Source organism: Acipenser ruthenus, chromosome 5 (genome assembly GCF_902713425.1).
Source record: "Acipenser ruthenus chromosome 5, fAciRut3.2 maternal haplotype, whole genome shotgun sequence".
NCBI classification, from domain to species: domain Eukaryota; kingdom Metazoa; phylum Chordata; class Actinopteri; order Acipenseriformes; family Acipenseridae; genus Acipenser; species Acipenser ruthenus.
In genome coordinates this window covers 84,239,648-84,383,826 of record NC_081193.1, presented here as the reverse complement: position 1 = coordinate 84,383,826, position 144,179 = coordinate 84,239,648, and the positions used below count along the sequence as shown (strand labels likewise).

The 144,179-nt window shown below is 38.0% G+C and overlaps 1 protein-coding gene across 2 annotated transcripts; it reads left to right on the top strand.

Annotated features, from left to right (window-relative positions):
* Positions 1-44,522: 44,522 nt before the first annotated feature.
* Positions 44,523-106,428, top strand: LOC117403099 (SPARC-related modular calcium-binding protein 2-like). 2 transcript variants are annotated; one of them, XM_034005059.3, is made up of 13 exons: positions 44,523-44,932; positions 57,853-58,018; positions 67,786-67,892; positions 68,622-68,721; positions 70,242-70,286; positions 73,575-73,625; positions 74,125-74,199; positions 82,928-83,114; positions 88,678-88,760; positions 98,118-98,217; positions 101,191-101,438; positions 104,572-104,612; positions 105,894-106,428. In XM_034005059.3, exons 1-13 carry the CDS (start codon positions 44,855-44,857, stop codon positions 105,915-105,917), a joined length of 1,305 nt encoding a protein of 434 aa, XP_033860950.1. In that variant the 5' UTR covers positions 44,523-44,854; the 3' UTR covers positions 105,918-106,428. The 2 variants fall into 2 exon arrangements, with proteins under 2 accessions (XP_033860950.1, XP_033860948.1); XM_034005057.3 differs by having other exon boundaries at positions 73,542-73,625.
* Positions 106,429-144,179: the final 37,751 nt, after the last annotated feature.

The following is a 144,179-nucleotide window of genomic DNA, read 5'->3' as shown; positions in this document are numbered from 1 at the left end:
CTTGTAAGAACCAAAGGATGTGTATGTTCTGAAGGATTTATAATATAAGTAAAGCTGTTTTTTACCAGTGTTTGTAATGAAAGCAACTGGTTGATGGGAGTACCATATGTAGTGTCTATTTTGCTAAAACATTAATAACTAGGTGTGGAAGGGTGGTGGGTAATTCACTGACACACAGGACACAGAGAAATAATTCCGAAACACCGCACAGGTGCCCAGTTTTATTATGAGAGCTTAATTTCTTTTCAGCCCACAGAGGGCGCTGTTGTCTGTGGTCTGCCGTACCAGCTATGGTATCGACAGAGCCACAACTATACCGGGGCGGTACAGGGTACAGAGTTTCAAACAAAACACTAATCAAAAGGCGAAAGGAACAGGGAAAACAAAACACAGTAAACAAAACTACAAATAAAAAGTGCTGCGCTCGGCAGCTTCACCCCAACCGTCGCTACCCGCACGGCCCGGGTCTCCGTCCTACACTAGCGGCTCCCTCAGCCTGCTATACACTCTTTACCGGGGCTGCCCAAGAGTTTTCCCCGCTACCGCTAATTCTTTTACTTATTTGTTTATTTATTTTTCTTGTTGGGATTTTCGTCCCGGCTGGTTTTTCTTCCAGCGCTTCCGCACACCTTTTACGTCTCGGAGGGCAGACCTGAGGGAACAGCAGAATGTTAACTTATAGGGCCAGCAATTCCCCCAAGACCCGCCTCTCAGCCACTCAGAGAGAAGGAAAGCCCGCACACCCACTCTCCCACCTCTCCGTGTCACTGCCATGACTGACAGGCGGATATTGACGAGGTGCTGCCCTCTCCCTGCAGCACTATGAACACGTTAGAAGAGTCAGCACAGGTCTCCCCCTGTTACACTAGGTAAGACACCTTCTAGAGATTTTATTAATATTGTATTTCAGTTTAATCTCACAAATTGTTTCTGACTAGGGCCCACATTTTGATCCTTGTAAAAAGGCTATTTATGTATCTTGAAAATGTAATATTAAAATTGTTACAATACATCTGTGGGCAAACTTACTGGTGTGAGTTTTAATGGTGATTTATTTTAGGTATAATTTGGTACTGAATGACGGTGATACATGTCTCGCTAAGGTCTACTGTTTATTGCGGCATATTTCATTTTATGATATAGTGCGTTATGATCAAATTAAAAACAATCCAGTTCTGGGACCTTTCTTATAAGTATAACTACAGTACTATATATTCCTGTGTGGTGCCAATGGAAATATATGATCATAACATATCCCTTTACCTCCTGATGGATTTTGCAGTAATGTAACACTGTGTTGTAATGGAACTATATATTGTTATGGCAGTGGTTTCAAAAGATATGAACATACAGGTTTCCAAAGAGAGTGCCAGAGCCCTTGTTATTTAAACTGTCAGTCAAGCTACCTCTTTTCAAAGATTATCAACACTTTCTCAGTATTTTTCTCTTTTAATGAAGTCTTCCAAAATGTACAAGTGTCCCAATCTCATAGTTTCCTTGTTTCATTGTGTACCAGTGTATGCTGGACAAGTAAGGATAGTTACATCTGTCTGTGGTTCTGGATCTGATTAGACAATTCACAATTCCATAATGCAGCAAATTCTATGTTGCCTATTGGGTTATATCAGTCCATTAGTGTTTCTTTTTGTATTTAATTTTTTCCGCAAACCATGGAAAGTAGTCCCAGAGGACACTAGAAATTATTTTAGTGACTCAATACATATACATTTTTCAATGTCACTATCTGGATGACGGATGAATTTTATAAAACACTCCTTTCATACAACTGGCAGGCTCAACATGCTTGGAATGTTCAACCTTCTAGAAGGATGGAGATTTTAAAAAAAGAAAATTAGAGAATTAGAGAGGGAGAGAGAGAGAGAGAGAGAGAGAGAGAGAGAGAGAGAGAGAGAGAGAGAGAGAGAGATAGAGAGAGGACTAAGATCACACAAACTGGGCACATTTAGACAGACGAGATGTGGGAGCCATTTCATGTCACTTTTTGAACTTTTTTTAACCAAATTCCTGTGCAGTCTATGTTTCTGTGATATACTGGTGAGCAGTTATATGCTTAAATTGGCAAGATTATCAGTATAGTACTGCAATTCTCCAAAGAGACGAAACGCATAGTTGCTTAATTAGCTAACACAGTCACATGTACAGTTGTACTTCATCAAGGAGTTTCAAGGGACAGATCCAGATTTAACATCTTCGTTTTTTGCCAATAGATTTGACAGATCACTAGATGGTGACAGATCACTAGATGGTGTTAACTCTTACTTCTATAAAGACACTTTGTTACATATATCTATGGCAAGCAACTAGAATTAAAGAGCAGCTCCTGAACTTTTGATAAGTCTTTGTTTAGGTGCTTTGAACTAAAATTTGTATTTATTTTTCAAATAATTGGTTATGTTTTTGAGAACAATACATACTAATCATTGTCAGTCTCATAGGCAAAGAAAAAACGCACACTAAAGTATTACTTAACCATTTTATTACATTGATTTGCATTTAGGTACCAAATGCTCTTTTGCTGCATTTTGTTTGACGGGGTTGTGCTGAATTTTGCATCCTGCCTTATTTTAAGATATGCGCATGCGTCAGCGTTTCATTTAATTTTGTCCGTGTGTTTACTTAGGCTATTATTCATTTATTCACCACTGTGTACTTTTATTATCATAAGCAAGATATACTTTCAAAACAGTGTAAAAACATTAAAACACATCTCAAAATTCAGCATGACACTATATTTAATACTTAGAGGTATTGTGAGTCAGCATTTGCATGCAAAGCAGCTGAAGATTCTAGAAAATGAACAACCCTGAAGTCTGTGCGCAGTGAAGTGTATAAATATTAAGGTTTTGAGGTGGATGATAATGGAATCGTAAAAGATAACAAGACCTTGTTTTTCTACATGGATATTACGAAACACAGCACCACTAAGTTAAAGTAAGTTAGTACTTTTCATATGTAAATACCTGTTAACATCTGTGTTATGTTAATGCTTATAATTGAATGTACAGTATATGTTTGATATTGCAAGTGTGTGATTATATTTTCAGTGTGTTTCAAGACTTCAGTATTATCGATATCAAAATACATGCACGATATCGATATAAAAATGTTCATATCGTTGCCCACCACTAATAAATGTCCACATGCTCTAAAATGTCCAACCGTTAGTATAACATGAAAAAAGCTAGAATTTGTAGGGATTTTTTCTACAATTGGGTTGCACTCGAGTTAATTCTGAATTCATACTTTTATCTTATGTCAACAGACTGAAAATAGATATGTAGCTCAACTAAGATAAATACAGCAGCATAGCTTACTGGGAGACACTGTTTTAAAGCTGCAAAAACAGTGGATGAAAGTGCTGGAAAGGAGTGTTTCATATTATAAGAGACAAACATGATTTGTTAATTATATTTTTTATTAACAAATAGAGTATAATTTAAAAGTTAAACAAAACACTGAAAAGCATACTACTTTACATGCCAGGGGTGTGAGTAATGTTGTGTAAGCACAACTAGCTGACCCGAAACAGAAACAGCGATTATTATAACAATCCAGATCTGTTGTTCTGTAATGTTCCTGGAAAATATTTGGAGGATATAAAGGGGAAAACATTTCTAATGATGGTACATTTTACATGTCTGTATTTGTGCATCCGTCTTTTATAATGTTGGTGGTACTATGCACATTGCATTAAACCAACGTTTCCCAAGGTGGGGGTCACGACCCAAATATGGGTCCAGGCAAGGTTTCTGATGGGTCGCCAAACAATTAAATTAAAAAAACAACAAAAAAAACCTTGCTATTACCATCTCATAATAACTTTGATTTTTCTTACATTGGTGACGAGGATGAAATGTCATTTGTTGTGAAGTTCTGGCATCTTGAGACACAGCATCCAGATTGCATTAGGAAATGACATGAGTTTTTCCAGAAGAAAGCTGCTCAATTAGCTAAACAGCAAGATGTTCTTAAAAAGTCTTATCAGTAATACTTATTATCAGGAGTCAACGTCAAATGCATACTGTCAGTTTATATTGAAGTTACAGTAACACTTAAGTCAAATTTCAATTACAGTACCATGAAAAGTATTAAAAAGTTTAAATAAGTAAGAAGATGTATGTGTTATCGACAGTGGGTTGTGACCAGGTTTTGAACATGCATTCCAATGCGTTCAGGTACCTGTCTCTTCTTTAAAATATGCGGGACTACAGCTATCATAATGCATCGCAAAGTCAGTAAAAAAGAAAACAACACTATGCTGCAGAGATGGTCAAGTTTTCCATTTCATCAATGTCATGAGGACATTATGTTCCAAATTCTGTAGCCCATTCATTAATATACTGGGTGGGGACCTTAAGTGGGAATAATGCCCATACATATATCAACTGTTACAAACACTTCAGAGCCACAGCTGCTTCATAAGTATTTAAGCAATCATGGATAATATATTCCAATAAGTACATGTTGATGATTGCATCTACGTCTGTGAGGTTTCAAAATGTAAATGGAGCTTAGCATTTATTAATGCATCCATAGTGTCAATAAAATTGCTAGCTATACAAAAAGTATTGTGTATATACAAGTATCATACAAGCGTAACACATGTTTGGCTAAGGGCTGCACTGTTACAATTACATTTAAACCACCTGCCTTTTGTTCTGGTAATGTTATACAACTACAGTACAGTACAGTATTGTGTTGGTGAGACTAACAAGGGCACAGCATTACAGTAAATTGTTCAGAGTGTAAGACACAATGAATATTCTAGGAGACACAGCTGAAGTCTATGTACATTTGAAACGCATTATCCAGTTGGCTTGTTTTCAGTATTGTATGGATAGCTAGTTGATTTTATAAGTAGACTCATAGGACCACCGAGCATTGCAACATATGGAACAATGTCTTTAAAATAAAGTTGAACTGCCAGGTCATACAGTGGTAGCTAATCTATGAAACACTGTTGAACTTGTTTCAAGTTTAAAATCTTTTCTTGTTATGTACCGGTAATCCATGTAATATGAACCTGCTGGTTTCCCTGCCCTCCAAAATTCAAATATTTAGTGGAAGGAAAATATCTTGTTCAGCATTGAACCTAATGTTTTGTTTGTTTTCAATTATTGTTTAAAATAGTTACAAAAATGTTAAATGTATTCATCCACAAAAAATATTTGCGAACAATAACATCCTAGTGGTATTTTTTAAATACTCATACTAAAACTGTTTCCAACTAAGGTAAAAGGCCAGCTGTTTTTCGAAGACAATTGCATAGTTCTCAAAATGATCTTCATTGACAATGTAGTCGCACTACAAGTGTATCGCAATGGGTCTATTCTAAGAGCCAAATGTAAGAATAGGTGCAGGAAGCTACCTATCCCTACTCCCTGGTTAGTTATGGATCTGGATCCAAAATCTCTTGCCTGGCAGATTTCTTCAAGTAGAGAGAGCGACGGGCATTAGCAATTCTGCATAAGTGTGGAATGTAAAGACCTATGAAAAGGAATCAATCGTGTAATCTTATGGAGCCTGCAGTTATACCTTGATCTACATTATGCTGTGTAAAGCTGGGGTTTATATCATATGTTGCTAAGTTTATAAATGTGTGTCTGAAATGAATGTAAAAAAACATTGTTTAATACTCCAGGATATGTAATAGTAAAAATACATTTAGACAAACATTTAAATGAATAGTCTTTAACGTTGTCTTTCGTTTTAAAATTGTGTTGCAAATAAATCCAGTGGTCTCTAATTAAAATAACAATACATTATGAAAGTGTCTGAGTGTAAATGATTTAATTATAATGCTTTGTGATAGCCTGAGTCTGTTATGACTTACCAGTTTGATTCATAATAAAAAGGGATAAAAATGATAAATCCTATTCCTCCCTTCGCTCCAAGGGACCCCATTAATCCAAAGGGGCATGCCTGACCTTAAAAAATAAGCAATACAGTACAATACAGTACAGTTCTTTTAAAAAAAGAACATAACATGAGTGGTCTAACAAATTATGTAGTTCTTAAGTGGTCTTTAGTTTTTTTCGCCAACAATGCAGTTCAATATACTGTGTATTACTTATAGTGCTAAGGGTCTGTTGACCTAGATATTTTCACTAAGGTTTAATACATTATGTAATTTCCAGGGGACATTTTAAACCAAATTCAGAAAGTCTTACCTCATATATATGTGTATATATATATATATATATATATATATATATATATATATATATATATATATATATATATATATATATATCCCACAATGTCCTTGAGAAAACAATGAGGTAATCTAGGAACAAAATTACTTCCTGAAGATTGAGTCCAGCTACCATATTTTCTATGGTACACTGAAATGCAGAAAGAAACCAGTAACCTTCGGCCATCGTCTCAAATTGGCAAAAGGTCTAGTTAAAGCAGGTGTTAACTTTGATCTTTTTTTATAGTTATGTGTCTAATACAGAAAATGATGCATATATGATATTATCCAGTTTAGGAAAAAGAACCACCATCCTTGTTAGTCAAGGCAATACAGTATATCTTCTTCTCATCTAGAGTAACAAAAAATCCCATTCTATGCACAAGCTCACAGACTCAAACACTGGCACAGGACAGGGCAGAAGTATATGAATGTGGACAAAATCTTTCAATTAATTTGTTAAACAAAAAAAGCAACATATAGTTAATAAAGCAGGATTATTATAACAATTATGGCAACTGTATCCTTATATTAGCTTTAAAGAAATATCAAATTTTAAAAGCAACAAATATAACCACGCTTATATTATTGTTTGTTTTATGGTATGGGTCTTGTCTTGGTTGCTGGGGGCATAGTAATTGGGGGTGGATTTCCGTTCTTATATAAAACAAAGTGTATTTACATCTTTAAAGGGTTACGTTTTCAAAACAGTAATTATACTATGAACAGAACATTTGAAAGTGAAAGTCTCTGACATTACTGTACTAAAAAATATATATACTTTTATGCTTGTTGAAATCCCCTTAAATTGGCAAATATTTTGTTTAAAATATGCTGCAATAAAAATAAAATAGTCAACTCTCATTAATACGAATTTCAAGGGACCAGCAAAACAAAAAGTCTTATCAGTAATTCATATTATCAGGAGTCAATGTCAAATGCATACTTTCAGTTTATATTGAAGTTACAGTAACACTTAAGTCAAATTTCAATTACAGTACCATGAAAAGTATTAAAAAGTTTAAATAAGTAATAAAAGGTATGTGTTATCGACAGTGGGTTGTGACTTAAATTGGGAGAACAGATCTAATCCAAAAAGAAGAAAGCGAGCACTTCCACAACTGAGTTTTTCTTCTCGTCCTTTGGATGAGACGTAAAAACAAGGTCCTATTGTAAGTGACTCTGCAGCAGCAGTGGTTGATGATGCACAGTTCACCCCCAAGTCTCTAAGTTGCTTTGGATAACAATGGCTGCTAAATGCCTAAATACTACGACTACAACTACTACGACTAATAATAATAATAATAATAATAATAATAATAATAATAATAATAATAAATGTTTGCTTCTGGGTGAGAAGAACCTCATACGTACGCTCTATAACATCCCCAATTAATTTCCTTTGTATTGTACTGACCAAAACGATGCCTGATTCATGCTGTGCTGTGGGGTGCACCAACAGAAGAGGACAGAAATATTTTTTTTTTTCAGAAATATTTAGCTACATAAAATTACATAAAATATTATTTTTACTGTTAACAAAATCCATTATGCTACATTAATGATCTTATTGAACTTCAATACAAAATCACGAACCAGCCGCTCATGACTTGTTTAAAAGCACAGTGAAAACGGCATTTATCTACATGTAATTGTAGGCTACTTGCAAAGTAAACAGAAGTGTTTAAAATTGAATATGTAAATTTGTTTCTGAAAACGTAAGTCTTTTTTATATGAAATACTTAATTGAAAGACAATTACATATGTGGGAATAAACAGTAAATATACAGTACTCAGAAAAGTATTATATTTCCTTAAAAAAAATCCAATTTCGCGATTGTACTTATTCAAGTGCATATTCCTTTAGATACTATATGTGTTCCTCAGTGAATAGGAAGAGAGCTAGGAAAAGGAGGAGCACAGAGCTGTATTTATTCTTTAATTTCTAGTTCAGAGTACTGTTTATGAATCTAAGTTTCATAGCTTAATATCTGTAGGCTATGTGCTAAACTGTATCTGTATTTCCATTCTGAAAAGAAAAGAGGAACAACTGTAGGTCTACAGGTAACCAGAGGCAACTACTAGACAGGTCTGTACCCTCCCCCCACCGCTCCTTGACCCTCTCCAATCTGGGTTCCGGTCTGCTCACGCCACGGAAACCGCTCTCCTGTCTGTCACTGCCTCGCTAAACTCTGCCCATGCTGCCTCTCTCTCCTCTGTCCTAATTCTCCTCGATCTCTCTGCTGCCTTTGACACTATCGATCACTCTATTCTCCTATCCTCTCTCGCTGACCTGGGAATCTCTGGCACTGCTTTGGCCTGGTTCTCCTCCTACCTCTCCGACCGCACCTACTAGGTAACCTGGCGCGGCTCAACCTCCACACCTCACCCTCACTCAACAGGAGCCCTCCAAGGATCAGACTTGGGTCCCCTCCTGTTCTCTTTTTACACCCTGGGCTCCCTGGGCCCCCTCATCGCATCCTATGGTTTCTCAAACCATTTCTATGCTGATGATGCTCACATCTTCCTCTCCTTCCTACCCTCTGACCCCACCACCCCCTCCCGTATCTCTTCCTGTCTGTCTGCTATCTCCTCCTGGATGCACTCGCATCACCTCAAACTCAACCTCTCTAAATTTGACCTCCTTTTCTCCCCCCCCCCCCCCCCACATAGGAGGCTGTGTGGTCCAGTGGTTAAAGAAAAGGGCTTGTAACTAGGAGGTCCCCGGTTCAAATCCCACCTCAGCCACTGACTCATTGTGTGACCCTGAGCAAGTCACTTAACCTCCTTGTGTTCCGTCTTTCGGGTGAGACGTAATTGTAAGTGACTCTGCAGCTGATGCATAGTTCACACACCCTAGTCTCTGTAAGTCGCCTTGGATAAAGGCGTATGCTAAATAAACAAATAATAATAATAATCTTCCCCCTCCTCTGATCTCTCTATCTCCATTCCTCTGGAATCTACCACGCTCTCTCCCTCCTTTTCAGCCAAGAACCTCGGAGTAACCCTGGACCCCTGCCTCTCCCACTCTAGCATGCACCTGCCCATTCTTCCTGAGCAATTCTTCCTCACCAACTACTCCACGCAACTCCTCGTCCAGGCCCTGGTACTCTCCCGCCTAGACTACTGCAACTCCCTCCTGGCCGACCTCCCTGCGTCCGCAACCTGTCTGCTCCAGTTCATCTGCTGCTCGCTTGGTGTTCTCTCTGCCTTGTTTCTCCCACGCTACTCCACTGCTCCGCTTACTCCACTGGCTCCCGATCATCGCTCACATCCAGTTCAAGACTCTTGTACTCACCTACCGATGCCTTGACCAGACTGCACCATGCTACCTCCAGACCCTCATCTCTCCCTACACCCCCACCCGACCTCGCTGCTTCGCCTGCACTAGAAGACTGGCTCTACTTCCTCTACGCTCCCCTGCCTCCAGAGCCCGCTCCTTCTCCACCCTCGCCCCGCAGTGGTGGAACGACCTTCCTACAGATGTCAGGACTGACCAGTCCCTGACCACCTTCCGGCGCCTCCTCAAGGCACACCTCTTCAGACAACACTTGTAAAACAACTCTTCCCTTCTGGACAATATAGCACTCTGCCTTTAATGCACTTTAATTTGCACTTATCTGCTCCCTATTTTACTGTATTTAATCCTGCACTTAACCCAATCTGTAGTATTTTTTAGGGCAGTAGTGTGGAGTAGTGGTTAGGGCTCTGGACTCTTGACCGGAGGGTTGTGGGTTCAATCCCCAGTGGAGGACACTGCTGTTGTACTCTTGAGCAAGGTACTTTACCTAGATTGCTCCAGTAAAAACCCAACTGTATAAATGGGTAATTGTATGTAAAAATAATGTGATATCTGTATAATGTGAAATAATGTATAATGTGATATCTTGTAACAATTGTAAGTCGCCCTGGATAAGGGCGTCTGCTAAGAAATAAATAATAATAATAATAATAATAATAATTTTGTATTTCACTTGCACTCGTATCTAACCCTGATGTAACTATCAACACTGTTATCTGCTCTTGAACTGCCCCGATATCAAATTGTACTGTAATTATTGACATGTATTTTTTGTATACAATTGTAAGTCGCCCTGGGTAAGGGCATCTGCTAAGAAATAAATAATAATAATAATAATAATAATAATAATAATAATAATAATAATAATAATAATAATAATAATAATAATAACTTCATCTCTGGAGTTGTCTGTGTTCATCTTTATACTAAAGGTAATATCCCCACGGCCTGTTAAATGTTTTGTCAATAGAATTTTTAATTATAAGCAATGTATTACTTAATAATGTAATGTATTACTTAATACCAGTATTTCTGTTATGTTATTTGCGTTGCCCACCCACCAAAAAAAGAGCAACATTCTTGTTTTATTGTGTTGTGCTTGTGATCGAATCGTGTCCCAAACAGTAACCTTTCCTACCTTAGCCTTGATTACAAAGAATTTCTTCCTCTCTAAGTGCCACTCGAGATGTGAAGTATCTGTAGCTGTCAGTACTTTTGTACGCTTTCATCTTTGAAGCTGTGTAGGGTGAGGGTTTCTCTACCAGATACAGCCAGATGTCGCCGAAACAGCACCGGAGGTGCACAGTAAGGGTCACATAACCAAGAATTTGACATTTCTCATTGTATCTTATTAACTCCTTATTTTGGAGGTGACAAGTGTGTTCATTATTAGTGTATTGTGTGGAATCTAAGTAATTTATATTTGTCGCCATTGCTGTTTTGCCTGCCAGTATGGCGCTGGGGTCAGTGACTGCAACGCAAATGTAGAGGCTTAAAGTGTATATCCTAGCAACGCGCTAATCTACCGTACTGGCACTAAAAGAAGCGCACCCTCACACACTTAATGTTTTAATGCAACAGGAGACTTCAAACTGGGTTCTAATTTGATGCATCGATTCACCAATATTTACTGTAATCGAAGCTCGGTAAAATTTAAGGACAGATGATCAATAATCAATAATTAATTGTTGCACCCCTAGTTTTATGTGTAAAGCCATATATTTTGTCATTACCTAAGATCCCGTTTGTCCATTACCAACATCTACCAGTCCTGAGTGTGTGTGTTTAATTTATCTCTTTCTATAAAAACTGTTGTTTAGATCAACTTAATGGACCTGATCAGTGTTTTTATAACAGGATAGGTTTAATGAGGCTACATCTCTGAGTACATATTGCCCTGTAGTATTTGCTTACTTTTAAGAAGTTTATGGTGCCTATTTTAAAAAGACATTATTAAGGGTTGAAGGCATAGTTTTTTTTTAATCTTTTTTATTGATGCAGTTCAGTGAGAGACACAGATGCACAAACTGGCTAAAAAGATCCTGCCATTACTTTATCAATAGTTTAGGAAAGATTCCATTAAATTAAAATCAACATATTTTGGTTGAAATGTAATTACAGTGAGCATTTTTAGCAGCAATGTAATTGTTTCCTAATGTAATTGACTTGTTTGTAATAAGGCACACATGACTTTTGGACTTTTTCATGCATTACATTATTTGTCAAATCCATTTCAACATTAGCACCTCTGGTCTTAACTGCATTTATGTTGACAATCCATGGCTTTCCAGTGAGGCTTCTGTGTGGTTATGTTCATATCACCTAGAGACTGTATTTATAAAATGTGCCACCTATAAATTTCAGTTTGGTGTAAAAAAATATGTTCTAGTCTGGCTTTATGTTAAAAGATAAAGAGGAATGAGGTCAACAGACAGTTTCGTAGGGACATTTGCCAGCTACAGTTGCAGGGGAATGTGAAGCCATAAAATTGCACTTTTCCACTGGCAAGAAAGTAAAGATAAATATATAAAGTAAACATGTTAAAATCTGTAGAGTGATAAAAGTGGTGCGGTACAGTATAATATCTCTTTGTGGTTAACTGTTTATAGAGTGCATCCTGTGCTTTTTGGTCAAGATATACTAAAACAGACAAAGATTCAACGGATGATAAAAACATTGTCCATTTGTTGTACTTCCAATACACACATATTTATGAACATGGTACATGATCATCTTGGCAGTGGACAATACCAGGAAGTACTGGAGAAGGGGGCAGACTCCGTATGGATAGGTATAATATGATTTACCTTAACAGACTGTGCTACACTCAACCTGTTTGTAAGAAAGGCTTTTACTGGACAGTAGAACGTGTGCAACTCTCATTTGCTATACACACAGAAGCCTCGGTTGATTGGTTAATGTGTGCAGTGACCTCACTTTGTATTGTGGAGTCTCATTGGCTTCCTGCCATATTGAATCATTACACCAGAAATAGGGAGGGAGGCATTCCAATTATATACAATGTCTGGCAGTATATGCATTAATTAATCACACTCATGTGCACTGTAATGAACTATAAAAGAAGCTGGGCAGACTTTTGGTACATACATTGGGCATGCATAATAAATGGTGTATGACACCTGAGTTTTTCCTTGCATAAAATGCTCATTAGTTCTGAAACGTATTGCAGATCTCTGTTTTCAATTGTGCCCATTAATCATAGACTTTAACAATGAATTATGCCTTTCACTTCCCTCATTCATTGATCTGCATGCCAATAAGTGATTCCTCCAATACTTACAGGGCTTACTTCATCCACATATGGGTGTCCAACATGCAGCAACCCCTTTAAAATGTCATCCCAAAAGACTAACATAGACAGTATATGCTTCTAAATAATAAAAATTGCAGTGACGTCCTCTTGTGTGAACAGGAAATCTGGTGGGCCATGAGCACCCCTTTATCTGGACACCTGTTTATACAGACCACTTTGTGGAACAGTTTAACTAAAGTGTGCTCTATTGTTTGGAATAAAAATAAAGATAAACTTGTTATAGAAGCACAACATACTGCACTAGGTACTAATTTTTTTCTTTTCTAAAATACACTTATGCCTTATTTCCACTGCCTTTCCCCAGGCAAAGCTGAGCTGGCCGGTCTGGGAGAGGTGAAGCTAGAGGGTGTTTCCACTGATGCTCAGCTACACCTCAGGCAGTACGGTTTCATATCTCATACATACTGTTCCGCGTTTCCGGTTTATTCTGAATTTTACTGAAAAATTACAGGATTTTTTTTAACTGGATGTCGATTTTTACTGATTTATACCCGATTTCTGACTATTATTCAATATTTTCCCGGTACCATTTTCTAGGAAATACACAATGTTTTGATTAAAATACTGTATTTTGACTCCAACATTGTAGTAAGCAGCTCTACACTGTATATCCTAGGATACAGCAGACGTTAGATGTCAGAGGATCAAATAACATTCAAACGTGGCTCTCTGTCACTTCACAAACACATTATCACCTGATTAAGTTGGCCAATCAAAGTCTGATTATTGTGGCAATTGCTGGGGGTAGTAACTACTAGCTTGATCAAAAACTAAATTGTAATACTTACACGAAAATATAATATTTAAGTGGAGACAAATAAATCAGTAAATCAGTGTCACAAAGACGGCCGGAGTGGGTGGTGTCAGACCAGAGCCAGGAAATAAACAGACAGAGACTTGGGGTTTTGGTGAGGCTGAGCGCGTGATCGCGCTCAGCATTTAATAAACAGAACAGAAAATAAAAGGTTGGAACACAAAACAGGACACGGCACTATACGCCAAAATAAAAAGACAAACAAAAACAGACCAAACAGACAAAACACGGTGAGCTTCTTTTAACGATTATTTTAACAATTACTTTTCTCCTTCTCTCTCTCCCGTTCTCCACTCACCGAACACCCAACCCTGACTGAATGAAAATGTGCCTCTATATATACTGTTGTGCTGGGATTCAATTACTAATTAATTATTCACTTGAATCCCAGCATGTGAATTAATTCTGTGCAACCCCGTGCTTACATATTACATTTAACCAGCACGTGAAGTGATTTGTGCCCTCCTCGTGCCTAAATACAAATCTACACTTTTTAAATACACGTGAAACACAGACCCGTTTATATCCCGTGTACCAATGACTATACACCAACATTTACACACGCAACATACAACACATAACACACAAATGCACACAGGGGCGGGGCGCATTGCCACATATACCCCCCCTTGTGCGCAGCACACATGGCCTCAACGGCCACCTCCCCCCTTAAAAATCCAGCAGTCCAGGCCAAAGTCTCGGGCTGGGAAGGGAGGCTTCAGTGGGCCCATGGCTGGCAATGCTGTCAGCACCCCTGCCGGTAGTGGCACGGCTGACAGCCTTCTGGTCCATGCTTGCAGCGAAATTGCTGCGGGGGATGCTGGTCTCCTGACCTCTCCCCCTTCCTTCGTAGCCGGTAGCTCCCCTTGGTGGGGCTCCGACCACAGTACTGCCGGCAGCAAAGAAGCTGCAGTGGGACCAGGTCTCCGGACCTCCCCCACGATCTCCGGCAGCGAAACTGCTACAGTGGGAGCAGGTCTCCGGACCTCCCCCACGATCTCCGGCAGCGAAACTGCTGCAGTGGGAGCAGGTCTCCGGACCTCCCCCACGATCTCCGGCAGTGAAACTGCTGCAGTGGGAGCAGGTCTCTGGACCTCCCCCACGATCTCCGGCAGCGAAACTGCTGCTGGGGTTAGTGGTCTCCAGACCTCCTCCCCCTTCTTCGTGGCCGACAGCTCCCCTTTCTGGGGCTCCGGCCACCGTACTCCCCGTGGTGGAGGTACGGCCAGCAGAGACAGCTCCTGCTGTTCTGCTTCTGGCAGTGGCGGAGGCAGCTCCTGCTCCTCGAAGTGGCAGAGGCAGCTCCTGCTCCTCTGCTCCTGGCGGTGGTGGTGGCGAAGGCAGAGGCAGCTCCTGCTGCTCTGCTCCTTTCGGTGTAGGTGGCGGAGGCAGAGGCAGCTCCGGCTGCTCTGCTCCTGCCGGTGAAGGTGGGAGCAGCGTGTAGTCTCCTGGCGACTGAGGTGGGAGCAGCGTGTAGTCTCCTGGCGACTGAGGTGGGAGCAGCGTGTAGTCTCCCCCTTTTTCAGGGGACTGGTGCTGCTATGCCTCTCTTGCAGCGGACTGGTGCGGCTCTGCCTCTCTTGCAGGGGACTGGTGCGGCTCTGCCTCTGAAGGGGAAACCAGCAGGCATTCTTCCTCTGCTGGTTGTGCTGGGGAAACCAGCAGGCATTCTTCCTCTGCTGGTCGTGCTGGGGAAACCAACAGGCATTCTTCCTCTGCTGGTTGTGCTGGGGAAACCAGCAGGCATTCTTCCTCTGCTGGTTGTGCTGGGGAAACCAGCAGGCATTCTTCCTCTGCTGGTTGGGCTGGGGAAACCAGCAGGCATTCTTCCTCTGCTGGTTGTGCTGGGGAAACCAGCAGGCATTCTTCCTCTGCTGGTTGTGATGGGGAAACCAGCAGGCATTCTTGCTCTGCTGGTGAAGGTGGGAACAGCTGCCTCTCAGGCTTCGGATTCCCGCGGTCCCCCCGTCTGGGCGCTGGACGCTCGCGGTCCCCCCGTCTGGGCGCTGGACGCTCGCGGTCCCCCCGTCTGGGCGCTAGTTCCTCCTCTTCATACTGGGTGGGGCATATGGCTAACGTGTGCCCATAAGCCCCACAGCCAGGGCATAACTCTGCCGCGAGGTTCTTTAAAAAAACCTCCCAGCCATCATCCCCGACCTCCTCCTTTTTGGGCTGTGGACGCACCGACTCCTCCCTTTTGGGCTGTGGACGTTCGGGCTCCTCCCGCTTGGGCTGTGGACGCTCAGGCTCCTCCCGCTTGGGCTGTGGACGCTCAGGCTCCTCCCGCTTGGGCTGTGGACGCTCAGGCTCCTCCCGCTTGGGCTGTGGACGCTCAGGCTCCTCCCGCTTGGGCTGTGGACGCTCAGGCTCCTCCCACTCAGGTACTGGAGAGGGCAGCGACTGCTCCTCTCCCTCTTGCTCACTGGAAGGCATCCCTCCCATGTCTGCAGCTAGGTACCCCAGCACCACCATGGTGAGGTCACGAACGGATGCCGGGTTGTGTTGTTGCTCCCAGTCCTCCCATCGTTTCCCATCTCGCATCTGCAGTGCGTGAATAACCCAGGGGAGGTCACTGGCGAAGTTCCCCTCGGGGTGCACCAGCCAGTCCCATATTTCCCGGGACGGTGGGGAACCCGGTGGCAGTGGGGGTAGAGGGGTGGCTACTGCCCCGTTGTGGCTGTCCTCCTCCCAGCCCGGCATGCAGGATGAGGGCTGCAGCTGTTGTTGTTGCTGCTGCTGCTTCTGCTGCTTCCTGCAGCTCTTTCTTCCCATCCTCGCTTTACTATTTTTTTTTTTTTTTTTTTCACAAAACCCCCTCTCCTGGTCTGACGCTTGGAGGCGCTATTATCCCACGATGACACCACGTGTCACAAAGACGGCCGGAGTGGGTGGTGTCAGACCAGAGCCAGGAAATAAACAGACAGAGACTTGGGGTTTTGGTGAGGCTGAGCGCGTGATCGCGCTCAGCATTTAATAAACAGAACAGAAAATAAAAGGTTGGAACACAAAACAGGACACGGCACTATACGCCAAAATAAAAAGACAAACAAAAACGGACCAAACAGACAAAACACGGTGAGCTTCTTTTAACGATTATTTTAACAATTACTTTTCTCCTTCTCTCTCTCCCGTTCTCCACTCACCGAACACCCAACCCCGACTGAATGAAAATGTGCCTCTATATATACTGTTGTGCTGGGATTCAATTACTAATTAATTATTCACTTGAATCCCAGCACGTGAATTAATTCTGTGCAACCCTGTGCTTACATATTACATTTAACCAGCACGTGAAGTGATTTGTGCCCTCCTCGTGCCTAAATACAAATCTACACTTTTTAAATACACGTGAAACACAGACCCGTTTATATCCCGTGTACCAATGACTATACACCAACATTTACACACGCAACATACAACACATAACACACAAATGCACACAGGGGCGGGGCGCATTGCCACAATCAGTTTATGAATATTCAAAAGAAAACAAATGTTTTGAAGTATGTAAAAAGCTAAAATAGCAGAAGTGGGTCAGATGAGGCAGAGGAAGCATAGCACTGCAAATACTGCTGCATTGAGGTACATGTTCGGGCTGATAATAAAAGAACATACTGAAAAATAAGAGACACATTAAACTAAAACAAGAAAGTGAACTGAGAGACAAGCAATCCATTTATCCTGCTTTTACACATGCTTTAATAAAAAGAAAGTGCAGAATGGCTGTTAATGAGTTTGTTAGAGTGCTGTGCTTTGCTGGACAGCCACTGTTTACTGCAGAGAGGTATGTATTGGTGACTTAGTGGACAGTACTGTCTGTAGTAAAACACTGCTTAACACCGACAATCTTAATCGTAAATATTTGACAGAAAATGGTGATGCTTTAGTTGTCAATTTTCTTTTGTTTTATGATTTCAAGGTGAATAAACCTGGCTTGTTTTGTGCTGATGTCATGTTCACAGCGATTGCCCAAACGTTCGCAAAGTACCAGCTAACTTGGGAAAACGTGGCTTCGACTTGCATAGATTCTGCTTCATCAGACATGCCAGGGACATTATTAATCAGAAACCAGAACTGCTACTCATCATATTCCACATGTAAAGTGTTTTTTTTTTCTGAGTTTTTCCCCCCGATTTGTACCAATGTTTCAATTAAAAACTATTTTGTACCACTTTTATCCCTATTTTAATATTTGTAAAAAAGGTGTGTGCTAAAGAGACAAACTATTTTGAACAATGGTGGCTGTTGTCCACCGCTTTTCTCTTATTGTGTGATAAAACCTCATTAATAAGACTACTGACAGTTATGTAAAGACCGAAAATAAAAACAGCCACAAATGTTTGTTCAACTTTGTCCATCTTCGCTTGTGACCTTTTACAACGTGACCTTGTACTATGATCTTTACTGCTGCACTGCTACTACCTGGGTCAGCTACACCTGATAAAATTCCACTGGAACGCAGACAGCAATCTTTAACTACACCTCGCCCAGACCGGCCAGCTCAGCTATACCTAGGGAAAGGCAGTGGAAATGAGGCATTAATCCAACCTTTAATGGTAGCCTGCATGAGATAATTGAGTGGCAGGTGCAAAGGCTCACGTTCTTATTGGGTTGACTGGTGATTTAGTGCATTTTGAATGGCAGATGTCACAACAAGGCCATTTCTATGGTCCAGACATAGTTTAAAATAGAATAGTTGCAATGATTTGTGAATTCAGCCCCCAAGTTGCCACGACGTAATATTAGAAGTATCTAAGTAAAGATTTTTGTTTCTTTAATATGCATAAATTAGTTATTCTGCCAAAAAGACATTTCAAAGCTCTTACTGTAATCCTCTTGACTGTAAAACAGATGGTTATGCTTTCCGCTTTCCAACCCCTGTTGCTTTTGCGGTGTTCATATCGTGTCTGAATCTAGGTTTGAAAACCATATGGTAGCTAAGAACTGTCCCTTTTCAAAAAGTGAACCCAACTGAAACACGTATGAGGCACATGTGAACAACATGACATGATTGTGCATCAGATGTGGACTCCATCTATTGTAATTAAAACTGTATGCAAATTACAGCACCAATATGAAAACCATGTGTTACCAGTCCACAATACCAACTCCACATGTGGATTCTGTATATTACTTCCAGGGAACATTATTGAGAGTCCTGAAATGCATAATGGTAAAATGACAATTAAAACACAATCCTAGATATAGCATGGAGAAATGTAACTAATTATTCTGCCCTACTCTATTTCATGAATTAATTTTGATGGGCTAGAATCGCTTTCCATTAATTACTGTAATAAGTTCAAAATGTTGTTTTTACACATCTCCCTTTGTCCAATTCAAAATAATTTCTGAATGATAAACCCAGAGTGCTTCCATGTGGCATGTGACTCCTGGATATTGTTTAGAATGTGTTGGCAAGGGGAGCACATAAACTGAACCCAGCCGATCCACTCCCAAGCCTTTCACAAATGAGGAAGCACTTAGAATTCAGGGTTTAATAGACAGGAGGGTTATACTCTTGAGAAAATATGTAGTTTCAACATATTCCACTATTGGTCAGGCTTAACAAATGTTGATCATTTTTGTTAACGGTTAGTTAATATATAGTAACCTATTTAAACACTAACAAAACAGGTTAGCTAATAAAAAGCAGACATCAAACCTCTGCTTAGAGATTTTCAACTCTAATAACTACAATACATTTTTCCCATATGGAAATACTTATTAACCAATATGAAGTGTTTAGGCTATGATAAGTGATACAGCTGATAAGTGAAGAGATTTCAAAGTTAAGACCCAAATCGGCAAGAACAATATTTTATGTGCTGTTACTTTGGGAAGAGTAGACTGACTACAGTCACAGAGTTGTAGAATCGCTAGGATGGAGAATTTGAGCTAGACGTTCACTTACCTGTATAACTGCTTGAATAATTTTTATACAAATACATTCTACAATAATCTTGATGATTTGTATGTTTTAATACCATTAATCTTTTATCCAGTTTTTTGCCCTTGTTGTTGTTTGTTGTTGAATGCTTGTTTTGGCTTTCTTGGCTCTCTTTGGCAGTAGAAGAATCCCAGGAGGGTGAGAGTGAGGCTGAGTCCCCTAGATGTTCAGGAGTGGCATTTCAAGGCTGCCTTAGAAACGAAATGTCCTGGGCTTGGGCTTCAAGTTCATTCACACCCTATGTGCTTTATGTTAATCTATCCTGCAGACCCAGAAAAAAAAGAAAACAAAATGCCTGAATTATATGTTATTTCATTCTCTGGACATTGAAACAGCTTCTGTATTACCACTACTCACATGATATGTGTTATTTGTTGGACACTGAGGTAGTTACGTCACTTGCTGCTATTCTCTGTATTCTGTCCCCTAGCTCGCGCAAGCATTAGGAGGGTAAAGGATGTTAAGTATAGATTAAAAGTGGGATTTTTGCTAATCAATGTGATATTTTCCTTCGGATTGTAAGCTAAAACATAATGATAGTTATGAAGGGCGCTCCAAGGTATTGGTGCATGGAAACCCTTAAGCCTTGTGGTGATTTTTCTTTCAATTTTTTCTGCATATTTTATTTCATGATACTATTCTTTCCAGAACATGTCACAACTGTTTTCCATTGGTAGTTTTTTCTTTTTTCTTTTGAAAGAAAAAAAATTACTAGTACGTAATGCATCCAACAAGTAATGGGCAGCTGTGTGGCTAAAAACACCAATGTGCTGATGTACTTCCATTAATTTCAATGAAACTAAAACCCCAGAATGCTCATATTACTCCAGCTGAACAAGGCGACATCCAAACAAGTCGTTCTAATGCACAAGATGTAATTAAAGGTGGCCAGTATAAAAAGCATACCAGCGTCTAACCAGGTAGGAAGTGCTTCATGCTTGAAAATAGATTTTCCAGAAGTGTCCTATCTCTCTGTTATCTGATATCTGAATTATTTAGAAAGGCATAAAAGTAAATAAATAAATAAATAATAATAAACACAACAAAATGCACAAACCTTTTTTTTTCTATCTACAGCATATCTGTTTTATTTTATTTATTCATTTATTTATTGTTTTACTTGAGCTAACATTTCCCAAAATGGGAATGACTTTTCCATAGCTGGGAATAAACTCTGCCGGATACTTTAAGACTGATCTAAGTGTTACTTTATTGGGTGCAATTAGGAACACTTTTAAAAAAGTGTAATTCAAGTCTGATAATGATCCCCTAACAAAGGGTTGGCAACTCTTTCAGGGCTGATATCACTGGCAGGTCCATGTTATACAATTAGCATTGTACTAGGACAACCTATATCAATTCCCGCTAGACAATAAAAAGTTCATGAACCTAAATGAGATATAATAAAAAATGGTATCACCTGATACTTTAATTCATCCCTTCCAATGTTGTTTATTCACAATGACCCTTCATACTGCGCAACACTGAATGACCTATCAAAGCCCAACCTTATTCTGCCAGGGGCTGATAGCCTGCTCGTTGTTTCTTGAAAGGCTGCATTGAACAACGTGTCCCTCGTGATCGCCTGCTCGTTGTTTAATGAAAGGCTGCATTGAACAACGTGTCCCTCATGATAGCCTGCTTGTTGTTTCTTGAAAGGCTGCATTGAACAACGTGTCCCTCATGATAGCCTGCTCGTTGTTTCTTGAAAGGCTGCATTGAACAACGTGTCCCTCGTGATAGCCTGCTCATTGTTTAATGAAAGGCTGCATTGAACAACGTGTCCCTCATGATAGCCTGCTTGTTGTTTCTTGAAAGGCTGCATTGAACAACGTGTCCCTCATGATAGCCTGCTCGTTGTTTCTTGAAAGGCTGCATTGAACAACGTGTCCCTCGTGATAGCCTGCTCGTTGTTTAATGAAAGGCTGCATTGAACAACGTGTCCCTCATGATAGCCTGCTTGTTGTTTCTTGAAAGGCTGCATTGAACAACGTGTCCCTCATGATAGCCTGCTTGTTGTTTCTTGGAAGGCTGCATTGAACAACGTGTCCATCGTGATAGCCTGCTCGTTGTTTAATGAAAGGCTGCATTGAACAACGTGTCCCTCGTGATAGCCTGCTCGTTGTTTCTTGAAAGGCTGCATTGAACAACGTGTCCCTCGTGATAGCCTGCTTGTTGTTTCTTGAAAGGCTGCATTGAACAACGTGTCCCTCATGATAGCCTGCTTGTTGTTTCTTGAAAGGCTGCATTGAACAACGTGTCCCTCATGATAGCCTGCTTGTTGTTTCTTGGAAGGCTGCATTGAACAACGTGTCCCTCGTGATAGCCTGCTCGTTGTTTAATGAAAGGTTGCATTGAACAACGTGTCCCTCGTGATAGCCTGCTCGTTGTTTAATGAAAGGCTGCATTGAACAACATGTCCCTCGTGATAGCCTGCTCGTTGTTTAATGAAAGGCTGCATTGAACAACGTGTCCCTCGTGATAGCCTGCTCGTTGTTTAATGAAAGGATGCATTGAACGTGTCCCTCGTGATAGCCTGCTCGTTGTTTCTTGAAAGGTTGCATTGAACAACGTGTCCATCGTGATAGCCTGCTCGTTGTTTAATGAAAGGCTGCATTGGACAACGTGTCCCTCGTGATAGCCTGCTCGTTGTTTAATGAAAGGATGCATTGAACGTGTCCCTCGTGATAGCCTGCTCGTTGTTTCTTGAAAGGTTGCATTGAACAACGTGTCCATCGTGATAGCCTGCTCGTTGTTTAATGAAAGGCTGCATTGGACAACGTGTCCCTCGTGATAGCCTGCTCGTTGTTTAATGAAAGGATGCATTGAACGTGTCCCTCGTGATAGCCTGCTCGTTGTTTCTTGAAAGGTTGCATTGAACAACGTGTCCATCGTGATAGCCTGCTCGTTGTTTAATGAAAGGCTGCATTGAACAACGTGTCCATCGTGATAGCCTGCTCGTTGTTTCTTGAAAGGCTGCATTGAACAACGTGTCCAGTTAGCCTGTTTCCTGGATGGCAAAGTTTTTGAAAAACTACCACTGGAAAGCACAAATCCAGTGGAAAAGCAGGTGATAGCAGTTCAAGCCCAGAAATGACTCAAGCCAACAAATGACAAACAACAGGCGTACTAGAGTGGCCCAATTAACAGAAACCTTCAGCACTTTAACATTATAGACCGATTTGGCTTTTTCAATTTTTTTTTTATTTTAATATTTTACAAACTGTACATAATGATGTACGATTTGTAAAGTGTGCATGAAAACTGGGATTTTAATTGGAATTTATTCACGATTACCCTTCATACTGTGCAACAGAAGAACTGTTTTCTAATTTGTTCACCACCTGACGAAGACTCGTGGAGTGGATATGTTTGTTGTAATACCATTCCTTTCTATATATATATATATATATATATATATACTGAATATAATATATATATATATATATATATATATATATATGTGGGGTAGGCAACGATTTCAATATCGATATCGGATCTATCGAAGTCTTCCAAAACACAGAAAACTATAATAACGCAATTGCAATATGAAATATATATATATATAGAGAGAGAGAGAGAGAGAGAGAGAGAGAGAGAGAGATTAACAGATATTTACATAAGGAAAGCAGCAACTTACTCCAAGACCAAGGAGCAAAATAGGCAAATGATCTTTTAGCAGCCTCTGTACGCACTTTAGGAACCGTGAAATTAAAAAATGTATGCGATCTAATACTGTAGTTACAAACAGCGACTATAAAAGTATTCATTTATATATGGAGGTAATTTACAAAGAACAGCCTTATATAACAGAATATACCAGTGCTTCAACCTTCACAAAGCAAAGGAGGTCCAGCCAACCAAACTGTATAACACACAATGATGAGTACTGCAACTTGAAGTCGTAATATATCTCAAGGCTGCATGATATATCGGATTGTGGCAATGTGCCCCACCCCTGTGTTTATTTGTGTGTTGTGTGTGGTGTGTTAATGTTGGTGTATTGTAGTTGGTACACAGGATATAATGAGCAAGAGTGTTTAAAATGTATAATTGTATTTAGACACGAGGGTGGCACAAATCACTTCACGTGCAAATTAAAAAGTGTATTGATATGTGAGCACGGGAGTGCACAGATTAGTTCACGTGCTGGGATTCAAGTGAATAATTAATTGGTAATTGAATCCCAGCACAATTGTGTATATAGATGCACGAAGCACTCACTCAGGGTTGGGTGTTTGGTTTGTGGAGAGGAGGAAAAAAAACTATTTAAAAGGAACAAAAATAACCATTGCTACTACATGCTGGAGAACCAGCACGGTACTTGTTTTGTGTTTAGCGTTCGTCCACCCTGTTTGTTAGTGTCTATTCGTTTTGTTTGTCTGTTTATTTTGGCCTCAAGTGCCGTGTTCTGTTTTTGATTGTGTGTAATTAAATGCACTGAGCGCCACAGCGTCTCGGTTTCACTCACCAGTACTGCCTGTCTTTGTGTTTCTTTCTGGCCTGACGTCACCCCTACAGCCAACCTGTTCACAAGGATCCAGTTTGCTTAATGTTAAGGGCGATGCAAACCTATAGACTGTGTCCCCATAATCAATTTGTGGTGAGACTATACAAGCAATTAGCCTTTTTTATGTAACTACAGAAAAACAAGTCTATAGAAGAAACCTATCATGAATTTCAATATTTTTGGCAAGATTATCAATATGGACCTTAAAATCGAGATTACTATCCAACCAGATACCCAGATACGTCTAGTTATCAACTATCTCAATAACTTTGTTATCTAAAGTAACTAAAAATAATTCTTTTGTAGCATTTGTCCTTGTAGAAGAAAATACCATGGCTTTTGTCTTACTAGAATTTAAAAGAAACTTTAGATTAATTAAGGCTTGTTGAATGGAATCAGAATCAGCCTTCAAATTATTGATTGGCAGGAAGGGGAGCGATTAAAGAGTATACAATAGTATCATCTGCATAAAGATGGTCCTTACAGTGTTTAATGTTATCACCGATGTTATTAATATATAGGATACACAATAATGGGGCGAGAATAGATCCTTGAGGAACACCCTTATTTAACAAAACAGGATTTGACATCATATTTGCATGTTTGACAATCTGTGATCTATTAGTAAGGTAATTTTGAAACCATCCAGCTGCTTGCAATCCAATACCAGCGCTCAATAATCTTTTATTAAGCAATGCATGATCAACCGTATCAAAGGCCTAGGAAAGATCAATAAACAGAGATAAACATGCTGATTGTTTATCTCGAGTTCGTTTTGATATCATCCATAACTTTCAATGCTGCAGTCACAGTACTTTGACCTGACCTCAAACCAGATTGCATGTTGTTTAAAATGTGGTTTGCATCCAAGTAACATTTCAGTTGATTACTGACCTTAGATTCCAAATTTTTTGCCAAAACTGACAAATTGGAAATGGGTCTGTAATTGTTCATGTCAGATGGATTTCCAGCTTATAAGAGAGGAGTAACAGGCTGTCTTCCAGACATTAGGCAGTTCATTGAAATATTATAAATATAAGTAATAGGTTCTGCAATAACTACAGCAGCTATTTTTAATAAAAACAGATCCAGGGCATCAGGACCTACGGGTTCTTACAGTCAATAGCTTGTAGAGATATTAAAATATCAGTTACTTGACAAGAACAACATTGAAAGCTGGATGAACATGGGGAGGATAGACTGTTATTAGCTGAGTTACATAGAAGTTCAAAATTAGAGGCATCACTGCTTTGATCTTCAAAAATATGACCTGCTTTATAGAAATGCTTATTAAAGGCATTCAACATATTAATCTTATCAGTAATAATTGAATTTCCCGTTACTATTTGCTGAGGAAAACCAGATGAATTTGCAAAAGTTGAATTGTTTTCCAAAATTTAGTATGATTATTAAAATCTTCAGTTGTGAGTTTAAGATAGTAATCTGATTTAGCTTTCTAAATTAAGAAGGTACACTTATTTCTGAGCTCTTTAAATTCACACCAGTCCTGTGTGTTTTTGATCTTCCTAGCTTTAGTCCAACACTTATTCCTTTGATGAATACGTTCAGCAAGATCTTGAGAGAACTATGGGTTTTCTTTGTCTTTAATTCTGATTTTTTTAATAGGAGCATGTTTATTAGCTATTAAAATAAACTGCTGTTGAAACACCAACAGAGCATCCTCCACTGATGTAATTAACATAATTGTAGCCCAGTCAACCATACAGAGATCATGTAAAAATGTCTGCTCCGGAAAATGTTTAAAACAATGTTTAAAAACAATACAGGGATTAGATTTAGGAATGTTGGTGTCCCCAATACATACAATACTACAATGTTTACTCAAGTCATTTAAAAACAATACAGGGATTAGATTTAGGAATGTTGGTGTCCCCAATACATACAATACTACAATGTTTACTCAAGTCATTTAAAAACAATACAGGGATTAGATTTAGGAATGTTGGTGTCCCTAACACATACAATATTACAATGTTCACTCAAGTCATCTAATGATAAAAAACCTGGTAGTGATACCTTATTAGATGTTATGTTGACAAATTCTGTACATAAATACATAAATATGTTGCAAAAGGAATTTTGAGTGCAACAAATGACTTGAGTGAACATTGTAATATTGTAGGTGTTAGGGACACAAAAACTCCTAAATCTAATCCCCGTATTGTTTTTAAGTCTAGTTGGGGTGTCTATTAATTGAATTAGAGTTAGTGAGTTACAAAGTTCTCTAAATCCCTCTGATTTTACGGTAAACCAGTCCCAGTTTAGATCACCAATTAAGATTATCTCTGAATCAGTTAATTTAGATAAAACATGTTTCACTAACTGCAGAAGGAGGCCTATAACAGCCTATTACAATTAAGGGATTATTGGAAACCCTAAACTGTATAGGTAAGAATTCAAATTGACAAGACACAGATTGTGAAATTCAAACAGTAGCTTGGAGTTTATCAATTATGTATATGGCAACAAAAAAACAAAAGAATATACTTCAACATAGTTAGTATTGGCTTAAAATTAAATACAATAAAAAGTAAAAAACAAACTCAAATACACACACTCACTATTGCTGCTACTATCTCTAACTTGGATTGAGAATTTTACATTATACTAAACATATATTCTATACATAAACTGCTTCGGACCACTTCCAAGACACGGACAAGCACAGACACAGACAAGCTTGGCACTTGTCGTGCCACACATGCGCTCAGCACTTGCCTTCACTGCTGCTTTTAGGTATCCCGCGAGATCTCAGCTGCCACCAGAGATCGGGAAGTTATGTAGTCAAGCAATTCAGGTAGATGTAGACCTTTTTAAACACAATCCAATGTTTTAAACCAGAGAATAAAACATAAAACTGCAAGTAGTTTAATAGAGTCCCTTAAGAAACTGACATGGTTAAAAGTATTTATTAACCCTTTCAGTCCTGAATTATTTTTGTTGAGCTGAAGAATGTGAAATTAAGTTAAATAATTAAAAAAGGAACTCCTACAGGGTTCCTTGTAATGGTGTGGAAGCAAAGTGAATAAACAATCCAGCAGGTGTGATTTTGAATTAAACAGATTAGGTGTTTTTTTTTATTATTTGTTGACCGAGATCTGTGTACTCACCATGGCTTTCCTTCACCAAGATGGCACCTCCCCTGTAAGGTGACTTGCATCACAGTCATGTGATCTAGATAAAGGACATCTTACTATAATAAGATAAGACTGAACCTTGAGGTCCCGCCAGGTCTGAAAGGGCTAATGCAAAAATCTATACAGTGAATTGTAGAGCGGAAGCTTTTTTATTAATATTAGCTGGATGACCCTAGTACTTACATACCAGTATAAAGCATGAGGGAGTTATTGAGGAAAACATGATTAGTTCAAAACAGTCTAAACAACACTAGACTTCAGTAGTTAGAGAACATTCTTATCACTTACTGTTGCTGCTTCCTGTATGCTAATTAAGCGATAGTGCCTGTCAATGATGGCTCTACCATGTGATAGTTGACCGTGACGGGAGTTATGCGTCCTGAGCTGAAGGCGTTAACAAAAGTCAAGGTCAACTATGACACGGTACAGCCTTCATTAAGAAGGCACTATCGCTATTAGAAAACTATTTTTACCATTGTTTTCTTTAAAAAAAAAACACCTTCAAACCTAGATTTACCTTGACCTTGTACTGATTCGTCACGTACCTTTCAGCTGAGTAACACGTTGGCAGTTGTTTTTAAAAATGGTCATTAACCACTTCAGGGGAAAGGGCAAAGGTCTATAAGATGGACATTTGGCCAAAAATGAAATATTTACTATGGAAGTTGTCTCACATTGGAACTACTTACTATAGGAAATATTTGTACTTGTCTATTGCCATTTTTTCCATGTGTAAGTTTTTAGTAAGAGGCAGAAGAATACATCCTTCCTTAATCACTTAAATGCCACTGTGTTTAGTTAAGAACCTGGAGCATGCAACATGGAAGGAATTCTTGGAACAGTCAACAGGTTCTGAAAGATTATACGGTGTGGACAGGTTTCATAATCATGTGAGAGTCATATAAAATATACTTTACAACACATCTGTGGCACAAGCTGCTCTATACAGGTAGCTTGCCAGGAAAAACAAAGCGAGAGGCGACCATGGTGCATTGCGAATCAATGATCCTCCCCACAACTAATTCCCCAGACTCCTTCCAAGAAGACACTGCCTTCATTTTGACATTCAACAATTAACCTCAAGACGTTTTATCGGGTTTCAGATAAGATTTTACAGAGTATAAATGTAGAGTTGGTTTAATGCCACATCTTGTCACTGCTGGAACCTTGGTTTTATTATTGGCGTCTTGCAATACAACATGTCAACAATTATAACTTCTAGGTAACGTCATGGCAATGGAACTTCTGAAGCAGTATAAAAACTTGCCTGTAGCAATTATGATTAGCATCGTGTTTATAGGGGGGTGGGGAGGGGGGCAGATTACAATAAATAGAAAACATAACAGCATTAAGTATGAAGTGTTCAAATCTTAAATGTCGTCACTTCTCAATGGTACTGAAGCTTCTCTCTCTTAATTATTAAAAACTTTAATAGGAATCAAATCATATAAAATACATCCATGTTGCTTTTAATTACTGCCATTCTGCAATATATAGAGCATGCTTTCTGATAGTTAATAGCTAAGTGGGTCGACTTAATCATTAATATATACTCAGCAATCACTGTCTCCTAGATAACTGCCAACGGAGGCAGTTCAAACAAGAGGATCTACTCAGAACCTGATTGGTACGGTGACTGAGAAGTGCAAAGAGGTAACAAATCTACCCGAGACATAGCTGCAACTAGGGGACTGAAATGGGTGGTGACATCGGAGAAAGGGGTGGTGACATCGGAGAAAGGGGTGGTGACATCAGAGAAAGGGGAGGAGACATCTAAAAAACTGCAGTCGCATCAAGAAAAAAAAGAGGCAGGCGCATCATACAGCGTGTTAGGGTTTTTTTTGGGGGGAGGGGGGCTTTTATTGGTAGAAATGTCATGCTTCTGTATACTGTAGACGTGATTGATTTCAGGATTGTCATTTGCTTTCATAGTGAAAGGGTGTCACCAGGCATTATAAGAATCTACAAGGCGTATGGGTTAAAAAAAAAAGAACATTAGGGTTAAATATCTGAGCAGCTGAGTTTTTCTTTTAATATATCTGCTGTCATTTAGATAATACTGCAACCATTTTACTGCTACCAATTAATCTCCTCCCCAAACTGGTTGCATTCACAGTCGAATAATGGAATCTTCGGGAACAGATTTTATTTTTGGAAACCTCCAATGGAGAGCTAATTCCCTTTTGTAAATTGCTGTGATTTTTTACTGATGCATGTGAAAGCCATCATTTAGGAATGATCTGTGATCAGACATTGACAGTTGGCTACTTCTGGAAATGTCAAGCTGGTGTGAAAACTGGCACCAGGAGATGTAATAAGTTGTGGTGTGCTGACAATCGCATTTTCCAAGTAACTGCCTTCAAGAAGTTTTCGTCGGAAGTTATGAAATAAATCAAAGCACACATATTTATTAATATGTTGAATTCAAAACAAGAAAAGCTACCCTTCCCTTACCTTTACAACTGAGTACCAATCAATGGCAATTTAATCCGTAAACTGGCTTTGCAAATATGTTGCAAACCTTGCAAATGCATCTGATTGGTCATGTAAACGGGACCTTTCCTTACACCATCAAGGGCTACTGCTGTGGAAACTGGGAATTGTATGCCTTTGTGGAGTTTAATCAGAGATAACACCTTCCCCAGGACTACAATCCCACAATTCACTGCAGAGATGACTCATTTCTGAGGAAACATTCTGAGGAAAAAAAAGAAAAAAGATTTAATATCAAAATGATCAAATAAAAAGTTTTAGTTATTTTAATCACCACAGGTTCTGTGTTAAATAACACAGTCAGATTGCTTCTCATTAATTGTGTAAACAAGGGAAACCAAGGGAGCGCATTGTTTTCTGTTGAATAATTAACACATTTTAGTCAATTTAATCAATACCGAACCACTTCAAATTGCTTAAAGGCAATTACTCAGAAAATAGGAGTATCAGCGCACCCTTATTAATAAGAGCATCTTTAAATTATATATATATATATATATATATATATATATATATATATATATATATATATATATATATATATTTGTTTACTATGCTGAGTTTGCACAGTAATGTTGCAGTTCATGATGCATTTGCTTTGATTACACCGTGTAACAATTTTTTATTTTTTTTGGTTCCTGGGTAGTAAGTGTTATTTTCTAATTGCTTATGCCTCAAAAGTATAGAAAATGGCTATTATTCCCCACAAACTTTGCTTTTGTGACCAGGACAGTGATATTTTGAAATTTACCTATTTTCCAGAACATTCCAGATAGATTCAGTGCTGAGTAAACTTGGAGTAACTTCTAGAACTTTCTAGAACTTTCCAGTAATATAAATAGTAGTATAAATACAGGGGCCTTAAGCCCACCAGTTCAGTTTAGTTCCAGCTGCCTAAGTGGATACATATCTGCATTTTTCTGAGATGGCATCAAGGTCATAGGAGACTTCAAAATGGTGGCATTCCTGATGGGTCTCCAAGGCGGTTTTACCAAGTTTCCCTGCTATCTTTGCCTTTGGGACAGCAGGGACACCAAGGCGCACTACCACAGGCGGGACTGGCCACAGCAGACCGAGTTCTCTATGGGGAGGAACAACGTCAAGTGGGAGCCACTGGTGGACCCCCGGAAGGTGCTGATGCCACCACTGCACATCAGATTGGGCCTTATGAAACAATTTGTCAGAGCTCTAGATAAGGAGTCGGCAGCCTTCAAGTACCTTCAACACTTCTTCCCTAAGCTGTCTAAGGCAAAGGTCAAAGCCGGTGTCTTCGTCGGACCACAGATAAAGAAGATCCTGGAGTGCAATGAATTCCCCAAGAAGCTCACTAGTAAGGAGAAAGCGGCTTGGAACAGCTTTGTCGCAGTGGTTCGGGGCTTCCTGGGCAATCATAAGGCCGGAAACTATGTGGAGCTGGTTGAGACTCTGGTGAAGAACTACAGCACAATGGGCTGTAGGATGTCCCTCAAAGTCCATATCCTTGATGCTCATCTTGATAAATTCAAGGAGAACATGGGAGCGTACTCGGAGGAGCAAGGCGAGTGCTTCCACCAGGATATACTGGACTTTGAACGCCACTACCAAGGACAGTATAACGAGAACATGATGGGAGACTACAATTGGGGGCTGATTCGTGAAAGTGATTTACAGTATAATTATAAATCTCGAAAAACTACTCACTTCTAAATCTTTTGTAGTCATTTTTATATTATTTTAGTATAAATACATGTTAATTTGGATTCATATGTTGTTTTTTTCTGACTTTATGTGAACGAAAAGACACAAATTCGCCTGTTTTCTCATTGGAAATAGGTAAATTTCAAAATATCACTGTCCTGGTCACAAAAGCAAAGTTTGTGGGGAATAATAGCCATTTTCTATACTTTTGAGGCATAAGCAATTAGGAAATAACACTTACTACCCAGGAACAAAAATTGTGTTACATAGTGCTATCTTTGCTTCATGGGAATTATTCTGAATTCTATTCACATGTCACAGATTCCACAGTGTTTCCACTGGTCTACATTTTAATATTTAGGGTTGTTTTGGTCAAAGATTTGCAGTGTTTAAGAAACTTTATTACTGTGTTTGAAATACTTGCTAATTGATTTACTTTAGTGGATGTACTTATTTCTTAAAATATATTTGCCACGCTCGCTGGGTCTACTTGTGATTGTATTGCCGTGAGTAGTTGACACTTGACCTCTACCCATTTGATTTACCCGACTAATCTTGTACTTTTTAAAAACTTTTTTTTTATTTTATTTTTTTTATAAAAGCCAGTTTGGCATCTGAACTTTAAAGAAATATGGTTCAAATTGGATTAAACTCAAAAGTAACTGGGGGCTATCTCTCTATATAGATACTCTCATGGTGTTCTGGCATACTTTTGTGATCCTGGATGTATCCAAATAAACTGCAAACTGGCATTGTGTATGTAAAACTAGCCCACCTAACAGCAGCAAGCACTAGCCAAATCCTAACTCAGCTGTCCAGCAAATGTGGTTGGGGGTCTTCTAACCTCTAATGACAGGAACTGGTGTTCTCCTGAGAGTACAGTACAGTATTCCATCATAACGTCTTTCTGCAACAGCAAAGCAAAACCTAGTCAGAGAACACTAATGACTGCTAGTGTAGCCACTCCATCAAACTATCTGTCCACAGCCACTCTGCATGTAGTATTCACACTTCAGGCATGCAAGGAAAAAGCAGAGCTCAGCTTGCTATGCTCACATCTGGGTAATGTACTGAATTCATGTCAGCAAGCTTTGTGACTACAGGGCCCTCTAGTGGTCATGTAATAAATGATTGCCTGCTCTGAAAAATACTGTAACCATAATAACCCTGATATTTTAGACATAAGTCGAGTGTCTATTATAATAAAACACTGTTTAAGCAACGCACTGAGACTACATTCTATTATGATGTATAGAGCAGAGCTCTGTTATAATGTTATGCTTATAAAAAAAAGTATATGCAACAATGCATATCTAATGAGTCCAATGGATGATTTAGTTTGAATTGTTTTGCATTAATTTGCACACTACGTGATTCTGTTTTTACCAGGTGAGAAATGTTAACCAAAATATTATAATTTTATATAAGAATTTCCCCAGTAATTAACTTGGGTAGCCTAAACCTTTTTTTTTTTTTTTTTTTGTATATAAATAAATACAACTGCTTGGTTGGTGGATTATAGTTCTTTAGTTTGTGCTCTGATGCTCTGACATTGGTCCATAACTATTAAATACTCAATAGTGCTAAAAACAAAATAGTAGAAATACTAAAAGAAACTTAATAAACTTTTAATTGTTTCGGCTGGAAGTCTCTCTCAAGTCTTGCTCTGATATGTACTTTGGCCCTAGCTGTTATTTTTCTTCACAGCATTGTCTAACACCTGTATGAGAAGTTTGAAAGTTGTGGCTGCCAATAGGTCTCGCCAGAGCTGCGTTTGCATCTCTCCTTTTGCTCTGACAGTTCCCATCCTGTGTCTGGCACCTCATCTCCCCAGTCTCTGCTGCTCCTGATTTAGCATTTCAGTGCTCAGTTTGTCTGGCCAACAAAAATAGAAGACAAGCAGAGCTGGAGCGAATGGATTTGGGATTTTTGTTATATATATATATATATATATATATATATATATATATATATATATATATATATATATATATATATACAGTACTGTGCAAAAGTTTTAGGCAGGTGTGAAAAAATGCTGTAAAGTAAGAATGCTTTCAAAAATAGACATGTTAATAGATTATATTTATCAATTAACTAAATGCAAAGTGAGTGAACAGAAGAAAAATCTAAATCAAATCCATATTTGGTGTGACCACCCTTTGCCTTCAAAACAGCATCAATTCTTCTAGGTACACTTGCACAAAGTCAGGGATTTTGTAGGCATATAGTCAGGTGTATGATTAAACAATTATACCAAACAGGTGCTAATGATCATCAATTCAATATGTAGGTTGAAACGCAATCATTAACTGAAACAGAAACAGCTGTGTAGGAGGAATAAAACTGGGTGAGGAACAGCCAAACTCAGCTAACAAGGTGAGGTTGCTGAAGACAGTTTACTGTCAAAAGTCATACACCATGGCAAGACTGAGCACAGCAACAAGACACAAGGTAGTTATACTGCATCAGCAAGGTCTCTCCCAGGCAGAAATTTCAAGGCAGACAGGGGTTTCCAGATGTGCTGTCCAAGCTCTTTTGAAGAAGCACAAAGAAACAGGCAACGTTGAGGACCGTAGACGCAGTGGTCGGCCAAGGAAACTTACTGCAGCAGATGAAATACACATCATGCTTACTTCCCTTCGCAATCGGAAGATGTCCAGCAGTGCCATCAGCTCAGAATTGGCAGAAAACAGTGGGACCCTGGTACACCCATCTACTGTCCGGAGAAGTCTGGTCAGAAGTGGCCTTCATGGAAGACTTGCGGCCAAAAAGCCATACCTCCGACGTGGAAACAAGGCCAAGCGACTCAACTATGCACGAAAACACAGGAACTGGGGTGCAGAAAAATGGCAGCAGGTGCTCTGGACTGATGAGTCAAAATTTGAAATATTTGTCTGTAGCAGAAGGCAGTTTGTTCGCCGAAGGGCTGGAGAGCGGTACACGAATGAGTGTCTGCAGGCAACAGTGAAGCATGGTGGAGGTTCCTTGCAAGTTTGGGGCTGCATTTCTGCAAATGGAGTTGGGGATTTGGTCAGAATTAATGGTCTCCTCAATGCTGAGAAGTACAGGCAGATACTTATCCATCATGCAATGCCATCAGGGAGGCATCTGATTGGCCCCAAATTTATTCTGCAGCATGACAACGACCCCAAACATACAGCGAAAGTCATTAAGAACTATCTTCAGCGTAAAGAAGAACAAGGAGTCCTGGAAGTGATGGTATGGCCCCCACAGAGCCCTGATCTCAACATCATCGAGTCTGTCTGGGATTACATGAAGAGAGAGAAGCAACTCAGGCTGCCTAAATCCACAGAAGAACTGTGGTTAGTTCTCCAAGATGTTTGGGCCAACCTACCTGCCGAGTTCCTTCAAAAACTGTGTGCAAGTGTACCTAGAAGAATTGATGCTGTTTTGAAGGCAAAGGGTGGTCACACCAAATATTGATTTGATGTAGATTTTTCTTCTATTCACTCACTTTGCATTTTGTTAATTGATAAATATAAACTATTAACATGTCTATTTTTGAAAGCATTCTTACTTTACAGCATTTTTTCACACTGCCTAAAACTTTTGCACAGTACTGTATATAAATACCATAATACACAAATGACAAGTATATCATAATAGACAAATTACAAGAATTAATAATGAGGGTATAATCAGGAATGTCCCCAGAAATATTTCACATGGTACACAAAACTGAACCAGACCAACATCCCATCTTAGGCCGATAACAACTCTGTATCAACATGCTGCAAAGTGTTTCAGCCAATCAGAGTGCTGCATTTCTGTTCTTTCCTGAGTTTCACTGCACCTGCACTGTCACATTAGAAAACTGCAATCAAATTGCATCACCGTTTCCCTTTCTAAAAATGAACAAACACAGCGCGCTGCCATCGAGGCAGAACAGCAACTACACTGACAGCAGCCAAATAATCCACAACTACAATAAAAGGTACAAATAAACCAATTTGAAATCCTGACTTAAATTAATGGTACGCACAGTATGTAACATGTGTACGGGTGCGTGCGCCAATGGGTATAATAACTGACACCATTGACGGCTGTCAAAAACAATGGCCAGCCTCTCCACTCTTCTTTGAATCAATGTGAAGTCACTAACTGGACAGTACTTGCGTATATAACAGGACGGAGGCTGGGCACGACCCAGCAACCCAGCACACCGCAAGCGAACATCTTAACCTTTTTTGTGATTTTAACCTCATCCCATCTCATCGACAGGAGACAGGACAGAATCTGTAATGGCAGTGTATCACACAACACATCCTAAAAATAGAAAGCAATCTCGCAAAACTGCTAAGAATAGCAACCAAGCTTTTAGCCTTGAACTTTTTGTTAGACCTCTGACTGACAAGGTCATCCCTTTATCTCTTGTTTTGGTTTCACATCAAATGCAATCCTCCTGCTCTACACTAGAATTAAAGTACACTTTTTTTTCTTCTAAAAATAAGAGAGCCGAAGGTCCGAAATAAGTTACAATAGTAAATTTGACTTATGAACTTTTTGTTGGAGACTGGCTGACAGGTCATATTTTACTTCATTTGGAAAATACAAAAAGCTGAAGCCAATGCTAACAAAAAGCCTCTTGCCCATAGCATTTTAATCTATAAATTATTAAAGACTGTTTTCAAAGTCTGCTTTGATGAATTCAACACAGTTATTTATTTTGGAAACTGCAGCTATGGTCACAAGTTTTGCATCACCAAGAATAAAATAAAAAAAAAAAAATCATGTCAGATTTCATAATCTCATATTTTTTCAATGCTGTAAACCTTATCTTGGATTTTAAACCAGTACATATGTCTTCAGATTCCCAACTGTTCCAATGCTTATCAGGGAAATCAGAATTATATATTGGCTATTACCATGTATAAAAATGAGACATTTAAATGGATCAATGCTTAAAAAACGAATTTAGTTTCTCCCCATTGACTGCATGGGGTAGATGCAATTTGTTGCATAGGATTGAAATCTGCTTTTTTTTCACAGCTGAAAGTGTTTTTGTACGTACCTCTCCCACATTAATTGGTCATTATTCTGACTAAGATATTTTCTTTTGTATGAAAGGGTACAGTTTTTTTTTTTTAAAGACCTCCACACTGCTGGCTACATCCCTGGGAAGTGCAAGACTACATGAAAGTAGGTCAAGATACCATATATATTCTTATTGTAATGATCAATCACAGTGTCCTAAAAAAATATAATGCCTTCTCATTTTTCATTGTCTAATTAATACATTACTTTCTTTCCAAACATTCATCTTCCAAAATTACCTCACCACATTTTCAGCCATGTGAAAAGTTCTAAAGTTGTATTCTTTCCCAAAACTCATAAATGACTCATAAATTCATCTGTTTGCTTGGTTCTTGCTTTCCACTGATTTGGGTTGCGCAAGAAACACAAATATTTCCCCTCCGTTTAAGGATAAATATGTTCCTTCAATTGAAATTGAACAATTAATCAAAAATGTCAGAAGTTCTTATGCTAATTACAGTACAATCTGTCTGTGTTAATTAACCAGTTAATTCAGATTTCACTGCAGTTTGAATGTGTTTTAATATTTGTTTATTTACTCAGAGAAGATGTGGGTAAATCTATGACATTTCCAATTTTGGTCACATGTTAATTCTTCAATGTAACCATGCTGTTAGAGAGGTGTTGAAAATAGCTGTGCTTCGATTACCTTGGTATTTATAAACTACTGAACCTCATCAGGTGGTCTACCCCATATACACTGTCAGCCTTTTTTCCGGTTCTGTGTTTTATCTCCCACGGTATTGTGTACCCCCAAGGTGTCACAGAAATCTGGTTTTAGGGAATGTTCTTTCCTGGATGAGCTGTTTTCCCTCAATATCTGTGTTAAAGTTTGAGCTAAGAAAAATATTTCCCCTCCTCCTACATGAAAGACGACCCTCTTTCAGAACTAAATATGCCTTTCTAAAAATGCTAACTTTTCTGGCTCTCCTCATTTGTATGTATTCTCTTTACATAGACACAAAGCATCCAACTCGTTTCACCAAATAGTATTATAGAGGACAAATTTCAGTTTCCATAGCAAACTGAACTCTGCTAGCCTGGTTCCATTTACTTCCAAACTGTTTGCATTTCCTCTTACCTTTAGACTAGTCTAGCTGTCAGATGTATTTACACACTGTCCTGGGGAGGAAACGCACATACACACAGTGTTATAGTGTTAGTTATGTATTGTAATAGTAGTCTGAGTAATATCTAAGTATACTGTATAAACTGTCTAAATGTTTCTATGTGCTGGGTTGAAATGGGATTTGAAATTAGTTTGTTTCTATTTGCAACAGACCATTTTAGGAATGGAAAAGAAGGAATTTAGCTGATGTCTAGTGTGATGGACCCAAGAAGCGGCTATTTACTCAAACAAGCAGACATGAACAGAATCCATGTACTAAATGTTAAAGTAAAGCTATGAAGTGGGGTGAAGAAATGTCAGTCATAACAAACAATAACTTTGTAGATCCTTGACCTTTCTATAGTGCAGCTGAAACAATGTGAGATTGAGTTTTACAGAGAAACAAGCCTGCTTTAATTCTACACTGACATTCAAATGTAATTTTAAAGAGCTATTTTTCCATCAGCTCCCAATAAAGTCACCTCTCCAACATGAATTCAGGGGGAGAGGTATGATATCTCAGTTTATAAGTAACTAAAGCTTTTGGAGAATAATACATCTTGTGTGTCATGGGTTTTTAAATATAAAGTATCATGATTTGTTTTAAACAAAAATAACAACCCTACAATAATAATAATAATAATAATAATAATAATAATAATAATAATAATAATAATAATAATAATAAATCAGGTTAATTAATTGACAGACATCCAGTTGGAAACAGTGGCGCGCTGTCAAGGTCTTTAAAGAATTTGAGTAAGAGCAGGATAGAAGGGATACAGTTTTGTGTCCATGTACTTCCTCAAGCCCATCACTAGGTGGTGATGGAGAGGCTTACTCGACTGGCTGTCATAAAAAGTTCAGTTAAATAGCTTGTCTAAGCCCAAACCTGCCAACTCTCCTTTATTTACCAGGAATCTCCCGTTTTTTGGACACTTCTGGACAGATTTTCTCCCGTATTTTGCTAAAAATTCTACTGTTAAAACCCTTTATGTCAGCAAACCTTTAATTTCTGCAAAAGTCATGTACAGTCTGTGGTTACTGTACATAGTAGGGTTTGGGACCAAGGGGAGCCCTGTGGCAGGCATGCATTTAGCGTGCTAGGCAAGCTCACATACTTGACCATCTACGATGGCTTTGCGTGCAATAAGCCCTCTTGGTAAAAAAAAACAAACAATAATATTGATGCAAATTTCAAGCTTCTTGGGCAACAACATATTCTCACATAATCCTAAGCAAGGTTGGAAAAAGGCATACTTTCTATAAACTATGCAAGACCGATTTTAATGGTAGGATAATGGCAAGCAAGAATGATGTTTGTGGCAAGCACAAGAGATCACAAAAAGCACCAAAAAGCCAGCGACGCTCAGAAAACCTTCAATAACATCTTTCATTGCCAAAGGAAAAACGGAGATCAAGAAAGTTACATGTGCAGAGACCTTTACATGTTGTGACGAGTTCAGCAAATCTGTAGTAGACATGTTCCTAGACTCACACATTGCAAGGTATTCTGCAGGAACGTCTAAAAGTCACACAAATAGTGAAATGTGTTTCACTATTTAATGCATTGCTTTAGAAATTTAAGTTGATAGCATGTGTTTATATACAGTAGTAGCGTATTCATTTAAAATAGAAGACAGTTGACAATGATAGTGGTATTATTAATCCACCACATATGTAATGAATAACGTTGCGATTCCACGTTGTTGTGTATTTTGGCTTTTTTAAATTCCTATTTTTATGATGGACTGTGGCAAAGTGGTTTGCAGTGCGCAGGTGTAGAAGTGATCCCACGCCCTCTTGGTTAGCGAGTGCAATCGTTTTCCTCCAATGCGCGATCGCCACATCGCTTCTCATCTGGGGCGATGACTTGGTGTACTGTGACTCCATCCCCTTTCTGGATGGCCGACTTCCACCTTCCCCTAGAATGAATTGCCAAACCATCCAGTCTGGGGCACACTGTTCCCTTTACACAGCACCCTCATAGGTCGGGAGGGAGATTTGTAACTCAGATTCATTCTTTCTCTGTCACATGGACTTATTGAATTTAGAGGGTTTTTTCCTTGTTATAAAGTAGATGCCATAGCTTGTCCTTTAATGACAAGGCCAATGTGTAGCACCAAACTCAGCCATTAGGTTTGTTGTGTGATGATAGTAACGCCAAATGTGTATGTATTGCTGTACTAGATCAACTACAGTGGGCCTGTTTACAAAGTATTGGAAGGAGCACCGTATCGCAGTATATCAATTTACCAAGTAATACAGTGGAATAGCTACATGCCTTTGTCTTATGTAAGTATTCACTTCAATTCAGGCCACTAAGATTTCAGTTTACCAAAGCTCCCTTATTTTGAAAACTTTGTGTTGACAGGTATGTAAGACTAAAATAGTAGAAAGCAACACACTAAACTTTAAACAATCATTGGAGGTACTTGGTAGCGTTATTATCCTTGGCATGGAAATAACGTTGACGAGACAAAATTGTGTAGTACCAAATGCCCTCTTACTTTTTTTTTTTTATTATGTTTCCAATTATTCTGAGAAGTTTTTTTTTTTTTTTAGATGGTTGGTTCACAAGCTGCTTCTCTGTTCAAGTTGCCTGGTATATATAAATGCAATCACCTAGGCTAGATTGGGCAAAACTGTCCTATTAGAAGAAAGGTGATGTGGCACTTCAGTTTTGCTGGTAATCCTGTATTCTTTTCTAGGTGGCCTCCTTGGTACTTACTAAAGACACTTGGGCTGATCTGGTCTACCAGTGTATTGCAGCTAGCCTACAAGCACTTAAACACGGGCTTATCAAAGAATGTAAAATACAACTGGATTACTCAGTTGAAAGAGCAGCTCTGGTTTTAGTGCAACAGTGCAGTTTAAGCACATTCCCATGATCAACACATTGTATATTTGTATATTTTTGATTGTATTACAATTATGGATTCATAATATATATATATATATATATATATATATATATATATATATATATATATATATATTCTCGTGACTGATAGTTGCCAGTGTGGTACTGTAGTGATATTCTCTGAGTGGGATGGGGAGAGGAAACTAGATGAATTGAGTTTGCAGTTTCTCAGTCCAGCTAGGAGAGACTGTAGGAAAATGACAAATAAAAAAAAGCCATTCAAATTACATTTGAAGCTACTTTAATATGGGCACATCTCACATTGGAATGGGTTCTGTCATCAAGATTAAAATGCAGAATGTAGCATTTTGGAACACAAAAATGCTTTTTGACATATGATCTATATAATAATAATAATAATAATAATAATAATAATAATAATAATAATAATAATCTTTATTTTATAAAGCGCCTAAATGCATACAAACACAAAAAACACAGAGAACCATATATCTCTATCAAATAAGAATGTAAGTTAAGTGGCTGTGCATGACCAGCAGAGGGCACTAAATACCTATAATTAAAGTAAATCAGAAAGTACGAAGAAGCTATATATGCATGACACTGACGGATAGAAAAAGTTTGTTGGCTACATTATGGAAATGAATTAATTAAATTCTTACTAAAACAAACAGGTTCATGTGGATGTAGGTCTGTTTACATTAACCTAATCCACAAAAGAGATGCTTGTCTTTGTCATGCAGACATTAAGCCAAACCACAATGCTGATGTAGTCTTGTCTGTTCTGCAGTACTGTATGTGTGCACTAAAATGCACAGTACAATGTCACAGTACTTATTTAGTGGTTTACCATGCTTCCACATACTTTACCATACCTTATCAATTTCTATGTTTATTACACCTTGGTATGCTTTTACTGCAGTAGACTTCATAAAAGGTGAAAACATTTTTATTTCCTAAGACAGTGATAAAAAAAATAACACACACACACACACACACACACACACGTAGAAGCAATTGTTGTCCATAGGATTGCTTTGGCTACACAGCTTCTTGTCTGAATAATTACATTTAAGACAGAACTAAAGCCTGTCTCCGTAGAAAGGCCACCTCTCTATTGTATCCTCTCTGAGAAATCCCAGGTATACATTTTACATGTTAAATCACCTGTAAATAAAAGCCATCTGGCTCTCTATTGTGAGCACTTTTAGACAGCCTCTTGAGCTGTCTTCACATCAGGTTTGACTGTATCTTCCAAACTACAGTAATTGTCAATTCACATTTGCTGCTGTTTGGATTTTTTGCACTCATATTAATACGTTTTTCATGTGAATGTAGAAGTAGTTCAGATCCCTTTCGACAAAGCTATTTGTTAAATCTATTACTCATATTTATTGTATTTGAGCTGGGCCATATAGAGAATTAGGAAATACTAAAAAGAAACCACTAAAACCACCTATAATACAAATCATGCATTAGCTAAGTATTTCTGCTTGCGGTATTAAACTAATATCAACGACCACTGCAGCTTATAACTGAGTACAAGTTTGTCAGGATGATAGATAGATGGGAGCCAGCACATCAAGTTAACCCCAGTTTGTTGCACATTCTTTGCTTGCATTATGTAGCACAGTTCACTAGTGATGGAAAAGAAGAACACATGTATAAAATGTGAGCAAATAAGGGTGACATCCTCAGTTACAGCATGTGTTTTCAGTGGACTGCCTCACAAAATGTTTTACAACATCATTTCCAAATGTCTTCGTAATGGAAGGGAAATATTAAGTGTAAAGGTGTTTTTAAAACAAAAGAATAATGGGGAAAGAGTAATGCCCTTAGACTAATATAAATATGTAATCTAGCCTGCAAATAATACCATAACAATTAAAGGGAACTCTCTGATATAGAAGTTAATCTATCAAGAATTTAATTCAGACAGACACACCAGGCTAACACCTACATCATTGTAACAGTGATGAAGCCTTTAGATGAAATGCTAAGCCCACAGAGAGAAAGACACACATTTTTAGTAGTTATATAGCATTGATATTGGTAACATAAACAAGCAGTTAAAGGTTCATTTCTATATTTTCCTTTTTAAGCTTCCTTCCAAAAGGGTCACCAATGTTATATTTATGGTTATATTAGTAAAGTGAAATACTGGTATCATAAGAAAAAAATGAGCATTTCATGGTCATTTTTTTGTTTTGTGCAAAACAACTGATTGTATTGTTTAAACAAACAATTGTAGGAATGTTTCAATACCTCGCTGTACCTATATTAAATGACTACCTTGAGGGTACTAAAAACAAATATGAGGGTCTGTTTGGAAGCAGTACAGAAGAGAAGATTTTTTTTCACATGAAGCTAATTTTTACGTTACATCGAAATCTATTCAGCTAAAGTATAGGGCCTATAACAGGGGTGTCCAATCACGGTCCTGGAGGGCTATTCCACTCCAGGTTTAACAGGTACAACGATATAATTATCTACTTCAAGGTCTGGATGGAGATTTAATTGGAACAGGGTTGGAACAAAGACCAGGAGTGGAAGGGTCCATTTTGGACAGACATGGCCTATAGGGCTGTCTCTGGAAGTGACATGGGTTAAACTAGCCATGGGTTAGGTTCATGGATAAAAGAAATTGGAGACACCTACAAAAAGTTAACTTTCATTTAAATCTGCCATATGTAATACCACAACAGTTCAGAAAGAGGTTACATATATTCATGCTACTGAAAACAGCTTGCTTTGTTTGCTTTGAACAAAAGCTGCACCTTTTTATAGATGATATATCTTCAAATCCGACACTTGTTTATAGTATCTAGCCGTGAGGTCAAAGTGACTTTGTTTGTTTTTGTTCGGGGAAAAAATTCAGATACTGTTTACTTACTGCTAGGATTTACCGTGTAGCCAATTTCACAGTTGGATAGACTGATTTGCCATGGGTCATACAGCAAGCTGGCAGTTGTGCTGGGATTTGAAAACAGGAAAACTGTATCCCAAACTTTCACCACTAGGTTACACTGCCTCCCTCTCAAAGAGAAGCACAAAAAATTGGCAAATAAAGTGTGTCCATCTTCTCTGTACATTGATAAATACAGAGATTTATTAAAGGAATGTCACCTTTGATATTTCATATAAATAAGATGTTACGTAATATGATAGCAGTATTGCCTCTATTACACAAAGCAATAAATAAAACACAAGAAGTAACTATAACTTGAATTTTCAGATAATTAAAGAACAGCTAATTATCACTAGCAGTACTACAGTAGCAAACCTTTCTCTTGGATCATTTTTTCTTCTTCTTATGTTTTTTTTTTTGTATTATTTATTATTTTCTTTATTCTTCCTAAAAGGCAGACCAGGCTTGGGTTGTATATCTTTCTCATTTTTTTTTTCTTTTTCTTTTCGGGATAGTCGTTTTTGGAGAGTAAATCTAGTGTCAAGGGGTTAATCAATCAGTCAACAGAGTATCAGCAAGTCTGGGAGGAGAAACGCTTTGGAGGCTGGCTGGAATGAAAGAGCTTGGAGAGAGTGAGTGAGTGAGGCAGTGAAACAGAGAAAGACTTCAGTCAATGCTTGAAGATTCTGTGGCATGCACTTCATTTTCACACAAACACATACTCATACAAGTGCACGCCGTGGAACTCTTTCACCTACCTTTGTTTTTATTTTTCTTTAAAATATATATATATATATATATATATATATAAACAAGCATTGCCTACGGTAGTTAATCACCACACACACACACACACACACACACACACACACACACATACACACACACACACACACACACACACACACACACACACACACATACACGCACACACACACACACACACACACACACACACACACACACACACACACACACACACACACACACATCCTTTAAACTAGCTACCAGCAGATGAGAGATCTCTACAAAAACTACCTACCTAGAAGAGAGGGGAGAGCCAGCATCTGATAAGAGATCTGACTGACACATAGGGGGGGGGGGCTGGGAGAGAAGAAGAAGAAAGGGGTCACAGAGAAGCTCAGAAAAGTCAGAAGAGCAGAGGGTGGGGGAGCAATCTGAAGTGACACGCCAAAGAAGAAGAAGCTGGAAGAGAGAAAGAAAAGAAGTTGATTTTGGCAGAGCAAGAAGGAAGAGAGCCTAATTATTTTATTTTGTGTTTCTGAGAACTACCTACCACCAACAAAAATACTAGAACGTAGCAGCCAACGGATCTGAGGATTTAGGGTCTCTCTCTGAGAAAGGAAAGCTCACAGAGGAAAACTAATTAGGGGGAAAAAAACCCTGAGAAACCTGACACGTTTAGCAGTTCTAGTCATATCAGGATGCTACTTCAGTGTCTTTTCCTGCTAATGATCCTGCATGCCCCCACAGTATATCCACAGAAATTCTCAGCACTCACGGTAAGAAAACATACTGATATGTATTATTGCACACATGTATATGTGTTTGTTCATGCATAATGTAACTGCTTTAATGTGGTTTGATATGGGGGTGTGTGGGGGTGGGGGGTACTATTTACACTGTGTTTACATTATTCTGTGGGCTAAACAACTTGTTTGTTTGGTTTTTGTGCTACTTTTTGTTTCTTATATTTTTTTTTAAAAAAAAGCTGACACATTTGAAATGATACGTAGAAAGAGGAGCAGGCAGAGTGAGGGATTTATGTAGAGCCTAAATCAAGAAGTCATTTGGAAAGCTGGAGAGTTTAAACATTTAAAAAGCTGATAAATTCTTCAGTAGAACGGAGAGAGGAGAAGGAATGGGAGAGAGATGGGTGTTGAAAAAGACAACCAGAAAGGATTATTTGATTATGATTTGGGGAGATTGAACATATTATGTATTTTATGTGATATGCAACCCTATTTTAGATATTTTTTAAACTATCCCACACATATGAGATTTACAGTTTTGTCCAACACAGAAGGGTTTGGTGTTAAACATTTCAGATAATGATCCAATACTCCGGAATACAGAAAATTAAGAATAAAAGATGAAGGTGGGAATAGAAAGGTGTTTTGGGACAGACAGTTAAAACACTTCCACAGTTCTTAGTGTCATTATTCTGAGCAGCGGGGATCTTTAGGAGGCGAAAACAACGTCAATAAAATAGATGAGGAAATTGTCCTAAACATTTGTGAATGCTGTATTTGTTGGTATAGGTATTAACATTGATATGTTTGACAACATGGCATGATGCCATGTTATTTCAAACAATATCACGAAACAATATCCTATAAGAATAAAAAACAAACAACATATTTTAATACGGTTTGCATTTTTGGGGGGATTCATTACTGTAGCATTGTGAGTCTAATTTGATTTAAATATAGTAGTCTGCATTTATATACCATAATTTATACTCCTAAATAAGTTATTATTTTCCTTGTGCTCCAGTTAAAGCTTGGTGTGGAGGCTGGGGTATGTCAAATATTTAGACTTTTTAAAGAGCAGCATAAAACCCCAATACATATGCTTGTGACGGTTTATTTAACCTACAGTAAGGCAAAGTATAATGTCAGGTATACAAAAACAAAATGTGTTCAATTGTACCCCGGACTAAACTCCACAGCCAAGAAGCTGCAGTGACACCTTTGGTTTATTCATTCCGTAGTGCTTGCTGAAGCTATAATTCCACCAAGTGCTAAATGCACCAGAAAAATAGACAAACTAGAAGATTATAGAACACGGTGTGGAGGCCAGAGAGTCATGTGCACTCTCACTCTGCAAAGATCAAGTGGGCTGCACAGGTCTGTCCACCTATTTTAGCTTGAATAATATTACACTGAGTCCGATTTCATGATTCTTTTTTCTCACGCTTTTAATGAATCAAGGCGTTTAAAATTGTATGTACACATGGCTGGCCCCACTAACAGCCAAAGTATATTTAAAACCCTGCTGTTCAGGTTATTAGTCATACAGGTCTTTGGTTTATGTTTGGTGTTGTTTTTGCACTACTAACACTACAAAGTGACTGCAAACTTACATCTTGAACATCACTAAATCTCTACTGAAGCGAACCGTTTACTGAATTAAATAACCAGACTTTAATTAAAATACATACCAATATGTTTCCAGATACATGAATTAATGTCACATCTGTGCAACAGTACTCTATTTGAAGGTTGTTTGAATGTTCTAGAACATTATTTAAACAAAAAATAAATTTAAAAAATGCATTGAATACCAAACTTGAAATGATGAAAACAGACTGGAAAACTACACTGAGATTTTCACCCAGTTTGTGCGTGCCTTTGATGATTTAATAGCGAGAGTGACAGCTGCTGTACCTGTGGATGTTATTTATGTGATGACCCAGAAGTCTTGACACCCAGATGGGAACCAATTCCTGAAGTTGTTAACTCAAGGTGAAGGTGGCATTTGACATTCATGCCATGAAATGCAGGAAGTATTGGAAAGAGTTACCCTAATGGCAATAGATGACCATCATATATATACAGTATATATATATATATATATATATATATATATATATATATATATATATATATATATATATATTAGCTCAAAGAGCCAGCTGCCCTATATATATATAGCTTGATTTTTTTGTTACTCTTGCAACTGAAACCGCTTAATTCAGTTATAAAATGGATGTTCTTTATTATGCCTTGTTATCCGATAACCAAGCTTACTCACATACAGTAATTTTAAATTTCACTATACATGAATTAACATTTTTTTTTTCTCTATGTACAATAAAATGTGGGGAAAGCCTGCATTACATATACAAACCACTGATTACTGAAACTGTTTATATTTTGTATTTTATCTGCTGTCTTTCCCCATATTACCATCATAGTCGCAACAAGACTTAGAGGTACTGCCTGTTGGTTTTACATAACTAGAACCAAGCAACCAAGTGATATAATCCAAGTTCTCTTAAGCACCCTCAAGGTGTTTGTTTCTCATTTTGTAACATTTACATCATTGTTTTTTCTCCTTTCAAAAAATAGGAGTTAAAAACTGGAGGTAATGCTTTGAAAATATGGCCCTTACACATTTTTCTGGAAGCAGATTTATTCACTACTATGTTACTTTGCTTTCAATCCTTATCTAACCATGCTCTTAGTAGCAGAAAGACCACGGCCTCTATCCCACAGTTTTTAGATGACACAACTCTGATCTTGCATAAGTAAGACAGAATAATTAAGTTAACACATGGATCTGCAGTAAGTCCTTATTTGTCTTTAAAAATAAGTAAAATGCAAGGTTTGTTCTTATCTTTAATATTTAAACTGTGATAGCATTTAGATTTACCACTGTTTAGATCCATTCAGTCAGCATATTTTTTGCATATATTTGCTGTTAAATGTTTTAAACAAGCATTGGAGCATGCTGTGATTTCATTGGCAATATTTGGACTTCTTCCCTTTCGGTTTCCCAAATTCAAAGTTGGGATCCAGCCTAAACTTTAGTTTATATTACACTAACAGAGCCTTTATTCCCAACTGAGCCCATTCCACTCAGTGTGTCTAAGGTAATGTGAATTTAACCATTGGAACTATGGTCTGGACAGAGATGAAATCAAATGCATGGCAATACAACAAAAAAAGAACTGTGTAGCACCAGCCTGTGAAACATCCCAAATATTGTCCTTTATTCATAATGCATTAGCATGTCCTTTTGGAGGAGACATTTAAACTGTTTGCCAAGTTTAAAGCATTGCTCCTAGTACTAGTAAATTACCGTCCAGTATATTTGCATCTAATTAATGTCTGATCAAGGAAGCTGATAGCTTGGAACATAACACAAATTAATATATTGGATTTTGTGCTGGGCAGTAAAAATGTCTTAATTACCTCAGAAAAAAAACATTTCATACCAATCAGGCAATAGAAACGCTAGATGTATTATTGTTTATTAGGGTGTGTTTCAAACATTCCCATCCTTTCCAAACACATTTCATTCAAGCAAGAAAAACACCATACACCCTTAAAATAATAGAAAAACACCATACACCCTTAAAATAATAGAAAAACACCATACACCCTTAAAATAATAGAAAAACACCATACACCCTTAAAATAATAGAAAAACACCATCCACCCTTAAAATAATAGAAAAACACCATCCACCCTTAAAATAATAGAAAAACACCATACACCCTTAAAATAATAGAAAAACACCATACACCCTTAAAATAATAGAACAACACCATACACCCTTAAAATAATAGAAAAACACCATCCACCCTTAAAATAATAGAACAACACCATACACCCTTAAAATAATAGAAAAACACCATACACCCTTAAAATAATAGAAAAACACCATCCACCCTTAAAATAATAGAAAAACACCATCCACCCTTAAAATAATAGAAAAACACCATCCACCCTTAAAATAATAGAAAAACACCATACACCCTTAAAATAATAGAAAAACACCATACACCCTTAAAATAATAGCATACTCCCAGACCATTAATGCTGCACCTGTTATTTCTTCACACAAATCTCAAAGTTCAGTCCCATTATTCAAAGCAATTATTCATTATGCTTCTCCCTTTGATTGAGTTAATAGCTTGGTTAAGGCCTGTCAGTGTCTTCCTTGTATCAAGCTGGAAACCACCGAATCACACAGCCACAGCAGGAAATTCCTGGGGTGAGAATTTCACGCTCCTTCTCGCCAGCTCCACTGGTGTGCTATTGAAAGGTTCCCCATTATCCCTAGCCCTATACTCATCGTGGCTTTTTCTTTGCATTTTTATAATACAACACAATATGTTCCCAGTGTGTATTAAAAAAAGAGAGACTTTAATCAATATGGCAGAAGCTTAAAAGCTGATTTAAGAGAATTTGATTAGCATGTCTGAAAGTAACAGGCCTGTGAAATAAGAAAGAAGGTTGTTTAATTATGCATGGCCCTGGGTCCTCTGTGAATATACTGATGCTTGAGTGAAGCTTAACAATTGTGCCATACTGTGTTGAGGCTTTATGATATGGACAATGCTTCATTAAAGGCAATGTGGTAAGTGCAGTGACTAATGACTGGCTACCGAAATTCAAGAATCAATGTGTTTTATCTCTACTTTTTAGTGTTCTTCTAATTTCATTTCCATAAAAGTTTTTTTTTTGGTTTTCTACTTACAAAAATGGTTGCAAAATCATGGTCCTTGGATCCCAGGGAATCTACAAAAAAAATAAAAATCTAAATAAATCTGGATATTAATTTTAAAAAATCACTTACTCATATTCATAAAACATTGCCAAACATTGTAATATTCATACTTGCATGCTTTATAAATACAGAGCCTGTTTTTTGGGGGTGTGGGGGCCAAGTACTTAAGTCTATATACATCACCATCTAATACTAATACCTCACAAAGTTTTAATGTCAACGGGTTAGCTGTTTACCTGTTAGTAGTTCTATTGAACGCTTTAATTCTGATCAGCTTCAGTTAGGAATTCCTTACAGTTTCCTAACGCATCAAGAATTCCATCTAAATATGGGGGCGGTACAATTAATCTCCTCAAGGAGGTTCCACATCCCTTCATAGAGTTAGTAGGTACTGATGTGGAATTGTTCAGCAGCTATTATTTAGTGTTTTCAGCTGAATCCCTGAAGGGAAGGGAAAAGGTTGACATGAAAGACAGAAGGACAGATGTCTCTGGATCAAGTTTCACTTGAAACACAGGAAGTATTGTATTGCATTGTTTTGTGCACAAGTTATGTGTCTGAAAATGCCTCAGTGTGCAGCAACTTGGGGTTCGCCCTGGTGCTGATTGCATTTTTGAGGGGAAAAATGTTTTCCGTTGTGCATGGAATGGAATTATTTTGTGAAATCTAGAAGCTACAAACTCACTAACTGAATTTAATTCAATAATTCTTTTGAAATTTCTCCAATTCTAAGGTTGTCTCGACTAATTATTTGCCACTTTGAGAGTTGAACCAAACCCAGTTTTAAGTTAGTTAAGATGGGGTGAAAAAAGTGTAACTTCTGAACCCAGATGTTGCGATTCCATTGGGAATAAACTCATTAAAGGTAATCCCCACACATGCATCCTGAAACCTGAGTTACCATTAAAATAACAGAGTTTGTAGAGAGTGACATAAGATAAAGGGAAAAGAAAGGTTGGGAGCTTAGAACAGAGCTTTACTTAACAGTCATAGAAATCAGTCTTAGCTTTTAGTCGTCTACCTATCATAAAATGTAATCTGTCTTAAGCCGGTCTTCATAAACTACTAAATTGTCTTTTTTTTAAATCTTGTCTTTCAAATAATACCTTATTTAGACATTTTAAAGAATAGTACATGTTCTCCACTGGTATGTACTTAAAAAAAAACCATGAACGAGTAACAAACATAGTGTCTCCTTTACCTTATCCCCCCCCCCCCCCCCCAAAAAACCACAAACTTCTGACTTTCAGATAGCTTAGTATGGATTTGCTGGGCTCTGCTGCGGGTGAAGTAAATGAGTTTGGCCTGACAAGATGTTGACCCAGTTAGGTTGAGCAGAGCCCTAGATTTCCGACAGGTCTTTCATTCCTTTCAAAGCGAGTTGTGAACAAAGAAGGGTGTGAGCACAGGGGTTACAGCTGCAGAAGAGGATTGCAGTCCTGTGGACTTCTGAGGACATCGGTGGCCAGTGACCCAGAACTAAAGAATTAATAGAAAATATGACACGTTTCAAAATGGTCAATTAACACGGGGTCGTGCTTCAGCTAGACCATGTCTTCATTTAACAACAGCAATTTGGCTTGCTCTTGGATTGAAACCTTGTCATTACCACCTGCCAAATATTAATGACTAATAACTACCTTCCATCTTTTGTTTTATAGTCTGATACCATTTTTTTTTTTAGGAGTGGTAATAGATAAAGGAATACTGAAATACTGGATGTTCACTTATACCAATCTATTCAACTTTGCAACTTGCGTTTTGCAGTTTGTAAGTTTGAAATATAGTTTATTTACAACAACAATGATCCAGTATATCATGAGAACAAAAAACAAAACAAAACAATGTCTATTCAGGTATATAAAAAAAAACACATCTAATCTGTTTAGTTGTCCTGCTGCAGCATTCCGAAAGTAAATCTTGGAATAAAGGAAGTAAAGCCTGAATATTGAAGTGTAGGTTAGTCTGGACATCAACACATTCTCTTTTTACTTCATACCCCTTTACCCAAAAATGTGGAGATCCTGCAGGATTTTATCAACTGCTATACAGAGAATGCTTTCTTCCTTTTAACTATTAGCAGGGCAGCAGTGTGGAGTAGTGGTTAGGGCTCTGGACTCTTGACCAGAGGGTCGTGGGTTCAATCCCCAGTAGGGGACACTGCTGCTGTACCCTTGAGCAAGGTACTTTACCTAGATTGCTCCAGTAAAAACCCAACTGTATAAATGGGGAATTGTATGTAAAATAATGTGATATCTATATAATGTATAATCTTGTAACAATTGTAAGTCACCCTGGATGAGGGCGTCTGCTAAGAAATAAATAATAATAATATTAACGTAAAGGCAGGTGTGTTATTTATGTTTGGCCCATTGAGACATGTCTCTAGCAAGCTGCCCCAGGGTGGTATTTAATTGTTTTTTGATCCCTGTGTTGTAGCTGTTGCAACCTTACCTGGTAAACTAATCCAACTTGTATTTATCATGTTATTACTGTGGATTACATGTTTTAATTACAATATAAGAGAGAGACAGAGAGAGAGAAAAGGATGGAAAAGACATTGTTATATCTCAGAATCGTAAAATAATGCATCAAAAGTGAAACTCTAATTGCATTCATAAAAAAAGCCAGAGATGTAACTTGTTATACTTATCTTTTCTCCAGTAATTGGATTCATGCTTACTACAGGAGTTTATCTAAGAAGGAGGACAAAATCATAATTACATGACTTTTAAAAGGATATATCCATGAATAACACAATTTTATGGGTGTGCATGAAGACAAAACCTTGAACTATACCGAATTTGGGACTCATTCTTGGTTCAAGTGGATGGCCAAAAAAAAACAATGTGCCCGAGTTTATGAATTAAATAGTCACCCCAAAATTAGTCAGACAAGATTTTTCCTTACAATTTATAGTACTATAGTTTTCAAGATTGACTGGGATAGACTGCTAATTTTTCTTGGTACTTGCTTTCTCCTATCAGGACCAGTACAAATACAACAGCTGCAACCTTCAGTCTAATGAGAATGTGGATATGTTCTGATCTGCTTCATGGGAAGAACTAGAGGGGTATTTCCTTAAGGAAACTCTTTTGTCCCCCAGGGCAGAGGAGTACAGTCTCACTTCCATGCCTAGAAAATCCACTGTGTGAAAATATATTTCATCAGTGTTTTTACTTTAAAGTCAAATTCAAGGCCATTAGTTAAACCAATTTCCCTGCTGGCTACATCCCTTTTATACGTTCCAAGCGGTTATTCCTTTTAAAGATGTATGATGAAAGTTGACAAGAAGGTTTTGCTTTAGCGGCTGATGATTTGTTTGCCTTTTAAAGACCTTTGGAATTTTGTGCAATATACTTTACGGGGGAAAATCCATCAATAGGTCAGTTCATAAATTAATGTTCCTTATTTCATAACAGGCTTGATGAAGTAATATTATTATGTAATAATGTACTTTAGGAAAGTCCAGAACTTCAAGCTTTTCAAGCTCTGAAGTTAATTTTGAAATTTTTCATTCATCTACTTTAAATATTATCATTCCACAAGTAATTTGAATTATAATTTTTTTAATTGAGCAAAAATCTTAAGAGTCTGTATATTTCCTGAAAACTATGTGTAGCTCCAATACTTTAGGGTATCCTAAATGTGCAACATGAAGTGTCTCTTAAAGGGGTAGCTGCAATAAACAGTACAATAAGGCTTGCTACACATAGTTAAGGTTTACCCTTAATTCAGCCCCTGCATTTCAAATGGGGATTTATATGGTTTTGTCATAAAAAAAACACTAATTTAGATGGAGGGAAATAAAGGTATACTTAATAGATTTAAATAGGGACTTTCCTATTTTACTCATTTTAATTGGGTAATATACACTACCACGTGTCTGATGTAATGCAATCCAGGTGCAGAGATAAAGAATAAATGCCTTTATCCTTGGGCACTGTAAAGCTATGTTGTGACCGTGCTATGTTGATGCTATTATACATTACCAAATGAATGGAAATGAGGGATTACAATGTCCGGGTCTTGTAAAGATGGTTGGAAATGTTTTAGATTAAACAGAAAGGTATTTCTTTTTTAGAATAGGTTACACAATTGCATTGTTTAAATTCTCAGTAATAAACAATAGATGGAAATAGAAACTGGTCAAATAAGAACCTTCAGGAAAATTACCAACATGAGAATGCGTTTGGCAATACCAAATTTAACAGTTGTCATTTAGACATCTAGAGAGAAGGAGACATGTCCAGAAGCCACTTACATGTTACAAAACTGAAAAAATATTTTGGCCTATATCCTGGCAGTGTGATCCATCCAAAAAAAGTGTTTGATGGTATTCCAAAAGCATACTATAGCATGTCGATTGGGTTTTTCATATATTTCTTGGTTCCAAAACAAAATCTTAATGGGCCATCTCAAAGTGACTCAGGAACTAACAGCTCTTTTGTATTATTATTATTTATTTCTTAGCAGACGCCCTTATCCAGGGCGACTTACAATTGTAACAAGATATCACATTATACATTATACAGATATCACATTATTATTATTTATTTATTTTACATACAATTACCCATTTATACAGTTGGGTTTTTACTGGAGCAATCTAGGTAAAGTACCTTGCTTAAGGGTACAGCGGCAGTGTCCCCCACCTAGGATCGAACCCACGACTCTCCGGTCAAGAGTCCAGAGCCCTAACCACTAATCCACACTGCTGCCCTAAGAGTCATATCTTACAGTATGTTGAATGATGATGTAAAAAATATAAGACTTAGTATGTCGACTTTTCTGGACTACAATGAGATGGAAAACAATTGTGTCTAAAGTATATAAAGAAACAATAAATAGTTTATAGTCTAGAGAGTGCAGAATTGCCCTGTATCTCTGGTGTTTATTTTGAATTTATTAATAATAAAATCATTTGGAAACACATTTAGTGTTTCATTTACTTCTTAGATGTCGTGGCAAGTGTCTTATCAAATGCATATGTTTATCTCTAGTAAAAAAAAAAGCCAGCTTTTGTCAGGCAGAAATCCATTCCATATGGTCACCATCTGGAAATGTCTGCTGCAGCAGTACCATTGACATTTATAATAAAAGCTAGCACCAGAGATAAAAAGACGCTGATATTATACACCAGCCTTTATTATATAATGTAATGCAAACTCCATTGAGTAACCTTACTGAATTCATCAATAAATAGGCAGAAAATGCTAACAAAAATCAGGGAGAGTGGCAAGATGGTTGAAGCCCAAGACAAGGTTAAGATACATGTTTTTTTTTTTTAATACTCTTCTAAGTTTGCTTTTATGTTCTTTTGGAATGCCATTGTAATATACAACAACACAGTCAACAACAATGTTATGGTACAGTAGCAGTGGTGGAGGAAGAGAAAGATCGGCCTTATTGTGGGCCCTGACCTTTATGTAATACTTTTAGAAACATAAAACATGCCAAGTGTTCAATATTTAACAATACTTTATTCTCAGAATGTTAGCATGTATGAAACAGTACACAACTACATGTAATAAGAAGCTTTTCTACTCAACTACTTGAATTGCATTTTGTGGCATTTTTACTTCCAATACTACACTCTTTCTAATCACAAGCTAACAAGTTTATCACCAGTCCCTCCAGGATTCCACAGAAATTCACAGAAATGTTCTCATTAACAGCTTCCACCTAAACTACAGGATAAATCACGCACACAAAATATAACTGCAAAAGACTGCTGAACAGTACCCCAAAACCTTCCACAAAGATAGTAGGAAACTGTTTTGCAATATTGAGAGACCACTAGTACAAGTGGTCTCGAAGTTTGAAAAAGAGAGGCCAACGAAACATAAAACAGTGCCTCATACCAGCCTCCATGCAAAGACAGTTAGGAGGGGGAAAAAAAGTTAAGAAGCTAATTTTAATTCAGTCATTTTAAAAAAAAACACATAATTATTAGAATAGCAGTACCTGATGAAACGAGGGAGAATAAAAACTGAATTACTGGTACTGAAGATAACAACTGCAAATACAGACGTGCTCAAATTTGTTGGTACCCCTCCACAAAAAAACGAAGAATGCACAATTTTCTCTGGAATAACTTGAAACTGACAAAAGTAATTGGCATCCACCATTGTTTATTCCATATTTAATAGAAATCAGACTTTGCTTTTGATTTTTTATTCAACATAATATTGTAAATAAGAAAACAAATGAAAATGGCTTGGACAAAAATGATGGGACCGCTAACCTAATATTTTGTTGCACAACCTTTAGAGGCAGTCACTGCAATCAAACGTTTTCTGTAGCTCTCAGTGAGACTTCTGCACCTCTTAACAGGTAGTTTGGCCCACTCTTCCTGAGCAAACTGCTCCAGCTGTCTCAGGTTTGATGGGTGCCTTCTCCAGACTGCAAGTTTCAGCTCTTTCCATAGATGTTCGATAAGATTCAGATCAGGACTCATAGAAGGCCACTTCAGAATAGTCCAATGTTTTGTTCTTATCCATTCTTGGGTGCTTTTAGCTGTGTGTTTTGGGTCATTATCCTGTTGGAGGACCCATGACCTGCGACTGAGACAGAGCTTTCTGACACTGGGCAGTACGTTTCGCTCCAGAATGCCTTGATAGTCTTGAGATTTCATTGTGCCCTGCACAGATTCAAGGCACCCTGTGCCAGGCACAGAAAAGCAGCCCCAAAACATAACCGAGCCTCCTCCATGTTTCACTGTAGGTATGGTGTTCTTTTCTTTGAAAGCTTCATTTTTTCAACTGTGAACATAGAGCTGATGTGACTTGCCAAAAAGCTCCAGTTTTGACTCATCTGTCCAAAGGACATTCTCCCAGAAGGATTGTGGCTTGTCAATATGCATTTTAGCAAATTCCAGTCTGGCTTTTTTATGTTTTTCTGTCAAAAGTGGAGTCCTCCTAGGTCTTCTTCCATGGAGCCCACTTTCGCTCAAAAAGCGATGGATGGTGCGATCAGAAACTGACGTACCTTCACCTTGGAGTTCAGCTTGTATCTCTTTGGCAGTTATCCTTGGTTCTTTTTCTACCATTCGCACTATCTTTCTGTTCACTCTGGGGTTGATTTTCCTCTTGCGGCCTCGCCCAGGGAGGTTGGCTACAGTTCCATGGACCTTAAACTTCTTAATAATATTTGCAACTGTTGTCACAGGAACATCAAGCTGTTTGGAGATGGTCTTGTAGCCTTTACCTTTACCATGCTTGTCTATTATTTTCTTTCTGATCTCCTCAGACATCTCTCTCCTTTGCTTTCTCTGGTCCATGTTCAGTGTGGTGCACACAATGATACCAAACAGCACAGTGACTACTTTTCTCCATTTAAATAGGCTGAATGACTGATTATTGATAATTCTTTGCTTTATTCTATGACATACCAAAGGCATGCAAGTATACATGATATAATAGCTTTTAATTTCATCACTTTGCAGGATGAATGAAGCATTATTTCAATGAGCTGTAAGGGTACCAACAAATTTGAGCACGTCTGTATAAATGTGAAGGATATTATCACTGTTAAGTGGTTTTTTTTCCAAACCTTTCGGACCCCTCTAGGGCCCTCCTGAGTGCGTGGGACCCTGTGCAGTCACCCCAGCTGCACCTACTATTCCTCTGCCACTGTAAAGTAGTTACTATTACAGTAGCAACTTTGTACTCATGAGCTTGACTTGTCATTCACCCCAAGAGCGAATTATATTCTTGTGGCTAATGTATATCTAGTTGAGGTTTCAGAGACAGTATAAATAATGATGTGTGTGCTTATTTTCAAATCTGTTTTTAAACAACCATGTTACTTATGTTCCAGAACATTGTTTTGATCTGCCTTGTAGACATGACCTTTATGTTATTGTGACAACCACTATTAGCTACAATCACTTATTTGTTAGACTGGAGCTTAGTATTTAATGCGGCTTACTATCTTACACAACTGAGTTGCTGGCAGATTAGAGCCTGCTCCTAAAGCTACACCATCACTATAATATCATTGCAGTTTATTTTTGTACTTCTGTTTATTAAACAGCGGGGCAATGAAACGCACCATGATACCATGATATATATTTAACAGCTGACAAATCATAATAAACGCTATTTGATTATGGTAGGATTATGGTTTGTTTTCAGCTTAACTCAACAAATGATTTCTCCCCCTCCACCTCCCTTCACAGTTTTTACGAGTTGACCAAGATAAGGAATGCAATGTGGAGTGCACGGGCTCACCACAGAAGACACTCTGCGCCTCAGATGGGAGAACATTCATGACTCGGTGTGAATTTCAGAGAGCCAAGTGCAGAGACCCTCAGCTAGAGATAGCGTACAGAGGCAGCTGCAAAGGTAAGAGTGTCTAGAGAAATACTGTTGTTGCTATATCTCTGTAAATTGTTGCAGCTACCCAGGTAAGTGCTTCTTTTACAATTAGGGACTCTGATACATCATTGGTCATGGGGGATGGGGGGGGGGGAATGGGGATGGGGGGGGGATGGGGGGGGGATGGGGGGAGGGAACCCAACACTCCTTCCCCTATCTTAGATTGTTATGGGAGTGTTCAATGTACCTATAACTATTGGTTACAAATATATGCAAAGTGCCAAACAAAGCTAATTTTACCATGGAGTCTGGTGAAGGTTAATATGGTAACTGTAACCTTAACCATAGTGTTGCCAGGACCACCTTCACCTTGAAATTGAAAACTATTTACTGGTTAAAAAAACAAACATTATGAATATTGTGATGCAATATGGAACGCTTGTGGTCTTTTTTGTCATTCAGATGAAATTTCAGATAACAGATAAGTGTTAACACACTGTACATTAGTGGGATCAGCAAAAAAAAAAAAAACTTTCCACAGAAAACATTCTTTATGTGTTTGTATTAATGAATACAGTGGTACCTTCTCAACACTAATGTTTCGCTTTCAACACAATAACCTCCAAGGGGTATTATTGAGCACTTCTGATCTTAAGAATTGTAGGCTAAACTAATGTGTCTGAATGTTTTTTGCTTCATCTTAATAAAACATAAACCCGAAAACACACCCATCCTCATGGCCATGAAATAGCTTTTTCATGGGCAATTAAGTAGGAATTAAGCTAACTATAATATTTGTGCTCATCTGCAATGGTACCAACAGCACTCCAAAGGTTTTTATTTAAAAAGCTAGGATGGAAGATCCGATTTCTGTTTTAACCAATATACTGCTGTTTGATAAATACAGTTCCTCCACTTGCCAAAAATCAAAACCACAGACTTCCTCCTTTGAGTCTGATGTTTTAATTGATAATTACATATCTGTGTGGGGTCTGAAATAAACTGATTAAAATTTGAGAAGACAGTGGATCTTGCTGAGGTAAAGAAGTACCAGCAAACTAAAGACACACTCCCCACCATGAAGCTACTTTTAAGTCTGCTAATGACAGACAGGAGCCCCATCCAAATACCTGAGATGGCTCTATTGCGTACAGATTTATTACGTCGGTCTGTCCCATAAATATGAGGCATGTTTAACTGGCTGCCTGAGTAAGTCTAGAGCAGAAAATTTGCATGTACCTCTACAGTCATGTTCCTTCAGTTATTCCCATGGCTCACTGGTTTGGCCACCATTGGCACATACACTGCAACTATACAGCAATGACCGCAGGCAGACAAAAACTAATCCCTAAAACTGAACATGAAGCACAAATTTTACCTGCCAAAGCATGTTACCAGCGCTCTGTGGGTTCAGATATAGTGACATATATTGTATCGTATTTGGTCACATAATTGTTTGCTAAATATCGGCAAGATTGAAATTGGGATCAAAAGTTTTTCTATGCTGATAATCTAGGAATCTTGGTATGTCAAGCCATGCATGGATTTGACCATATTGGTAGCGATCTCCTTAATGATGTGCAGTAAAGCTCTTAATAACTGATGCCCAAAGTCTTGAAGGCCTTTAGTAACATATGCAAGCTTTTGGAGGTTTTTGGTATTATGTTCTCACAGGGCAGCTAGCCAATAATTTATTTTAATCAATGTCTCAATACTAGAAGTATCTGGAAGGCACCTGGATTGAAGTTCTGATTGAGAATCACATTGACTACTCTTTGAATGGACTAGAAAAGGCCTACAGTATGATGGGCACCATTTGTGTTGCAGAGATATGAAATAGATACGAAAAATAAATTAATTTGCAACTTTCAGTGCTTTTTGAACATCCACTGATACAAAATGGAAATACTCTTGCACGAAGACAATTTAATTTCTTTCATATCATGGTCCAGTGGTTAAAGAAAAGGGCTGTAACCAAGAGATCCCTGGTTCAAATTCCGGCTCACTCACTGTGTGACCTTGAGCAAGTCACTTAACTTCCTTGTGCTCCGTCTTTCAACTGAAACGTTATTGTAAGTGCCTCTGCAGATGATATACAGTTCACACACCCGTCTCTGTAAGTTGCCTTAGATAAAGGCATCTGCTAAATAAACAAATAGCATTTTGGAATTCAAAACAGAACCAGGGTTAGACCAAACCAGAATTTACATAATTAGGTTTAACCTATTTTATATTTCAGTTGCCAATATAATTATTTCTGTTTTTCCCAATTCAGGGCTTTCTGAGACAAAATACCACAATGTGTTTTATTTCTTCTCAATCTGTATTATACAAAACATAATGTGTGAGATCCTGTCTTGTTTTTTTTAGCTCAGGGAGGTATTCCATGTGCTTGAGGTTTTTCTTTGTGAGGATCTCATCTGTTTTGCCTCCTACAAGTATTTACTAAATGTATGACTATAAATGAGCTATAAGAGGTAATGAGAAAGGATATAGAAACTGTTAAGGTTTCCTAATGTTATGATTATGTGATTGTTAGCCACATATATAAAAGGCATGTTCTCTGAAAACTCACATGTACAATTTTAAATGAAATTACGCATTCACATAGAAAATTAATCTACTGAAAATACCAATACAGTGTTTTGTATGTGTATATGGCTTTTAGAATGGTTTGACTAAATGTTGGATTTTTTATATTTGGGGCAAAATTAAGGATACACATGCAGATTGGGGTTAACAGGTTGCAGGGGATGGAGATTTAATCTAGTAATTTCTCTGCATCTTTAATGATCTTTCTCAGGTTCAAATTTCATGAACATAATACTTGGAGACTCCCACTCACGCACAATTATGGACACACACACACATACTGTACGAACGCAATACAATAGACCTGTGCCCAGTGTTATGACATTTTCTCAGTTTTGAAATTACATACATGCTAGTTGTAAAAAGTGTCCAGAAAGCTGTCTCTTCTGTTGCAAACCATGATCTGCTTGTGTTCAGCTGAATTTGTGTGTGTGCGTGTGTGTGTCTTAAAGACACTTAGGTTTTGTGTAAAATGCCAGTGTTTTAGAGAAGATTGTAGACATAACAAATGCACTATCTTCTGTCACTGTCAAAGTTAGGCACAGAAACACATTCAAATATGCCAAGAATCCCACATGAAAGCTACTCTGTGGATTGCACACAAAAGAACTTGATCAGTAACTGCGTAGGACTTAATAATGTTCTGTGCAAAGAAAAATCGCTTTCTACGTTTTTGCATTTATTTTCATGCTTCCAGAAATGTTCAATTTGTTTAATGTGGTTCATTGCCCAAGGGAGCTAGTTGGCATGATCCATGCTTTCAGACTGGAAAAAGAAAGTTAGAAACATTAGCTTTAGTTCTTCAGTTGGATTGCAATCAGCAATTTTTATTCACTAAAAAGGCCTGCAGAAAGGCAAAGATTGGGATTGGCTTTGATTCAAATAAATCCCTTAGGGCCCTGGATAGCTCTCTTCAATTGATCTAAACGGGGACAGATAAACAATCAAATGAGGGGACTTTTTAATAACCAACATCTATAAAAGTGTGTGTAATATAATGTTGTCTTTAAAAGCAAGTACAATGCCTATTTTAATATTTAAACAGGGGCGGTATTTTGATCCTCCAAGATCAATTTAATAGACCCCACTTTTTATTAACAATGGCTCTTAAAGGGCCACCTCCAGATTTTCAAGTCAAGCCTTCCCCTTTAAAGCTCCCCTTATCATTGTGAATGTTCTAGTCTTGTACATTTTCTTTTCTTTGAAAAGTCCCCCATGCTTTCTTTGCTGGTCATAGAGAGTACCTTTCTAACTTTATGCTTTACAGGTAAATGGAGCAGCGCTCTTATACTGTATCTAGGTTGTCATCAGTGATCCAAGTCATGCTATGAGGTATGCCAGCTGTCCCAGTTGAAGGCACAGTACTAGTGAAAGAATGCAATAGCCAGTAAGTAATGGGGGCCACATACAACCTGTAATTCTGCCTTTTAGCATCTGCAGTTAATTCTTCTGACCCTTTTGACAACCCGAGGCATAATTCCGTAGAACATCTGCTTTAAGCTCTATAAATCAAAATACATTTTTATTATACAACAAGTCAGATGACCCTAGAGTCATGGCAGATTTTTTTTTTCTTCCACCGCTATAGCCCAGGCTATAATGCTGGTAATAATGATTTAAGCAGAAACACAAATTGAGAATGATCGAGAACACACATCTTAGGATAATAACCAAGTAAGAAATGCAGATGATATAAAGAATCCCTTGAATGTTTGTCAAATATAAATTAAAGTGCTACTGAACAGGCTGCAGGATTTATAACACAATGCATCACTTTCCCCAGCTATCTGCTTTGTTCTATGTATTCTTGCAATATCTGTTTCGACATAATCATGATTGTTTTTATATTTCTATTAACATTCCCTGGTCATAAATCAGTTTATTAGTTTGAATTCTGTAAATACCTCTTTTGGATTGGCTTCATCAGTAATAAAGTTTTTTTTTTTTTTTTTCTGATTCCATCCATTGGGAATCTCCCTTATAAAATACAAAATAGCCCGACTGATTTAAAAGTATGCCCCTGGCTCTAAAACCCTAAAAAGCATAAACATAAACACCTTGTATCCCATTCACAGCACCTAATAAATAGAGGGGGTGTAAAAATGTATAAATAAATAACATGAGGTACTAATGGTTTATCTTAGGCCAAGTGTTTGAAGCATCCTAAAAAAAAGCTTCAAGGAATGACCAAACACACACAGGTACCAGCAAATACAGTACAGTGTTGAAACATAACTAAATTAGTATAGTAAAGAAGCAGCTACTAAATGAAAATAAACATGGGGCGTGCAAATAGTAAATAAATGCATTTATCACCTACTTCAGGATAGAAATATCAATTCTGTACAGACTTGTTTTATGTTTTACAGCATTGTACATTTTTATTTCAAAGTTTTATCCTATTTGATAAATACATTGATTCAATTTGATAAACTTATTGAGTTGAATTTCATTGAAAAGTGGTCTCAAATGAGAAATTAATTTGTTCATATGAGTTATATAAGGTTTATGTTTCTCTCATGTACTGTACATACTGTGTACTGGGGAGGACTGAATGATAATATACCTAGAGGCCCTTGTTATTGCAGATAACGTCCACTGTCGGTTTAGTTCCAATTCCAATAACATCTGCAGTACTGTAAATATGAACATTTTACATGGGATTTTTTTTTTTTTTTTAAATGGCAGAATATAGGTTTGCAATTTCACAATATATATTATTATTATTATTATTATTATTATTATTATTATTATTATTATTATTATTATTATTATTATTATTAGTTTGCTCTATTAAAACCACATGGTATTAAGCCATATGTCAAACCTAGAAAAAAAAACAAAAAACCTTAGAAAGCTTTGCTGAGTGTTCTTGAAAAATTAAAATCCATCCTCTTCAAATAGTTCTACAGTTCTCCTTGGGGTTATCGAATAATCTTGGAATCTGGCTTGTAAGTGGAGTCCAATTTGCTTCAGTCTCCCTGGAGGAATGTGCCTTCGAGATTCCTGGAAAGCCCTTCACTAGGGCTCAGACCTGAACACGAAGAGCCAGTCAGTGCTAACTGAATTCTGCGGTGTGTTACTTGTGTGAATTGTTTTGTCAAATAACTAAAAGCTTGCTAACGACAGGCTACGTTTCAAAATCAACATTTTGAAATGTTGAAACTGTGTTTGTGTACTGCTGCAGCTTGGGAAATGTCTTGGACATGCCACCACAAAATGATAACTTGTCCTCAGTGGTTTTAGTTAACTAAATAGAGGAATTGATTGAAAATATGGCACTCATATAATAATTTTAAAAAAATCTCTCACAAAATGATATATTTCTGGGTACAGGTATGCAAAATGATCTATATTCCATTATTTTAAACACTCGCTCATAAACGTAAAGATTTACACATTAAGTACATTGTAACTGTGCATTATAACACTGTAATTATGTGTAAGCAGATGTACTTACTAAGTAACAACTATGTAAAATGCACAGTAATTGGAGACGCTTAATGTAAGTGCCACTAACTTTCCTCCATAATTACTCACAAATGGGCCTTTATCATAAGCTGAAACATGTGTCTGCTATTATCGCAAAAATACATACATACATAAATAAACCAATTGCTGAAAATTGTAGTCAAACTATTACATTTAAAGGGAATATCTTGAAAACCCTCAGTACAACTCTATTATCCAAAAGTTCCATCAGCATACCATTCCCACCCTCTACAGCCTCTGTGATGTCTACCTCAAATCATTCTATTATTTACTAAAAATCCATTATTATTGCAAAACACCATCACACATTCATTTCACACAACAGAAGGGAAAATGAACAGAAGGGCTTGGGAGCTGTGAAATTATCAACAATGTTGTCAAATTCCATGCGGCTGCTTGTTTTATATATTTTTTTTAAATGACGACCTAGTTAATAAAGAAAGGTCAGGGCATTCAGTGATACTGAGGCTGTCGGGAGATGTTTTGGTTTATCTCTGCCCAGAAACGCCACTGAGCTCTATCACCCAGTTAACACATTGAAATATTCTTTTAAAAACAATGAATAGTTGTTCATGAAAAATGTCCTTGGTAGAAAACTAAGATTACATGCCTTAATAAAGCACCATAGCGACAACGGAACACCCGCATGTCAGCTGGCACTTGTGCTTACTAGTTCTCAAGATTCCAGCTAAGAAGCGGTAGAGGAAGGAATACAAGTTTCTTTGTCTAGTGGAGGCTGCTAATCCAATAATGGATTTTGAGTGCACACACAAGTCCTTGGAAAATGGGAGTTTTGCAAGCCTTCAGTAAAATGAGTTGCAACTGTTACTGTGGTTGAAAGCATACAGAAGGTTTGTTTTGTAGCCAGCTGATCCCTGAAGCTGCTTGTCTAAAATTGCCGAGCAGGCATCACATTTGTTTTCTATAAGTCAGATGATTCAACTTTTTGTAACTTTTTCCACTGATGTGTGAGGATTCCTAAGGAAGTGGACACTTTTACTTTCCACTGAAGCTGGAAGTCCAGCCTTGCAATAAAAAGGACCATGGCCTATATTTTCCCCTGTGGGTAAATCGTAGACAACTTTCCCCCTCCATAGTAAATGTATTACAAAGCAATTTGCCCAAAGTGGAAAACCAGACCCATAGTGTATATTGATGTCAAGTTTGCCTGAAATCCAAGATAGGAACTATGAAAGAAAATACTATTCCAAATATCCCACAAAGTGACAGTGGACAATGGACCTTTGAGTAAATCTTTACTTTACTTTATGTGAGGTATCTATCTATAAAGGTGGTCTACAGGTAGGACTGTGGTGCTAGTTAAAAAAATAAAACCAATTCAATTTAAGCATTGTGCTAAATGACAAACAACGTTATTTATCCTTTTAGAGAAAAAAAAGTATTCCTCTGCTACCACATTAAAGTAGCAATCTGCTCCAAACTGAGAAGCTTGCTTCTGCCAGCGTACTTAAGTAAACAAAGCTGTGGTTCTGGCAGGGAACTCAAATCACTTTAATCTTACAGCTATGGCCGCAAGTTTTGCATCACTCTGTAGAATTAACAAATGCTTCATAAAGTCGAATGAAACCTGTTGAATAATGTTACTTTAACATATTTACTTATATACAGCTTTGTAGTTTTCCATATAACACACCATAAAACACACCTTCAACGGCAAACCTTGATGCCCAAGTGATGTCTGGGTTGTTCAGTCCAGAGATACACAATGTATCATTTCATTTTAAGATCATGGAAATTCTAAAAAGCCAGCTAAAACTTAGTATTAAATAGCAATAACATTTCGTCTTTAAAATAGAAATACAAGATTTATATATTTAAAAAAATCATTAAATACAGTTATTGTAGCAGAACTTAACATGGAAATAAGGGTTTAAACTATGCTTATACTGTAAATAGTAAAAAAAAATTAAAATAAAAAAATAATAATTGTAAATCCAGAGTAGTATTTATCCAGCTTTTTTATGATCCAGATTTTAGTGTCTCAAACCAAACCAAATGACATGCAAAAACCAATGCTACTTTAGCAATCACAAAGGATGTGACTGTTTGCCTGTGGGAATAAGGAAAGTTGTTTTGAAATAAATTGTTAACATGCACATGATGGGGGACACAAACGGAAAGCAAATCCGTTGGTTGTTTGTTGTGTGGTGTGCAGGGTGAGTCATACCGGCAGGTTTTCATCCTGGCTGGGGATTTCATAGAGTGCTGTGTTGAATCTGGTGTGTCCCCTGGGTTAGGGAGACACAACTGCAGGGCTGGCTTTTATTATTATTATTATTATTATTATTATTATTATTATTATTATTATTTATTTCTTAGCAGACGCCCTTATCTATTCCTTTTGATTATGAGGTCATCACCAGGGCAGAACTTCAATCACCATGATGCCCTGTATAGTATATCTGAAACAAAAACAATTTGGAGATACGAAAAAAACGCCAAGTTATCAAAAGTGCCCAGCCATTTAAAGTGGAGATATCAAAAACACAAGCTAAGTTAAAAGAAACAATTGGGGCAAATTTGGCCAGCACCAAGCAAATAGGCACAACTGTAAAAGCAGTGGGAGTCAAGGTTGCCCCAGTTGTTTCTACTAACTTGGCTTGTGTTTTTGATGCAAGTTCGATTCGCTTTTATTGTGCCTGAAAAACACAAGCCAAGTTAGTAGAAACAATTGGGGCAACCTTGACTCCCACTGCTTTTACAGTTGTGCCTACTTGCTATATATATATATATATATATATATACAGTATATTCCAAAATTCTGAAAAAAAAACAGGAGAAAAAGAAGGACATTTTTACCTTACTTTGGCAATTTATTTCTCTTATATACTATATGACAGGTATTGACTTTTTTTCTGCATTTCACCTAAGAGTGTTGGGTACTACAAATTAAAAGTAAAGTGGTGCTTTTGGCTGATTTACTGTTGCTGCGCCAATACCCTGAAAACATGTAAACTATCCTTGCTGTATAGAGAGTCTCTGGCGGTTATCGGAAACTCAGATTCGGAGTGTACCATCAAAAGTGGCACGTAGGGAATTCATGGCAAGGCACAGAAAGACTAATTTGATTTCCCCATGGAAAAGAGATGACTTCATCTGTGCCCAGGCACCGACTTTAGAGCAGCCAGGCGCCATATAAGCATTTTCATACCAAATCTGTAAATGTTGTTAATTCTTAAGTCAAGGTTCGGCCTATAGAAAAAAGTACCGGAACAGTGTTCGGGCTCGACTATACCCGTGGTAAAGAGGCAATTGGCTTGGTCGTGGGATCAGAGGATGCCCATTGATCTTCAGTTCTCTGAGCTGTTGTAGAGACTGTTGTGGTGAGGGAATGAATAAATTGCTTGGTTTGTTTTTTTGTACCAAACATCCATCTATTACTGATATTCTAATATAGAGCAATTACTCCGACAACTGTTTATATGTACTGCCATGTTATCCATGAATTGTTTTTTTGTACACATCTGACTCTTTGGTTGATGCAACACACAGAATGGAATTTATGTTTGTGTGTCTTAATTGTTTTATCACTCAGCAGTTAACATCATACTGCTTTACAGTTCGCTGCACAAATAAGAACAGGGTGTTTGGGTATTTTCCCAGACACCAGATAATACAGCAACTTCCGAAATGAGTTGTTCATAGAATATTAACCTGAGCTGCATCTTATAATTTTGTTTTGCTTTTAGAGGTTTCGAGATGTGTGGCAGAGAGGAAGTACACCCAACAGCAGGCAAGGAAAGTCTTTCCACAAGTGTTTGTCCCTGAATGCAATGAAGATGGCACATACAGTCAGGTATCTGCAGTACATGTTCATTATTCAATGTAAGATGATAGCTTCTTTAAGAACTTAAAAGCTATTAACAACTCAGAATTGTTTAGATAAAAAAAGTTCAGAACTCTCTTACCCCAGCTTGAACAATTTGAGATAGGGTGTGTTGTGCTGTGTTTAGAGTAAAGGAACAGCTTATCAGACCAGAGAAGTTTTTCAGACAGATAATCAATTAGGATGATGCTTGCTGGTTGCTATTTTGATTGCAATGGTATGTGTCACGTGTAATTCAAGTTACCAGGTCAACTTCACAGCTGTATGGTCTGAATCATGGGAGCAGGTACTGTACTGGACTATACATATATATTATTATTTATTTCTTAGCAGATGCCCTTATTCAGTGTGACTTACACATTTTTTCAAGATATCATATTATTTTTACATACAATTATATTATTTTTTTACATACAATTACCCATTTATACAGGATACAGCATCAGTGTCCCCCATCTGGGATTGAACCCACAACCCTCCGGTCAAGAGTCCAGAGCCCTAACCACGACTCCACTGCTCCCCAAACCACTGCTGCCCAAATTCAATATAGGGCATTTGACACATCTCTGTTTGATATGTAACTATGGTACATGTTTAATTAATGACATTTAAAAAGCTTTGGGGAATAAAACACTTTAAAAAAAACCTACTTATTGTGCATGCAATGCATTTTCATTTTCAAATATGTTCCTTTTCCAGGTTCAGTGCCACAGTTACACTGGTTACTGCTGGTGTGTTACTCCTAATGGAAGACCCATCAGCGGCACAGCAGTAGCCAATAAAACACCTCGATGCCCAGGTAAGGGCAACCTTTCCAACCACCACTCTAAGTAAAAAATTTATATATATATATATATATATATATATATATATATATATATATATATATATATATATATATATAATATGCTTACTATTACATTTTTGACTGAGCCTTCATGTTATATTGTATTATTTCATATGCGATTCTGTATTTATTTATTTGCTTTCTGTTCACTATATGGTTTCAATTTCTTGGTCTACAGGATGTGCGTATGATATCATGGTATTTGTCTATACTTGGATGGGTATGAGAATATGACCCAGGAAACGTATTGTTTTGTTTTAAAAGTGTACTGTAGTGTAGCTTTTCCTGTAACAGATTTAACTTATTATGTCCAATCCGAGAACACAGACTTGTTCAATGTAACATACAGCAGCTTAGAGGATCACATCTGTTCAAACGGTGGTCCAGAAACTAATACTGCATGTTGAAGTATTTTAAACTGGAGAAAATGATTATACTGATTTTGGCGGATCACAGGCCTGCTATAAATAAAAATGTATTCCTAGTTGCATAAACTTGTGTGAGCAAAATACTGTACAGCCATAAATATTTGCAAACCTTTTATTATGTTTTTTGTGTATTAAAAAAAAAACGCAAATATTTTTGGCATGAATATCAAATTCCACTAACAATACATACTTCGTACATTGCAACAGGTCGCCAACTTTTCTGGAGCAAAATATGGGTGTATTTCGCCAAATATTTTGGTCACAAATATTTATGGCTTTACAGTATTGAAACATATTATAATAGTTGCTCAAATTCTCCGACAGTACAGAATCTTTTTTTTTTTCAAATTGAAGGTGTTAATTATTTATTTTATTTTATTGTTTGGATTAGCACAACTTTACAACATGCAAATGAGGAGACATACAGAAGTGATGGCTGAATATCTTTGCTCTAATGTGTAGATCTAAATGGAAACTGTAGACTACTATATATAAACAAAAAAACATCGCCAGATCTACCAAAGAAAGATCATTATAAATATATAAACAATCGGTAACACGTTGCATTGTGTCGCTAATTATTGTTTATTTACATAGTAGTTACTTAGTAAATAAATGTGTACTTACACATACTTACAATGCTATTATGCATTGCATACACTTTTTTCACTTAAACTCTTTTCTGATACAATTGTATACTTACATATATTGAGCAAAAAGATGTACATATTAAGTACATTGTAACTATGCATAATAACAGTGTAATTACGTGTAAGTACACATGTATTTACTAAGTAACTATCGGTACTATGTAAATACACAGCAATTAGAGACCCTTGTTACCAGACAATGGAGTAGGTGTTATACATTATTGATGGACAGTGGATCCTGGCTTATTCACTGCTGTAATAAAGACAAATGATAAAGAAATGTAAGTTAATTTCTGGCCGTGCGTGACTTTTTATCTTTCTTGTTCTGTAATTGATAAAAGTCTTCTGCACTAGTTTATGTTCCTATACAGTTCTGAATTATTTTTTTCTTCAGGGGCAATACCTGAAAAGTTACCCCGCAGAGAAGCCGGAAAAACAGGTAAATATCTAAGTCATGTATATTCTTTTATTTTTGTTTTTAAATGTAAGAACCTCTGTTTGGACCTTTTCTTTCGCCAGTAGTTACATACATTGCAGAGTCAATTATTTGTAATATGTGTTAGATGTTATTTTGAGTGTTAGCTGCTTGGATCTGGTAGTTACAAGGAAAGTATGTTAAAATAGAATTATTTATTAATGATTATAAATCCTGTATAGCAAAACTTATAAGAAATGTATAGTTTGTATATAACCATTGATCCCTAAAATAAAGCCTGCTGCTGTGTCATGAAGTGTTCATGTGATCGTCCATTGATCACCCATTCTGAAATGAAAATCGCAGATCAAAACTGACTTATCACAAAAAAGAGAATAAAATAAGACAAAACAATACTGATATTTTCTTAATGCTTACAACACAGCATGGTAAGTAATATGTTTTGTTGTAAACTCTATAGCATGTTCATTAGTAATTTAACATAGAATTTTCAATGTTTCAAAAATAAACTGTTTATTGTTTTAGCATTTAACAAAATTGTGTGCACAGAAACTTTTCAATAGCTGCCAATATTCATCGTTAGAGTGTCTATGCTTACTTGTTGGGTTACTTTGTTGCATGGTGTTTGCAGCAATTGTAAAGTGATGTGTCTTGCCTTGGGAAGGAACTGTTTCTCAGTGAGGACCATATTCCTTCCAATTTAAAATGCACTTTTTAAACCATTTTTTTCTTCTTAAATTCGAGTATAGTGATGTGTATATTAAAATCGACAACAAAAGATGTGAATACCCGAGTACACCAACAGCAACGTGACTCGAAAGACAAGAAAAGACGAACAAAGACGTTACTGCCCGATTTCGAATTATCCATGACGTACAGGCAGCCATTTTCCAAGAAGCATCATTAGCTTCCTGAGGAATTCGAAGAGAAGCTTTTATAATTTCAGCGTTTCGCTCAGTTCTAACAGTACCAGCTTGGACAGATCAGAAATGCTGATCAGACCTCCGTATTTTTTGACATATCAAGTAATAACACAGTTCACAAAAAGGGAGAAAAACAGGTGTGAGTAATCCCGACTGGGAATGAGAAGCAGCACAGAACTGTAATGCACTGTATCATTGTAAATGCAGCTTTATTTGATGTTTGTTTTTTTTTCAAATTGAGGGTGGGTAATTTAGGCTGCATCTTAAATTTGTGGGTGTCTTAAATATACCTGGTAAAAAAATTTGTGGGTGTCTTAAATATTCCTGGTAAAAAAACAAATAAAACAGTCATCAATTGCTATGGAGTTATGACAAGTCACACAAGTGACTGTTCAGCATTGCAAGTTGGTATCCATATGTTGTCAATAGTCCTGAATTTGGTCAAAGTAAAAAAAGAAAAAAAGAGAATGTGTAATATTGTATTTCTTGATCACATTCCATTTAAACATGGTTTTGCTTGCAACATACTTCTTCTCTTACTGAATTATATCCATAGTTACCAGATATGTTATGTTGCTCTACATAGCAACAGCTATAATACAATATCCAATTAAGCAGATTTATCTTTTGCTTTGATTCATGTATTTTGGTACTGTGTAAAGGGGCATTTTCACAGCATTGTCTTTTTTTCTTTTCTTTGAAATTTAGAAACTTGTTGTCCATGTGCGGGATTCCCTTTCTTCAGATAATTCAACTTTATCACATCTATTTCTTGAAGATTTCCTTAATAACTCTGGTCTGTTTCTTGGTGCCTTTTCTATGTATGAAAGAGATTCCTGTGATTCATCTGTCTGAGAGCAATGCTGTCTTTTTTTTACTATAGGTACTTCCTGGGGACAACGTTGTGTTTGAACATTTCAGATTGCAGCCAACATTTTACTCCTAAGTGAAGTTATTTTTATTCAATCTTAAAGTAACGCTGAAGCACACATGCAACGCTATTACAAATAAAGTACCATTTTATATTTATGCAACTGTTCTTTTTTTTTTTTTTTTAAATGGCCTTGGCATGAAGGATTTAAATAAAATGCATTTGCAGGCTTTTGCTGATAATACTGAAGGAAAAGGAGTTATTGTTCCCAGAAAATATTCTACTGTACTCTTAGAGTCTTTCTTTTTCAGGTACTGTTACTTTTCTCTTTTACCTTTTTTCCCCTCTCATCTAGGTTTCTTTTTTTTTAAACCACTGATTTGTATTGTTTCAGAATAAAAAAAATTCTCACCTTCCCAAAGCGGCAAGCTGGAGCAGGAAAACTCTTTTACTGCTTTAGTACGGCATCAAAACTCATGGGAGATTTTGGGTGTACTTGATTTGCCTCTCGGATGTTTCCAAGTTTAAGTACATTTTATCTCTGATCATGGTTTATATAATAATCTATACATCTTAATATAGCTGTATATGTATAGTTAAAGTAGCCCAAAATATGTAAATAGAGTAATGTGCAAATGTATTAGAACAACTCACAATTTGTCATTTATATCCTTTATATACCAACCTGCATGAAAACCTGTGGGTGTGAGAATTTCCATTTTTCGGTCAGTAATCAGTGATATAGAAACAATAGGCACTAATGTGTGAAAATGTTAGAACACTTTGTGCTTTAATTCGGCATTTTAAACAACTTCTAAAAAGTCTCCTGCGTTTTACCATTTGTGGCTATGTGTTCCTTTTCAATTACGATTTTAAATGAATTGCATGTGTAGCCTATTAAAGCCATCAATTAAATTAGACAATCATTAATTTGCCTATTTTGACAATTTTCCAAGATGTTCAGTTCCGGTGGTTTACTTTCACGGGCACAACAAATCAAAACTACAGAAGCAACAGGGTGTTCTAATAATGTGCACATAACTATATATATATATACAGACCAATGTGTGTGCTTTCCACTATATTCAGAATAGCAAACACACCACAGAGTGCTGCGTCACTGTAATGTCAGTCTGTCTCTGGCTGTTGAAGAGACAGAGAGGGCAGATGCCAGCACTGTACTCTGAGCTAATGAAGCAGACCTTGGCACATCCAGTTGCTACCAGCGGAGCGCATCAAGAACACCCTTTGACTCAGATGCCTCTTTCTTTGGAAAGCACTGTTTCACAACTGACATGGGAACAAGTTTCCATAACTTGTGTAGCTGCACACCCAGTGCCACAATGCACTGCATTACCACTGCACTCATTTCTTTCTTCTTCTTTCCTGTTGGCCGGGCAATGTGCAAATCACCAGTAATTCACTGTAAGTGTAGAAATACATAGCTTACTTTTATAATTGTAGTCTCCTTGCAAATCTTTTCCATTCTGAATTCAGATGATTCAACCGCTGCTTCATTGGATCCACAACCACAGGGGGATGAAGAAGGTAAGATTATATATATATATATATATATATATCAGGGCTGTCACTCGAGTCAGATTTTTCATCGGTTAATTTATGAGCATTGATTAATGGCTAGATTAATCGGTGCACATTTTTAATAAAGGTAACGCTCTTATAGCGGCTGTCCTGCATAGTAATACTAAAAAAATCAATCATATAAAAATAAATAAATAAGCCCAATGGGAATTTGGTCTTTTTAAAAGCATTATTATTATTATTATTATTATTATTATTATTATTATTATTATTATTATTATTATTATTTATGCAGTCATTTGGCAAATGGCAATTTAACTGACTGCAATTGTATTGTTTGGTAGGGCTATACATATGCTATGTTTATACCAACACCGATAGAGACTTTGTAATGTTTGTTAAAAAGAACCAAAATACAAAAAAAAAAAAAAAAAATGTACATGCAGTGGTAGAATTACGTAATTGCACAGTTTGTAGTCTTAATTATTGTTTCTTCACTTTTTAGACATAACCTCTCATTATCCATCACTGTGGACTGAACGAGTCAGAAGCAGACAGACAAACAGAACTAGGAATCCAGGTATGAAATGATATTAAATTTCATTTTAAAACCTTGGTTAGCGTTATTTTAAAGTCGGAATATATACTGTGTATATATATATATATATATATATATATATATATATATATATATATATATATATATATATATATATATATATATATTATTTTTTCCATAATAAAAATCAAAACTGCGGGTGATTGCTGGTGAAGCCTGAAGAAACAACAACACTGGGATTGAATTTATTTTCAAGTCGTGTTTTTTGTCTGTGTTACTCTTTCTCTAGGTTTATTTCCTATGTGAATGTCTGATTTCCCATTTTTTGAATCAACATTCTTTGTCATGTTGCCAAAGGCTGAATGATGAAGTAGGAAGCTCCTTATTCCATTACTGCTTCCTTGGATACCAAGTGCAGAGATGGGTACTGAGGGTAGACAAATGAGGCCAGATTCACAAAGAATTAACTTTTGTTTGTTTGTAAAAGAAACAAAACTGGCTGATGGATTACCCAGTCAAATCAAAGTGGTTAAAGAAAAGGGCTTGTAACCAGGAGGTCCCCGGTTCAAATCCCACCTCAGCCACTGACTCATTGTGTGACCCTGAGCAAGTCACTTAACCTCCTTGTGCTCTGTCTTTCGGGTGAGACGTAGTTGTAAGTGATTCTCCAGCAGATGCATAGTTCACACACCCTAGTCTCTGTAAGTCGCCTTGGATAAAGGTGTCTGCTAAATAAACAAATAATAATAACCTCATTTAAACGTGGGTCTGTCTATATTCATGGTAAAAAAAAGATATTCTATTTTATCAGCAAACATTTCCTAGGTGATTTTGGCCTTTCTGCTGGCACACAAATGCAGATTTTTAAAGAGTCAGCCCGTCTTATCCTCAGGCCTCACACGTAAGCCCAGGAAACAACATCAGGGTCGATGGACATAAACAATGCTTCTGTGGTAATATGGTAGCAAATCTCTCTTGCAATCTTCAAGTCCTTTACATGTACTTAGAAAGCACGGCAGACAGCAAAATACCAAAGTAAGCTATGCAAACATTAGGTTACTTACCGTAACCCTGGTTCCCTGAAAGAGAAGATGACCACCACAACATACTTATGGGATATGCCTGCCTATTGGTAGGTATTCACTGAGCTCTTTATATCAGAGCTGCAGATTGGCCCCTTCCCGGAGTGACGCCCTCGGTCCTGCCCACTGAGGAATTAAACAGTCAGCTCATGGAAGCCATGATCTCTTTTGCATCGAACCCGTGACGATGAACGATGCGACCTCGCTGGGTGGTGGTCATCTTCTCTTTCAGGGAACCAGGGTTACTGTAAGTAACCTAACGTTCCCTTTCAATTCAAAGACGACCACCACAACATACTTATTGGAAAGTGTACCAGAGCAGTTGATAGGGAGAAGGAACGGTAGCTTATGAGGGACACATCATGACCGCACAACCCAAGGGTTAGCAGTGTGAGCTTGCAACCTCAAGGACCCTCGTACCTAATGAAGGAAAGAAGGATCTACCACATTAAGGTGGTAGAACCTAGAGAAAGTATGCAGCGTAGCTCAGCTAGCCGCAGTACAGATATCGGACAGCGAGGCCCATCTGAAGAGGGCCCAAGATGTAGACAACCCTCTGGTAGAGTGCATGTCTACCCTCCCAGGTGGGGGCAAGCCAGCACTATCATATGCAGTCGAGATTGTGTCCACAATCCAGTGCGACAGTCGTTGCTTCAAGAGGGGCTGTCCTAGGGTCCGTATCCCGTGACAGACAAAGAGCTGGTCAGAATGACGCAGAGCTCTTGTCCTATGACACATAACACCTCAATGCCCGCACCGGGCAGAGGAAGTTCAATCTCCTATCCTCCTTCGAAGAAAATGGAGGTGGATGGAAAGATTCCAGTTCCACAGACTGGTTCATGTGGAAGGCTGTGATCACCTTAGGGAGAAAAGCAGGGTTTGTACATAGTGACACCCTGCTGCCATCGTCCCAAATACGCATACAGGAGCTGTGCACCGACAGCGCCTGTAGCTCACTCACCCACTTTGCAGAGGTGATAGCCAAGAGGAAGGCTGTCTTCATAGACAGATACTTCAACTCTATGGAGTGTATGGGCTCAAACGGGGCTTTCGTGAGAGCCTCCAGTACAATATCAAGGCTCCATTCGGGGAGAGCGTCCTTCTTAGGAGGACATAACCACGGAGCACCCTTCAAAAAACAGGTTGCTAGTATATGAGCGCCCAGAACAGAGTCAATGGGGACATGGCATGCAGATATGGCTGCTAGGTACACTTTCAACGTAGATGTGGATCAACCCGCCAGAAACTGCAAAATAGTTGCTATAGGGCAATAATTGGGGTCATGACCTCTGGTCATGCACCAGTTTTGAAAATATTTACACTTATAGGCGTGCAACACTCCTGTGGAGGAGGTCCTAGTGTTCTGCAGTGTATTGACAACTGCGTCTGAGAGCCCTAAGGCGGACAGATGGTCCCATTCAGGGGCCAGACCCACAGTTGTCCCACAGAGTCTGCCCAGTTCTGGGTGCCAGAGGGTGCCTTGCGCCTGACTGAGGAGATCCATGTGCAGCAGGATCTCCTAGGGCTGGCCCTGCAGCAATGGGCAGAGGTTTGAAAACCAGAATATCCTGGGCCTTCTAGGGGCCACCAGGAGAACTGTCGCCTTGTCTCTCCTGACCTTCTCGAAGGAGGCAGAGAGCAGCGGTATCGGCGGGAAAGCATAAAAAAATGCTTTGGGCCACTCATGGGCTAGGGCGTCGATGCCTAGTGGACCTCTGCAGCTGTGGAGGAAGAACCACAGGGGCAATGGGTCGTCTCTGCCGTGGCAAAGAGATCGATGGGCTTCCCCGAAGGGTGAGGACCCTTCCTGGAGAGGAGGTCCGCTACCCAGTTCACCACTCCCGGAAGACGGACAGCCCGGAGGTATAGTAATTGCCTCTGTGCCCACATCAATAGCCAAAAGGCTATGCGGTGTAACCCCAGGGACCGAAGCTCTCCTGGTGGTTCACGTACGCCACTGCTGACATGTTGTCCGTGCGGACAAGGACATGTCTGTTCTGGAGCACAGGAAGAAAATGTTAAAGAGCGAGGTGGACTGCACATTTATGTGCAGGGATGTCCAGCGACCCGACCAGGGTCTGCAGAGACCTCTGCCTGCCCAGACCACCCCCCAACCAGAGTTGGATGCGTCTGTCATCACCAATTGACGTTTGTGTATAACTCCCATCCTTACACCTTTGCTCAGGTGAGAGGCTTGCCTCCACCAGCGTAGGGCTTCCCAGCATAGACCAGACACGGTCAGCCGATGGTGTCTGTCGCACATGGGGTGTAGCCGAAAGGCACTGAGTCACACTTGGATCGGGCGCATGTGGAGTAACCCTAGTTGGGTAGCTGATGAAGCCGCGGCCATCAGACCTAATAGTTTTTAACACAACACCAATTGTACTGTGAACCCTTGTTGAACAGGGTCAGACAGTACTCTGTCATCTGACAGGTAGGCTCGCATCGTAAGGGAACCCAGTCAGAGACTCAAGTAGACCGTACTTTGCACCGGTATTAACTGGCTCTGGCATCGTTGAGGGTGAAACCCAGCCTCAACAGATGCTTCGTCACAATCACTGTATGGGCCACTGCTCCTTCCTGCGACTGGTACAGATCGACCAGTCGTCCAGGTAGTTCATCACCCTGATCCCTTGCAGCCGCAAGGGAGCTAGGATGGCATCCATGCACTTTGAAAACATGCAGGGGGTTAAGGAGAGGCCGAATAGCACCATGGAAAACTCAAAGATGCTCCCCTGAAAGGTGAAGCGGAGGTACTTCTGATGCGCTGGACGAATAGGGACGTGGAACACACATTCTTTCGGTCCACTGTTATAAACCATTCGCCCGGCCGGAGAGACTGGCGAGTAAGGTGGACGCCAGCGTCTCGTTCTCTCCCATACCAGAGTACAGGAGGGGAGCATAGCATACACCGGGGTGGATACACAGGCTCGAGTGGCTGCGGTAGGCAATCAGGAGAGCAGTACAGGGAAGAGCACGGTGCTGAACTAGGGTGCAGTGCAGCAATAACCTGGTTCTGGATCGCGTGCAGTCACATAACGGGGCAGCGCATAGTGTATACCGGAGTGGAGCATAGGCTGAAGGAACTGCAGTGTTAGACAGGGAGAAAAAGTGTACTGTTTAATTTTTTATTATGTATACTTATGTTCTTTTCTTTGCTTGTTCAGTAGTGTATAGTTGTAGATTAGAGTGAGCAGCCTAGTGTAGATTTATTCTAAGGTCATAAACTATGTGAAAGCCAAGACTAATTTGTCTGTCGGTTTTTTTTTGTTTTTTTTTTTACTTTTCAACAGTCTTACTGTGGATTGATAAAAAAAAAAAAAACCTGTGAGAAAGATAAAGCACCAGAGCCTCTCTACAAATCATTGCCTTATTAGGAGGCTAATTTATTAATGTGCAGTGCGAGTTATCAGCAAAAAGTCACATGTTTGGAATCTGCTTTTTTTGTTTGTTTTTTTTTACTTCTGCCAATTCGCCCACATTGGACTTCCAGTATGGTTATATGAAGGACTCCCAAGTAAACAAGCAGTCTTGAGAAACTACTGGGCAGTGTGACATTGTCCGTGTTAGCTAGATTGACGCACGCAAAAACATTACAGTTTTTAAATATTTATTTTACTTTGGCACACCAGGCATTAAAAAGTCTTCTGTAACATCTTTTATTAATGTAAACACTTCTATGGGGATGATAATACAAGCCAAATTTAATTACTTGATCAAATACACTGTTTATACACTGTTAGTGATTATTTAAAAATATGTGTCGAAGGCTCCGGTTTAGAAATAAAATATAACTCTCTGTTTCGAAAGATCCCCAAATTACAAAATTCCCAAAGTTCCATGCAACTGTTTCTCCTTTGAAACTATACTGTAGTCACCAAAATACTATGGTTGATATTTTCAGCCAAAACGACTAACTGACCCTGAAATGTTTTTTTTTTTTTTTTTTACATTAATCCTTTCAGTCATTTTTTGTGAAAATGATCCAATGTAAGTGCTATACTAGGGTTGGCACTTTTTCCACAGACCAAACCCAGACATATTTCTCAGTCAGCCTAGCTCTATCAAAACTGCAGTATACTGTAATACAGTTTACCACAATAAATATTAACAAAAGTTATTAATAGACGTTAAAAACTACGACACTATTGGTTGTTGGTTGTGTGTCGGTAAAAAGAGTCAAAATGTACTCAAATGTGGTTTGGGTTTTTCAGTGTTACTAAATCCATTTATGGAAATGTCCTGTCTGTTTTTACTTCTTTTAATCAAATTGGCTTCATCACTCACTTCCATTCTCATATTCACTTTGACATCTGACACATTCTATCCCTTGTCCATTGCGCGCTTCTTTAACCTGTGCTGCATACCACCAGTCTGTCAGAGGACGGGATTGCACACTGTATGCCACACTCTGATTGGTGGAAGTATTATTGGAGATCCAATCCAAACCGTCAACGAAGCCAAAATAAATTCCACTCCAAAATGTTATACGGTATTTGAAAGAAAATATTAAAGGAAGGTTACTGTTTCTTATGTGTTTCACTTAAAACCGGACATTAGGGCGTCCGGGTTTGTTAATTCCTGCCACCCGGACACAGATGCCAACCGTATGCTATACTACTGATTATATTGTCAAACATTTATGCCTTAAGTTTAACCTTGCTTCAGCTTTTGTGTGATCATAATAAATAGTTATTAGTATTAACATAACATATTATTTTCTCTTTCATCCATTACCTAAGGAAACATTTGATAAGAACTACAGTATTATTAGAAGTAGACAATGACCTGTTAGGAAATTAGTAAGGAATGAAGTAGTAGGGCTCATTTGTATTGGGGTTGCCATGGTATAATACTCTTTTGGGTAACATTTTTCTTTGGGATTGATTTTACTGAATCATAATAACTACTTCAATTGTCTAATATTGAGGAGCAATACATTTCACAACTTTTCAACCTCAAGTGTTCTTTTCAGTCGTGGGCCTCTTCTGAACAAACACTGGCAAATTGTGCCGAGCTTAAAAATAATTGGCTATTCTAAATTGGGAGAGAATGATAAAAAATAAATAAATAAAAAATGTGTATTGATCAAACTCATTGGGGTCTATACAACTGATTTAAATGTTGGCAGATCTAAATACTGCTGTTGGTTAAGTAATTCTATAAATTTGTATTACCATAAATACACTGAAGTGATGCACATGCATAGAGCCTTTACACACAAAGGGCCCTGTATTTAAGAAAGTTTACAAACGAGAGGAGACCATTTGGCCCATCTTGTATTAACAATCTCAAAATAGTGGTAGTATTCAGGCCTGTTCAGGCCATTGTTAAGTTCAATTGAATAGACCCCATTCTGTGTTCATTTCAAGGACTTGAGTCTGGGAAATTGTAGAGAAATGCAGAACGGTTAAACATTTGCACAAAGTCCTTCTCACACAGCCGTGCTGAATTATTAATTTTTTTTTTTGCCAAAATATGTCCTGGGAAATCTCCAAGCACAAGACAAACAAAACAATATCAATGTGCTTATATCACTGGACTTTTTACTGAATAGTACTGAGAAAATGCCAAAGAGAGGCTTTTGTATTGACGTTAAAAGAAAAACGTTTCTTTCTTTCTATTCTGTTTGTAGTAATAAATAATATCCAAATACCGGAACTTCTTATAGTACATCCAAAGATTGTTATATATTTCACCTATGGGCAGGAATTACAGATTTACAACCTAAATGTAGAGCTGAGCCAAAGGTTAATTCATTCATTTTATCTTGGATAACGGCATAACTCTCCTTGCTGGGATAGTGTCATTTTAAAGATGTCAGTCTTGACTTAAGAAGAACAAGACCATTTGGATTCATTACCCCTCATTTGTTATTGGATGGCAAAGCTGCTCTAGGAATCATGTTTGGGCTATGAAAGCCACCTTTTAAAATTAACTGAGATTGCTAAACGTATTCTCCATGGTACAAACATTTTCTCCATATATTCCTTTAACTGACGCAAAGGAAAAGCTGTCATTCTGTTTTGACAGCACTGTCAAATGCAGTATCTTCTTTTTGGGGTATTTTACCCAAGTGTCAGAATGAGTGATGTATGCCCTTGAACTCTTGAACTCTGCTCGGTGAGGAGGAGAGTGTAAGTGTGCTCCTGTCAGATCATAGTTTTGATCTTAACGGAGAGACATATAAAAGGTCCAGATTTTTCTCAAGTGCAATGTATGCCCTGTTTTTTATTCTATAAAAGGAATAATGAACTAAACTAGTAAGAACAAGGTAGGTGCATGCTTGAGGCCTGAAGTAAATGTTTACTTACTGAGTACTTTGAAACAATAAGTCACTCGGTACTAAAAAGCTAATGCTTGATGAACCAGTCTGTGTGTGAGTACCCTATTATTCAATGTCTTTCTCAATATTATTATTGAATAGGCTGGTTAGTTCTAAAACAAAACATTTCGACCACAAGGGTTTTACATCAATGGATTTGTATGGCACAAGGCTTCTTATTAAAACATTTGCTGAAATGTAGAACCATATTTTTTTCAGTACTACTACAACAGTAGTGTTTAAATGTAGGGACTAAATGCACTTTATGTTCACTGGGCCAGAATTAACAGGACTTACAGATAAGTTAATAACAAGTGACTTGTCTGTAGGTTTCTCAGTTTCCAGTAATAATAACTAATAATAAGTATGAGCTTTAGGCTTCCCTACATTACCCTGCAAACATCCAGCGGAATCTGTTCAGCCTCAGTACCTAATTCCGATTCTTCCTTTGACCTCCATGTGCCAGTTTTGCTGAATTGTGTTGTGGTTTTGATATATGGAACCCCCCAACCCCCTCCTGCAAAGCTTTAATGTTTATCCAGTTGGCCTACAGTTTGTCTTCCATTATCTTAAATGACCCAATTGATTGTTTAAGTATGGATGGAGAGATATGTGATAGGATTGCACACATTTGCATTTTTTGTCAACTGAGCCAATCTTTCTACAGAAACAAACAAACAAAAAAGGCAAAACGCCCTACTTGAGATCAAAGAAATGTGGTCTTGAGCAACAGTAGAGAACAACAGGATTTTCATAGTTTCTTCACAAATCTGAGTCAGTCCTAATCTGGTCAGTATGTGTTATTTGAAACAGATTGAAAGATAATCAGTATGTTCCCCTGGAGAATACAATGTGCTAACGGTATTCTTTCTGATACTGTATTTGTATACATGGTTATCTTGTGATTTGTTGGCTGAAGTGAGAGCCAAAAAAGTACAAAGTGAAGATGCAAAGCTAAAGATGAGTTAATGTTCAATTATTGTTAAGAAAATGATTATTCTTTCTTTTCTTCCTGGAAACAAAACCAGCACCCTCTTAGAAGTTGTAACTGCATAAGAGTGAATGGGGGTCTATTTTATTGTTCAAAACAGTGGTGAAACCTAATGCAGACACCTTAAAGAAAACTACTCCTGCTTTAACACAGACTTCTTTTCTCTGTATTTGTATTGTATTTATTGAATTAATGAGGGATTGCCCCTTGGGGAAAACATACATTCAAACAGAGTTAAAGGACAACAGTACACCATAAAAAAATGTTTCAGTGCAAACCCATTGCCTGTAAGTATACTGGTGCTACACATTGACACTAAAGTTGGTGTCTCTTTCAACGTCCCTTTTTCAGCTTCCTCGTGTGATCAGGAGCACCAGTCTGCTCAGGAGGACGCACGGCAGCACAAGAACGAAGCCATCTTCATTCCAGAATGCGCCAACGGTGGCCTGTACAAGCCGGTGCAGTGCCACCCCTCCACTGGTTACTGCTGGTGTGTGCTGGTAGACACGGGACGCCCCATCCCTGGCACGTCCACGAGGTAACAACGAGCCCTGCTGTACATTTACACACTACGAAACATCTGCTTTTTACTCGCATTTCCTCCCTCTCTGCTTCTCAACAGCCTCTCACTTTAGCTATCAGCTGCTTCTGATTCCCAGCGATCGCAGGGCTCTGCCCTGATACTGAAAAGAGGCACACTCAAGGATTCCCAAGAACCCTGCATTTAATAATAACTAGTTCAGCTGCAGTTATAAATCAAACCGCAACATATATGATAGGGTTCTCAGGAAGATTTGAAGCCCCCTTGAGCTTTGTGGTGTATTTCACATAAGGCTTCATGCTGTCAGAAGCTGTGTTCTTCATGCTGTTTGTACATGGCTCTATTCAAAGTGTGTGTCCCCTGCTTGCTGGCCTATGCTGCTTGTGCTCTATGCTTGAACTGCATGCCCCTGCATGTCCAAGTCAGATGGAAGTGTTTCTGAGGAACAAGCAGGCATCAGTAATGGTGCTGAGAAAATCTAGTAATCTGAGATGTGTAACAAGGGCACTATGCCTTTGTTTCAACCACATCCTGTGAAATCTATTTGAGTCAATTACATTTTACAAATATTTGTGTTGGTTTTATCTTTCACTGGGATGCAATCATATCCGAGTAATCCAGATACATTGTAGCTCAGACTCTCATAATGCACAGAAGAACAATGCTGTATATGTTTATGGCATTTGTCAGCCTTTTGGTTAGATTTGGTTTCTGCTGCATTCTTTTCTTATTGTTTATGTGGAAGCATTGTTTTAGTTACTCACAGCACTATAACATACTCTTAAAGTGTTCCAGAACCCATGCATGAAACACATTACCGTGGTGTCCGTATTGCAGCATTCGCGATAGTTTTGCTTTTTTCTTTTTTACTCACACATCATAAGTAAAGTAAGTGAAATAAGGGATTACTTTTTTCAACGTTCACCATTAGCACGTGATCTGAATACACTGTGATCCTTAGAAGACATTGGGGGACATGTATCAAGCATTTGAGACAGCCATAGCCGAGTTTACGCCGGCCTTCAAATTGCCCTGTATGTATCGTGACACTTTTGGCAAGTTAAGGCCGTATTAGCACCGCAAAAATGCTCTCCGCCGTGCAATGCGCTCCGCTGTGCAGCGATCCTCCATGCAGCGATCCTCCATGCAGCGATCCGCCGTGCAGCGATCCGCCGTGCAGCGATCCTCCATGCAGCGCTCCGCCATGCAGCGATCCTCCATGCAGCGATCCGCCATGCAGCGATCCTCCATGCAGCGATCCGCCGTGCAGCGATCCGCCGTGCAGCGATCCGCCGTGCAGCGATCCACCGTGCAGCGATCCTCCGTGCAGCGATCCTCCGTGCAGCGATCCTCCGTGCAGCGATCCGCCGTGCAGCGATCCGCCATGCAGCGATCCGCCGTGCAGCGATCCACCGTGCAGCGATCCTCCGTGCAGCGATCCTCCGTGCAGCGATCCTCCGTGCAATGCACTCTGCCGTGCAGCGATCCTCCGTGCAGCGATCCGCCGTGCAGCGATCCTCCGTGCAGCGATCCGCCGTGCAGCGCTCCACCGTGCAGCGATCCTCCGTGCAATGCACTCTGCCGTGCAGCGATCCTCCGTGCAGCGATCCGCCGTGCAGCGATCCTCCGTGCAATGCACTCTGCCGTGCAGCGATCCTCCGTGCAGCGATCCGCCGTGCAGCGATACTCCGTGCAGCGATCCGCCGTGCAGCGATCCGCCGTGCAGCGATCCGCCATGCAGCGATCCTCCGTGCAGCGATCCTCCGTGCAGCGATCCGCCGTGCAGCGATCCTCCGTGCAGCGATCCTCCGTGCAATGCACTCTGCCGTGCAGCGATCCTCCGTGCAGCGATCCTCCGTGCAGCGATCCTCCGTGCAGCGATCCGCCGTGCAGCGATCCGCCGTGCAGCGATCCGCCGTGCAGCGATCCGCCGTGCAGCGATCCTCCGTGCAGCGATCCTCCGTGCAGCGATCCGCCGTGCAGCGATCCTCCGTGCAGCGATCCTCCGTGCAGCGATCCTCCGTGCAGCGATCCGCCGTGCAGCGATCCGCCGTGCAGCGATCCTCCGTGCAGCGATCCTCCGTGCAGCGATCCGCCGTGCAGCGATCCTCCGTGCAGCGATCCTCCGTGCAGCGATCCTCCGTGCAGCGATCCGCCGTGCAGCGATCCGCCGTGCAGCGATCCGCCGTGCAGCGATCCACCGTGCAGCGATCCGCCGTGCAGCGATCCGCCGTGCAGCGATCCGCCGTGCAGCGATCCTCCGTGCAGCAATCCTCCGTGCAGCGATCCACCGTGCAATGCACTCTGCCGTGCAGCGATCCTCCGTGCAGCGATCCGCCGTGCAGCGATCCGCCGTGCAGCGATCCTCCGTGCAGCGATCCTCCGTGCAGCGATCCGCCGTGCAGCGATCCGCCGTGCAGCGATCCTCCGTGCAGCGATCCTCCGTGCAGCGATCCGCCGTGCAGCGATCCGCCGTGCAGCGATCCGCCGTGCAGCGATCCTCCGTGCAGCAATCCTCCGTGCAGCGATCCACCGTGCAATGCACTCTGCCGTGCAGCGATCCTCCGTGCAGCGATCCGCCGTGCAGCGATCCGCCGTGCAGCAATCCTCCGTGCAGCGATCCTCCGTGCAGCGATCCTCCGTGCAGCGATCCTCCGTGCAGCGATCCACCGTGCAGCGATCCTCCGTGCAGCGATCCGCCGTGCAGCGATCCTCCGTGCAGCGATCCTCCGTGCAGCGATCCTCCGTGCAGCGATCCTCCGTGCAGCGATCCGCCGTGCAATGCACTCTGCCGTGCAGCGATCCGCCGTGCAGCGATCCGCCGTGCAGCGATCCTCCGTGCAGCGATCCTCCGTGCAGCGATCCGCCGTGCAGCGATCCGCCATGCAGCGATCCACCGTGCAGCGATCCTCCGTGCAGCGATCCTCCGTGCAGCGATCCTCCGTGCAGCGATCCACCGTGCAGCGATCCTCCGTGCAGCGATCCGCCGTGCAGCGATCCTCCGTGCAGCGATCCTCCGTGCAGCGATCCTCCGTGCAGCGATCCTCCGTGCAGCGATCCGCCGTGCAATGCACTCTGCCGTGCAGCGATCCGCCGTGCAGCGATCCGCCGTGCAGCGATCCTCCGTGCAGCGATCCTCCGTGCAGCGATCCTCCGTGCAGCGATCCGCCGTGCAGCGATCCTCCGTGCAGCGATACTCCGTGCAGCGATCCGCCGTGCAGCGATCCGCCGTGCAGCGATCCTCCGTGCAGCGATCCACCGTGCAGCGATCCGCCATGCAGCGATCCACCGTGCAGCGATCCGCCGTGCAGCGATCCTCCGTGCAGCGATCCACCGTGCAATGCACTCTGCCGTGCAGCGATCCGCCGTGCAGCGATCCTCCGTGCAGCGATCCTCCGTGCAGCGATCCTCCGTGCAGCGATCCACCATGCAGCGCTCCGCCATGCAGCGATCCGCCGTGCAGCGATCCTCCGTGCAGCGATCCTCCGTGCAGCGATCCGCCGTGCAATGCGATCCGCCGTGCAAGGCGCTCTGCCGCTCATTAGCCATGCATTTTAAAGTGTGTCAAGCCTTAATTATATGCATGTGCAATTTGTAGGCAGGGCTCATTTGTAAATGAACTCTGTGGTATTAAAAATAGATTTACGAAGCGGAAGGTCAGCTGCGCCAGCCCTAAAAGGGTCCACAAATAAGACCGATTTCAAATTGGTCTTATTTGGATGCAAAAAAAAGTCGGAAAGCAGCTGATAGGAAAGAGCATTATGGCAGCAGTCATTCATGATAATTTTAAAAGAAATTCACAAATGACAATAAATAAAACAATGAATTCCACAGAATGTCACGAATCATTGATAGTTCATCAAGAACACCACCCAAAAACCAAGGCTGAAACATTTTAACATTTAGCTTAGCCACTGGGCCAGTTAATACATTTGGGATGGGGTAAAATTTGTGCCGTGGCAGAGGGCTACTTTACACTCTGCCAATTTAGTGCTGGGTCGGTCGATCTTTATACATGTCCCCCATTTAGTTTTTTTGTTTTTTTTATCCTGGCAAACGCTCCTACGTATATGTTGAGAAATGTATTGCCTAGTTGATGTGTGATTACAAATTTAAAAGGAGTCTGCAATATGCTTACAAATACAGCAGGAACAGACAAAGGTAATTTAATGTGTTTCTTTAAACTTTGCAGGTTGTTCTGTAATAGTTTAAAATGTAAGTACCTCTTGCCTATGTTTAAAAGGATGAAGTAAAGCATTACATAGTATTAACAATGGCTTTGCATATTGAATTTTACTCTCCCTCCTGTTTTATATAATTTTTCCTTGTTAAAGGTTTAATAAATGCATTTATTAAAAAGTGTCCTTTTTAATGCAAAAAAAGCACGACAGGTTTTAGCCCTGCACATTACATAGTCCATCCTCACTCCAGACCCAGTGTCATTGTAATGTCCATCAATGTCAAGCACATACTGTAGGCATCCCATAAATTGTACTATTACCACAAGAATGTGCTCGGCATGAGATCAGCTACCAAGTTAACAAGCACATTGTATGCCAGGGGTACTGGGCAGAGGAAGCGTAGTCAAAGAGGAAAGAGTATGAGCAGAACAATTATTAATGAGTGAAAGAACTGCAGAGTAGGGTATCAGATTAATCAGAGATCAGGCAAGGTGCCAGATGCTACATTAGTGCATGCAACTCCGAGATTTCTCTTTCACTCTTTTCTTGGTTGATTTAAGAGGTCATCCATCAGCTATCAGAATCCAATCCTTTCCAAACTGGGTATCAAAGCAGCTTCTATCCTCCCTGCTCCAAAAAGGTGCCTTTCTCACTACCTGGACCAAACCAATATGAGCATGAAGTTTCATTACATATCTGATGGTCTCACTGCAATCAAAAAGGTCTGTAATTTGCTCAGATATTGGACAAAACAAAAGCATTTTCCCCCCTGAACTACAAACTCATTTAGCACCAGATCTCTTGTGATTTATTGCCAGGAAACTTTATTATTATGAATCAGATACAAAAGAGCCGGTCATACCTACTGTGCAATGTGTGACATCAGACTCCTATTGCCAATGCGTTGGAAGAAGAGATTGGAGAGCTTGTTTGTATTCAATCCAAGTTTTTTTTTTTTTACCTAAACCAAGATTATCTGAATTTCAGAGGACCTGAGTTTATTCAAGCCAGTGAAATCAGATGTTAAGCTTTTTAAGTCTTTCCATCACATATTCAGATATTTATATTTTCCTTTTAGGTGTCTTACACCTGATGTATACTAAAAATCATTATGGAAAATATTGCATGTACCCAGTTTCCAAACACCACATTGAAATGGTCCATTTGTATATTGTACCAAGGTTATTTAAATCAAAGCCTTCATGACAGTACATGTGTAAAGGTAATTATAATAGCAAGGAAGATTGTGGGGTTTGAACCCACAATTCAGACCTACATAACTGAGTATCGTTCTCAATTGTACCATGTAAAATGAAGACTTCTATATATTTGACATCTTAACTTAATATAATAATCAAAAATATTTTTGTTTTTTGTAGATACGAACAACCAAAATGTGATGGGAATGCAAGAGCGCATCCTACAAAACCAAAAAATCATTACAAAAACCGACATCTTCAAGGTAAGTGCAACACATGAGGGTGTAAATGAGTACTTGGTACATCCCACTTTTTTTTCAGTCTTTTATGACTATACTAAAGTTTGCTGGCTGTTAAAGAAGCCAATAAGAATAATCTCAAAACATATTTTAAATATCTTTGTAGCTTTGTGACATATACCTTACTGACTACAGACTTTTGTCATGTACAGTATCTTTAGGGTAGATTTTTTAAAATTTTATTTAATTGGCTCAAACAAATGATTTAGGAAATGGTTTAAACAAAGGCATAGTGCCCTTGTTGCACATCACAGATTATTAGATTTACTCAACCTGCTCTGCAAGTTCCTACATCGCTTACAGCTTTATAAAGGTTTCCTATAGTAAAAGCACAGGTGTAATAAAGCAGAGTGAAAGAATGGTAAAGCATAGGTAAGGTATGATAAAGCATATTAAAAAGAAAACCAGGGTAAATGGAGTAGTGGTTAGGGGCTCTGGACTCTTGACTGGAGGGTCGTGGGTTCAATCCCAGGTGGGGGACACTGCTGCTGTACCCTTGAGCAAGGTACTTTACCTAGATTGCTCCAGTAAACACCCAACTGTATAAATGGGTAATTGTATATAAAAATAATGTGATATCTTGTAAGAATTGTAAGTAGCCCTAGATAAGGGCGTCTGCTAAGAAATAAATAAAAATAAGTGGTTCTGAATGGGAAATTATTTTATATAGAAGATCTGTTTTTTATCAAAAAGTCTCATGTTAGTAATGCAGGGTGCACTCCAGGTCATGAAGAAGGTAAAGAAAACCGAAATCTCCTTTATCATTCTTCAACCAAGCTTCATTAAATAAACTGACACCCCAAAATCAAAACGACCAACCCAGGACAACCTACACTGTGTTGAAGAATTAAACATAAATCTTAGATATTAATCACAATTGTGTCAAAGAACACTGATGGCATATGCTGTAAGGGTCATTACCTTCCTTTAATGTAATAAGTGGGACAATAATAATACTACTAATAATATTTAACTACTGTCATGTGTGGTTTCCACAAGATCTCTGTTTCGTGAGGAAAGTTTCTAATTAAAGAGGCTTGTGTAAGATTTTTTTTTTGCCAATCGTGGCTAGATTACAATATGTTTGCTAATGTAAGTGGTGATTAATGATGCACTGGTAGAATTGATATAAACTGTTAAATTCCTTCTGGCAGACTAGCATATTATAAATGGGATTAGCCTCTTCTGCAAGCAGTTTATATGTTTGTTTTATTTTATGGTTTAGTAAAACAATGACTAGTTTGATTGACTTGGCACTTTAACCCTTGGGTGAATGTCTGTAGTTATACTTTGTAGACCATAAAGTTTCCATAGTACTTTTATTGCCTCAACTGCACTTGCATCCTGACAGCATTGTTCAATAAAACTGCATTCTTCCATCCCAACATAAACCAGGGAGTGTGTTGCAAAAACAGATTTTAAAGGTCATGTGTCTAAATATCCTGCTAAAAATGGGGTAGTGGGTATTAGTAAATACTTTTGCCTTGGGAATAGTCTGATATACTTATTTTTTATGTACAGTAGTCTCTTTAGGGTTAATTAGGCATCTGTTAACAAAGCAAAAAATAACGAGAGACAAAAATGTTGAGATAATTCATTTCTGGAATAGCTCAGATAAAAAAAAAAAGTATGCATGCAAGCCAAATGCAACAAGGCAGGAGAATATCAAGGAGGAAAGAGGATCTTCAATCAGCTCCAGCTTTTTTTCTACAAACTTTTAGCATGGAGAGAGAGAGAGAGAGAGAGAGTGAGTGAGAGAGAGAGAGAGAGAGAGAGAGAGAGAGAGAGAGAGAGAGAGAGAGAGAGAGAGAGAGGCTTAAGGAGGGGTTGACTGACTTTTCCAGTTCTTGAGATGGTCCAGATCAAACTGAATTGCTTTCACCTTCTAATAAATGCAAATATAACATTATTTAATGCAAGGTCTACCCATCAAACAATTACTACACATCCAAAGTGATATGCAATATATATATATATATATATATATATTAAAAGAAAGGTATTAAAAAAACATTTTAATAATGGTTTCATTACAACTAAAACAAGTTAATCTCTAGCACAGATGATGCTGAACAGCATTTTTAAACCTGGAGGGGCATGACAGTGGCGCAGTGGAATCCAGAAGGGCATTCCAGAACCCTGTGGTTCTCACCTAGAACACTTGATTAACAGTGCTATATTAACAGTGCTATACAATGACATGCACCCAGCCTTCTAAAAATGCATTTGATCTAATACTTAAACCTTTTCGACACAGACACAAGCAACTGTCTCAGATGTAAATACCTGTCAGTCCAGCATTGTAGCATAGTAAACCTTGGGGAACCAGAGTGCTTGAACAAATCTACAGCATGAAGTACACATGCACCTTGCAGATGCTCTGGGCATTTGGGTTTAAAATTAAGCTTGTTTGGAACCTTTAAAATGGAATTAAGAAGCAAAATCCAAATTCCAGATCCCAGATTCTCAGATATACAAGAGACTACTAAATAGCATAACGTATGAGTGTTGCACAAATACTTCCAAACACAACATAGTAAATCGTAACCTTTTTGCCAAGGCTCATTTCAGTCCATTTAATTTCTAACCCAGGAGAGTCCTAACCCTGTCAGAAAGGCTTCACTCCTTTATAATTGCCATGTTACTGCGGTTTATGAGCAAAGTAACTTTGGTTTTAGTAGTTTACCATCTATGGACGTCTGACCGTATATATTTATATTGCCTTGGATAACCTTCCCTGTTAATTTACTTTAACCTTCTTTAGCGAAGTACATTTAGATTACAGAATAAAAATGTGCTTTCAGCCTATAAATCAAGATTGTTATCAGTTACATGTCACCAACATTGTGCCAACTTTACTATAAGTTATATATTTAGAAATGATGTTCCTTGTGAGCATGCTACGGGATCAGTTTAATTGTCTCTCTTGAGAAAAAGCACAGTCCTTATGTGGCTGAGAAACCCTTTCCCAATTGCATATGGTGTCAACAGAATTATTGATATAAAACAGAAGATTATTGCACTTCAGATTTAGATGCTTTAATAGAATTGAATTTGCTGGCACTTGTTACAGTGGTGGATTGAATAGACAGGGACTTGTCTATGACTTTGTGACTTTCGTTGGATAGTTCATATAAACATTATGGTCAGTGTAGAGAAAAAAAAACAGCAAGAGAACAGACTGAAACGTGCACAGCAACTGCTTTATGTTTACTTAGTGGCCTTTTATGGCCTGTAAACATTTTAATAGCACTGTAGACATGTACAGTGTTAATGAACACAGGGTCTACTGTTCCCAGTAATATTTATCTAACTGCCTCATTATTTAGTCTGACAGACACAGGTGTCTGCAGAAACCCAGTCCAACCAGGAGGTGTTGATTTATTAGGGGAATGTAGAATTAACACTTTTTTTTTAAAACTCCTTTTAAAACTCTCTCTGTGTACAGAAAAAAAAACCCTCAGGCTGAATAATATTTTGTGTTTTCATAATAAACCACTTGTTGAGCATTTCTCGAATCTTTTTTTTTATTTTTTGCCAAGAGAGCCATTAACTACTTATGTAGTTGGACCATCTTGAAGGTTTGAAAAGTTTTTTTGCCGTTCAGCTGTTCAATGTAAATAAGACAGACATTCGAAATGATTGAGATTTAATATTAAAAATAATGAATGACACTTTAATGAAATGTAGCTATTTGGCATCCAATTGCCTTTAGGAACTCTTGGCCAATTAATAACATGTTTTGTTTTCATAAATTCTCTAACTGATCCAATAAAGGTAAATTAAATCTTTATTTTCCAGTGAAATACATTGAAAGCCAGGAAACTTGTTTGTTGACAGCTCTTCCTTTACAAATTGATTTTAAAAGTTCTGATGTTCACTTATTAAGCTCCTTATTAAGACCTTTGTTGATAGTATGCTGTTAATTCTCTGAATTTCTTAATTTAAAAAGTGTGTATTTCTATATTGTGTTCTCTGTGGTATTACTTGCTGACATTTGCTCCCTTCCAGAAATTTCTGGAAGCTTTGACGTTGTTACAATTGTAGGCATTGTGTTACAAAGCACTTCTGGGAACTTGTGTGCGTTGGTTAGCTTTTTTATTTTCTGTGGTTAGCACACCAGTCTTTGGGGGCTTGTGTCAGTTTGGTAGCCAACCAGTGACCAAACACACCACAAGTGAGCATCTTAACCATAGTGTAAAAGAGACAGACTCTTCTGATGTGTGCTTATAGAGCTTTAAACTCATTTCAACGAAGGGTCCAAATCTACAATGGCAGTGCTTCACACATCACTGCCCGTTACACTTGGTTGGAATGTGTTACCAGTGGTATATGAATTAGAGAGCACATCAGTGCGTAGATAATAATTAATGCATTGTAATATACACACTCTCTCTTTAAATATTTTATAATGTTGTTATCTGATTTAAACATACCCAAACCTGTGTTTACTTTTTAGCAGATATTAATGTAGCCAAGCACCCTGACCTACTCTCACAAAGCCTGTAACAAGGCATTTTGTTCACATCTGATAAATGCTTTGGTTACTGGCCTGGGAAAGCTGAAATCATACTTTTAAGGGCAAGATTTACTAAACAAGACCCTTGTTGAGACAAGAAACCAGTTCCTCTAGTCCAAAATTATTTGCACTGTAAATTAAAGGAGTGATAACCAAGACTTTAAAATACATTTTCCTACCTTTTATGAGCAACGTTATCATCCCCTTATCTTTGTGCTTTGAGCTTTCTATGCTAGTTTTTTTTATATACATATTTTATTTTAATTGGGGATCAGCTTTTTTTATATAACAGTTCAACTTGATATATATATGTGTGTGTCAGTGCTTGGAAATACTAGCCTGTGACAGGTTAAAACTTCAGCATAGGAGCAAAAATAGATTTAACTGTTGCCTTCACATCCTTACACCACCAGGCAATAGTCTCCGTCTGTCATGTGATTTGTTCACATCACTGTCAGTCCCGCCCCTTTTCAAAGGAACACCCTCTACCTCCACTCCTAAACAACAAGATAAAAATGGCTGAATGAAAAAACTGGTGAACGGCGATTCTGTGACAGAAAATGAATTACAAAACAGTGGGCAGCAGTGTGGAGTAGTGGTTAGGGCTCTGGTCTCTTGACCAGATGGGGGACACTGCTGCTGTACCCTTGAGCAAGATGCTTTACCTAGATTGCTCCAGTAAAAACCCGACTGTATAAATGGGTAATTGTATGTAAAAATAATGTGATATCTTGTAACAATTGTAAGTCGCCCTGGATAAGGGCGTCTGCTAAGAAATAAATAATAATAAAAACATACTACAAAAGAAAAAAATGTATGAACTTCGGTACGAACTTCAAAAAAATGTTCTGTTATTTATTTATGTTATTTAGTTATTTACTTATGCTGTATCAGCTATATTTAAACAAAATACTGTAAAGCCATAAATATTTACAACCAAAATATTTGGCGAATTACACTCATAAAACCTATTTTGATCCAGAAATGTTGGTGCCCTGTTGCACTGGTAGTAGTATATTACTTCATTATATGTACAGCACTAAGATATTCGTGTCAAAAATTTTTTTTTCATACGCAAAAAACACATAATAAAAGGATTGCAAATATTTATGGTTTTACGGTATATAAAGTCATATTTACTATTCAACCTTGCCTTGCTTATTATTTTGACTGACTCATATATTAAATATGTACTGCAGACTAATTTTCAATAGTGGAAAATTAAATGCCTCTCGGGAAGACTACTGTTACCTCCAGAGTTACCTGCAGCTTCGGGCATTATAGCCCCCCTTTCGGTAACAATAGTCTTCCCTCGGGTCAGTAATTTTCCACTATAGCCCTCCTCTCCAGTCCATATTTACTACTTATATATATATATATATATATATATATATATTGCTCTATCAGAGTTCTTTGTCCAGAATATGGACATTGACCTTAGTTTTCCAAATTAAAGTGAAAACAAAACAAGAGAAGAACAAAAGATGTTCAGCACAGAGTTAAGTGGAGCAGTGATGTTGCTAAAACTAATAAGAGGTACGACACAGTTACCTCTCATTTGAGTGAACTCTAAGTGAAGCAGTATTAAAGTATACAGTGTCTACCTATACTATACAATCCATGCCTTGTCAGGATTCCGGTTGCACTTTGTGCTGAAAAACAGATTTGCTTGCATCTTGGCTCTGAACCCATGCTTTTTGAGGGCTGTAACATAGCTATTAAAGCATCTGTAAGTGTGCGTGTACTTTACATATTGTACCTGCTGTACCTGTGTGTGCTTATCAGCAGATATGTCTACAGTAAGTCTCAGAAATAAAGCAAGGTGTTGGTATACATTTCCACATGCCATGTGTGCAACAGTATGTACTGCTGCAAGGACATATTTGTGGGTGAAACTATGTCTAAAATAAAAACTAACTTCTTGTTACAGCTCAAAACCTGCCAGGTAATGCAATACGGTTTCAACTTCAGCTCTTTAACAACAGATTGCTTATATGGGCTGTCAAAGCCACACAATATATCAGCTGTACCAAAAAAAGGAGAGAATTGAAGCAAGCATGGCACAGTGAGAACTATAAGCCCTTCATAACGGCCCAAGCTTCTCCAAGGTACACATGCTGCTTGGAGTGAATTATTCATTACAACCAAACTTAAGCTCCCCAGCTCTGCCACTTGATCCTGGGGCTGAGTGAAATTACAGTGTAAAAGAAACCAAACCAATGGGATCGCTCCAAGCCGTCAATCTGACAGACTTCTCTCTACATTATTTATGGTGCAGCAGCACAGGTCTTACATACATCTTGATAACTGAGTGGCACAATGGCAAGCATACAGAGGAGCTGACATGGGGACTGGGCGGCTGTGGTGTTGGTTTGATGCCTGGCTGGCAGTCACTCAGTCTAGTCTGTCTAAAACAAGTACTCAGAGCTGGGTGGAAGCTGGCCAGCTGCCTGTGCAAAGGGTAGATGGATTGTCCTTAGTTTGAAATTTGAGGGCCAGAATCCACGGCTCCATCCTGATAATTAGGCCACCACTATGTACTACTACTACTACCTCATTTCAAATGTTTGCTGCATACACACTGTAGATGGCATAGGTATCAGGATGTTGCTCCAAAGATTTCTGGAAATGTAATAAGTTTTAATTCAACACTATGTATAAAGGTTTTGATTTATAGTGTAAAAGATAACAGCTATTAGCAAAATGTATGTTTCTCATTCTGCCTTGTATTAAAATTGGTTTATTGTTGTGAAATACTGGTATATAACATATTGAGAGAAAACTGTATGAGCTGACATACTGTGTGACAAACAAAATACAGTCTACACCCATATACTGTAACTATCAATTATCTGTCACTGCTGATATATGCCTTAATGACCTTACTTGTCCAGAAATAACACTTTTATAGTTTGTTCACATGTAAAGAAAATATCAAGGTAATGGCAGACATATGAGATTAAGGAGTATATAGTTTCCTCCAAGTTTACATATAAACATAATTCACATACTCTCAATAGTACATGTTGTATATAAACATGTCTATGTGATAACTCATGCTTTTTGTGCTATGTGTTTGTAAACAGGAATCTTTGTGACCTCTAAGGTTATAATGAGCTTTTCTGCCTTGTTTTCCCTCTGTCGAGTTGCGTTTTAACAGTATATATGTATTCAGTGTTTCTTGGAGCTATCGGTCAACACCTGTTTATTTCGTTCAAGAACTTAAACGTGTCATTATGTTAGTGACAGCAGCAATCTTTCCTTTAGGCATCTCCATATGGACAGGAAGGAGTAACTACTTTGTAATGCTTTTACAAGAGCAAAATTAGTTAAGCCCTTCCATTCCCTCGTTTATTTTTTTTTTTCACAATCCCTGGCTGCTTTCTGTTAAGTTTGAATAACCCATGAAACCCAGTGGTTTATAGAGAAATGTCCATCAAAATGTGTTGATATCCAAAGTATGTGTGAGTGTGTTTGTGTGTGGATCACAGTTCCTTGTGTAATTTTAAGTGGCAGTCATTGGAGTAAAGTATCTGCCTGTACTTATAACGTGTGGGGTTTTTTTCCAAGCATAATCACATGCCTGTGGAAAAGTAAACCCTGCAAACTGAGAGAAATAATTCATTACAGCTCAGCTATTCCAAAATTGAGGACAAGTAAGCTTATATATAGGTAAGGGGCCCTTCATGCTTGCCCAAAATATTCTTGAAAGACTACTTAATAATTTTTTTTTTTTTAATCTATAAAATTCTGTAAAAATGCAAAAGTCTAACCAGAACAGTTTTTTTTTTTTTTTTTTTAAAGATAACCTTCTGTAACTAATGCAAATTACAGAATTGTACACTCTCCTTATCAACTCCTCAGGTCTTCAAGCAGATATGTGCATCTTGCTGTTTTGCTTAGCTATTATTTGTGTAGCCTTGAAATATTTAATTGAAATATTTAGTGAATTACCACATAAATAAAACAGTGTAAGGCCTGAATGGGATGACTTATTGAAGTTGTCAAGGAAATGTGAACACATTAAGTGTTTTTGCTTCTGGGGTTGACTCCGCCATCTATTTCAAAGCTCCTGAACTTTCTTACAGAGATACAGCTAGTGCTGTTCTCACGGTGAATGTCCATCGAGTGAATGATAAAAATCTGTGTGTGTGTGTGTGTGTGTGTGTGTGTGGATTATTAACAATGTTCAGTGTTTCATTTTGGGTTTCTGGCTCCTATCATACACGGCTCTCCCCCTTGTCAGATTGTTTCTCTGCATCAGAGGACCTATTAAGTGATAATTTCCCAGACAGGCCTTTCAGTCTCCTCTTATCCCTCCCTGTGCCCACGGGGGCCATCGTAAAGTGTAATAGGATAATGGAGCCTTACTGATTGACAAATTCTCCCTTTCCCTGAAGGGCTGGGGAGGTCTCTGACTGAACAACTGAAAAAGAAGGGCTCGGAGAGCCGCAGGGTTTGTGAAAGATGCCTTCTCATATTATATGGTGCTTTAAACTTCATCCCTTAATGTTCACCAAAGCCAAGCTGTCAGCTTGGCAGTTGTTTGCAGAATCCCTACAACCATGCTTATTTATTGAGTAACAATAGAAGGAATTTAAAACTAGAGTCGTGCTCTTCATTTTGCTACCCGTGGCCTTAAACCGCTGTGTTTGATGTGTTAACATGAATGGATTATCTTCCTCTTCTTTTTTTCCCTACCTCAATGACTTTTGACATAGAAATCGGATTTGATAACTGGCCAAGGTGTTGAAGAAACAAAATTATTTTCTAACACCTTCTTTTATCTGTTTCCTATTCAGGCTGCCCTGGAGTAAAAAAGAATGAGTTTCTTACCAGCGTCTTGGATGCTCTGTCAACAGACATGGTGCACGCAGTCTCTGATCCATCTTCAGCAAGCAGGTAGGTAATCAGCTTTCTGGAATGAGCCCACTACACCCACAGGCAAAATACAAGACAAGTGTTTGTTCGGTAAAACAAAAATATTTCCCAAGGGGTGTAAATATAAACAGAGAGACATAGAGAGTCAAGTTAGTTTTGGGAGTTCACTGACTTCCTACTGGTCAAACTAGCTAAATGGTTAATTACTGTTTCCTTAACCCAGCATGTGGTAGGTCCATGCTGTTTCACAATTAGCAGTGCTGTCATTTACTATTAGAATCCTTTGCTGATAATGACATGCTTTTTTGCAGAGGTTGACTTGGCCTGGATTTCAGTTTTAAAGCATGTATTGAATCACAAATGAGATGCAGCATCTGATTTTGTTCAAATAAAAATGTTTGATTATCTCAGCTGTTGGGGAGCAGAGATAGCAGAAACTCAGTAGTCAAGTGGAACTATTTTGCTAACCAGTTCTTACTTTGACTACGCCAGCTTTGAAAATGCGGCAAAGGAAAAACATTTAATAATAAGATAAAGCTGGGACAGAGATTTTGAGAAATACTATTGAACAATCTTTTTATTATGTGTAATAATAAAATGCAAAATCCTTTGAGAGTGCACATGGGTGGGATTTACTGTGTGAGTTCTTCCCTCTAAGGTATACAGGGTAAAAACAAATAACAGTTTGAATTTTAGAATAGTAGTTGTAAATGTGTTGTACATTCAAATAATTTCACAATTTGCGGTAATAGTAATACGGTACTGAGTTGCATAACAAGCAATAATCTTACAGTAAATACAAATATAATATTAGTGGGTATACACTGTATAGGAAAGACAGGCAGGACAGAAGAGGCGGAGGGGTAGCGCTATACATAAAAAATAGTCTTGAAGCCCAGCTGTTAAATCTGGAAGAAAAAAACAACGCAGAATCAATATGGGTCAGAATAATGGACAAAAATTCAAAGGGGATAATAATAGGGGCATGCTATAGACCTCCAAATACCAGATACTGAGCAAAATAATTTGTTATACAATGACATTAGAAATGCGTGTAGCAAAGTAGAAGCCATACTAATGGGGGATTTCAACTTCCCCCATATAAAATGGGAACACGATAGGAAGCACATCAGTCAGAATTGAAATGGTGGAAATGACAAATGACTGCTCCCTAACTGCTCCCTAATGCACCGGCATGCCTTGATTTAGTCTATTCAAACAACGAAGACAGAATAACTAAAACAGAGGTCAGAGAACCATTGGCAAACTCAGATCACAACATGGTCTCATCTGAAATGCTTTTTAAAACCATAAAAGAAACAACTAAAGCTAAGGTTTACAATTTTAAAAAGGCTAACTATGACGGAATGAAACAGAGACTAACAGAAGCTGAAAAAGGATGGATATTTTTCAAAAATGTAGTACTAGAGGCACAAAACAATTACATCCCAAAAGTAGACAAATCAAAATCTAAAACAAAATGGCCAAAATGGTTTAATAGATCAATTAAAAAAAAATATTCAGAGAAAAAAGGTAAAAAAAAGTGTTTAAAAGGGACCAAGAACAAAGTACACAGAAAGAGTACTTGGAACTGCAAATGCAAGTCAAAAAGGAAGTTAGAAAGGCCAAGAGAGAGATAGAAATGAACATTCCCAAGGGGGCTAAAACCAATTCCAAAAAGTTTTTTGAATATTGTAACAGCAAAAGAACATTCAAGCAGGAAGTAAAACGTCTAAGAGATACAAATGGCAAAATCACAGATGAAGAGAAAAAAATAGCAAATATATTAAATGATTACTTTTCACAAGTTTTTACAAAGGAGGATACGGACAACATGCCCCACGTGTCAACCTGTTCCTATCCAGTTTTAAATGACTTTAGCAGAGGCAGAAGTGGTAAAAGGACTAGGAGCTCTTAAAATAAACAAATCCCCTGGGCCGGATGAGATCCTCCCAATAGTACTCAAAGAAATAAAATAAGTTATTTACAAACCGCTTACCAAGATCATGCAACAGTCTCTTGACACAGGGGTTGTACTGACAGACTGGAAAATTGCAAATGTAATACCAATCCACAAAAAGGGAGACAAAACCTAACCAGGTAACTGCAGACAAATAAGCCTGACTTCTATTATATGTAAACTTATGGAAACTATATTAAGATCCAAAATGAAAAATTACCTAAACGGGGCTTTTGCTTTTTATATACTGTATGAAATTATTCATACAGTTTTCGGTTACTTTCTAAAATGCTTGGGCGTTTTTTTTTTTCTGTCACAATGTAACTCAACAGTACTTGCACACTTAATTTGTACATTCTTTCCTTTGTTTACCACAACAAAATCCTTATGGTCACGGGTACATTCTTCTGGGGTTTTTGTGTGTCTAGGAATTTTTTTACATTTCGCCACAATTTGCAATGTAATGTAGCTTTAACTCCCGCGAACAAGCCTTCTCATTGTTATCTCGTTTTAAATCTTGCAATCTCTCCAATAGAAAGGTAGGAATTTGCTGCCACTCAGTAGTTGGGGTGGGTTTCAAGTATTCAGAACAAATCAATGATAGATACAAGTCAGGAAGGAGGGACATTGCCGAACTGCACTGGGAAAGGTAGTTTGCTTTTGTTTTTTGTAGTATTTTTATTTTTTATGGGAAAGGAGTAAAGTCAATGTGAATTGAGTAACAATTTCCAGTGTTTTTCCGGTGTTTATTGGATATGCGCCAATTTCATTTTTTTTTTTGTATTGGGGTGTTTTATTGGGTTTTATCGGTTAAAACAGAAAATCAGAAGCTTGGTAACATCCATTGCTTAGTTTTGGCAGGTGAAAAGATGTTTGAATCAGGCATTTCAAAGTGGGTAGAAAAAGGGGTAAAAAAAAAAAATTAAATAAATAAAAAAAGGAACATATATTTGCTATGCATGGTGACAGGTATTTCTGATCCTGTTCGTTTCTTTTAATGCTTTCATGTTAATTGGAATAACTTTGAACTCCAGGATCTCAGAGCCGGACCCTAACCACACGTTGGAAGAGAGGGTGGTCTACTGGTACTTCAACCAGCTGGACAAGAACTCCAGCGGGGATATCGGCAAGAAAGAGATCAAGCCCTTCAAACGATTCCTGCGCAAGAAATCCAAACCCAAGAAATGTGTGAAAAAGTTTGTGGAGTACTGTGACGTGAACAATGACAAAGCGCTGTCGGTGCAGGAGCTCATGGGGTGCCTAGGAGTGACTAAAGAAGAAGGTACAAACATTTTCATTTCTACTAACAAGAGAAGTGTTTCAAACAGGGACAAAATAAACTGGAGTTCAGCAGAGACCCATTTACTAATGCACATGATTTAGTAACAATTGCCTCGTTCAGGCAAAGCGCTGACTGTTATGATATCCCATAAATAATTTACAAAAGACTTGTCAGAAAACACTGACGATATGCACCCTTACAGAAATATACAGTGCGAGTCTATACACCCTAACAGTCTTACAGTCTTATGTCTTGAAGCCCAGGACAATGTTAGATCCCATTTTTGGCTCAATTTTCTTTTTAATAACACAACTTCCATAGTACTTCAAAACATTTCACAATCCATATACTAATGGAGTGTAATAGCGATAATCATTCAAACCTCATCACCTGACAATTACAATTCAAAATAACTAACCTATACTATAAGCAGATCAACTGTAGATGTACATGTGTCTAACAGCATGTGACAAACATTATAATGACACATTATTTATTAACAACATGCAGAAAAAGAACAATTGATTTTTATTAAAATTAAACTTCATCTATTCATCCATTACTTGTTTTGGGCCCAACCCTCAAAGTTTTAACTCATGAGTTATCTAAAGAATGTTTGGATATTAATGAAACTGTTCCACACAGTGAAAGTTCCATCTATTAAAAACTTTTATTGTTAAAAAAAAATTAATAATGCCTGACTTTAAGCTTTGTGAATCGGGTTTTAGGATATCAAACCATTCAGCTAAAACCAGAGTGTACGATGTCAAGGGCTTTTGTGAATGGAAGACGACCCCCAACTGGTCTCCCAATTGATTTTAACAAGCAAGTGGCAACAACCAGTGGGTAGTGTTCAATGAATACATGTCAGATATACTGAGCTAGTGTTAATTACTGGAATCTGGAATCTTAACAGTCGCTGTTCAGAAACCCTAATATAACAGCCATGATTACAAGATTGTTCCCATATTCCAGCAAGGAACCACAGGTCTGTAAAGTAACTATATTGTTAATATAAAAGGCTCTTATCAAAAATAGAAATTGCTGGTTCTGAATATCGACAGTAACTCAAAGATGCTATTTAATAAGAATAGGCGGCTGAATGGCGTTTCTGAGGGAGCTTTTTATAAGTATTTCTGAAAACTTAAAACAAAGTTTTAAGTTGTAGCACAGTGAAGCACAGTGAAGCATAGCTGGGCCTGTTATTTGTCAAAATACATAAATAATACTAGATTTCTTCGGAAGTGCTTTACAAATAAATACATTTATAATACATTCAGTTGATATTTTGTGGATTATATACAAGCTGCAAATAATTAATTTTGCAGTATAAATCTAACTAATATGGTAATATTTGTTTTAAATGAATAATACATTTATATTAATAAACCATAATGTCTTATACAGATAGTTCAACAGTAGTTTCCAGGTGCATATAAGCCATCCAAGATACAGAATTATAGATACAAAATAATTAAATCTGAAGAACAGATTCAATTTGAAGAGAGACAGCTTTCTTTGACAGTTCTCCATTCTATCAGAAGGACACTATGGTTGAAATTGTTTACATTTTTTTTTAAATCCCTGGTTTTACAATTGGAAGCTCTAAGCCTTTTTGTTGCTAAGGATTAGCTGGCAAATCAGGACAAAAATTTACTAAAGTACAAGGCAACCTCCATCCCACCCACAGACTAATGCCTAATTTCCACTGCCTTTCCCCAGATATAGCTCAGCTGGCCGGTCTGGGCGAGGTGTAGTTAAAGATGGCTGTCTGCTTTCCAAGTCATTTTGTCAGGTATAGCTGACACAGGAAGTAGTAGTGCGGCAGTAAAAGGTCACGTTGGATTGTGGGATTGATTGAATATATGCAAACAAGCAAAGATAGACAAAGTTGAACAATCATTTGTGCCTTTTTTATTTTCGTTCTTTACACAGCTGTCATTAGTCATTATAATGAGGTTTCGTCACGAAGCAATAAGAGAAAAGAGGTGGATTCGGGTTTGTGTTCAACACAGCCTTCTCTTACAGCCACCATTGTTCAAAACAGTTTGTCTCTTTAGCACATGCCTGTCGATGACGTACTTCCACACAGCACAGTTTGGCCCAGTTGGGTATGAGATACACAACTGACTGTACTGTCTGATGTGTAGTTGAGGGATAGCTGCACATTTTTTATAAGGGCACATATTGAATCTCTTTCGCTCCCTAGATTTGAGGCAATGTTGTTACACAAATGAAAGAGGTTTTTTTAAAGGTCATTACATCTTAACACAAAACATTAAGCACACAGGTATTTTAAATACAAGTCACTGAGTAAATTAACAGTTACATTTTTAACTGGATATGAGATTGAAGGAAAAGACACATACTTATAAAAACGTGTTTTCAGTGTTTGCCTAAATACCTGCTAAGGACAATCTGTAGGGGGCACGTGACCATGTATAACCATCTATAACCTCTGAGAGCATGCATCTACCTCACTGCAATCTGATTTTACATTGATATGTAAATTCTTACAACTCCACTGATGATGGATTGGTTAATTACATTTTGACTGTAGGAAGCAGAGATTGTCTGAACTAGACATTTGACTATCCATATGCATTCTGGAGGTATTCAGTAGAATTAAAAATAAATGTATAATTAAATCAGACAAACGCAAACTACACACTATAGACAGGTCTATAAACTAAGCATGCAAATCAGCATTAAGACTGGCGGTACTGCAGAGGGGCATGTGGAATTCCACCAAGTTTGATGCCAAAGGATAAGAGCACCGTTGTCACGCGATGAAGGGGACCTACACTTTGCATTGATTTGCTTATGGTAATTCTGAAATCAATACTATGGGCCCTATTCACAAAATAAATGTTTTAAGGAATGTTTTGTTAATTATTCAATTTATTCAGAGTGTTCAAAGTTTTAAAACCGCTGTTTAAAGCAGTCCTTTTAAAACAGTCTTTATTTATATATTTTTTAATAGGGTCCTATATTGCTATATAAGTTCATTCACACCATCACATTTCAAGCATGTTTTGTGGCTTGATTCTGTTCTATTCAGGGGTCTGCAGAGGTTTCGATTCTCTGTACTGTATTGATTTAAATGCGATTTGCATTTCCTTCTGTTTTTCAGCACCTAAAAATGTTGGAGAAAGCACTTCATCAAACAAACAGGTACGTACCACTCTCCTTTTAATTAGCTTCATAATGAGTTCACTGCATCCAACCCCACTTTCAGAACAGTAAAGCTTTCTGAACCCACCCAGGTTATGCTTTCATCTCGTACAGAAAGGGTGTAAGCTGGTGTTAATTTTTAAGGAGGATAGAGTTTGGATAAAACATGTCTAGCTGTTAACACCCATAGTCCATACACTCCCTTATCATCATTGCTGATAAACTGTAAATGGGTGAGCTCTGTGTTTGATGTTGTGAATTTACTTCCTAAGGCAAACAGCATCTGCTGTGGCGCTTAAAAAATACCGTATAACCATATCTCATTTTGTTACATTAATTACACTCAGTTTTAACAAGCAGTGTGTTCACTATTAAATTAAATCCTACAAATTACTTGTATTTTAAGCACGTGATTGAGTCATGAACAATCACTAAAAATACCTCAGCCGAATTCAAAAATGTGTATTTTTCTTCAGGAAACAAAGCATTTACTAAATTGTATGTCTGAATAAAGGTCATTCAATGATTTTAATACCTCTATTCATAGCCAGTCTACACACCCGATATAATCATTTTATTTGACTTAATTTTCAACAGCTTTCTATTTTCTAACTTAGATCTATTGTTGCACAAACTAGAAACTAGAACATGATTTAAAAATAACAATAAGACCAAACACAGAAGGAATTACATGGGATTAAATACTAGTTTTGCAAGTAAAGTAAAGGCGAGGGCCTGTAAAGCTAAACTGGTTTGTAATACACTTTCCAATGGGGCGTTTTGTTGCTATTATGAACCTGTGAGCACAGGTAATATGTATGGATAAATGTATGTGTGCATGTATGTATTTATCATATTCTATTCTATTAGTATAGCAGTAAGAATTTTCATGAGATAAAATAGGAAAAAAAAATATTATCGAAATAACAATGAATGAATAAATCCTGCTGTTACTCAATGAAAAAAGCCAAAAGGAAGCATGTCAGCATCTCTTTTTGGCAATTCATCAGCTATTATCTGATTTACTGCAGCCTTCTTTTCTGACACGACAATTGATCAGATCTGGGATCAAATACATTAGCCTCTCTGGAGGTGGTGGATTGTGATCAATAATGTATCAAGGTTTGAGCAAGAGTTTGGATTCAAGTAAATAGTACCCTTAACATAATAAAATTCAAGTTACTTTTTGACGGGATTTGTATAGATTTTTTCAATTAGATTACAGAGTTAAAGCTTGATATATTTTTGTATATTTAAACCCCCTGTTTTTCTTAATTTCAGCATGCCTTAAAGAAGCAAGGCTGAAATGATGAACTACTTGTGGCAACTCTTTCATTTCTGGGAGATTTCCTCACCAAATGGCAATGAAAACCTAGTATTTGCACTTTGTACTTTAAATGTAAATTCACTTTGTAGAAACGATATTTAAACAGATTTTTGAATCTGTGAAAGGCATAGGTAAGTTGTCGTTGTCGTTTTTTTTAAAGAAAATTATCACATACAATGTATGTGTCCTTTTTGTCTAAAAGCTATACTTTTCTGAGTTGTACAAGTTTTCATTTAATGTAAGTTTCTTTTTGTTTGTTTGTTTTATGGTTGGTTAAAAATTGCTTGCAAAAATACTGAATCTTGACACCAGATTTTAACCGTTTCAGAAGCAATAACTTAGAGTCATGAGAATGACCTGCTTGTTCTGTGGTGACTTAGGATTTGAACACATTTCAAAGCTTGAGGTATAGTGTTTTTAAAGTGTGAATGAAATCTGTGAATTGTTGCAAACACAATTTTGCTATTAAAAAAAGAAATAGATTAAAAATGTTGTGTGTAATTCTTTAATGGGTTAAAAAAAACTTTGAGCCTGCTGCACTCACTATTCAAAGACTCGTTTCTATTCCTCACCTGAATATGAAAACTTTGAGCCTGCTGCACTCGCTATTCAAAGACTCGTTTCTATTCCTCACCTGAATATGAAAACTTTGAGCCTGCTGCACTCGCTATTCAAAGACTTGTTTCTATTGCTCACCTGAATATGTTTTATAAGGGCCTTTTATTTATAAGCTTGGTTTTTATTTCCTCACAGCGGGATTAGTCACGCACAAACAGAGAGTGAATGGTATGTTTCATCCTGTCAGTCAATGTGTATTGTGCCAAGCCCCAGAGCGTGTTTTTGCAGTCAGGGAAAAACAGTTACAGACAGTTTTGTTCAGCATTTGTAAATCTAATTACTGAGAAGGCTGAGAAAGGCTAAACAGAGTTGTCTGTCTGTCTCTTGCTTCCACCTGGCAGAGGCTACTCCCTCCCCCAGGACATGCTTAGGGTCCGACAGCATGCTAAAGCTGGGTCACTTTCATGGACTGGGAGCAGTTGCTTAAAGGAGGAGCTGTTTCTTCTGTCAGTGCATGAAGCCCCTGCCCCGGGCTGCTTCCCTTAACTCGAGGAGCTGTTTGTACAGGTTTTAAGACATTCTCAGTCATTCCTGTCCAGTGTGCCTTTAGGATAAAAAAGCAAAAAGGAATAAGCAGATGTGAGCACCGGGGATTAGAATGCACAGGCAAGGGGATGTCTGAGCACACAACTAGGAAGGATGAGCAATGCAATCGAATGCCGCTTATTTTTCTGTATATAAAACAGTGGTTCAAAAGGGAGCTGGAGTGGCTAGGTTTCACTTTGTTGTGCTTATCCTGGCCCATTACCAGCTAAGGTTTTTTATGTTGTCATCTTTACATGCATTCATAAAACATAGCACGGGTGCTAACAATGTGCTTCATTTTCTAGTTTTATTTATTTTATTTTTTCACTTGCAGGTGGCTGGCAACATCATTTTAACAACTTGTATTTTTTTTTTTTAAAAGCTACTTTGCTAAGCATGGTGTTAAAAAAAATAGCATGTTGCCAAAATCGTTTTATGAGTCCCCTGCAGTTTTAAAGACTTGAGAAAGTTTCTTATAATTTGACGGACTGCTAAAACAGACTTTTATGAATACAGCCCAAGGTGGTTTAGCCTTTTCATTCCAGAAAGTGAAACAAGGCCCGTATTTTCACAGCCCAAGAACTTTGCTAGTGGACAAATTCACTGAGACAATCATCCATCACTGCTAAGTCTGAAGTTGTAAAATGCTGGTACTTATGAAAGCGAATCTTTCGACATATTTTTTTTAATATATGAATAAAAAATGCGACGCTATATGTAGAGCAAACATTGCAACTATCATTGTGTATTATCCTCAATTGGCAATTAGCATCTGTTTAAGTTAACGTTAACTGTACATTATGGAATTATCAAATACTACATTTAAAGGATGTTAGAGATGGCGGTTTTATATGGAGGTTTAACTTTATAAACTCAACCAATTACCACAATAACATACAGACTTAAAACATAACATACAGACAAATAACATACAGACAACAAAGTGCTTTTTTTTTCTTTAGCAAACTAGCAAGAGACAGTTGCTGCAGGTACAAGGTAGGAACACTTACTGTATGCTGGCAGTCTTAGAAAATATTTTTCCTTTTTATGCAGAGAGCCTTTGTTGTGGCACCCTTTCTCCTTCTTCACCTTGTTTATCAGGAAGCAACTTAAATGATAAGCATACACATAATTATCACTGTTTAGGCAGGATTTTCAAAAGTTCAGAAATGATAATTCCAGTGTTAATCAATAAATCGTTATGTAGCATTGATTTTTGGCATTTTCAAGAGGTCATTATGCCTATCTCGTTATGAAATAATCATGCTAACATGATTTATGAAATGATGTTGATTTACGAAATAATGTTAATATCTTAAAGACCAGTGCTTCTTGCGACTTTCTTTTGTTTGTGTGGGAATATAAAATCAAATCTGTGTTAATTGTCATAATTTATCAGGAGTTAATTTGCACTTGGAAAAGCAGGGTTTTAATTAACGAAGACTATAACTCACCTTGAAACACACATTTTAACAGGCTGTGACACTGACGATACAGAGACTACATACTATATATATAATTTCAACTCGTCAAACACAAAGTTTACATAAAGGTGCTAAGTAAACAACATGTTGAGGAGGCATTCAGTGGGATCAATCCTGAAATGGTTATTGATGGTGCAGGTGATGGCTGGTCATTGCTGACCTTAAGAAAATATTTACGTATATGTTTATACGATATGTTCAGCTAAATTTAACAGACTGTTATAGCAATAAAAAGTGACTTTTTTTCATTTGTAAAACAGGTCTTGCACAGTGGGCCCCTCAGTTCCACTGACATAGTGAACAGAGTCTAAAACTGCAGAATAAAAAGAGCAGTGTGGGTAACTGTTAACTTATAAAAACACTTTGGAACAAAAACAAACAGAACTTGGATGACGGAAACAGCTTCATGGCAGACCTACATGACGAAATTCTTCACTAAGTACCCAGAATTTCAACACATGTGAGAAATAAATATATAACCATAGACTAGAAAGCAGGCCCCACTCCCAGTTTCAATCCAGATGCCATTCAACTGAGCTTTCGTGTCAACTGGCATTCTAAAATGATTTAGTTTATTGCAGAACATGCAAATGATTCAAATGATGAAAGGCTGTATATAATAAGCATACTTGCCAACATTTGGAAACTGTTCAGCGGGACACTCGTCCCAAGGTTAAATATCTGGACTTCCTTCCTGTGCTTCGGGACGAGGGACATTTGTAAGGAAATCAGGACTGTCCCGACCATATAGGGACTGTTGGTATGTACAGTATGTATAAGACACCCGAAAGAAAGAAAACAATGCAATTATCTGAATTCTTCTGATCACACACATTTTTGGATAATCAAGGTTGCACTGATATGTTTATACTTTATTTAGCAACATGATTTTTTTTTTTTTAATACAGAACTGCAGTTAATTAGGTTTTGGATAATCGAGAGGCATCTGTAATTTAGCAGTTGGTTAGCAATTGTTTATTGTAATAAATAAAAAAAGGTGTGGAAATGTGTTAAAGCAAATTTTTGAAAACTAACAATGTGTAATTTTCTGGAAATTAGCATTTGCAAGTTATTATGGCTCTATAGCAATGTATTCACAAATACATTAAATGGGTCTTTGCATGTTACATTCTTCAGAATGAGGGATATCTCAGTTCTAATACTGGCAACTAGTTATTCTTGCTTGCTGCAATTCCAAATAATAATTTATACAATATGTGTAGAAAATTATTAGAAAATGTGGCCTAGTCCCAAAAACATGATCTTATCAGAGATTGACTACAATATACAGCAACAGGGCAACAGTGACACAAAGGAAAGTTTAGCAATTCAATTTCCGAGGTCTAAATCCATTTTGGCAGTGGAACGGCATAATTATCATAATAATACAAGTCATATGTGCGTCCCTTTATACTGTTGCAAAAGGTCATTAGATCCTGTTACAGGCATGTACACAGCTGTTTGGGTATAAAGAGGGATAAAAGTATGAAAATGCTTTTATGTAATTTCTTCAATTATCTGGATGGTGATTTAAATGGGCTCATCTATTTGTACGGTGCGGTATTCATTACAAGATCTAGGGAAAGTTTATTAGCCGAAGCAAATTGTATTTGAATGAAATCATATGTATAAAAATTACATTTTATTAGAACAAGCCACACTGGCTATACCAGAGATTAATACATTTAATGTGGCACGTCTGATTATGTCACAGAAAAAATACGTCACACAAGTAATTCAAAATGCTTAAAGCGATAAATACTTTTAAAATAGATACAGATTTATATACAGAGAGATACAGTGTATAATCAACACTGAAGAAACATTTATTCTGAATACTGAAGAAGACTTTACCCAAATTACTCACCAGGATAAACTATCTAGGAGAACAGTTGGTTCAGTCTGGAAACTCATGTGATGGATTATTTATTAAAACACTGACTAGACAACACTACTACATTGTACATATTTTACACTACATTCTTTGGCCTTTGGCCTCGCCTTTCAAGCTACCCTTGCCCATAAATTAGTTTGCAGATAAGTGGAAAGGCTGACCGTAGGGAAGCCATGGACAGGGGCGCCGGATAGCTGCCTTCTCCCTTTAGATAAAGTCAAAAAGCAGGTGGAGGTTGGGGAGGAGGAAACCAACTCTGGCGCACAGCAGGGGAGTAAATGATTCAGATGAAATATATATCCTTTTCTTGCTGATCATTGGACGTATTGTTTATCAAAGGATAAATATGACACTAGCTATTTGATTGAGAAATTGATCTGGTATTGGAAGCGTCTAAATTATGCTTGATGTTTACAGAATTTGATCTAAGGTTAATGTGAGTTCCCTGCCAGAACCACCTCTTTGCTTAATGTGGTAGAGTGGCTGCCCGTCAAGGCTGGTCAACGGCAGGAAAGCACACACAGGCTGGAGCTTGCAGTTTAAATGCTTTTTTTGAGCACTTATTATAGGCCAAACAATCCAAATAAACAGAACATAAAAACACAAGCCTAGCTCCACCGTGGAGCACTAGCTAAACATTTACACAAAACTAAACTAGCACAGGACATCTAAGCGGTTTACCCATTTCAAAAACACATTCACCAGTTGTACAACTGTGGGAGGGTAGTGGGTGGAGCTTTAGGGAAGGACCAGAAATGACAGCACACAGGAGCCGGAAGTGTCGTTTAGTCCTTGGAGCCCTGTACCATCGATGGTACAGGCAGGATTTTATTTTAACAAACAAAAATAGAACAGTCCAGCATTGCAGAAAATAAACAAGAAAACCACCTGGAATACCAGCGATGGTAAACTCAGGTTTCAAATAAAAAGAATAAACAAAAACGTCTTGTTACAAAACAACAATAAAGGAAGCACTGGGTTTCTCTGTGCTACTGCAGTGGGTTTCCTCTCACCGCCTCCTGGCCCCCTTCCACTGCGGCAATCCACCAAAGTTCCTTAAAGTTTCAAGCTTCTGCGAATTACAGCAGTTTGATAAAAACAAAACAACAACAAAGCACAGCACGTGTTTTCAGTTCAGGACAGGGGGCCGACTGGCAAAACCATACTGCATAAATACTGCCAAGTCCCACCCTTGCAATCAGCACGCTGCCTCACGTCAGCCAATCGATGAGAACAGCACAGCTGATTGCAATGATGGGACCTGACGGCCGCATGGTTCCACCTTGGTCCAAGATGGCCGCCTGACCCGGAACTTCCTGTATGGTCAGAGTTCAGCCTCCTGACCCAATCACGGTCAACCCTACACAGCGCTGCCGGTGGTCGGGAGGGCGAATTACAACAGGGACTCCTTTCAATCCTGTCACAACAACACACAGTTGTTTAAATGCACACACAGTTCCAACAAACAGACGCCTACTTCACTCACCCCCAACACAGAGAAAGACAAGTTTATATACACGAACACATGACATGAATTACAAATATTCAAACAATAATTCAATGAAACAATCCCCTCAAATGCAACCAGGTGTTTCCCATTCAGCCCTAGAGGCTTCTGGTATATGTAGTTTTTTAGGCCTTTGGCCATCAAACTCCTCCCATGGACTACACAATTATAACACACACAGTGAATATCCAGCTCTCGCCCTGCCACATTCATTGACAACAACTATGTGCTCTACAGTGAACCATAAACAGAGAGGGCTAACATCTTGAAAAAGAAGAACAAACAAGAAAAAATAAAGACAAATGGCAAATAATAGAGGATTTAAGAAAAGTTGCTTGGTCTTAAATTTTGGTAGAGAGATTGCAAACTTAACATCATCAGTCCAGTCACCAAAATAGGAAAGATACTGTGGGGGGGTGACCACTGAAGCATTTGTATATCAACACCAAGCAGGGATACCTTCTTCTTACATTCAGAGGAATCCAAGTGAAACCAAGCAGAATTGAGATCACATTGATGTGCCCTGCTGCCCTACACCTCTACTGCTCCCTCCTCTCCTCCACTCTCTCTTTTGCTAAACCTCTCCTATTTCCAAACTATTATCCAATTTTCCACAACCCCCAGAAACTATTCTCTACCTTCTCCTCCCTCCTCAACCCTCCCCCTCCTCCTCCTCCCTCCTCTATCGACTTTGCCTCTTCTCCTCTAAAATCCCTGATATCCAAAACCTCTTTATTACCTCTCCCTCCCACCCACCCCCAACATCCCGCTCCAACCTCAACACCCTCTGTCCCCCATACTAATTCACCCTCCTTCTCTCCCCTCATCTCTACACCCCCACCTGACCTCTCCGCTCCGCCTGTACTGGAAGACTGGCTGTACCTCCTCTACGCTCCCCTGCATCCAGAGCCTGCTCCTTCTCCACCCTCACCCCGCAGTGGTAGAACAATCTTCCTATGGATGTCAGGACTGATATCAAATCGTACTGTGTTTTGTATTTGCTCATTAGGACTGAAGTCATTGTATTTTGTATCTTGCTCTTAATTGTACTGTAATTCTTGGTATGTATTTTTTGTATACAACTGTAAGTCGCCCTGGTTAAGGGCATCTGCTAATAAATAATACTAATAATAATAATAATAATAATAATAATAATAATAATAATAATAATGTGGGAAAACACACACTAAAGCACAAATACGTATCATCTGTTTTACAACAAGTCAAAGTTTTGCAAAGTAGAGGTGCTGGCTGACTGACCACCAGCAACATAACTGTTTGGGAATATAAGCTTGAAGGTGTGCCGAAATCTGAATATTGCTATATCAATAAACCTTTACTTATCTTTATTTCTAATGGAATGTTTTCAAAGCAGCCAGTGGCACCCAGCGGCTAAGGGTGTAATTACATTTTCTTTGAATTGTATTTCTGGCATGGGGTAAAGTGACACCCGTTGACTGCATGATTTAATTTCGGCAAACGATCTTAAAAGGAAAATGAAACCTGAAATGTGTGTGCGGCCCATATAATCTATATGTAGTAAACACTTCTAATGACCCTAAGGGTTATCCAACAAATACTCCGTTTATTACTGTTGTAAACTATACTTCGAGAGGGGGAGACGATGCTTTGTTGAAGCAGTTTTAGCATAACAGCCATAGAGAAGATAATTTTTAATTTTTAAATTAAATTTGTTAATTTTTTTTATTAATAAATTAGGATATCGAAATATACCATAATCAGCTAATGGCATTCTAGTGCTCTCATAAAGTTTTATAAATGCTCTTGACTTAATTTAACAGAAATAGATATTTGACTTTTTATCCATTGGCAAATCACATAATAAAAAAGTCCTAAAAGCAATAGGAAACACCTTAAGGCTGTTTACAAGAACACAAATTAACTGTCTGAGTGGTCCTGGTTTGTCTTTCTGACAGTTTATTTTAATAACACAAATTAGAATTACACTATTTCATAGAGCCACAAATTATTATGAAATATATGTTTAATATTTAAAGTACATGAAACTATAATATACTAGTGTCGGTGGTATTTTAAATTTCTGAAATACCCTTCTGTCGGTTTCCGGCTTTGATGACTATTTAAATCCTTTTAAGAACATATTAGAACCTCATTGTAGAGCCAATTGTCAGGATTTGTGAAATGTGCAACAGCTGGGCAGCATTGTCTGAAATACTAGCAAACTCCTAATTGTCTTAAACCACTTAGAATGCAAGGAATGCTATTTAAATGCCCTTTGAACTTAATAAGCATTATCTTGTTATCAGGGCCTTGTTACGAATGATGAGGACTCATTACAAAAAAAACAGACAGGAAACACAGACAGTAAACTATGAATTAAACAATGCCTAATGCCGTATAACTGAAATATAACATGCTATTCAGTACCATAATCTTCAGACTACCAATAAGTCATACTTGCCCAAATTTAAAATGTAAGCTTTTAACGCAACCAGGTAGTTTCCGAGTCTGAGTCAGCATGCAGGTATAAGCCCCTTTTTTAAGCACAGATTAGGAGTACCGATTTCCCTTGTGCATGTTGTGTTTTTCTAACGTATTTGAGATGTGAAACAGGGCATTAATATGAAAGTTGAGAATCTTGGCAGCGATCGCTTTGTCTTGAAATCGTAGGTATTAAATATCATACATTGCCATCAAAGGTCCCATAATTCCAGCTGTTGCTTTTAAATCTCTGATAACAAGCAATTAAAGAAATACAAACAGTTGGACTGCCTATGGAGTTATTCCATGGGGTTTCTGAGATTCTACTTGATAGGGGAAAGGCCCTCAGCAACTCCAAGAGTACAGCTTCTCATTAACTTTCCATTACTTTATAATGACATTTCCAGAGCACTTGCACAGATAGGAATATAGGAAGCAGAGTGCTGTATTTGTAAGGGCTAGATTCTAAAAGCTATTTAAATAAGAATGAAGGGGGAAAAAAACTGATATTCAAATACTAGACATGTTAGAGGATATACGTTTCTCCACCTGGTGATCAATTTCACACATTTCCCAAGAACAAAAGTGCCTTGTAATTTATGGTGATTATACAGATACCTCAATAGTAAAAAGCCCATGCATATTGTACAAATGTCTATCTATCTGTGTGTGTGTGCATATATATATATATATATATATATATATATTGTGAAGTAGCGGGTTATGAGAAACAGCAGGGAGGGGGTTAAAACCTCCCTGCGAGAGAATCATGTGCGGAATGCACATTTTGTTTAATTGTTTTATTATTTTGTTTAATTTTTTATTGTTTAATTATCACCCGCAACTGAGCTATATTGTAAATTAAAGCCAGGCGCGGGGTATTTAAGACTGCTGAGTAGAAGGAGACAGAAGACGCGCTCTGTTTCCGAGCAGTCCTAAGAGTAAGTGCTGTATTAAACCAGTTGGTGTTTTGGGTTTTGCTAGCAGGTAAACGGCTTAGCCGTCCTGCAAGGTAGTAAGGGAAAAACCTGTTTAGTTAGCGCTCCAGTGGGAGTTAGGTGTTTATTTTGTGTGTTGTTTATTTTTGTGTTTATTAAAATATTAGCTCGTCAGCACTGAAAACTCAATTTCTTGTGTCCTGGGTCGTACTTTTAAAGGGGCAACGAACCCGAGTGAGTGCCGGGCCGTTACAATATATATGTATATAGTAAATATGGACTGGAAGGGAGGGCTATAGTATAAAATCATTAACTCGAGAGAAGACTATAGTAAATACAACTTTATATATTTTGTTTAAATATAGCTGATTATTATTATTTATTTCTTAGCAGACGCCCTTATCCAAGGCGACTTACAATTGTTACAAGATATCACATTATTTTTACATACAATTACCCATTTATACAGTTGGGTTTTTACTGGAGCAATCTAGGTAAAGCACCTTGCTCAAGGGTACAGCAGCAGTGTCCCCCCACCTGGAACACCAGAGCCCTAACCACTACTCCACACTGCTGCCCCATGATACAGCATACATAAATAAATACAAACGTATAGATTTTGTTTAAATATGGCTGTTACAGCATAAGTAAATAAATAAATAACAGAACATGTTTTTGAAGTTTATACCATATAGTTATCAGAGTTTTTCTCCGTCTCAGTCTAGGTTTTCCAGCTGCTGCATTATCCAGTTTATTTCCCGCCTGTCATATTTGTTTTCGTTGAGTTGAATATGTCTGAATTTCAGAAAGTCAGAAAACAGTATCAGTGACATTTTAATCAACCTTTTAGTGTTTGGAGCATCTTTCTTTTGTAGTTGGCCAGGATTTCCAATCACTGATTCATATATATATATATATATATATATATAGAGAGAGAGAGAGAGAGAGAGAGAGAGAGAGAGAGAGAGAGAGAGAGAGAGAGGTTTTGTGTGGTACTTATGTGATAGATATGTGTTGTTTCAGAGAGAAGAAAGTTATTTTTTTTACTTTGTTATAACATTATTATAATGATATTAAATAGGCATAAAAAGAATACCGGTACAGAATATTGTATATAATAGTGGTAGTCTTAGTGATACCATCTCACCATTATTGTAGATGGACCTGATTTCATATCAGCTTGCTTTCTGTTTGTAATGCGTTATTTCAGAGCAACTTGCTGTTCAGTTGGCCGGGTGCCATGAAGGGCAGGTTTTCATTTTCAGCTCTTTTACAAATGATTGTTTAATACTGTTGTTTGACAGATTTTTTATTTTGGCAGCTGTTATTGTTTTCAAATGGAGTATTCCCACTTATTCTACTAGAATGCTCTATTGAGTTTGTCAGTATTTGGATTTGCGTTTGCTGCTTCCAGGAGATTTAAGAAAACATCAGAGAACACAATGGACTGAGTGTAATCGTTGCTTCTGCCATTCCATTTTATGTTGTCACTGTGGTTAACAAAGTGATTAACAGTGTGCAGGTGCAGGAGTGCAGTGGTGATCAATAAACAGAGAGACAACGATAATCCAGGTGCAATGATATTTTATTTGTATTCCAAAGGTCTGATGAAAAAAAGGCATGTATTGCTCTGTTTTAATCCACGGGTTGGTCCCGTAATTATAGTCCCGATCTTAAACACCCACACGTAACACAAACACAAGTCCACAGTGAGTGCTGTAGTGCTCTTGTGGTGTAAATACAGTTATTCGTGAACAAGGTACAGTGTTGTCCGGGTTTAGTGCTGGCCTTTGGCGACAGCTCCGGATCGTGTTTAACAGTCTAATAACAACAAACAAAATGGTTCCTTAGACACGACAAAAACAAATAAAACACTCATGACAACAACACAGGTTCATTACAAAATAGGCTAGTTTTGTGTACTTACATTTCTTTAGGTCTTATTTACTTCTTATGGTCATACATGGACACATTTCCAGACTGGATCATTTGCTTCGTTGGTCTGAAGCTGGTGCTGTTTTAACAGCAGTTTTGATATGTTGTCAGAATTCCAATCAGAATGTCTGTAGACAATTAATTTCGGACGTCTGTTTTCACAAGGTTCATCTGAGAAGTTTGTTCTAATTCTCATTCTAATTCTGCAAAGCCAACATAATAATGGCAACCTTGGCAAGTGTAGGAAAATGTGGCTCTCCGCCAGGTGTAGACAAGAGCGCAATTTTGTGGCAGTTTTCATCAGCTGACAGATCCAATCTAAGATCCTTCAAGTCAGTCACTTTTAACTCCATAAATCCCATCTAGGCTGTCCAGCATATTGCCAATAACAAAAAAGCATTGCAAGCTGGATGATGTCTCCTGAGCTCGCTGTGCTTTGGCTACTTGGTTGAAGAACATGTATACTGATTTCAGAACAGTATTGTTAATTGGCATTCTTCTTTTAATACTTTTCACTGCCATCACATAAGGTGATGTGTATGTCAATGGAGCTGATTGGAAAGGTGCACGCAATACAAAATATACCAAATTTATTTCGATTCAAAATCACATTTTTTTTTTTTTTTTACGTTTTAGTGTTAAAATGTGACTTTTTTTTACTGACTGGCCTTAATGGACAGTTGGCAACCTTCAGTCAAATGCAGTTTAACGTGGCTTACTTCTTTCTCAATCGCAAATACATCAAAGGCAGTGCGCTTTCCTTGCTTTACTGTTGATCAGAGGTGTTTTTTGACACGCTTCGTTAAAGAAAATGCTCTTTCTCCATGTTTTCGGCGGTACGGGGCTTTCAGCACTGATTTGTAAATATATTTCTAATGCCCCTCTTTGCCGCTTGTATTCTTCTTCTTCCCGTTTCTCGTGTTTATACTTTGCTGCCCATGAAAGAGACATTGTTTGCTGTATTCAAGCAAAATCAAACTGACTGAGCTGGCTGGAATGTACTCGTGTCACTGCGCGAAAGTGAGCGGGACAGTAAGTTCCGGGTCAGCCACTTTGATTTTGTGTGAACACAAGTGAGATGCACTGCCTCGGTTGAAATGTCAGTGAGTGAAGTTCTTCCAGTTTGCTCACAATTACGTATCTGTTTAAAAAAAAAAAAAATACATGACTTTGGGCCCTAGGCAAGTCCCTAGTGCATTAATCCAGCCCTGGGTATGGAGATGGGGTAATTGTGTGACAAATTACAGAAATCTGTGTTTCCAAATCTGTGGTCAAATGCACTGTATGGTACACCGCTCACAAACAAACAAACAAAAAACTGTGGCATTTGAACTATAAGCAAAGAAAATAAAAAAGGCCTCCACAGTGAACAAAGACCATAAATAAGTCAAAACCAAAAACAAATAACATTTATAATAATTGACAGGATCATTAGCACAAATTGATTATGCTGCTGGCTTGGCTTCATTCCTTATACTAGACATTTCAAAATAATAACAATACTTATTGTATTTAACCAATGCGTGTGTTTATTCAATTATTATGGGCCAGATTTTCAGAAGATTATTATAACCCCTGTGACAAAGTGGCTGAGTGGATGCAGGCGCAGGAGTGATGCAGTGCGTGAATGAAACAGACAGAGATGATTGTAATCCGGCTTGGGAAGGATTTTATTAATTGTTTCCAGGTCTGGTGACCAAACAGTAATCCCCCGGCAATACACAACAATGTGTACTGCACGGGGTAAATAACAATAGGATTGCAGTCCCAAATAATAAACAATAATATCCGCCCCACAATAATACAGACACAGTCACCAGTCCTGGGTGCGTGCAGTAGTGCTGGTGGTGGGTGATACAAGTTTATTTCATGACAGTGGTGAAGTGTTGTTCTGGCTCTGCAATCTGCGGCTGCCACGTTGTTTCCCTTCCGGGTCAATGCGTTATAGCAACCCTTCCAGGCTGACCGACTTCCCTTGAACCCTGGAAAAGAACTGTCAGACCAGCCCATCCAAGGAACTCTGTTCTCGCTGCTTAGTGCCCTTACAGGTCAGGAGGGAGATTTACAAGCAAGAATCATTGTATTTCTGTCACACACCCCTAGACACCTTTGAAAACCTGTCCCTTTGTATCTTGTTAAAATTCCTCTGCAATTAAACTTTCTTTTTATATATATATATATATATATATATATATATACACACACACACACAGGTGTCGCTGTCCATCAAATCAACAGTATGAAGATCATTCTTGAAATCAGGACTTAAAGGATGTGTTGCAGTAACAATACCTCTGTTAAGAAAGGGGAACAAGACTAAAAGGCTAAAATATGCACAAGAACACATAAATTAGACTATGGAACAATGATCAAAGGTGCTTTGGACTGTTGATGCATGGACAACGACACCTGTGACTTCTTCCAGTTGTGTTGTCAATTCAATGTTTGTCTTCTTTCTATTACTTAAGGATATTATCTTCAAGTATTGCTCATCCTTATTAGACAGCTTTTTGGGTCTTCCAGTCCTAGGTTTGTCAATTACAGATGATGTTTCTCTGTACTTGTTGATTATGCTTCGGATACCACACCTTGAAAATCGAGTGATGCAAGCTATTTCACTCAATGTTTTTCCTTCTTTATGCAAGTCAAGGTTGTTATAGTAGTAGAAAACACTAGTGGAGTCTTTGAGTAAATTGTTGATGCTCATAATGCATCAGAGTAGAAAAATGCAACATGTCTAAGACTTTTGCACAGCAGTGTGTGTGTGTGTGTGTGTGTGTGTGTGTGTGTGTGTGTGTGTGTATATATATATATATATATATATATACAGTGCCTTGCGAAAGTATTCGGCCCCCTTGAACTTTGTGACCTTTTGCCACATTTCAGGCTTCAAACATAAAGATATGAAACTGTAATTTTTTGTGAAGAATCAACAACAAGTGGGACACAATCATGAAGTGGAACGAAATTTATTGGATATTTCAAACTTTTTTAACAAATAAAAAACTGAAAAATTGGGCGTGCAAAATTATTCAGCCCCTTTACTTTCAGTGCAGCAAACTCTCTCCAGAAGTTCAGTGAGGATCTCTGAATGATCCAATGTTGACCTAAATGACTAATGATGATAAATAGAATCCACCTGTGTGTAATCAAGTCTCCGTATAAATGCACCTGCACTGTGATAGTCTCAGAGGTCCGTTTAAAGCGCAGAGAGCATCATGAAGAACAAGGAACACACCAGGCAGGTCCGAGATACTGTTGTGGAGAAGTTTAAAGCCGGATTTGGATACAAAAAGATTTCCCAAGCTTTAAACATCCCAAGGAGCACTGTGCAAGCGATAATATTGAAATGGAAGGAGTATCAGACCACTGCAAATCTACCAAGACCTGGCCGTCCCTCTAAACTTTCAGCTCATACAAGGAGAAGACTGATCAGAGATGCAGCCAAGAGGCCCATGATCACTCTGGATGAACTGCAGAGATCTACAGCTGAGGTGGGAGACTCTGTCCATAGGACAACAATCAGTCGTATACTGCACAAATCTGGCCTTTATGGAAGAGTGGCAAGAAGAAAGCCATTTCTTAAAGATATCCATAAAAAGTGTCGTTTACAGTTTGCCACAAGCCACCTGGGAGACACACCAAACATGTGGAAGAAGGTGCTCTGGTCAGATGAAACCAAAATCGAACTTTTTGGCAACAATGCAAAACGTTATGTTTGGCGTAAAAGCAACACAGCTCATCACCCTGAACACACCATCCCCACTGTCAAACATGGTGGTGGCAGCATCATGGTTTGGGCCTGCTTTTCTTCAGCAGGGACAGGGAAGATGGTTAAAATTGATGGGAAGATGGATGGAGCCAAATACAGGACCATTCTGGAAGAAAACCTGATGGAGTCTGCAAAAGACCTGAGACTGGGACGGAGATTTGTCTTCCAACAAGACAATGATCCAAAACATAAAGCAAAATCTACAATGGAATGGTTCACAAATAAACATATCCAGGTGTTAGAATGGCCAAGTCAAAGTCCAGACCTGAATCCAATCGAGAATCTGTGGAAAGAACTGAAAACTGCTGTTCACAAATGCTCTCCATCCAACCTCACTGAGCTCGAGCTGTTTTGCAAGGAGGAATGGGCAAAAATTTCAGTCTCTCGATGTGCAAAACTGATAGAGACATACCCCAAGCGACTTACAGCTGTAATCGCAGCAAAAGGTGGCGCTACAAAGTATTAACTTAAGGGGGCTGAATAATTTTGCACGCCCAATTTTTCAGTTTTTTATTTGTTAAAAAAGTTTGAAATATCCAATAAATTTCGTTCCACTTCATGATTGTGTCCCACTTGTTGTTGATTCTTCACAAAAAATTACAGTTTCATATCTTTATGTTTGAAGCCTGAAATGTGGCAAAAGGTCGCAAAGTTCAAGGGGGCCGAATACTTTCGCAAGGCACTGTATATATATATATATATATATATATTCTTTTAAGATGTTTAAAATGTAGGGCTTTGTAGTCACTTCAAAATGTGACCCAGAAGCTTACACTTGGAAATATGCCCGTGTATTCACTTAGATTAGGGTTATTACGGACTATGATCCTGGAGAATCTGTTTTTACAGTATTGTAAAACTGAGGTACCGCTTTCAACGCGAAAAACAATTCTGAATAGAAGGTTTTGTCCTCAGCCATTAAAGTTTCGTATCCAAGCATGAAGGCATAGTATTCAGTTAGCTGAGCCAGACTTACAACCTCCAACCAATAATGTCAGTGTTGTGACAGATCCTGGGCTGCACAGCCTTCAGCATGTAATAGTCTAACATCCAGAATGACTTGGCTCTGAAATAACCTGACCACATCACAATCACAATTCTAGGGGCATGGATTTGTCAGTTTAAAAAAATACAACTAATTACTGACAGGAATACCTCCATTTATTTTCATCCTTTTTTCCGATTGAGGTGCCTTAATTCTGAAGCACACTCAATTTATCCAGCATGACAGTTTTAAGCAGAATAGTAAGATATTCATCCAACTCCACTGGCTTCTTGTGCACTTCCCTTTTGAATATAATATTCTACTTTTAATGCACTGTATATCATTAGTGGAAAGAGCCCAGACCAGCTAAACCATCTTCTGACAGGGTTTGTGTGCCTTGCATGCTTTACCATCCTCAGCTGCTGTATGCACTGCTTATAACAGTCTTCAAGCTTTGTATTCCTTTATAGATGTATCCTTCATTGATGAATCTAAATGACTCCAATATGCTAACCGTTGGGAATGAACTCTGCATAAGCTACACAGGTATATTTTTCAAAGCAAGATCCCTACCACAAGTGAATAAAAAACGAGACACATTGATTGCTAGGCACTATTCATCATGCATTTAGACACATGTAGAACCTGAATGTGAGTCAGTGATGTACTGTAGTTATACAGTATGGTGTAAACCCACAGGAAGGAATCAAGTTGGATGAGATGATCTTGGTGGCCATTCCACAGGTCCACAGCTGCCTAGCCAAGTGCTGAGAAATGTTGACACCTAATCAGTCGAGAAACACCAACCCACTACACCACATACCATTCACATTTTTGAAAGTTGACTCCCTTTGTTTGATCGGTAAACTATGTCTGTAAAGTATATCCAGGAGTGTGTCATAACACTGCTGTCAAAAAACAAGAGCCCCATGATCCCTGTCTCCATAAATCAATACAGGAGTGTGTCATAACACTGCTGTCAAAAAACAGGAGCCCCATGATCCCTGTCTCCATAAATCAATACAGGAGTGTGTCATAACACTGCTGTCAAAAAACAGGAGCCCCATGATCCCTGTCTCCATAAATCAATACAGGAGTGTGTCATAACACTGCTGTCAAAAAACAGGAGCCCCATGATCCCCGTCTCCATAAATCAATACAGGAGTGTGTCATAACACTGCTGTCAAAAAACAGGAGCCCCATGATCCCTGTCTCCATAAATCAATACAGGAGTGTGTCATAACACTGCTGTCAAAAAACAGGAGCCCCATGATCCCTGTCTCCATAAATCAATACAGGAGTGTGTCATAACACTGCTGTCAAAAAACAAGAGCTCCATGATCCCTGTCTCCATAAATCAATACAGGAGTGTGTCATAACACTGCTGTCAAAAAACAGGAGCCCCATGATCCCTGTCTCCATAAATAAATACAAGAGTGTGTCATAAATCAATACATGAATTGGGGAGCAACCTTTCTCAAACACACTCAAAAATTATATCAAAACACATATAAAAAACAAAGTCTTCCTCAGACATTAGGGACGCGTGTCAATATATTTACAAAATAACACATTACAAACGTGCTCAGCCTGTCTTATTTTATTATTTTTCAATACGCAGTGAAAATGAACCTGATTGCCCAACAGTAAGAACGAAATGTGAGTGAACACAGTGTATAATAACAAAAGCAAACGGGACTGACAAAAAAGAACACACAGGCTAAGCTATGGCGATATTGTAATAAGCAAATAATGAGTAAAACTGACCATGATACGATGGCTGGTGGCCGTCAGTTTCTCACATGACTCCTCGTCTTTTGTAACCCACAGTAGGATAAATTAATTTCTCAACAATCTAACAAGGCTGTGTGGTCCAGTGGTTAAAGAAGGTCCCCAGTTCAAATCCCACCTCAGCCACTGACTCATTGTGTGACCCTGAGCAAGTCACTTAACCTCCTTGTGCTCCGTCTTTCGGGTGAGACGTAGTTGTAAGTGACTCTGCAGCTGATGCATAGTTCACACACCCTAGTCTCTGTAAGTCGCCTTGGATAAAGGTAGATAAAGGTGTCTGCTAAATACAAATAATAACAGACATACATAATACAAATAAAAACAAATAATAACAGACAAAACATACTTTCTAACTGTAACCCATTTAATAAATGTTGTTTTATTGAAGGCAATCCCAGAAACCGCATTATAGCCTTTGTATAAAACTGTGCCGCACCTTGTTGGTGGGTTTGTGCAGCTCTCATTTCACTTGCACATCAGTGGGTGCAAGCCAATAACACCTGGAACAGCACCAGCGTTTCTTGCTTTTTAAAAAGAGCTGTATCAGATTAAAAAGTCAAATAGGTGCAAAAAGATTAACATAATCGCTTCTTTTAGCACAAAACAGAGGCGTCTGTCTTTTTGCAGGGTATGAATGAGATGGTTTCTCTTTGTTTTCTTTATTTAAGAAAGAGAGAAAGAAGAAAAAAACAAATAACCGCAATGTTTAATGTTTTCAGACTGGAGAATGTCAACCTTTTATAATTCTATGTCTGCTCTTGTAGTAACTTAAAGAGAAAAAATGTTACAGTTTGGCTTCATTTTACTGCCAAGACAAGAGGACCAGGTGTTGCTTTCCTTCATGAACAAGCAATGGTTACATTCCAAGAGTAAGGGACACAGCTATGTATTTTCACAAGCAAATAAATGGTATTCAGCTGCTGAATAAAGAAGGTACTTTTCTAAAAGGGGGTCCTGAAGTCCAATAATTCCTGTTTTTATCTAGACAATAAAAGCAAATATTTAAAATACATGAAAACAGAAATCAAATAAAAAGTTAATGAAAATGACGAGCAGGTGTCTAGTTCATCCTGCTTTACAAAGAGACAATATCTGCTTTCGTTCTTGAATTTTTACAAGGATTAGTACCACAGGTAAGGGAGGGGGGTCCTTTCATCCTCCCATTCATTTAACACAACTTTAGCTGGTTATCATTTAAAAAGCAGAAGCGGTGTAATATTTCCCTCAAGTCTCTCCGCACTCTGCTGGCCTGCAGGTTTTAAATCCTGGGGATTAGTCCAGCTATCTGCTGGAATGCATTGTTGGATGCTCTGCTGACAAATATGTGTGGCCATCTGGCCTTTGGGGCAGGTGCATGGCCCCTTCTGAAAAAAAACCCAACAAAAAACAACATTCATTGTTGCAAAGAGCAAAAAAATATGAATCCCTCTTTGAAGAAGAATAAGCTGACAGGCATTCAGTTATAGATGCTCTATTAGGGGAGTTTCACAACAGTTTAGGACAATGAGAAAATGTTCCTGAAAAAAACACAGAACATTCCTATGTGTTCAAAGGAATCATATATGGGATGTATTTACCATCAGTGTTCAAAACTACCTCCAACATTATCACAATCAGGGCCTTAGGAAGCGGGGTGACAAAATGATCGCACAGGACTGTTGCACTGGCATTGGGGTTCGCTCGAGCTGGGATCGATAACAAGAATCAAGAACCACAGTGTGCAGGAGCAAGCAAGTGCTACTCACTGCAGACTGCAGGTGAAATTAAGTTTAAACTTTATAGAAAAAAAAGAACAGACAGATCACACCTTATCTGACTGTGATTTTCTCCAAACAGCCTCAGGTTCTGTGGGTTTAATGTGTATCATATTTTCTCAGATCCAAGAAGCCTTTGATTCAAGAGGCCTGCCTGGGACACAGAAGTATATGGGGTGTCAAGCGTAAACAAAAGCACAAATATTTTACCAGGTGTTTTTTGGATGACAAGTGTAAAATAAAAATTTAAGTTCCATGTATTTTTTCACTGATTTATTTGTTAGATTCCCAGATTTATCGTGTCAGCTAAATGTTGACTCGCCAAGTGTAAAAAAAAAAATTTTTCCCAGATTTAATTGTCATATTGACTTTGACTGTTGACTTTGTGATACGCATTTTCAATATTTATAAATGATACTGAAAGTGCACATTAAAATAAAGCATTGTAATTACGTAGTATATGTCTAATAACTTTATAATTATGTGTACGTATATGTATAATAACATAGTAACTATGTGTAAGTATATGTATAATAACAGTTGTAATTATATGTAAGTATATGTATAATAACATTGTAATGATGTGTAAGTACACATGTATTCACTAAGTAACTACTGTGTAATTACACAGTAATCAGAGACAACGTAAAGTGTTACTTTTTAAAGTCTTGTTTATATGTGTTAAGATATGCAATCACTATTTAAATGATCTAAAAATGGTTACGTACCTTCATTAAAATTATTCTCTTCAGTAGAGAGATACAGAGCACAGGGGAATGCCCTATTTTATCATTTAAACTGTGTCAGGATGTTAATACACTGACTCAGATAAGCACTGCAGATACACTTCCCAATGCAGGTATGCTAACTACACTGTACTACACGGTACTACTACACTTTTGTTAATTTATGTACTTACAACACAATTAGTGAGTTTTGTCCTCAATGTCTAGATACATTGCAAAATGAAAATACAAATAATTCACATCTTGAAAATCCTCTTGACATTATGAACATCCTATAGCTTCTCCCAATTGCCTACACTATATAACCAAGAGATACAGAGCAGTTTTCTCTTAAATGAAAACAGAAATAAATAAATACACCATCTCTCTCATGGGAATTATTTTCTTTTTCCACCTTGATAATGCTATGTGAATTTATCTAAAATAACAAAATGATGCAGAAAATCCTAGCATGTTTGAATAGCCATGCATCCAGTTTCGGGGTTTAGGAGACTATGTACAGTATGTTTTAATGTTGTATTCCTGGTAGATCACGTATTCCATATGCTGCCATCGTGTCAGATAGGAACCTGCCAGATGTCTTTTCACTTCCCAGTCCAGATCTCAGCCTTGATCATTAGGTTCTCAGAGCTAAACAGGATTATCTGTCATTATGGAATTGTGGGATTAAGGCACAGGATTAATCCTGCACTGAAATTCTCTTTCAGCAGTGACAAAGGACATAAGTGATGAATCTCAGATGCATGGACTAAATTTATGAAGATAAAGAAAATGGAAAGGATTAGCCCTCAGTGCTTCAGAAGACTTGGTGCGCTGTTGAAGAAAACCTTTGCATTCTTTAAACATGTGTCGCTGATCTGTTTTGTTGCGTCTCCCTTACTCTGTCTTAATTGGCAAATTTTCCACCCACATGGTTGCGTTTTAATAAAAATTAGCAATACCAAATTCAAAAATCTACCTATATAAATGTGTTTTGGTGGTGGGTAATTTTTTTTTTTTAATTTAATTTTGACAGGGATGGGGTTAAAATTCTCCCTGCTGGTAACACCTGGGTTGTGTCGTTGACCTATTCACAATGCGAAATAACCAGCTGTGTTAAAATCCCTGATTCCTGTAACAAAAACACAAGCGGACAAAAGCTGAGCAGCTATGAGAAGCGGTACCACATTTTCTTTCATTTTTTCACCCCTCCCCACGGCCAGCAAATAAATGCAGAATTATCTTTTCATGGTGGCTTTCACAAGCAGGTGAATTAAATATCCCAGATCTCCTGTTCCTGAAACCAGCATTTCTTACTCACTGTCTGTCCAGCAACTAAATGATTGGCTTCTTTGTCTGATTTGTATCGCATGAATAAGACCAATTAACTATTCAAGCTAAGACAAATTAAAAAGCTCTCCAGCTCTCACTGGGAAGCAGAACAAATAGATCTGACACTGGTACTGACTTACTGTCAATTTACATCAATGGATAACTAACGTGCTTCACAGACATCTTGCACCACAGTGGGATCTGATTGGACCCCAGCAATATTACCAGTGCAACTGTTAACTTTCCAAGCATTCCGGAAAGCTGCAAGGATTTCATCACATTTTATTTTCTGCTGAGATACCATTGGAAACGTGATGACTGATTTAAATTAATCTTTCCTTGTGGAAAGTGAATACATACATGAAGGAATTTTGAAAACCTGTAATTGCTATCTGTTTGTGGGTAGTGGAAACCACTTCTGGCTTTACAACCATAGACTGCAGTGATTATTCCAGGGAGGTGATCAATTGCTATTCGAGCCTGTTCCAGCAAACCCACCAATAGAGCATTGCATTTCATTCTAATTCCATTGCTCTGTTTTTTGGCCAGAAAACTGTGGCGATCTGCACAACAGTCATGCTGGTTGAGATAGATGTCATCTTCTCCAGTTGCCTTCTGGTGAAAAAAATAAAACTGAAACTTGAGATATCCTGCACTGGCTAAACCAGCACACATATATTGCTGAACCAGGTTTAGCCATTGATAGACAGCTTGTGATTGTTAACCTGTCACTGCAATAGTCACACAGTTTGTCATGTTTTTCAGTAATATGCGTATATGTGCTAGAAGAACATAATTGTGGAGTAGATCGTAAATAAAATAAAGGATAAACTAACTCTCTCATAAAAAGATTATATTTATGTCCATGTTGCCGATGGGCATATAAGACCCCCCCTGCCCCCCCCCCTCCCAAAAAAAAAGACTAGGATCAAATTTAACGTCTTTCAGACATGATGGAATCTGCTATTCATGGTTGGCAAATTACTTATGTCTCACATGGCTTAAATTGGTGGTAATGAGAGAACATGTGTTGCTCAAATGTGAATGAGCAAGTCTTTATTCTGTTTTCGCAACCCATAAACAACCAGAACAGATGTGGCATTGAAAGGAACGTTTTATGCAAACAGGTTCCTAAAGTACCAGGTTCTTACACCACATTCAGATCCATTACGGATCAGAACATGGCAGAATGCACTCATGGGGGACAACATTTTTTAAATCAAATATATTATTTCAGGTGCAATTTATAGTAAATAATCTTGTAACTACTAGTTCATTGTTTTCTACAGCTGAAAAAAGCCGGAAACATTAAATTGGTGGGGGAATTTTTACATGAATACACACGCCTCATGGTGTGCATGCAAAGTGACTTCTGTTGACAAAATAAAATGCTTTTGGAAGAGTAACGTTCAGTGAGTCCCAGCACATGTATTTGGACCACCGTGCAGCACTTTGTCACCATTTGAGTAAAGCAGCACTGATTCCAAAAAGCACTTTAATTACAGCAATCAGCATCTTGAAATGTAAGCTAAGCTTTCCATCAAATGTTCAGGGTGTGTTATTAAGTTGTAATCATCTTTTAAATTGTTTAATGTTTTATGCCAGCAAACAGTTACAAGCACTATATCCAATGTATTCAGTGCTATACATTGTAATCAAACATTAATCATCATACATCAGTTCACATTTCCTTGACATATTGACTACTTTTAAATTTCCCATGCATAAACACAATTTATATTTGACAAATGCAATTTAATTTAAGCAGACAGGAATGCTTTCTAATGTAGAAAAACACTTTCAACTGCGTTGAGCTATTATACAACATACTGGGAGATATTTCACAAAAACTACTTAACCAACTTTGAGAGAGTTAGCAGCTAAGCATGCCCATAAGAAGGCTACCATATATAGCTTATTTCCAGTAGAAGCATGCTGGGAATTGTAGTCCAGTGAGGCAGCCACAGCAAAGGATCATAGATTGGATGTGTGCAGTCACTCTACCAATCAGAGCGAGGCAGAGGTGGGATCTGTGTGAGAGGAGCGAGTGTAGGTGGTAAACTGGCCCTATAGGTGAAGACATCTAAACAGAAACTATTTTTTGCAGAGTTCCCAGAACGACTGCATTATCTTCTAAGGACGACCATATATTGCAGCTCTAATTTATTTTTTGTTTTGTTTTTGTCCGGATATTTAAGTGATTTAAAATACATTTTCAGAAATCAAGCCCTCTGTAATTCCATGGATTTCTGCATACTGGCACGTCACTAATAGTTCACCTTTCACTTGTACTAACACAGCTAAAGCAGAATGACGACAGGATCAGCCTACACAATTTCACAAGATGAAAAAAACACAGGAGACACAAGCAACATGCATACAAAAGCGAACAAACATTTCCTAGTTCATCCCAATTCCAAGTATATGAGCTTTGTGTAGGCCCACCTTCATTTACTATACAGTTTGGTTATTATTTCTTCAAATCTATCAATCAACTGGACAGCAAAAATAAGGTTTGCCTATGGTGTCTGGTTCTTTACCGAAACAAAAGTAGATTGGCATTCAATCAATCAAAGTAGTAGTGGTGATACCCTAGTTTTCCAGTAAATCTTGGTTCTGCATAGAGAGTTACGGTAGTTACTCCATTTATTGTAACTTAGCCGGAGTACCAACTGTTAATAATACGCCAGTATCAAATCATATGTTTTAAGTGAATTATTTACCATGGGAAAGGTTTCTTCCCGGAGTATGTTGGTTCATTTTTAGTGTCTATATAATAGGCAGTTGCACGTGCCTAATGGATTTTGCAAATGCTCCTGACACAATCCAAAGTTTTAAAACACCCTCAATCACACTCGTGTTGTGAGAAACAAAGATGTTACGAGATTTGCAATTCCAGGAATCACACAATCAAAAGGGCTTAACCTCCTGCTTCCTGTCCCTTTTGCTATTGATGCCTTGGCTAATCCCACTCCTTTTTCAAACATTTAAGACCGCTTAAATATATTTTTTTGTCTGCTAAAATCCTGTGCAAGGCTATAGCTTTTCAGAGTTGTACTGCAATTGCTTTTGTTCTCTCGCTTTATCACACAAATAGCTCATATACATGTCTCCTCTGTTGTGAAATGCTGGCTTTTGCAAAACCGAGTTACTGTGATCATTGAAAAAAAAAGGTTACGATAGCAAGGTATTATTTACATTGTTTAAGAGATGGAGACTTAAGTAAACGTTAGGGAGCATAATCCTAGGTGAATGAACATGAAAAGAATTATTGTTGTCCACACTCCTTAGATAACCTTAGAAGTAAAATGATATTTGCATTTTCTGTCATGGGCTGCTTAATCTGACTTAGTTTTGAATGACTGTATCAGGGTGTTTCTCTGGTATGATCCTGCCATATTACAGAGCAATCCTTTCAAGCATTCTTTAACCCAAAAGATATGAGTTACAAATTGGATGAAAGAGTTGAATGCTATAGGCATTTTTTTGTTGTTTTTTTTTGTCATATATTTAAGTGTTCAGAATATGTCAAAACAGTTCTGGAACTCATACACACTATCCAGATTGATTAGCTGCAGAATGTTCAACTGAAGAGTGTAAGAAAAAACCCTTTTATGAGGCTAGATTTTAAAAAAAAACTTCTTTATATCAAAATTATTTTCCTGGAAAATCAGGTAGATCATATTTTATACTGATGACAAATCACTATAACTTCCTCCATAACTGTTTATTTTAGTGTCCTCTTTTAGAATGAGCGAATTGATGGAAACAGTCAATAGGGGTTCAATATGGGTTCAGCATTAAGTTTGTTCTGTTACTTAAACCAAGAAGTCACAAATCACAAGGTACGCTTAACTGTTTCAATGAGCACTTGACTGCATTTAGCAAGCAGTAAAAGTGTAGTTCTGTTCTCCGGTCAAAGAATGTAAACAACATTGATTTGCAATATGTTTCAGCAGCAACACTGCAAGTGTCAGACACCTTTTTCTCTCACCTAGCCCTCATGGTGGCACTGACAGGCTTCTGCTCTTATAAAGTAGAACGATGACAGAGTGCTTTTTTACTGTTTATTTGAACATGACATCCCAGGGAGCGGGTCCGATCAGGACTCATTTCCAAAGTGTCTCCCTGTAGAATGTGGAAGATTTGGGGTTGCTAATTCATGTGAATCTATTAAAATGATCGAAAGAGTCAGGATCTAAATAATACCACTGTTTAAATGTTAAAACCACAAACAAACTAATTATTTTTGTTGCTGTTGTTTTCTTTCTTCCAGGTCATAAATCGTTGCTCTATGAATTTTATTGCTCACTACTCAAACTGTCAATTTTGCCTTTCAAATGTCAAATTGTAGGGCCCTTCTATGTAAGTGAAAACTGGAGACAAAAACACTGGAAGGTAGTGGGAATATTAAAAAAAGTCATGTAGCATTTTCCACTAAGACTTGCGAAACCTAGCTAATACCTTGCCGAGTCTCATTCAATTAAGCTAAGGGCATGGGCACTATGACATAATATTGTGTAAAACTTTCAGAACGGTTGATAATGAAGTCTATCCAAGACATTCCTGGTCATTATTAAACTAGTAACCTTGCCCCATGTGTGTGCCATATCTTACAAACAACCGATGCACATAGCTAATACTTCACACAACTAGCATAGCCCCAAAAAAAGAAATGTACAGCCCACTGAACTAAACGGTAATCTGAAGAACTGTGCTCTGACTGATTCAAGAAACAAAAGAATGTTTCTCATATATAATGTTTTTCTGGAGCCCATGCAGCTGGCACGGTTATGCACAGACACTGCACAAGAGAAAGTATTTTGGCATTCTTTCTTACCACATCCCGAAAAAAAAGAAGCATTTTTTGCTCTGAAGCTGATTTTGCTGATTGTAATTTTAGTCACTGAGCTATCTTTCATCCAGCCTATGTTAATTAGGTTATGCCAGTTGAGCACATCAAAATAAACTGCACTTAAGGTTTTGCAGGTGTGCAGGTATAATATAACTCAATTACATGACAAATGTCAGCAGAAATAAAGAATACCTTATACCAATGATCCAGTTCAACAGCAGACAATCTGGACTGCATTCATGAGCATAGAGTCATGACTTAAAATGCTGTGCTAGATTTTTGGAACTGGTGACAGGTTGCTCCGTCGCTGTGTGGGAGCCTGTGTGTCTACTATATGGTTGAGTGCAGTTCCAGTGGCAGCGTGTTTACTTAATACACAGGAATATACAGTGAAAAGGTCTGATTTTCCATTTTTTTAATGACACCAAGTGAGGAGTTGTGGAACTTATGTTTGAGTTAGGATATTCTACTTTAACCTGAATGCATTACATTCTCTCCAATAATTCATCTTAATTCATTGCAGGACAAAACAGGACCAGGTTTGAAAATGAACTCATAATGGCTTTAACAAGCTGGAAAGGTATGTTCTTGGCCAATGGCTGGCTTGAAAAATTTTGTTTTTTGATAAAATCTAAGTTTGAATGTCGATTGACAGCTGGTAATACGACCTTCTTAGAAAATAATAATGTGATGCTTGTCGAGAGCTCTTTGTAAGGACGATTTAAAAATGCGTCCTGTCGACTTGTAACCACCTCCTTTCCACTTTGTAAAAGTTTGGTCCTTCGTTTAAAACAAGATGGTAAAACAAGAAAAGGTATTCCATTCCAGATCTGCAATTTATAACCACAAACGATCCAAATATTTGAATTATCCAGAGGGTTAGCTTTAAAACTCCTGAGAGCTGTGTGTCTATCGTTTGTGTCCTTTGGGTAAAACACATCCACACCCACTGAAACAATAGATGACATAGGTAATTTCTCCAGGTACTAAACAGTGCCTTTCTTTTTCCTGGTTAGTGTAACTCCCATATATGCCCACATAGAGCTGTAGTCACGGCACTAGCTGTTTTTTGGCTTGTATTTGGCTCAGTGTTAATAACCGGCTAGTTTCAATTTTTGCTTTCTGTTATTTGTTTTTAAAATGTTAAATGATCAGGCAATGCAAGGCAGGAGTCACAGAAAGAAAATGTATGAAATTAAGCCATATGTGGGCGATTATTGTATTCTCAAATAAAGAAAAGATGCCTAAACACAGGCTTCTAAACACAAATAAATCTCTTTGAAGCAGAACCTCTTGACTGTAGCATTGAAGACCACACATTGGCAATTGTCCTCTATCCCCTGAGTTCGTCCCTGAACTGAATTAATGACTGATCCAGCTGCTTTTATTTATCTGATGGTGTTGTTAACCTCATTTTGCCAAATTTAAATAGAATATACAATTATCATTGCACAGTTTCCTTTAGTTTCACATGTACCCGCATGGACCTCTCAGAACTACATTTCCCATCATCCTCCTGCTCACTGGTAAATCCATCTCAGTTACATATGTGAGCAGGAGGATGATAGGAAATGTAGTTCTGAGATGTCCACACCGGTACATGGGAAGCCATCTTGAGGCAGGGAATGCAATTTAAAAGTTTAAAAAAGTGGTCAAAATGTAAAAAAAATAAATAAATAAATTTAAACAATACACACACACCTTACGTAAACAGTTGTAGCAACACATGGGAACGTGTAACACAATAAAATAAAAAGGTCCTTATTACCCTTTACGTTTCTTGTCTATGTGTCTATTTTATAATACATATATGTTTTTTTGTTTTTTTGTTTTGGCAGGGCAACTTCTTATACTCCATAGCATTCACACAAACTGTTTTAAAATATTCTAAAAGTTAATTTAAAAAAAAAATCGTGACCAAAGGGGATATAAAATGTTGAGCATTCAACTCCTAATTTGGCAAGCATATTGTTGAGGTTGCTTTCTGATGTAGGTTAGCATATGGGAAACTGCTGTGAAGTTTTTATTTGGTTTTATTCATTTTTTTTATTTCATGTATTCTTCTGCTATATCAACCTGAACATACTTGTAGCTGCTGAGACTGATAAATGATCCATATGACGGTTGCCCATTCATGAAATACTAGTACATGACAGAAAAGCCTTTTGTAATATAGTAAGACAGCAAAAAAACAGAAGCCATAAATTATGATGGATATGCTCTATAAATGACCCGAATGATTATTTATTATTATTATTATTATTTTAAAATTTTATGGTGAACTTCAAAAAAAGGTTTAATTTCACACATCTGGAGTTGTCTTACACTGTCACCCATTGAAATATTACCAGTCTGCAGCAATGCATATATATGGGTACATCAAAGTCTATCCAATGTTTCTTTCAAGCAAAACTATAAATTAACAAACTTTCTCTGGCAAATGAAATTGTCTTTAAATCTTTTTTTGTTTGTTTGTTAATGTTTACAAATTTAAGAACTGTAATAATATAAATTAAGAGCGAGGATATCTGCAGCTATGGTCAAACATTCTGCATCACCTGGAATTTTAGGATTGATATATCATTTGAACAAAAAAAAACTATATTAACATAATTTAGATATTTTATTTAACATCATGTAATCAAATAAACTACAACGTGATATCAAAAAAATCTACTAGAAGCCATAATAGTAGTACAGTATTTCATGTTAGATTTTGAAATGTCACATTTTTCAATTTCTGTCAGTTTTTTCGTTAAGTATATGGAAAACTACACAGTGGTATTTAATTCAATATGTTAACGTAACATCATTCAGCAGGTTTCATTTGACTTTATGAAGCAACATTTTTTAATTATATAGGATGATGCAAAACTTTTGGCCATAGCTGTACCTTTTGACAATCAATGTTTTATGTGTGCGAACCATCAGTTACTTAAATGTGAAATAATTCTCAACATGCATTCCACATCATATACTATTATTTCTTTATTTCTTTATTGCTTTGCTGTTCATGGAATATTTTAATCTAAAATGTGACTATTTATACATCTTTGACACCCCTATACTAGATATTGAATTGTACGTGAAAGAAGTTACTGAAACCAAAACAGTGAATCAGAACCCCAAAATAATCATTAAAAGAAATTCTACTCAGATGTTTTATTCATTTTTTTTAACAATGTCTTCTTGTTATTTCGCAATTAGAACATTGTTTGTACAGTGCTTTACATTATTATACCAAAACTGCATAAGCCATACACTGTACTCCTCAAATGTTTAATAAGAAGCCAGAATGAGTTGATCTTTTGCCAACATATGTAACATGAATAGTTTATAGAAACTTTACAAAACAATGCTTACAGAAATCTCAACCACAATTATATAATTCTTGATTTGAACCCTGTTGCATTAATATTCACATAATGCAAAACTATTGCATAAGCAACAGACACCCTGTATTGAACTGTTTCTCATATACATATACATAAGCCCTGCATATACATACATATACATAAGCCCTGCATATACATACATATACATATACATAAGCCCTGCATATACATACATATACATAATCCCTGCATATACATACATATACATATACATAAGCCCTGCATATACATACATATACATAAGCCCTGCATATACATACATATACATATACATAAGCCCTACATATACATACATATACATATACATAAGCCCTGCATATACATACATATACATATACATAAGCCCTGCATATACATACATATACATATACATAAGCCCTACATATACATACATATACATATACATAAACCCTGCATATACATACATATACATATACATAAGCCCTACATATACATACATATACATATACATAAGCCCTGCATATACATACATATACATATACATAAACCCTGCATATACATACATATACATATACATAAGCCCTGCATATACATACATATACATATACATAAGCCCTGCATATACATACATATACATATACATAAACCCTGCATATACATACATATACATATACATAAGCCCTGCATATACATACATATACATATACATAAGCCCTACATATACATACATATACATATACATAAGCCCTACATATACATACATATACATATACATAAGCCCTACATATACATACATATACATATACATAAGCCCTACATATACATATACATACGCACATTCTAGGGCTCAGCACTGTGTCACGATGTTCCTTGTCATGCTCTTAATCAGTAGTTAGGCTGTGCTGAAAGAAGAGCAGGAACTCAGAGAAGTGTCTTCCAACCGCTTTTAAATTAGCTAGGCAAGCAAGACCTTTTGCAATTTGCTTGTGTCTGTCATCACGCAGTTATCTTTCACATCATGGGGCAAGCATAAACAAGTGTTTTCTTTTAAATACACGACAAATGGGGTTATAAAATGGTATAAATGCTCTCAAATGAGTGTTTGTATTTGCTTTGTTGAATTCTATCACAACATGAAAGTGTTAAAAAGTAAATGTCATTACAGTATATTGGTAGTTGTCTTTTTAAATATCATCATTAATCATTTGTACAAGGTTTTGGAAAGCTGGTACATTTCCAGGTGCTTCTGTCAAGAGATGTGTAACTGATCTGTTTTTGTTGGGAGGGTATTAGAGTTTGTCTACTTTCTGATTCTGGGCATTTCTTTCCTTAATCATTTTCTTATGGAACACTCCATCAAAAACGAAATATGATAAATGAGGCCATCTCTTCATATATTATTAATTATCCCATCTCTCCCCCAGAGCCAGACTGCCATATATAATGCATATCGCTCTCAAGACAGACTGTCACTCTGCACATACTGTATAGATATACATTACTCTCCAAGCATAAATGCTACTCGTTTTAAAATCTTTAAATGTTGTAAACGGGATTTCATAAAGCACTTTATGAAAATAATACAAGACAAATGAAATGCAAAACAGACCAAGTATGTTAAGTTAAAAGTTAGAAGAAATTGATCTTCATGTGAGGAAGTGAGCCGTCAAGTATGCTGCATACCATTGCATTGTGGGCCATAAGACGTTTATGCCCATTTTCGTACTGTACAACTTATTTGCTGTGAGGACTTTACTGTTGCAAGTGATAGGTGGGTGTGCTGTCATACAAAACTCAGTCTCAGTGGAATTGTATTTAACATTCGTAGTTTATTCAGTTTGAGACTCAATGGTAGGAAAGTTGGTCTACGAGATTATACATATACTGTACACCTTATATTTCCAGCTGTTATCAGCCTGTTATCTTTTATGAGCCTGTTATTCTTCTGCAAAATATATTCAATAGAGAAAAACCTGAGCACTGCATAATGTACTGTCTTACCCTTTATCACCTGCTAAATCAACTGAATGTTTCTTCACTGAGATTCTACTTCTACCCTCACGTCTATTAAACCCACAACAGTTTCCAGATGTTACTGCTCAATAAGTATAACTTCCACTTTATTATTTAGTTGTAGCGTTCTGCTCTGCTTTTTGATGCAATGGACATATCCCGTTCTTTCGGATGCATTTTTGATGCAATGGACATATCCTGTTCTTTTGGATGCATTTTTCTTTCTGACACCCCATCAAAAGAAAGAATTTGGCTGGAAATAAAAAAAAAAATCAGCAAAACAAAGTGTTGTGATGATAAATCTGTATTTGTAGTTTTGACCATCTTTCATTCTTGCTACGTCAGGGCTGTATACCATCCCAGTATGTTTATCCTTCTCATAAGAGGTTTCAGATAATTAGCACCATTGTTTGCTTATGTTAAGCAGGTACAGTAAGCCTCGAAATAAAGCAACATGCTTTCCCTCCATTGCAATAATAGGCATATTTTCCCTTACCTATCTTGGCAACATCACTCTTTGTTTCTATTCAAACATTATGACATTTTCTTTTTTGTTCACTACTTGATCACATTGCCCTGGACCATGCAGTGCATACCTCACATTACAAATTCCAGTTATCCACAACACTGATTGCTGTATGAACAGCTTATGACTTAAGTGCTCTATTCAATATCAGAATGGGAAAATGCATGGTATCAAAATGGGAAAAGCCAGGAAAAATGCAGTTGTATCAGTGGCAGCCTTTTCCTACTAGGATCCAAAATTAAAGTCAACAAAGACATTGGTTTACTGTTGCTGCCTGGACCTTGAATGTATCCTATTAAAACAAGGATTGTATTAAAGAAATGGACATTGTTTTCAGTATCAAATGTCCTCAAATGCATGCACGAAATAAAAGGTTAGAAACAAATGTGTTGATTGTAACAGGGTATAATTAAAGAGCTCTGAACGAAGGGAGGGAGATCAGAGGAGAGTATTATATCTTGATGTTGTGGACTTTGGATGGAGGAAATCAATCACACGCCTGTTTAAAATGTTTTAATAAGGCCACTTAAAAGATTTATTCTGCCTTAATTGAGTGGATAATGACTAGGTAGATTAAGGACTGTTTGAACCAGTGTTCTTTCTTGGTGCTATTTCCCCTTTGACCCAGTTGCCTTGCTATAATTAAAATTAATCAACCTATGCAAGCTATGAAATCAGGGCCATGGTGAGAAAGCTGATCTCCCCATTTGTCAAGGCTAAAATGTTTTAGTGCTGTAACAAATCGCTCATGCCATTTTTATTACTTGTAGTGTAACTAATTCAAGGTTTCACCAACACTAATATTAAGGAAATGAAACGGAGGGAATGATTTTATGGGGCAATATGGGTATACCAATTACCCCCCCCATTTTTCTCCCATTTACAATTCCCAGTGATGTTCACTCCCCACGGCAACTCCCAGCAGCAGCTTAGGAGAACGGAAGACCGGTGGCTGTTCTCCGATCCCACATCAAGCCAATTGTCTCTTTACATCCAGGAGGTTTAAGCAGATGTCGGCGAGCTACCGGACAGGCTTGCATGTGTCCTTTTGAGATTGCCGAGCACCTGGTCAGTAGAGGTCGGTGTAGTGCTGTGAGGAATAAAAAGTCCCCGCCAATTTTCCCTGTGGAATCCCCAGCGAACCTCCACTCCCCTGACTCTATGAATCACCCAGCACTTTAGCAGGTGACCTGCTTGGGCACTCTGCTCCCATTTCATTGCTGACTAGCTTACTGGAAGGTATATATAAAATATATCATCTTTAATAATAACTGCAATATTGATATGTGTATTATTAAGTCTGGAATTCAATATGAGTGCATCAAATGACAAAGCCGCTTAAGCTTTACCATCTTTGGTTATTACATCACCTATAACCACACAACTAAATTACACACTTATAATACAATTAATATAATCTTCTTATTCTGTCTTCTTTTTTTATGCAACATACAATGAAATAATAGATTTAAATGTGTACGTTATTAGAGTGCTGTTTCTCATATTTCCTCTGGACTTTGAATGTGTCACTCATACAGATAAGACTGTATTTACAAAATGAAGACCGGTCAAGACAGTGGTGTAATCACTACCTCACAGCACACAAGGGTGCTTTATATTCAGTGTTTTCAATTGTAATCACCTCAGGCAGGGGGTATGGTTACAGTGCAACCATGATCTACTGAAAGGGTACCATCTACACTGGAAATATTAATAATGCATATTCCAGTGGTGACAGATGACATTGTTTAAAGATGCATGATGTCTTCTCACTGTAAGAAAAGTATGAGAATCAGGGCACAGTCGCACTCTTCTTCTGTATAATAATTTGATATTTAATTAAAATGCGTCCAATGCATTTCCAGTAAAACATGCCAGCAGTAAAAAATACATTAATACTAGTGACAAATACAACATTCACACATTCCCCACTTAAGGGCTGTGTAGAAAGCATGGCCCATAATTCCATCAAACTAGCACTTATATTGTGATTATACCATGGAAGACAGATCGCATGGATTGTCTTTTACCTACGGCTCCTGACTACAGTGTTATAAAGGAGGATAACCGTACTATGAAAAAACTATGAGAAATAAGAATATTTATGCATGATGACTAGAATGTACTTTTTGCTCCTGAATTCCTTTTTTTATTTTATTTTTATTCTGAAATCTGTTTACACTCTACTGTCAGAGAGCGTTTACAAATGTTTGAGTATGCTAAGCAAAACCAACCTCGGCACAACTGAAAACAGATTTCAGACTTCTGCAAAATAGTAGGTCTGGCTAAAGTCACATGCTACAATATTTGATACACTGTAGCAACATTCCTCATAGTGAAACCATGGTAAACCACAAAGAGGTAAACTATGATAAATGCATGGTATCTGAATGGGAAAACCATGGGAAACTGACATTTTAAAATGGTACATTTGTTTGCGATTGTTTTCCTACTGGGGTCTAGATGATGGTTTACTGTTTCTGCCTGGATCTTGAAGGTATCCCATTAAAACAAAGATTGCATTAGAAATGGTGATTATTCTAACCTTTATACTGTAGCATCTTGTTCCTCTCTTGGAAATTTCCAGAAAAATAACACTGGAACTCCTTTGTGCACACAATGTCTTTTTCATAATGTTATTTAGCCGAACCCTAAGATCATTGGCACTCACCAGAATAAACAGAAAGTGAAAAGTGCAGATCTGTGTATGAAAGAATACTCCCAGTGTAGAGGCTCCAAGGAGACTGAAAACAAAAACAGCGTGCTTAAGTTACTGGAAGTAACAAGGTATTACATCAGTAAAAACAACAAAACAAAAACACTAAGAAAGAAAAGAAAAAAGAAGCTAATGTTTAAAGATTTGGTAACTGTCTGCAGCTTGTCGGAGCCAAGCTCAGGTCTGGGAGGCTGAACAGTGAGCTAGCCTACCATAATGATCCCCAAACAAAGTGAGATTTGTTTTTGCTGGTGCCTGCTGCAAACTGAAGTGTTACAAATCTGCTTTCATCCCACCTAGACCACCACACAAAAAAGAGAGAAAGAAAAAATGAGCCAAGGGGTACTGAAACAAAAAACAATATTTACGATTGAATGGAATTTTGTAAACTGTAAGCAATAAATTGAGGGTTAAAGAGTAAGTAGCGGGGTTCCAAAAATATAGCATTCCATGTCCCCACGTGTTGCTACAACTGTTTAAATAACATACCTGTAATTTTTCTTTTCATTGCTAACATCCTTGTACACTTATAATTTTTAAGTCTGTTTCAAAGTTCTTTTCAAAATGGCCGTTCTAGTTCACTGGGGTTTGAGATCTGTCCTTTAAATTACTGCAGTGCTACCAAGACTCCTGATGAAAAGGGACCCTTGTATGTTATCATACAAGAGAGCTTGTAACATTATAAACTTGTACTGAGGCTTGCCACATTTCTTATCAGAACAATTACTGATAGGAACCAGGGTAAAATCTTTGCTCTGGCAGCAGGAGTGAAATTGGGGAAAAGTACATACTATATATAATAGCAATATACGGGTAACTCTTTCTTTTCTCTTTCACAATTTATGGCAGTTCCAAGGAGAAATTCAGTTTGTGCAACTTTTGACAGTTATCTAACACTATTCAAAAAGTAGACCTTGCATCATTAAAGCTTCATCATTTGGATCTTTTCTTTCATGTTAAATTTGAATTGTCACATTTTTCCACTTGTCAATTTTTCGTTAAGTATATGGGAAAACTACAAAGTGGTTTATAATTCAATATGTTAACGTAACATTATTCAGCAGGTTTCACTCAAAGGAAAATTAATTAATGATGCTAAACTTTTGGCCAGAGCTGTACAGCACATACAGTGTTTGGCCTCTTTATTCTGACATGTCAATCAAGCTGGGTTTGGCATCGCCTTGGTGTGGGCCATGTTCTGCTGATATCCCGAGTCTCTTGATTACTGTGGAACGCAGAGTGAATGCTGTAGTTGTTGTGGATCAAGTCCACCCCGCAACGCTGCATTTATAGCTCGTTGCAAATATGACTACTTTCAAGATGATAATTCACCCATCCACTGTGCCAGACTTTTGCAAGAATGGTTTGAGGAGCATGATAGAGACTCCAGGCATCTCAATCCAACTGAGTCCTAATAAAGTGGCCAGGAAGTATGCAGGAACAAGAAGGGTAAGAAAGTGTCTGGCTGTTGTGAGGCCTTGTGGTTACAATCAATCTGCCCTGATTGTCTGTTTTGTTTGTTCGTACTTCTACATTAAATACACATGTTCTTCAGAGTTTCAGTATTTGCACTGCTGTAGAAAAGTAAACCAGATCCTTTAACTCCACTATTTATAAAACCAGGATTATAATGATTCAAAGTCTGATCCTAAAAGAAAAGTCACACAGGCTAATAATTACATCTTTTAAACAATAATAATTGGTCTTGTAGTTGAATACACCATTAAAAGTGTGACAAATCAACTGAAGCATGCAAAGTGAAGTCGTGTTTAACAAGCCTACAGTCTAGAGCAGTCCAAAATCAATTACTTTACTTTAATATATATATGGTACAAACAACATTGGTAGAGACAGGCCAAGATCCCTGCAAAACAAATTCAGAGAGCTAGGAAGGAAATTAAAAGACAAGACAAAAACTGTGGTATTTTCTGGGATACTGCCAGCGCCTTGCAAAGGACCATATAGACAGCTGGAAATACAAAATCAAAATGCATGGCTGAAATCGTGGTGCACACAGGAAGGCTTCACCTTTCTTGAACATTGAATCACTTTCTACAACAAGGGCTATCTATACAGGTGGGACGGACTGCACTTAAACAGAAAGGGAACCAATCTACTCGGAGAAAGGATCCTTCAGGCGGTCCAGAAGCATTTAAACTAGAAAGGAAGGGGGGAGAAAACAAAAAAACAGAAGGGAGACCACATCAAAACAAGGGCAACAACTCAGGTAAGACCACTATTAAATGTATTTATCTTAATGCTAGAAGTCTCAGAAACAAAATGTTAGAACTTGAAGCTACTGCACTAACAAGTAACTACGATGTGATAGGTGTTACAGAAACTTAGTTGTCTGAGAGTGATGGAGACGAATATAATATTAGTGGGTACACACTTTATAGGAAAGACAGGCAGGACAGAAGAGGCGGAGGGGTAGCGCTATACATAAGAAATAGTCTTGAAGCCCAGGTGTTAAATCAGGACAAAGAAAACAATGCAGAATCAATATGGGTCAGAATAATGGGCATAATAATAGGAGCATGCTATAGACCGCCAAATTCAGATGCTGAGCCTAAATAATCTGTTGTACAATGACATTCGAAATGCGTGTAGAAAAGGAGAAGTCATACTAATGGGGGATTTCAACTTCCCCTGTATAAAAAGGGAAAACCTGATGGGGGGCACGACGGACGAAATTGAAATGGTGGAAATGACAAATGACTGCTTCCTAACGCAATTTGTCAAGGCACCGACTAGAGGGGAGGCATGCCTTGACTTAGTCTTTTCAAATAATGAAGACAGAATAACTAAAACAGAGGTCAGAGAGCCATTGGCAAACTCAGACCACAACATGGTCTCATTTGAAATATATTTTAAAACCCCAAAAGTAATGACTAAAGCTAAGGTTTACAATTTTAGAAAAGCAAACTACGAAGGTATGAAACAGAGACTAATAGAAGTAGATTGGAGTAAAATAGAGAAAACATCCACAGAAAAGGGATGGCTGTTTTTTAAAAATGTAGTACTAGAGGCACAAAACAAATACATCCCAAA

Coding starts and splice junctions, on each gene's coding strand:
- LOC117403099 (XM_034005057.3), top strand. CDS start 44,855: ATGCTACTTCAGTGTCTTTTCCTGCTAATGATCCTGCATGCCCCCACA. Junction 58,019..67,785: donor GTACAGAGGCAGCTGCAAAG/GTAAGAGTGTCT, acceptor TTTTGCTTTTAG/AGGTTTCGAGATGTGTGGCA. Junction 104,613..105,893: donor GCACTTCATCAAACAAACAG/GTACGTACCACT, acceptor TCTTAATTTCAG/CATGCCTTAAAGAAGCAAGG.